Source organism: Berghia stephanieae, chromosome 2 (genome assembly GCF_034508935.2).
Source record: "Berghia stephanieae isolate SIO BIC M18660-M18661 chromosome 2, UCSD_Bste_1.3, whole genome shotgun sequence".
Taxonomy (NCBI): domain Eukaryota; kingdom Metazoa; phylum Mollusca; class Gastropoda; order Nudibranchia; family Aeolidiidae; genus Berghia; species Berghia stephanieae.
In genome coordinates this window covers 39,174,848-39,312,684 of record NC_088361.1, presented here as the reverse complement: position 1 = coordinate 39,312,684, position 137,837 = coordinate 39,174,848, and the positions used below count along the sequence as shown (strand labels likewise).

Below are 137,837 nucleotides of genomic sequence, written 5' to 3'. Positions count from 1 at the left end.
ACACAAACACACAAACATACACGCAATTAGAACAAACACTGATCAACGCTAAATCAACAACACAACGGAAGTAATACTTGATGTCATAAATAGATGACGCAAATTGACAACTTTTTACAGTGTCAAAATTAGTTGATTTTGGGAGTCAAGTGTCGTCGTTGGTACATATTTTATGATATCTGTTTGACTCAACGAACTTTCAAACTGACTTTAAATTATAAAAGGAAATCAAGTTATCTGTTTATCTATCTGTAAAAAATACATTTCTAATTTTCAAATCTTTCAGTAGAGTTGTGCGCCGTATCAATTTTTTTATTGACTCGAATAAGCACAATGTTCTCCACAATGCTATATTTTTTTAAGAAAGGATAGTCTAGGAAGATAATATTTTTGATTCTGTGCCTGCCAAAGTAGAGAGAAAATTACATGAAAGAAATCATTTCTCAAAAATAAAATAAGAATAGATAAAATACAATTATTATCTACACTCTTTGAGCAAAACTCCCTTCGCTGAATAGTTAGCGAATTATTCTGTTACAATTATTTGAAATCTACAGACGCCTAAAGGAGTCAATACCAAAATCTGGAGGTGCCTATATTATGAGTCAATATAATTATAATAATTTGCTTGCTATGTGCGGCTATGTGGTCTTGTGGTATGACACTCGCTTTCGGATCGGAAAGTCCTGGGTTCGAGCCTCGCTCGACGCATAGTCCTTGGGAAAGGCTCTTTACGCACATATTTTCTCACCGTACTCGGGTGTAAAATGACTCGAATCTAATATCAACCAACCAGTTCGAAGGCGAGTGTCATACCATTTATTTATCTTCTATAAAGAAGTTGGTACCACAAGACCATGAAGCTACACTAGGACTCTGTCTTGGCCATATAATGTAATATATCTCCCTTTGCTTTTAGAAGCATATATCCACGCTATATCGATGGGACTTGTACATCAAAACAGTATTTTCTGCGGATAGGATTATATCGCTCCTTTACCGTAAGACAACAAAAGTCTTTGTTGATAAAGATCTGAAAAAGAGTGTATGAAACAGTGCCCGACAAAGGGAGGCAGGATGATTTTTTGGGGATGTTTTTTTTTTTCACAATTTTCAGACCTTTATCTTACACAATTATCTGCTCCTTGATTGTGTCTCTTTGTTGAGCACTCATGGCCTCATTCCATGGAAATATGTATAGGTCATTATAACCGTGTGTAGTTTGAGCATTATTGTTTAATATATATATTTATATATATATATATATATATATATATATATATATATATATATATATATATATATATAGTTCTTTCTCCCCCTCTCCCCATCTGAACTATCCCTCCCAATGGAACAATTCCCTCCTCCCACTCATATATATATATATATATATATATATATATATATATATATATATATATATATATATATATATAGTATAAATAATAGATAACATGCATAATATACAAATTATATGTGTTTGTGTGTGCATGTGTGTGCCCGCGTGGGTGTGCGCGTCAGTGTGTGTGTGTGTGTGTGTGTGTGTGTGTGTGTGTGTGTGCGTGTTTTGTCTTTTTGTCTTTAAAGAAAAAGATCTGGATTGATAAAGGCTATTATCTGAAAGCCACAAATTAGATATGATGATGCCCTATCGATCGGAAAGTTTCTCAACAACTAGGCATCAACATATAAAAGTTCAGATTAATTTCGTTAATGGAATTATGAGATATATAAAAGGATATATTATATATGTGCGGCTATGTGGTCTAGTGGTATGACACTCGCTTTCGGATCGGAAGGTCCTGGGTTCGAGCCTCGCGCTCGGCGCATAGTTGAGTCCTTGGAAAAGACTCTTTACTCACATTCTTTCACCGTACTCAGGTGTAAAATTAGTACCTGGCCGTTAACACCGTTGTCTTTGTCCGAAAAATTGTAATATCGCCTAATAGGCGTTATGTCCCGTCCTACATGTTAAATGTTGCTGTAATGCGCTTTGAGCACATTTAGTATATATTGCACTATATAAAAGCTCAATTTAATTTAATTTAATATATAGAAAAATGATAATAACAACACGAAGAGGCCGGATAGACGTAAGAATAATAGAGAGACAGATGGATAGATAGATGGTAAGATTAATAGAGAGACAGATAGATAAGTAGTTAGATAGATAGAGGGATAGATATTATTTTAATATTTACCACAATGTTGGAGTCAGTCTACATCGATGTTTCAGGCCTTTTCAGCCATCGTCAGGACTGTGTGTTACATGAGTTTGGTTTGTTGACTTCAACAAACAACAACAGACAACAAACCAAACTCATGTAATACACAGTCCTGACGATGGCTGAAAAGGCCTGAAACATCGATGTAGACTGACACCAACATTTGTGGTAAATATTAAAATAATAATTCGCTCCATTGCTACATGTCGAGCACTATCCGTACCATATTTGTATCAAACACGATTCAATTGATAGATAGATAGATAGATAGATAGATAGATAGATAGATAGATAGATAGATAGATAGATAGATAGATAGATAGATAGATGGACGGATGGATGGATGGAATGATGGATAGGTAGATGGATAGATGGATAGATAAAATGGTCTTAGTGAAATTTTATTAGAAAGATAGAAAGACAGATAGAGATAGTAGATAACGCTCATGTGTGACAATTTGCTCAATCATTTTCTTCTTCTTCTTCTTCTTCTTCTTCTTCTTCTTCTTCTTCTTCTTCTTCTTCTTCTTCTTCTTCTTCTACTACTACTACTACTACGACGACGACGACGACGACGACGACGACGACGACGACGACTACTACTACTACTACTACTACTACTACTACTACTACTACGACGACGACGACGACGACGACGACTACTACTACTACTACTACTACTACTACTACTACTACTACTACTACTACTACTACTACTACTACTACTATTACTACTACTACTACGACGACGACGACTACTACTACTACTAATACTACTACTACTACTACTACTACTACTACTACTACTACTACTACTTCTACTACTACTACTACTACTACTACTACTACTACTACTACTACTACTACTACTACTACAAATAAACCGGTTGACTAACTGTCGATCCAGGGGAAGAAAAATTATTATAGGTACTTTCCTGATAATGGTCTGTTTTGAGGTCCCAGGTTTGAGAGTTGTGACAAGATTAGAGTCATTTAAATCGATCGATATTTAAACGACGAGTTTTCTGGCAATTATTTTGGGATACATGACTTTCCAGAGCACGACAGTTAACTAGTTAATACTGGCACCCAGTGGCGTGGGGCCATTGGATCGAATGGTGCCAGGCACCGTACCAATCTTTTAAAAATCATTAACAGCATAATTTAATTAAAAATAAAACTGAGAAATTTTAACTCCACTGTCTTTCGCCAACTCGCCAACAACATACTGCCTTTTTAGTCTCCACTCTATTCAAGATTCCGAATCACGCACTGCGCCGACTCGTGTGTTGGTGACATCACTGCGCGAAGTAGTGACTAAATCAAACACCGTGGTGCAAAGCAATCCAAGCTCCAGTTAATGCTCTATCCATTAGTATCGCTACAGCTGATTGAGCGAGAAACTGGGTCGAATTATACTATCTTCAAATAGCCGAAAACCCCTCGACTTGTGCCAGGATCTGAGAGCTCCACCGTTGGACGGGGGGATGCGCCAAATAAGGGTAACTTCGGCCATCCAAAATATTACATTAACTGTCAAAAACACTGATCATTGTCAAGTTTATTTGTAAGCAGCAAAGAAAGACAACATAAAACTTAAAAATATGACATATCAACCCCCCCCCCCCCCCAACTCTTTTTCACGATTATTGAATAAAGTAATTCTTTGCAACGAAGCATTGTGGACGAATTTACCAACATTTTTCTTGCTCGTAGTGCCGAGTTGATGGTTACGTGTGTATGAGTGTTTATTTGTGTGTGTGTGTGTGTGTGTTTGTTTGTGCGTGTGTATTTGCGTGAGTCAGAGAAAGAAAGCGAAGATTGTCAACAGTTATACTTTGGTGTGTTTTTAGATTTTTTAAGTACTTAAGTGGAGTGATTTTTTCTTTGTGATGCTTTAAGATCTGAATCTACCTTTTATTTGTGCAATCATTAATCGTAGTCCACTGATTTCCATTATTTGAGATATACTTTGAAGTTTTGTTTTGTTAAACAATGAATTGCAATGAATCAAGTTGACTCTTTACTTCACCGACCGTTTGGGAGATTGACACTAGATGACAAATTAGAAATAAAAAGACTAGTTCCTCACCAACCAACTGATTTTGAATTAACACAGGTGTGGAAATCTCGAAAACGCTCTTTTTCAGTGACATGGTATGACAGGCATGAATGGCTCACAGTTAGTTTAGAAAAAAAAACGTTTCTTTTGTTTTTATTGTCTACTTTTTACAGATACAAAAAACACTGACAAATCATGGACATCTATAGGCTATAGTGACCTTAACCACTTCCATCGTAATTCTTAACCTCCTGAACGTTGTTTTAGCACCCTTAAAAGAGTGAAAAATTTCTTGCGAAATTCAATGAAACACAGAGCGGTTAAATTCGTTAATGATTCTGTCAATTCACAAAGCTGAAATAGATGCCATTCCAAATTTCAATAAACACATTATAAAAAGATTTGCAGAGATGAAACATCGCCGTGCAGATTTTCTTTACAAGTACTAAAAGTAAGTAATTTCTGTCATAGGTTTTTTTTTCTCTTTTGATTTACATTTATCACATATTGATTGCATTATCGACCAAAACCAATCCTTTAAATGGTGGACAAAGAATAATTACAAAGACCTTTTCATACGCGACTTGTATCTCAGTGTTGTGGCTTGATGTTTTCATAAATTATTTGTTTTTGTGAGTTTTGTCCACTCGTAGAAACCAACGACCCCAACCCCCCCCCCCCCCCCCTCCCCCTTCCAAAAAAGAGAGTTTTTAACATGTGCTCTCTCCTCTTAACCGTGTTCACTGTTTTAGAATTGTTTTTCTTCTTCTAATGATGGCACCACCATACGCCGTCAATACGCCACGCCGCTGCTGGCACCCATTCATTGAACATGTAGATACCTATGGTCCGTTCCACAACCCGAGTGAACGCGTTGACGTGGATATCTTCACAACCGTCTGATGGGTTTTAATCATAATTGGCTCGAGCACTAGAATTGTTAGTGACATTGTTTGTTTTTGTTTTTGTTTTTAAGGGTTTTACGGCGCTTGCAACACATTTAGGTTATATCAGCGCCAGTAAAAAGGAAGAAAATGGGATAGGAAAAAGTTCTAGAATTACAATTAAGACACACAAGAAAAAGTAAGACAAAGGGGAACTGAGAACAAATAGGGATCAGATGTAGATTCCAAGAGCATACCACCTATGTACTTAGTTTGAAATCACCTACAAGTCCCATCCAGACACAAGCACAAAATCCAACAAAGAGGAACACACTCAAATGCTTACATTATACATTCAAAATAAAAATAATAATACATAACAGAGAGATGATTTACAAGGAAAAAAATATCATCTCCCAAAACAATAACTATGCATTTGACTGTTTCCCTCCCAGCCAGGACTCCGACCAGGGCCAGGAAAAAACCAAGTAATCTCATTCCAAGACAAAGGCAGAAAGCATGTTGGAAAACAGATATAAGGGTATAGAAGACACAGTATGTACCTCCCTGCCCGCTATGGGAGGTCAGGATCCCCACCCAGTTAGTGACATTAAACCGATTTTTTTTTCATTGGTTACAGTGCCATATTTTGGGTTTTTCTTTACGGTATATAAATAACGAAGGGTCTGGGATGCGTGAACGTTTGGATGGTTTACGTTAACAATATTATACACAGTGAATTCTATTGTGATTACGATCACTGAACTTCCCACAGGCTTGACTAGGGGTTTACTTTTCACGAGATTCATATGCACCACTCACTCACATTGTCGCCCTGAATTCAAAATAACACATCAAATGATACACTTTATACACAATTGATATAAACAATTGTTACATTTAAATAGTTGAACGCCAGAGTCTAGCTTCCTGTTGTGATTTCTACATCCATAAAAAGAAGAGACCATTAGCACAATCAAATCTGCATCCCGTGCTTTTTCTTCTTCCTTGTCTATTAGGTTATGATGCTACTATTCCCCATTTTCCATTAAAATTAAAATACATGATTGTATTTGGTTTAACCTTATGAATATTTTGTAGACGCTAGTCTTACTTTCCTAATCCTATTTTTTTTTAATTGTTTTGTTTGTTTTGCTGCTGTTGTTGTTGATATTGCTTTTTTTCTCTCTTTGGTTCGTTTAAATTTGTTTTACTATTTTCTGTTGGGTCGTGTCTTTTTTTTAAGGTTGTTTTTCTTTTTTTCTTTTTCTTTTCTTTTGTTTTTGTTCTTTATTTATTCTGGCTTTGTTTTGTTTTCTTGTTTCCTCTTTGTCGTTTTTGTTTGTTTTTATTCATACCAATTTGTTTTGTTTCTTTTTTTTATGAAATGTATTTGGAAAGCAGAAAACGGGTACCTATAACAACTTCTTGCCGTTCATAAAATACAATACATTCCTATGACATACCACCGTCCTTGAAAGCTTGCAGGTACAACAAGATTTGGATACGACATGATTTTATCCTTAAGTGGGAGAGTTGCTTGTGCATGGTCATAATAATTCATAATGTCAGAACGTCCTGTCGCCAGTGTATCGATTCATTGAAGGCCCAATGCATCATCACTGAACGTCTCGTGGTCGGTACAACTCTATGGGCTCTTTAATAACTTGGGGATATAATATACTTTTCCATTAAATGATTTTTTTAAAAGTACAAAACACTTCCGTCATTACAGCCACTCTCTCTCTCTCTCTCTCTCTCTCTCTCTCTCTCTCTCTCTCTCTCTCTCTCTCTCTCTCTCTCTCTCTTCTCTCTCTCTCTCTCTCTCTCTCTCTTTATCCATCTCTCTCTCTCTCTCTCTCTCTCTCTCTCTCTCTCTCTCTCTCTCTCTATATATATATATATATATATATATATATATATATATATATATATATATATATATATATATATATATATATATATATACACACACACACATATTTATATATATATATATATATATATATATATATATATATATATATATATATATATATATATATATATATATATGCAATTGTATATCACTTGATGAATGTAATTTGTGTGCGCACGCATTTTATGTGAGCTTGCGCGTTTAATCATATTTGGATCTTTTTCTTTTCCGGTAAGCTATCCAGAAAAAAAATTATAGAAAGTAGAGAGCTGGAGTGCGTCCTATCCAAAAGTTTGTTTTGGAAAAAGTCAAAGAAGTTACACCTAATTTTGTAGTCAATGATCAGAGATCGATGACCGGTGATCGGGATCAATGACGATCGATAACTCCAGTTGAAGTCAAGGCCGTTGTCATCGATATCAGCCTACGAGAAACATTACAACAAATGCCAATGTATTTTATGTGAAATATAAAACACGATCAATGTATGTCATTGATGGAAGGATGTGTTGTAGTCCTTCAGTCTTTCAGAGCCATTAGGCCCATAGAGCTGGAGTTTATCCCGATTTCTACGACGTGCACCGGACAGAAGCAACTGCTTACTACCCTTTGGAGAGGACGCTTGTCTATCACAAAGTACTTTCCGCCAAATCTAACAGACTCAGCTACCCATTCACTGCTGGGTGGACAGGATGGTCGGGAAAAATCTCGACTGCACCAGGGATCGATCCTGATCCCTTTGCGTGTGAAGCGAGTGCTCTACCAAATGAACAATCGGGACCCCAGGATATGTTGTAACTTTGAAATAAGTTGAGTTTGGCATTCGTTTGAGTTTTGTCCGGTCAAACCACAGTCAGCGTCGTCAGAAACAAACGAAATGGGCTACAATAATGGCAAAATTTGATCTCGGCTTTGTATGGTTAATTCACGACATACATGATCTCACTTACCTCAGGAATTAATGAGGATCTAGTTATTATAGGCAGTGATGGTTAATTATAAAAATTCTATTACCGAAAGGGCGACTGTTAAGCGACTTGCACCAAATGAAATTGAAATTTGGTTCCTAATTTCCTCCTCCAAAGGGTATGAATGGAGAATAAAGAAAGTGCGAAAAGAATAGACCATTAAGAAGTCCTTCAGATCCATGAAGCCCGGGATTTATCCCGGTTTCTGTCGGGTTAAACAGACCAGGAATTACCTGCTATCCTCTCTCAACATTGTATTTTTAGCCATTTCTAATACGCCCAACTACCCTATCACTGCAGGTTGAACTAAAAAGATGGGGTGGGGTGGGTGGGATAGACAAAAATCTCATCGCATTCCACTGGCCCCGCGGTTTTTTGCACAGCTTGCGGCCGCAAAATTAGGGAAACTTTTCTGATTTGCATTGCAACCGCAAAATCTGCTCGTTTTGCAAATCTTTGACAAATTCTTTGATTCTTTTTTGTTTTAATTCGGATATGACCTTTAATTTAAGTTAAATAAAAGGTCATATCCGAATTTTTTACTTCTTTATTATAGCAATTTCATTGACAGCAATTTTTTATTATAATTTTGTTTTCCAAACTTTGTGCCTATTTCCAAATCAGCATAATTTCTGGCAAAATTTGCCATTTTTTTGTCCCATAATTTTGCATAATTTTGAGTTTGAAATTGCGTAATTCCGCGGGGAGTTTATTGCTTGGGTTGCATGTAGTTAGTTGTTAGGTGTGATACAACATATTTAGAAACCTGCAAAATTTTTGCAAAATTAACTTATTTTATTCTGCAGAATTCATCATTTTCTTTGCAAAATTTTGAACTATTTTTTGCAAAAAACCGCGAGGTCAGATTCCAGATCGATTCCCATCCCATATCTTCTGATGCGAGTGCTCCACCATGTGGTGTAGTTGTAGTGGAGGTAGTACTGATGCTGTGGTGGTAATTGTAGTAGTTGTGGTGGTATGGGTGATGATGTGGTAGTGGTTGTAGTAACAGTGGTAGTAGGGACGATGCTGAGGTAGTGCTTGTAGTAATAGTAGTGGTAGAGATGAAGACGTGGTTGTGTTAGTCGTGGCGGTGATATGGATACCGATGTGGAGGTTTCTGTTGTGCTAGTGGTGGAAGGCTTGACTCGATGTTTTTGTTATTTTTAAGGGTTTTACTGCGCTTGCGACACATTTAGGTCATATCAGCGCCAGTAAAAAGGAAGAAAATGGGATAGAAAGTAAAAAGTTGTAGAATTACAATTGAAGTACCCAAGAAAAAGGAACACAAAGGGAAATTCGTTGTTTGTTTTGTTTGTTTTTAAGAGTTTTACGGCGCTTGCAACACATTAAGGTCATATCAGCGCCAGTAAAAAGGAAGAAAATGGGATAGCAAAAAGTTCTAGAATTACAATTAAAGCACAAAAGAAAAGGTAAGACAAAGGGGAATTGGTTCAAATAGGGAAAAGATGTAGATTCCAAGAGCACACCGTCAAAGTACTTAGTTTGAGATCACCTAAAAGTCTCATCCAGACACAAGCCCAGGTCCCAACTAAGAGGAATACACTCAAATGTTTACCAATCATATAATATAATATGTAAACTAAACATAATACAATGCATAACAGAGAGATGATTTACAAGGAAAAAAATATCATCTCCCAAAACTATATACATTTGACTGTTTCCCTCCCAGCCAAGGAACTCTGGCAAGGATCAGGACAAAACGAAGTAATCTCATTCCAAGACAATGACAGGAAACAACTAGAAAACGGGTATAGGGGGATAGAAGACACAGCATGGGAGGGAATTCGTTCAAATAAAGAATGAGTAGCCTGTTGCAAGACCAACAATGTTGTATGGATTAGAGACAGCAGCAACAGCAATGAAACAAAATAAAGAAGTTAAGTGGCAGAAATGAGGATGTTGAGATGATCACATGGCTGGACAAGAAAAGATAACGAATTCGAAGGTTGACTGAAGTGAAGAATGTATCAATAAAGATGAGAGAAGATAGATTGAAACAGTTCGGACATGTTAAGAGACGAGAGAGGGAGTACGTGGGAAGGAAAATATTGGATATACAATTAGCGGGAAAGAGAGAAATGGGACGCCCAAACACTGGCAGATGGTTGGATAGGGTAAAGGACGGTGTGAAAGAACTTGGCCTGGAGGAAGATGATTGCTATGAACAGAGATGCATGGAGATGTGGCTTCATTATGGCAACCCTGCAAAATACAGGATAAGCTGAAAGAAGAAGAAGAGAATGGGTAGCCTATAGATTCCAAGAGCACACTATCAGTATACTTAGTTTGAGTTTGAGATCACCTAAATGTCTCGTCTTGACAAAAGCACAGGTCCCTACTAAGAGGAACACACTCAATTTTTACAAATGATACATGTAAAACAAAAATAATAAAGTGCATAACAGAGAGATGATTTACAAGACAAAAAAATTATCATCTCCCAAAACTCTAACTATACATTGTTTGATGCTGTGGTGGTGGTTTTAGTACAAGCCAAAATTATAGCCGCTTTTTCTGTCAAGTATGTAGTCATATTCAAACCGAGCTCAACAAAACAGGAACAACAAAATTTAAATCATGAAAATCGAACAATAAATTAAAAAGTTATGAATTTTTAATTTATTAAAATCTAATGCGATTTCGTTACACTACGGTTGTTAAGGACCGAAAAAACAAAACAAAATGGCATTGGAACTCAACCAAATAAAATGTTTAAACATGAACATGCTATTCACACATTAGAATAAAACAGGTTATAGCTAAGAATTATTTGTATGAATAAAAATACAAGCGAGCGAAATCACACAAAAATTACATAAAACTTACAAAATATTCGACATAGATAAGATAAAGTGTACGAAAAGCCATTTTCGAGCGTTCATAAAAATGGCTTATGATACAATACATCTTCAAAACTCTGGAAACTTACTACAAACAATGAATGGATGATGCCTAACTTTTTTCAGGCATATCAAATTATACAGTGTATTATGTCATGTAAATAAAGTTAATAAATTAGCCAATTTTTAAAAATTGTCACATTTCGATAAAAAAAAATCAGTAAAACGGTGATAAAATATGAACCAATTGAGCTACAATGCTGAAACATATATCAAATTAAAGATAATTTAAAGACCAATGCAGCAAAATACATAAAAATTAAATATGCTCTACATGGATTAAACTACTTCAACTAGGAATTTATGTTCAAAATTATCAGAAATAATCTGAGATGAGACATATCTACTCTTATAAGGTCACTCAAAACATTAATGAAAACCCTATTATCAAATAACATGTTCTGAACTGCACGTGATTGACATTAGAAATATAATAAATTATAATAAGCTAATTTTACAAAGTACAGAATGAAAGATATATCTCTATACATTTTAAAAATTAAAAAATACTTGCAGTTTGACATTATCATGATCAAAGAATATTAAAAGCTTTAGAAGTCTTAGTTTACATTTATAATCTGTGTAACGTTGATTATATTCTTATACTACAGAGCTAGAACCTGCTCCGGTGAGGTGCTGAAGCAGACGGTCATACAGAATTTTCTTTGTACCTTTGTAATTTAATTTTGTCACCAGCAACGAGATTTCTGTATCGTATCTGTTCACGCAATCTCTGATGTGGTTGTGGACCAGAATAAATATCATCTAGATAATTCTTATTTTGTGGAAATAATTAGTGACTCATTAGTTATTATTGCATCAAGAGCTGCCTGTTTTCGTTTCAACGTATTTATTTAAAGTTCATTTTTTTCCTTGGCGCTGATTGTTTAGTAGTAGTGATAGTAGTGGAATGGATAAAGTTTTGGTGGTTGCCAAAACTTATTTTAACAATTAAATGTTAGTTCTTACCGTTAATTATTTGAAATATCTGGCAAATTGAAATCCAATTTGTCAGAAAATTATCTATTTTACAGGAAAGACGTAATTTTAAAATCTCATATTGCCGGGAACCCGGCATATGTCGGGGAACTTTTATGCATGAATTCAGGCATGAATATACACTCACAGATTGAAAATGTATGTGGGTAGATGATGAACTCAGAACAGGATTGCAATTATTAAAGATGGCTTAATGAATAGATACTATTAAGATGATGTGGAATAAATTATATGAAATTACATTATATTTTTCAACTGTGATATAACAGGTGTGCTGTAATGATAATACGGTTTACTATTTTTGGAAAAGTTCAGATGTAATGAGCGAACATTACCTACAGTGTTAATTATATAATGATTCTAATCTCCCATCTCTGAATTCTTAATTAGGTAATTGTAACGGTTTATCAAGTGCAATATAATATATATACGTGTGTGTGCGTGTGTGTGTGTGTGTGTGTGTGTGTGTGTGCGCGGGCGTGTTTATAAAATAGTCAAACATAAATGAAGAGTGCTCAACTTTAGAAACAAAAATTCAAAATTTAGAATTAAAGTTAAAAATAGTATCTATTTCAGATTTATTATGCATCTAAATCATATATATATATATATATATATATATATATATATATATATATATATATATATATATATATATATATATATATATATATATATTATATATATAGATATATATATATATATATATATATATATATATATAATTAATTAATATATGAAATAGATATGATCTCGGCGGAGTCTTATGTAATACTAATCTACCTCTATTTTTGTAACGAGTAATATAAACCGTAATCATCAGAATCACTGAAAGAGTTCGAAATAAATCAACCGATTGATTCTGCCAAACCCAAGGCTCAAGCATGACGCTTTATTAATTAATTTCTACAAATAGGTCAAACACTACCTAGTATAGAGTAAAAAAATGATCTGCGTTCTTTGAAATAAAAGCTACATTGCACAAATTGATCAATACTCTAAATTTGGGGTCATTGACATCACGTTCGAGGGAGGTTTTTAAAGCTACGAATAAAGACAGATGTTTTCTTTGTCGTTTCTTTTCTTTTAAGCCTTTTTCGGCGCTTGCGACACATTTGAATCACTCAGTAAAAAATAAAAAAAAGACAGAAAACAGAATAGTCAAAAGTCTAGATTTATTGAAAGCACACGGGAATAAGTAAGCCAAATGAGGAATGGCTAAAATATGGAACAGATGTAGATTCCAAGGGCACACTATCCATGTACTTAGATTGAGTTCACACTCGCACAGGATCTCATCAACAGGAATACACTCAAATTCAAATACTTGCAAAACATGAAATTATATATATATATATATATATATATATATATATATATATATATATATATATATAGAAGAGCCGCTAGACCTACCCATACCAAGCTCCCTACGTCCTCTGCTGTTTGGGTTTGTTTTGTTTTTTTTTTTTTTGTTTTTTTTTACGAGCTTGGTATGGGTAGGTCAAGCGGCTCTTCTCTTTATTCTTAGTATTTTGTCCGTGCCCAACGGCTTTATCCGGAAGACGGCAGAGGACGGCAGTGCCGGGTTGTCGGAGTCAGTCTCCGGTGTGGGTTAGCCCTTACTCCTGTTTTACCAATGTCAAGGCTAATTTTACTGTATGGATCAGAAACAGTGAGCACAAGCAACAGCATCACCAACAAATTACAGACCTGAACAAAAACAATGTCCAAGGAGATTTTGGTTATCAAGTGGACGGATAAAGTCAGGAATGAAGACGCTGCCAGTGCCAGACAATACCCTATAAATATACAAAATCATAAGAACAGACAAAATCGCCTGCAGCGTCACAAGACAGGCTTGTACATGGAATCTCCAGGAGGAAGAAGACCGATGATCCCCTACCCCCCCCCCCCCCCCCCCAAAAAAAAATGGTTGGCAACGGAACACACTTGAGGAAACAGGGGGAATGCAGATGGATGCAGGCGGAGAAGACAGTGCAGCGCCTCAAAGTAAGCAAGGCAAGGTGACCAGCTCAAGGCCACACAGCGCGGCAGGTTGTCGAACTCGGTAGGTACCTTTCCCGTACAAAGTAAAGACCATACCGTAGAGCCACGCTGCCACTGAGAAAAATCCATTTGGCCCAGAACGGCCAAAGTTTCCCACGCCCAAAGATAAATTCCATGCATCCTAAAAGGGAGGAGGAGGAGTAGGAGCATAAGGATATAGAGAAGCAGATAAAGAAGGAAGAGAATGATAACAAAGAAGAGGAGGAGGAGACGAAGAATGAAGAGGGGGAGGAGGAGGAGGAGGAAGAAGAAGAAGAAGAAGAAGAAGAAGAAGAAGAAGAAGAAGAAGAAGAAGAAGAAGAAGAAGAAGAAGAAGAAGAAGAAGAAGAAGAAGAAGAAGAAGAGGAGGAGGAGGAGGAGGAGGAGGATGAAGATGTACAGGTTTGAACTGATGTGAACATATTTTCAGGTCTGATAACCGGACCCAATTATGGGTTCATTTTAACATTATTTTGCGTTGGATTTGAGAGTATTTCCATGACAAGAATGAGGCCATAACAATTTCAATTATCAAAAACCTGCAAACAAGTACAGGTCGATTTAAACACATCAATAATCAAAAGGCGATACCAAGCCCAAAACGACATTGTTCCATTTAATAAGACCAAAACTGAATCTTGATCGTTGCATACCGAAGTGCACTTATTTTCAGGTCTGATAACCCAATTTGTTATGGGCTTATTATTGCTGTATTGGAAATCTCAAACCAAAAAAAAAAAATGAGGCAAAATATTGTCATTACAACGATGTTAAACTAGGCCCATAGTCACCCGTTATAAAATGTTAACGTCGTTTGAACCCGGTAACATTAGAGGAAGTTAAAAATATATTGTCAGATATGCCTACTAAATCATGCCCGCTAGAAAAAACACCAACTTGGTTCATAAAAGCATGTTACAAATTATCTTGCTCCAGCAATTGCATCTATCGCAAATGAAAGTCTAGCGTTGCCCGATTTTCCAAATATGCTGAAACATGCCTTGGTTAGACCCCTGAAGAAAAAAGCAAATCTTGACTGCAGTAAATAATTATATAGAGACGAATGCCCTCAATGTTAACTTTCAATCTGCCTACAAAACCTCACATAGCACGGAAACGGCATTATTTAAAGTCTATAATGATATTGTAAATGATATAGATAATAAAAGTGCTAAATTTTATGATGTACAAAATAAATTTGAATAAGAAAAATGTTAATTGTATCGTAACGAATGTGACGATTTTCCTATAGTTGGTAAGAAGAGGGTTAAAGGAATATTTGTTTGAAAGAACTCATTCAGTAATTATAGAAAACCATGTATCAACTCCATCCATATTAACGTGTGGAGTGCCTCAGGGATCTATTCTCGGCCCCCTCCTTTTTACAATGTATACTGCTCCCCTTTCACTTTCTGATATATTATCCGCCTTTCCCATTGATTTTCATTTTTATGCTGATGACACTCAGCTGTATACAAAATTCAATAATGATTCTGAGCTGTCATCAGTATCTGTTATGGAAAATTGTATTGCGAACATAAAAGATTGGATGAAACTAAACAAACTTAAATTTAATGATGACAAGACAGAAATGATAATTTTTGGAAATAGGTATCAACTCTCAAAAATATCTACAAATGAGATACTAGTGGGTGAAAATTCTATTAAACCTAGTTCTTGTGTGAGAAACCTTGGGGTGTATTTAGATCAAGGCTTATCCATGGAAGATCGTGTTAAAAAAATATGTCAATGTTGTAATATCACATTAGAAACATTGGAAGAATCAGACATTATATTGATGAGGATATTACAAAGATGCTTGTTAATTCTTTTATTACTAGCAGATTAGACTATTGTAATGCCCTTCTCATTGGCTGTCAAAGTAGATTAATTCATCAACTACAAAAAAAATCAAAATAAAACGGCTAGACTTATAAAATAAACGAAAAAAAAGAGAGACCATATAACACCAGTTCTCCAGGAATTGCGCTGGCTTCCTGTGAAGTTTAGGATAGAATTAAAGATATTGAGCTATGTTTTTAGATGTCTGGATGGATTGGCACCTGAATATTTGCAGGATTGATTAAAAAATATGAACCCACTCGAAATTTAACCCTCTCCTTACCACATTTGTTACGATGCAATTGTCACTTTTCTCATCCAGATTTCATTTCTTTTCGCTATAGCTATAAAAACTTGACATATGTAATAGAGTTCATTGTCGAACAATATAGAATGTGCTTGGTGCGTTTCTTTTTGAGAAAGAAATGTTTCTTTTTGTGTTGGGAGGTGTGAAGTTTTGGGGAAAATTTTGAAAATGGGTGGTAAGGAGAGGGTTAAGATCATCTCAGTCCCAACTTCTAAAGGTTACCACCTCAAAATCCACTTTCGGTAAAAAAAATAAATAAAAAAGAAGCCATTTCATCCATAGCTCCACGCCTATGGAACGCACTTAGTCCTCGGACAAAGTCCTGTGAAAATTTATCATCTTTCAGGAAATGTCTGAAGACTGAGTTGTTCCGTGAGGCTTATTTTTTATGAAATAGATGTTGATTAGTTTTTGTTTTTGTAATCATACTTATTATGTATTGTCGTGATCTTTTAATTTGTTGTTTTTAAACATTTTTTTTTATTATGTAAAGCGCCGCAGAGCACGATTAGGCGCTATATAAATTCATTATTTACATTCACATTTACATAATTGCTTTCGGATGTCAGACCTGCACATATGTATCTATGTACACACAGATACTTAATTTACATACTAATAATATAATTGAAATTAAACAACAAATAAATAAACAAAATATGCAAAATGATTTCATTTATTTCAAATAACAACTTACATTCATTTGCATACATTTGTACATATTATATTTGTGTATGAATTCGTTAAATACCGATCTAATAAGATATAATTTATGAAGTAAAAAGTAAAAAAATAAAATAAAATTTAAAAAGCCTTTTTTTTTCTTCTAATTCACAGATCCCACTCTATCTTTATCTTAATATTATTCCCCCCCCCCCCCCTATACATTATAACAATAACATATATTTATATATATATATATATATATATATATATATATATATATATATATATATATATATATATATATATATATATATTATATATATATATAATGATAATAATAATAATAATAATGCTATGTGATGTTCTTGTTGCCCTAATATATAAAATAACAGGGAATGGGGGTGGGGGGGGGGGGGGGGTTCTTATAGTCCTATACTTATTAGTTAATAATATATAATAAAACTACAATGTCTAATAATATAGTATATACCGCAGAATACAGAATGAGATCTGTGGATACCAAGGATCAAAATGGAAAAACCTCGGATGGAAAGATAACAAACAATTGACGTTTCGGCTGCAAACCCTTGTTCGTACCACCTTACATGCAATGGCTTTCTGTTCTTATATATTATTGTCCTACTAGTGTCCATTGGAGCATTCATTCAGCTCACATGTTTTGCATTGTCTATTTGGAGATTTTCGATGACACACATAAACTTAATTTTGGCTTCTGTTTTTTTTTTAGCCATTTCAGTAATTAAAATAAATTTTGCCTTTTGACAATTTTGTGAAGGTCCCACATTGACAATACAGAAGGTTTGATATGCTCCTTTGCCTTAAGACAACTTAAAAAGTCTTTGTTGAGCACTCTACAGAGAATATATGTGGCCTTATTCCTTGTGAATATGCAAAATTCACTACATTCGTAGTTTGAGCACTCTTGACTCTTGGTCATAAATAATCTCCCTTTAGAAGTACAACCGTATCTCTCTAATCCAGAACTTCACAATCCGGATGTCTCAATTATCCAGACAGATTGCTATGGGGACAGATTTTTTTCTACTTTATTTGTACAATTTCTGGACTGATTCCAAGATCCTGATGTCTCTGTAATCCAGACAAAATGCTGGGAACGGAGGTGATAGGATTGGAGAGACGTGACTGTATATATATGCCAAGCTGCATTGATGAGACTAGTTCGTAAAAACTAAACTGTCTGCAGATTGAATGTCATGTAAAAATGCTTTTGACATTAACGTATAAAGTTTCCTCTTTGTTATTGTTATCAAACTCAAACTCTCAATAATAAAAAAAAAAAAGCTAAAACCGATACTTTCATTTTTATTTTTATTTTTTAATACATCTAATTCTTTTTTTTTTTTTTTTACATTTGTGGTCAAAAATTTAAAATAAAACAGTGATTTACATGCCATTGACATCACTGGACAAATCTTCGTACTGCTTGAAGAAGATCAACAAAAGAAACATGACATAAGGCCAATAATCTTTTCACTTTATGGTATCTGAGAGGCAACTCAGAAAAAACAGAAAACAATAGTACTTGTGGGGATGAGAAATATCTCTGCTTTACTTTTCACTTTTAAATTACGATTAATCCAAAAATGCCTAAATCTTAATAGTAATAGATAATTTGGTGCCTTACATTTTGGTTTAACCTATATCCCATTTAAAAAGAAAAGTACCCAAAGGACAGATGATGAAAATGTTGAAGGAAATTTCGCTTCAGTGAATCCCTACATAACGGATGTGTGTGTGCAAGCATTTAAGGTATAAATTCACATATGTTCCCCAAAAAAAAGTCTATAACAGATTTAAAATAACAAAACAAAATTAACACGAAATGTTTTGAGCTCAAAATCGTTCTTCAGCCAACAACAACAAAAATTAAAATGGTAAATATTTACGAAGAAAGCTGTTATATGCTTTTCTTTTTTTTTTAAATATTTTGTACAGTCTACAAATTCCAATAACTTAGTAAAAAAATTTTATCCACAAATCTGATAAATCATCAAACAACTAAAAATATTTTTCAGCACACATTGAATTCTTTTTCATGTTTAAAAAATGTAAGAAATACCAAACAATCGCCTAACTTTTGCAGAGTGTCAGTTATTAGCCTCTTTCTGACCACAAAGGAACTATTAGTGAGGATGAGCTAAGGTAGACATAACGTGTGAAACCACTTTTTGTTTTGGAGAGGCGGATGATGCTGATCGCAGAGCATCCTACCAGCAGCACGGCAAAGGTGTTGTATCAGTTTGGTACTGACATTGATTTCCATTCAGTTTTTATAGTCTTCTCGCACCTCCATAATCACTTCATTTCATGTACTTGATGTACCTAAGGAATGGCCTATTACAGTACAAATGGAGAGAACTGTTGGATGGGTCTCATGGGATCAGCAAAAAATTGCGCACGTTGAGGAATGAAAACTGCAAATGGAGGCCTTATGAGTCACCTAGCACAAAATCAGTGGATAAGCAGTAAACATTACATAAACCATGTAATTGCCCTACATAAAAGTCTTATGTTTTTAACACTATTCTATCTCTATGTCACTCGATCAAAAAGATGATAACAAAGATGACTTTTGAACATTTCTGATCAAAGTCGATTTTCAATTGAGTAGAGCATAGAGACAATAAGCGGACAAAAAAAAAAACGAGGGAAAGGGGTGACATAACACAAAGGCGATCTAGACACTCCAAAAAAGGATGGAAAGATGGCACATTTGAGACTTTCTACAATGACTGAACTGATATTATTTAGTAGCCAACCCAGAAAATTGGCAGAAAATGATTGATAGCTTTATCTAGCGGAGGATCAACATAATATGATAAAGATTTTCAAGTCATAGTCCAGTCTTTTCAACTGATAAAAATATTTGGCTTTGGTACATAAAGTGGCTCCCTTTGAAAGTTACAATCATGTATAAATATTCTCTTTTCATCTAATGCTTCAGGTTCATTTTTATAGGAAGGACTTCCGTAGTTTCACAGCACACATAAAGAGGGGATTTGTTGTTTTTTAAAATTATTATCGGGAGGGAGGTGACCCCCTTAACCTCCTTTTTTATGGTGGGAACCCCCTGAACACCCCCCACCCCCCTCCCAAACCCTAACTAAAGATTCTACTATAATCTGATGAAACATAATGTTTGTCATTACTTGCAAATCGAAACTGATGGGAAACACAGTAAGTAATATTGATAATGGCATTGGCTGGAGTCCTAAATGACAACCAACTCAGCAAATTATTTTAATGAACTTTATCTTAAATAATCTAGTGGCAATTTGGACTTGAGTCTGAATAGTCTCCCATGGCTATTCGGACTCAAATTCCAGTATGAGAGCACAGTGAAACATATTGCGGCAGTGAGCAGAGGACGGAACTGATAACGAAGCAGAAAAAGAGTTCAGAAGAGCTTCTGTTTTGCTCATATCAGACTGACTAAACTCTTAACCCCTGCTTCAGACTATTGAAGGATTGTTGCTTGGCTAACGCTATCAGAATATGTTAATTAAAAAAGCAAAAACAATTGTCCTGCTTTTGTTTGGACATCACGTTGTGTTGTTAACAAAGCTTTTCCTTTAGACCACAGTTACTTCAACTGATTTTTGTTATTTTTAAACAGTTTTAACTTTTTCTTTTTAATTTCTAACTGGACTTCCAATTGATCAATGATTTTGCCTTTCTCATAAAAAAAAGCGGGTTTAGACCTACCTGTTGATAGTTACTATAATTGTTATTTTGATTTGCATCAATTCTATGTAATCATCAATATTTAAATATACAGTATTTAAAAAACAAACTATAATGATTGTCAGACTATTCAGACTGAGTCCATATAACCTGTTGATTGCACATGCCAATGGAATTTGAGTCCAAATAGCCACGGAATAATATTCAGACTAAAGTCCTTAAATAATAATATTTATTGGACATTGAAACTAATTGAAAGTCCATAATGGCTAAAAGATTAAGTATTATAATAAAAGTGCTGTGAAACTACTTAAACCCTCCCTTTTATACAACATATAAGTTATGCAACATATTCCATAACCTTTTAAACGATGGTTTTTATATCAACTTTGGACCCCTGTAAGGAAGAGAATCACACCAATATGTTGAAGGTTCTGGTATTTCTGCAAGCCATTTGGTCTTCGAGTTTGAATTTACAGTTGTTTCTACCTCTTGATAGTAATGACAAGAGTTATTTCGGTAAGAAGGAACCAATATATCAAGGAATGCAGAAAATTCAGTAAGTGGCTGAATTCCATGGATGTTACCATCAGTAGGTGTCAATACACAACAGTCATCACTGGATGAAACAATTTTGTCAGAGTTTTTAATGACAGGTTTTAAATTCTTTCTTTGTGATTCTGATAGTGCAGGAGAAAAGGAATCAGTAGCATCATTATATGACACGAGTCTTATTGATCCATGAATTAACTTTAATAGTCCGAACATATCAGGATGATCATGTAGAGGTAATGATGAACCTGCTCTCACCACGAAAACAGCCATTGTAAATTTGTGGTCACGATATAATTCCATGTACGAAACAGGGGCTGGGTTTATTTTCTTTGAAACCTGATCTTTAAACTCTTCAGGATCAAACCTCAGGTCGTGATGGGTAATTTTGTTGAGGGATGAAATGATGGGCGAAAGTATCTCTTTATTCAGCTTGTCTGCTGAAGAATGTTTCGCGAATGTTTGTCTACAAAGAGTAAACACCTGTTGAATTGCAGTTGCCATTTTTACCTTTTTTATAGCCTATCAGGGAGGCAGAGGATATTGACACACTCTTGCAAGCTTTTGAACTTATAATTTTAATCGTCCCAAGAAAATGATTTCCTACTGTTCCGAAGGAGACACTTTTGACTCCAAAAACTTGTAAACAAAATTTGGTTCTTATTTTTTACATTACCATGTCAACTTCCGGTATCCTGTGTTACCTAGTGCTGGGTCGAGTTTGAAACGATCAAATCGAGCGGGTTTTCGATCGAGTCCTCTAAAATCGAGTCGGTTTCGGGCGGGTTTCGAGTCAGTGACGTCATCGAGCAGTGATTCGTTTGAAAAAAAAAACACGAGCAACTCGTTTGCCACAGGAAACTTCACATACCCCTCCCTCTCTTATGTCTGTGGCTGGCTTGACTGCAGCTGGTTATGATGGGGGCTGCCAGATGGCCAAGTTCAAAATTGGTTACTAAGAAACGCTTTTCTATTATTATTCATTTTAAAAAAAAATATTTTATTTTTAAAAAATGAAAAGATAAGTTTATCCAACTGTAGTCGATTGTTTTGTTAATCAAACAAATGAGTTTTTTCAAGGGAGTCAGAATGCTTGTGGTGTTTGGCTATTTGGGGTCTATTTGACTACTTGGGCAAGAAGAAATCTGGCTGTCTGGCAGCCTTGATTATGATCGTTCGTCGCACACACACACACAACACACACCACACACACACACACACACACACCGCCACAACAGTTGTTGATGGTGAAGGGTTGAGACCCCCCCCCCCCCCCTCCCACCACCATCATCCCGCTGTCACCTTAACATTTCATATTTATGTCGCGCCAAAAGTTGTCGCCGCCCCCACCTCCATAATTGTCACTGGTCGTCATCGCCTCTTGTGTGTGCGGGAAAGGTCGTGCCTTTCATTTCATTATTTGAAAAATAAATGAACAAGAATGGTGTGTTTTTATTAGGTAGGTAGATAATAATAATATTTAGCAGGTTCCACACCCAGACACACACGGATTGCCCGGACACGATGATAACGATGCCGACGACAATGGATGACGATGATGATGATGATGATGATTATCGTGTTTCTGTTTAAAAAATGAAATACTTTAGCAGGTTCCACCCCCACCCCCCACACGGATAGACCGGACCCGAAGATGATGATTGTGGTTTTGCTGGCTGTTACGGCTGTGATGAGGATGATGATAATGATGATGATGATGATGATGATGATGATGATGATGATGATGATGACGATGGCGCAGATGGTGATTATTTGTTCGGTCGCTCAGTGGTATGGTGTCTCTTGTCACAAAATCAAGCCTTGTCAATGGCCGGATGAGTGACAGTGATTGTTGAAAATTGTGATCCAGACGTTAAGTCCGTGTGTCAGGCACTTGACTCAGGTGAGCAATGACGGGTATTGTAAAGAGCTTTAATACAAAAAGACTCCAAACAGCGATCGGTACCTACTGTACGAAATGGATGTATGGTCGATATGGCGTGCCGGAGGAATACATTAAATTAAATATTGTGAAGTTCATTGAGCATGGTAAATCCTTGGAAATGCGCTTTGAACTAATACACCTGCTAGACAACTCCGATTCCAATATAAACGACTGATTAATATTCCCATATATAAACTATAGTTAGCTGAAAATCTTTCTTTGTCGGGACTCCAAAAGTATGGAACGAATTAGACAAAGAAATCAAAGGGTCTTTTAGGAGCACTGATTGATTTTAGATTGATTATTACATTGAAATGTGTTGATATTTATTTTATCCATTATTATTAGGGTGGTGGTGGTGGTGGTGGTGGTGGTGGTGATGATGATGATCCCGCTGATATGATGGTGATGATAAATAAATTAAACATAATTCCCTTTATTCATCCCATAGGGGAGATTCGTCTTTCGGGTCTATTCTAAGGGAAGACTGGAATAACCCAAGCGATAGCCGCAGTGCAGCGCCGCAAATTTAGTTAGGGCAAGGTAACTTGCTCAAGACCACTCAGCGGCGGATGATCGAACTCTGTACCTTTCGGGGGCCAACCAAAGACCGTACCGCTGCCCCTGATGATGATGATGATGATGATGATGATGATGATGATGATGATGATGATGATGATGATGGGAACTAACAAAGAATACACAGGCATCTAAAATTGAAACATTCCATATTCAAAGCTAATGTTTTACTTTAAAAAATTGAGCTTTACAATATCCACTAAATGTGATCAAAGCGCTTTGTAAAGGGGTCCCCGGTCAACAGCAACATTTAATATGTAGGACGGGACATGCCGCCTGTTAGGCGATATTACAATTTTTCAGACAAAGACAACGCTGTTAACGGCCAGGTACTCATTTTACACCTGAGTACGGTGAGAGAATGTGAGTAAAGAGCCTTGTCCAAAGACTCAACTTTGCACCGAGCGCGAGGCTCGAACCCAGGACTTTCCGATCCCAAAGCGGGTGTCATACCACTAGACCATTATAATGCACGAGACCCATGGTCGACTAGAGTACTACCTATAGTTACGTCATGACTAGACCACATAGCCGCACTACTGTAGGAGTGTTCATTGATAGAGGGATGCGTGTGTGTCATAGAAATAGCCTTAGTGTGTGTGTGTGTGTGTGTGTGTGTGTGTATGTGTGTGTGTGTGATAGTCAAACTTTAGTAGGTTTAATGAAGTCTTGTCACACACGCGTGATACACCTATACGAATTTCCCTGCCACTGCCACCCAGACACACTAACATCTGACAAGGAGTGAGGGCTGTGGAAGAACCACAGACTACCGTGTGCAAACATTGGCAATTGGTATCGGATGGCAAACTGTGATCGTTTGAATTTGAAATGATTCGAAACACTCGTTACCCCTCCGCTCGCTCGAATCCTGATCGTCTCAAGCTCGTCTCACGTGTCAAGATCGTCTCAAGCTCACAACCCGCCTGATCGTTTTACGATCGAGTGATCGTTTTACTAACTCGCTCTTCCGGCATTGAGATCGAGCACTGACTCGTGGCTTGGCGCTCGATCGTCGATCGAGTAAAAGCGATCAAATAACCCAACACTAGGTGTTACCCACTGACTGCTGTTTTCCTCTTTTATTACGACAGACAATCAACAAGTCTACAAAAATCTTATTCCTTCAAGCGTTACGACGTCAAAAAAATAATATAATCTCTCTAATTTTATAATATTTATGTATGTAAGTGTCTATGAGATGCTGACAAAATCAAAATAATGAGTTGGTGAGTAATGTACCATTATGATTTGAGACGTCTACTCTACTACTAGATAGTCCTACTAGACTAGGGCTAGAGGCTAGACTTAGACGTCTTCCTTATTATTATTATTTTATTATTATTATTATTATTATTATTATTATTATTATTATTATTATTATTATTATTATTATTATTATTATTATTATTATTATTGTTGTTGTTGTGCAGGTCTTAGGGATGTGGGATTTTTTTTTCGGTGTACTTTCTTCTTCTTCTTCTTCTTCTTCTTCTTCTTCATCATCAACTCTATGGTATGACACACTGTACACGTCTTTGCACTAGAAGGTCCGTTTCGAGGGGAGGCCTTCCGAAAGCTCCTACATCCCCGGTATTCTTTGTTTTTTATTATGTTCTAGTAGGGGGTTTGGGAGGGGGGGAACATTTTTTAAAAAGTCTTCCCCCCTCCCAAACCCACCACTAGAACATTATAAAAAAACAAAGAATACTGGGGATGTAGGAGTTTTCGGAAGGCCTCCCATAATAATAATAAGGCCTATATCTCGGAACGCTCAGGAAAATAAGCTTGAACTTGAACTCTATTTCTCGGAATGGTTGGCTAGCCTCCAGTAGCTGATGGGTTACGGACGCGAGGTCGATGCAAAAGTAAATGCTCATACAGACAGCGTTTTTTTTTAAAATGCATATTGTTGACAAAGACAGATTTTATCAAAAAGTTGTGCTATCGCGAATACTCCATGGCACGTTCACTTTTTCACTTCGCGCTGCACTATCAAGGAGAGAACAGAAGTAAACCTAAATAACAAAGTCAAAGTCTCAAGACGGGAACAGAGGTTTAAAGACAGGATAGGACAAACTCCAGATAGAAGTCTAACAGAAAGTTGGGAATAAAAGACGCCCAAGCACTGGCAAAAGAAAAAAAACAAAAATGCATATACATTCACCATTCACACAGACATTCTCGCAAAAAAAATAATTTTAATCTTGAGAATGGAAACCGTTCAGAGAAATAGAGATCAAGTTTATTTTCCAGAGCATTCAGAGAAATAGTCACTTCATAATAATGATAATGATATAGCACTTTGTATATCGCACAACTATGACTCGGTCATGCTCAAAGCGCTTCACTGACAGTGACAAGAGCGGTGTATAGCTGAGTCTTGAATTGGAAAATGCTCTTTAATAATGATAATATGAAGTGGCTATTCAGACTCAAATCTGAATAGTCTCCCGTGGCTTTTCGGACTCAAACTCTAATGGACGTGCCATAAGTAGCCTATCTTGAATTTTGTCTTTCTCGTCAAATAAAGCAGGTTTAGACTGTTTGCTGATAGTTATTGATTTGCATCAATTGTAATTATCAATAACTAAAATAAATTAGAAATGTACTGCGAGGAGTGGCAATTCAGATTCCAGTCCAAAGACCTTATTGATTGAACATGCGCATTGGAGCTTGAGTCCGAATAGCCATGGAAGATTATTCAGACTCGATTCCGAATAGCCACAGTCATCATCATCATAATAATAATAATAATGATAATAATAATAATAATAATAATATAGTACTTGTATAGCACAAAACCATGACTAGGTCATGCGCAATGCACTTCAATGACAGTTACAAGAATGACAATCTAAAAATCACACAGTCAGCAGTACACACAGTCAGCAGTGGTAGTAGTAGTGCCGTCCTAACCAGCAATAAGACTTTTTGGGGGGCGGACACCCAGCCAGATTTGCTGCAATTGTTGCATTTAGTTGGTTTTTTTTCTTAATATTTCTTTGATGTTTTTACACAGAGATAATCTTTTAACATTTGATAATGACTATATTACATCCCTTTGGTTATGGGAAAACCAGATTTTACTATACCATAATAGCAAAAAATTATAAGGCATCTCTATTATCCTTTGTAAAAAAAGGCATAGCAGTTCAAGAAATTATTTTCTGTGGCATGCATCTGGTTAGTACATGAGTTAAATTATGAACTTATTGATCACAATGATAATTCTTAACAGAGATAAGTTAAAAACGTAATGTTTTTTCACTGGAGTTCAGTTTTTAGTTAGGAGTCAATCAATGTGTTGGCGTAAAAGTTCAGTAAATTTTTTGCTCTTGAATCTGTAACACTTTAATTTGAGAATTATACTTTTTTTTCTTCCACAGGAATCCATTTAGTCGTTTATCCTCATCCACATCGAAGAAAACTGTTGTCCCAAAAGCTGTAAGTTTATTCTTCTTAAAACCATTATACAAATGTAATTTGATATATTATTGTTTCTTTATCCTTTAAAATAGAATTTTTGTTTTTTTTTTCACATTGTGTCATGCGATTGGTAGCAGCAGAGTCTGAGTGCAACCCCTTCAACTTGTCATGTTTTAAACCAGCCAAGGCAATTGATCTTGGAACTGTGATGCTTTCAAAAACCTCCCAGTTTTGTGATGTGGCACGGAATTACAAGGCCCACTACATTTTGAATTTGAAAGCTTACACAATAGTCAAGACATTTCGTCATTACAAATTAACTTATGCATATTAGCTGTAGCCCTCATGTCTCCTCTTGCGAGACTCAAATCTCAAGATCTTGTCATTGAGACTGGAGATCAGCTCTAAGGCAGGAGACATGTTTACAGTCTCTCTTCCAGGCTCTAGAGCTATGGAGGCTATGAAATTTCAACCTTCATATTTTGAATACTGCCATACCTATTCAACAGAGAGTGGTCTTGTCATTTCTTCTTCACTCTTATCAGCTTATTTCTGTTCTTAACTGAATTTTAGAGGATTTTTTTTTTCACTGAAGGATAAATCTATAGCTCAGTTTCATTATGGATTTTTTTTATCTCACTCTGGAATCTCTTTAAAAATGAGCTAATGGTTTATGTTTCAGAAATGTAAATGGAGTAAGCATTTCTGTTGATAGTATTAATAAATGCAGGAAGTAGAGACATTTCAGTAAAAAAAAGAAAAAAAAAAGAAAATTGCAGTAAATGGGAGTTGAAGCCAGGAACCATCTGGAACAACATGGAGCCTTAGCCTGAATGACCGAAAAGAGAGAGAAATGAAGAGAGTCAGAGAGAGAAGTAGGGGAATTGGTTTACATTTTAGCAAATGCACTCTGAACAGAACTATCCAACCCCCCTCTCTTAAAAAAAATAAAAGATAGATGTTTCAAAATCAGTGACTTTCATCGATATCAACTCCCTCAGTAAATTTGGGAGGTCAGATCAAGTCTAACAACCAAAAGTCAAATTTGATTGTTTGAGCCATAAGGCCCATGGAACCAGTCTTTATGCTGGTTTCTGTAGCATTCGATAGACAGCAATAATTGCATGCTACTTTTTGGATAAGATACTAGTCAATTGCAAAGTACTTCCAATCAGACCTAATAGATCCAGCAACCCAATGATTATTGGATGGTCGGAGACTGTGCAAAATGCCTCTCTAACAACCAAATCCTGCAAAAATTCAACAAATGCAATAAAGCTTTAATGTTCTTCTCTGTATGAAATAAAACACAAATTAATTTCATGTTTGCATCTTGCATTGAATTTGTTAAGAATTGATTTCAACATATTTATCAACTTTCCCCTGTTCATTTACATCTTTTATCTTATATCTTCCTCCAGGAAGAAAAGGAGTTTGAACGTGATGTAAAAAGACTGGATGAGTAAGTTTCACATTTATAATCTATATTCTAAGCTATTTGCAGTGTGAACATCCCAATTAGATAGATTTTAAAACTAAAAATGAAATGGTAGGTAAATAACTTAAATGAACCTCTGTGTCACTATCCTTGAAAGTACTTAAAAAGACATATTTGCGATATGTATCTTTTCAGTCCTAACAAATATGTTGAGAGAGATTAGTTAAAAACACTGCTTGTAATTACTTTTATAGAACAGCTCAGTTCGGATTAAATACAGTAGAATTACTTTAAACTGAAATTTTGGGGACCTTCTAAACCATTTCGGTTTAAAGACATTTTGATTTAAAGCAATTTCCCGTTTTGCGATGCTTTTCAAGGGTGGTACTATTTAATTACTCATTTAATCGTATCACGGGTTGATTCCCCATAAGTAAAGTTGTTGAATAAATGCCGTTTATGTAACCATTTATTTATTTATTTGTTGTTGTTTTTTTGGGGTTTTTTTTTTTTTTTTTGGGGGGGGGGGGGGGTTCTTTAATTTTATTTTTTTGGTATGTTTTAAAAATAATTTTGGGGGTTACGTTTTTTCAATCAAAATTCTTGAAAGAGTTGAGTTCGGAATGCCGTGTTTTTAACATATCACCGTCTTGCTCAACTATTTTTCATCGAATTCATATAGTAATTTGATTTTAAACTCCGGCGTGTAAGCACAGTGCTTTCTTTTAAACATCTTTTAGTAAAATGTAAAGTTAAAATAAGATTGAAAGGTCTTGTGTGATAATTGATAATGAATGATGCGCAGCGACTCAGAGGTGCAGTGAAATGGTAATGAAAAGGCGTGTCAATGCTAAGCTGTCTACTTCACATCCCTCTTTTGTTGAAATGCCATTAGGTTCAAAGGCCTAATTACATAACCCCTCCTTCCACCCCCTCACACACATACACATTTAAACAAAGTGGAAATGAAATGGCATGTCAATGGTAAATTGTCTGCACACCCCCCCCCCCCCCCCCCCCTTATTGTCGTGTTGAAAATCCAATCAGTTCCAAAGAATCAACACACGAGCGAGAACATGTCGCCTACGTGATTCTACACCCCCACCTCCCCGTCTTTCCTCCCTTTTCACCTGCCAGTCACCCGTTGTCTTCCTTTTCCAGTCTGTGCGATTGTGGTGTTGGCCAAGCCCAAGTGCAGTGATTGAAGTGTTTGCCTACCCCTCACCCTCACCCTCATCTTATACTTAGGCTCTTTGTTTAATATCGCCTGGCATTATAACTTGTGGCCACCTTCCCGAATTTTTAAAGTAAAATAGAGATAGAAAAAGGGAAGGTGCTCTCAAGTTGTTTCGGTTTAAAGAAAATCCTGCTTAGAAGTATTTCGGTTCATCGTAAGAATTAGTACAAAGATAATGAAGAAACTAGTGCAATTTCTTAAATTCTTTGCGGTTTAAGGTATTTTTCGGTTTAGCTTCTTTAGGTTTAAAGTAATTTTACTGTATTACAAAAAATGTTTGTTAGTTTTTTTACTTGTGAAGTCATTCATTAGAGGACATGTTCGAATTTTGTGCAGTCAATTTTCCTAATGCTGAGAAGTGCTCTCCAGACCTTATTTCATGACAGAACTACAACATTTATTTTAACCATGAACCTATTACAACTTTTATGAAAGATTAGAGAAGGGAAAATTTGATAAAGAAAACTTTACATAACATCGCCATCTTATGGCAAGAAACAGAACAGTTTCACCAAATATTTTCTCTATTTTTAAAAAAAAATTTTCATTTCTAGAGTTGAGGAGTTAACCAGACGTTTGTACAAAGATGGAAAAAGACTTGCTGAATCAAATAATGGTAAGGATTGAGATAGAAGGAGGTCTAATTTTAGATTTCACTGATTGAGATTATGATTTATCTGATCAAGTGTGTAAATATTTCTGACTTGAACCTACTCCAAAATTTTAAACCCAAATTTGATATATTTTTCAAATAAAAGTAATTTTTAATTAATTATATTTATATTCTCCGTTTTTATGAGTTTGTGGCCTCACAATTTAATAAAAACCAACACTGAAGTTTGTAATGGAGAGAAAACCAAAAACAATAACTTGTCTTTTATTCACGAAAAAATGAAGTGAAAATCAGTTTCATTGTTTATGTGAAATTTTTAATAAAGCTGAGGTTAGAAAATAGGAATGGCTTCCAATTACAAATCGACAATGTTTGTTGGGGGAAAAAAAAAAGAAATGAAGAGAATTTTTAAGACTATGCTATGCGGGTAAAGGAAGCCCTGTGTGACTAGAATATTCACTTTAAGTACATAAATAGAATAGTAAAATGATGATTATTAACTCCTCCTGCTTGATGTTGCATATTTTACCCTTTATACAGAATCATTCTCTCCTGAAACGCACAATTAAAAATCAGCATATTTTAATGAGCCACGATGTCACACCTTTAATTCGAAGTCCACCTACTAATGCAAAGCATAGCATTTCTATCCAAGCGATTGGAGAGTGCATCTGTTTATATCTTATATTTGAGACTGAAAATCAGATCTTTGGCAAGAAGCACAATTCCTTTTTCCGACAAAAATAAAGATATGTTAGTTATTCTATAGACTAGTTTTGTCTTGTGAGTAGATCATGTGAAAATCAGCAACTTCCATTTGTTTACATGACAGACACGAGTATATAATGGTAGCCACATTTTTGTTTTTCCTATCACCAAAGCTGTCACTATAAAGATCATTGACCTCTCCAATATCTCTTGTGAAAAGCCAGAATTAGTAAGTCTATAACTGGATTATATCTTCCCGTAGACCACAATTTATTTCCTGTTAGATAACGCTAATCTATGTTAATCTGTTTTTGTTTGTGTCATCGGTCTGTTTGTCATCAGTTATTGGCATTGTTAGTCTTTTCAACAAGGTTATAATGCACATACAGAATTTACGTCTTTTGGGGATTTCCTGTTTTCACAATGTGTAGTATTGTTCTGAATTGATTCAAAGTGTGGGAGCTTATTTTACAAAACAGGAAATGTGGCAATGGAAACAGGTTACTTCCTTGCGCTGATTATACTTATAATGTTACATCATGTTGATGGTAGAAAACCAAGAAAATGATCTTTCTCTCTCTCTCTCTCTCTCTCTCTCTCTCTCTCTCTCTCTCTCTCTCTCTCTCTCTCTCTCTCTCTCTCTCTCTCTCTCTCTCTCTTCTCTCTCTCTCTCTCTCCTCTCTCTTTCTCTCTCTCTCTCTCTCTCTATTCTCTCTCTCTCTCTCTCTCTCTCTCTCTCTCTCTCTATTTCTCTCTCTTTCTTTCTCTCTCTCTCTCTCTCTCTCTCTCTCTCTCTCTCTCTCTCTCCCCTCTCTCTCTCTCCCTCCTCCCTCCCTCTCTCCTCTCTCTCCTCTCTCTCTCTCTCTCTCTCTCTCTCTCTCTCTCTCTCTCTCTCTCTCTCTCTCTTTTGAGAGAGAGGATGGGGAGGAGGACTTTGGTTGACAAAAAATTTTTTTTAATAAAAAGATTAAGAAATGTATCTATATTTATTATACAATGTAAGAGAAGTCAGCCCTGGCCTACCAGACTTTAGTACAACAACAATAATAATAATAGTAATAATAATAATAATAGTAATAATAATAATAATGTATAGCGCACAACCATGGCTAGGTCATGCTCTATGCGCTTCACAGTTTCAAGAATGACAATCTAAAATATCACTAACACCCACGCAGACACACACACACTCACTCACAAACAGACACACTTTCAGTCATTTAAAAAAAAAAAATTTTTAATGAAAGCATCTAAAATAAATGTAAAGCATTGACAGAGACTTTAAAACATGTTTTTGTAAGCTCATCTCTTTTGTTTTTTAATCAATTTTGCAGCACTATTCTGAATTGTTTGAAGTATGAAAATTTTATCTTTAGTTATCCCAGCCAAAAGAGAATTACAATAATCTAATCATGATAACATAAATGTTGTGAATAACTATTTCGTTACATCTTTAGTCAAGTAGGTTCGTACATGAGCAGTTTTCTTGAGATGTGAATTTCAACTTTTGCATAGATTATCAAAATGTGAATTCATGCCCAAGTCGCTATCTAAAAATACTCCTAAATTTCTAATTGTTTTACTTGATTTTATAGAATTGCCATTGATATCTTAGCTCATCACCTGGAATGAACCATTTTTCTTTCCCCACATAACATTACTTCTGTTTTTCATTATTAATTTTAAGTTTATTTACATCCATCCTGCTTTTTACATCAACAACACAATTTTCAACTGATTTCCTCTGACATACCGTCGTATCACTACGTGAAGAAACTCTCTAATGGTTCCAGGAAAACAAGCTTTGGACTCCGGACTTATTATTCCTTTTATTGCTACAAAAATCATGATTAACTCTGGCTCAATTAAACCCAGTAGTTAGTAGCTCTAAAGAATAAGTTCTGTTTTCTCAAGATTGGTCATCAAGTTTTAACATTTTGATCGTTCATCATTAATATTTTCACAGCCTTAGCCAAAACAGAGCATAAACTGACCCAGGAGCTACTGACATTGGCGTTGTGCCAGTCTGAGGAATCTTTTAAATGGCGGATCCAAGAATGGGACGCTGCCTTGATCAGGATGGAGAATCACATGACTGATTTGGTGAGTCATTCATTAACTCTCTCCTTACCAGCCATTTTCAGGATTTTTCCCAAAAACTTCACACCCAATCAATAACAAAAAATAGATTTTTCCTCATTCAAACACAAGTTCTAAAATGCATAATTTTCTTAGCAAAACAAGCTGTACAAAGACACTGTTCATTTTCTTCAAAAGTTTGTGATGTACAAAAGAAGTCTTAATGAGAAATATGTCGTCTGTATCGTAACAAACGTGACGATTTTTCCATAGTTCGTAAGGAGAGGGTTAAGTATATTATAAAGAGTGAATGTTTGGTCATATTGATTATTAGAATGCACTTAAAGAATACCTTTAAGCTTTTGGGGGTTTTTTTTGTAGTTCTACACCCCAGGTATTCTAAAATTATATTTTTTAGCATTAGGTATATACAAGGTAAAAATAAATCATTATACACTTATATGGAGTATTTTCATCATCTCACTTTGCTCGATTCACTTCACCATTGTTTCATTTATTCTCCCAGGTGGGCAAAGGAAAAAAATATTCTATTTCATACTGTACAGATCACCTATTATGTGTAAAAAAAATTTTTCTAGCGCCTTTATAAAATACATCTCTTCCTATAGCTTGTTGCTCATTCATTCATACCTAAATTTATTGTGGGGTAATACTCACAAAGTGTCTTACCTAAAGACTTAAAGCTGGGACCAAATTTATACAATTGTTATCCATCGGGTTCATACTTTTTCCTCTCAGTAAATTGAACAAAATTTCAGCAAGCAAAACTGATGGAATGTTTCAGGATACAAATACATAGTTTGAGTATGACAAATTGCTATTTTGCTCATTAACTAAACAATGATCATGTTTTATTTTTTTATAATATACCATAGTAGGTCATTTATTTATATTGTGTGTGTGTGTGTGTGTGTGTGTGTGTGTGTGTGTGTGTATTGCTCTGTTTATTATTTTTCGTTTTGTTTATTGTGCAGTTTTGGAAAATTTTAATTGGATTACGATTGAGGGTTCAAGACAGCAATTACACTCTTAAAAGTACACATATTTTCATATTTTCTATAGCAGTGATCTATGGGTGGATTGAATCAACTGAAAAGTAGTTTGTGATAGACCAATATCTTGTTCAAAGGATAGCAAGCAATTGTTGCTGTCAACTAAATGCTGTAAAAATTTGTAAAATTCCGAGTCCATCTTACTAAGTCTTTTGATTTGTGTGTTAATATTGAAAATTAGATTAATACATAAGTCAAAAGGAAATGTTATTGTTTTAGAGCTATCTTTTCAAATTGTACACTATTTCTTACCCCTTTTGTCAGACAATCTTACACTTTTTATAATTCTTATTGGTTTGTTTTCCCGCAAGTAGATGTTGTTATTGTCTCCTCGTGTGGCAGTTTTGTTTTGAAGGATTATTTGCAAAGATAAATTGTTAGTCAGAAAAATGTTGTCCACCTTGCATTTATTCTAGTTTGTTTTTTTTTAATTGATTATAACATTTACTTTCTGTCCTTAAACAGAGCCCAAGTTTATTCCAATGTATCTTCACCCATATCTAATACAGCCGGCTAACAGTCACTGCTGAAAATGTGTTCCCTTATATCCTCAGGGATATGTGCTCTGAGATATAATTTTTTTTCCTTACCATTTCTTTTCAGAATGTTAACATTCACAGAACAGTCTTAGAACCTTTGAAAAAGTGAGTTTACGTTGTTAAAATAACCTAATATGCTAATTCAAGAGCTGCAATTGATGAATTTGAGAAAATGTTCTAACCACTTGTTCTAAACCTTGGGAAAACAACCAAAAAAACGGAGTTGACGTCTGGATTATATGGTCATATTGTACAGCTATCATAATTTCAATTTAAGATGAAATTTTATACTTTATTCTAGAAGATAAGACTTACCCTCAAAATCTTCATCTTAACTGAGAATCAGTTTGATTATTATGTTTCTATTTTATTTATCCTTTTTATACAAAGAAACAAAGATAGATTATTTCCTCGTATTTTTTAACAATGAGTTTAGTCCTCGCCAGATAGATAAACCGTTTTCATTCATTACATTCATAAATTAATTTGCTTTGACTTTCAAAATTCCTAGGTTTGTCAGTATATTCCCCTATGCACAAGTGGCTGTTAGGAAGAGAGAACAAAGTCTTCAGGTTAGTGAACGCAATATGTTTTGGGTTTTTTTTCAAAATAATTTAGACATGCTGCCAGAGGCTCTAAGTCCAAAGGAAAACGAATATGGGGACATTTGAAGCTTCAATAATTAACATATGACAAATGATAGTTGAAATGTCGGATTTCCGCTTAACTCACTCAACCCTAACACCGACTATATCCGTAGTTGACCCGGGTTACTTTTACCTCATGCCTATTTATTACATTTTTCTGAGACAAATTATAGGCGTAGTATCAAAGCTAATGTTTTTTTTTTACTTTTTACATGTTAATGATAGTATAATGAAACTATCTATGCATATGCTGATTTTTAATAAATTTTTTCAAATTTTGAAAAGTAGCAAAAATCTCTAAGATTAAGTGAGCTAAGCAAAATAAATGCATGTATGAAAAACTAAAAGAAATGGATTATATATCTTTACATCATCTATATAAAGGTACCTAGTGATAAGGGCTTGTCAGTGAGTTGGTCCTGACACTGCTATAAGCTGAAAAAATGAATGGAATATTGAGTAAATCGATGCACAAGACTCAACAAATAACAAACAAGTGCTCCGCACCCAACTTTTTTCAGCAACAACAAATAAAACATAATATAAGATAAGAAATAGAGAAATGTAGTTGCCTAGTTCTGGCTTGAGAAAATAATTATTGTAACTCAATATGATAATTATTTGTTACATATTTTTCGTATCCAGACTTTGGAAAATCTCCCTTAGCAATGCAATGTTGTTGTGATATTAATGCAGTTTTTATTATGATGGTAATATTATGACATTTGTATTTCAGGAGTATGAGAAATGTAAGAGTAAAGTCACCAAGTACCAGGAACGTGACAGGACAGGCCCCAATGTTGTCAAGTTGGAAATGGTTTGTTTCAGTGATTACAATATTTTAAGTCACTGTTTTATGTTAGAATTAGAAGTTATGTATGAAATTTTATAAAAAGTCTGGCTTCGATCTTAAAATTGTATTTTACGTCACATTCTCTAAAATTGATTTGGTAAATATCCTTATGATTTCACTGCACATCAGTCTAATCGAAAACTTTTAAAGGAGAGAGTTGCAGTTAATAGAACAACCTTCATTGGTTTTGGATTAGAGATTTTACTATTTGATATTTCCTTAAATTAATTTATACCGTACCTGTTCCTCAATTATTCACAGCGTATTGAATACCTAAAAGGCAGTTGCAATAAATTAAGAAGAAGAGAATTTTTAGCGATTGTTCAGGATATCTAATCATTTATATGAAAATAAAAAGGATTGAAAAGAAGAAAAGTCTATGCTATTTAATGAAAACAATACAAAATAACGATTTAACCGGAAATCACTGATCATCATTTCATAACATTCTGACAGAGCAAGAAAACCCTGAATACAGCCCAGGCAGACTTTGGCAGTATAAACGAGACGGTATCCAAAGATCTTCCCCAGATGGTGGAAGGCAGGACCAGTTACTTCCAGCCTTCTTTAGAAGCTCTCATCAAATCCCAGGTCAGTTGTTAGGAACCAGTTCTTTGATCTTAAGGATGGTGATAATGGTTATCTGTAACTTTTATTGATGAAATCTGAATTTACTATTTATTTACTATTTATTTATTTATTTACTATTTATTTATTTATTTATTTTAGTCAAATTCGTACATTTGTAGTTTTAGCATTTCAATATCAGAAAAATGGTGGATAAAAGGTTTTCATTTTACTCATTAGTGGATGGGTCTCGGAAATGAACCATATCACATCCATCCTGAAGCATTTAAAAGTGATGATTTTTATTTAGTCCAAGTGTTGCTGCTTGAAGCTCAAAGAAAGAAATAACAATAGTCTAATGGAATGGAAACTTTAATTTAGTTAACAAAGACAGATAATGTGGACATTTCGGTTTTCCCCTTAGTCAGCAAAACATGATGCGTGAAACACAAGCGACGAATGAGGGATGAGAGAATGGCATTGTTTAGGCCGTAATCTTTGATTCGACTCAACAACGCCATCCTCTCTTATCTCTTTAGTCTTTAGTGTTTCATCCATTGTTTTTTGTGTGTGTTGACAAAGGGCAAACCCAAAATGTTCACATCATCTGTCTTTCCTAAATTAACTTGAAGCTTCCATTTCATTTGGCTGTTGTCATTTATTTCTAATTATAAAAAACAGAAAAGGAGATGGAAATCTTGAAGTTTGATCTGCAAACTTTAAATGGGTTTTGGAAAAAAGTTGACTTGTTTTTTTGGGGTTTTTAAAAAATTCATTTCGGTGATCTTACAAGCATCAAGTATGAAGTACTTGAGTTGGTCATTGTTGCATTACCATGACCGTGATGATCTACAGCATCAGCAGTATCTTTGTATCAGTGAACATTATTGAGATATTGTTAGTCTTCTTTTAAATATATATATATGTGTGTGTGTGTGTGTGTGTGTGTGTGTGTGTGTGTGTATGTATATATATTTTTTTAAAGAGTAGATCTTCAGTCATAAGACTCATTGAAGTAATAATATTGGTAGCCAGCCACAGCCATTAGGCCCATGGAGCCGAAGTTTATCCCAGATTCTACAGAGTGAAATGGAATATGTCAATTGCTTGTTGTTTACTACTGTCTGGATAGGATGCTAGACTATCACAAAGTAATTATTGCCAGATCTAGCAGATCCAGCTACCCAATTACTGCTGGGTGGACAGGAGGGGGGGGGGGTGTTGAAATACTCGACTTCAACCAAGATCATTCTCGGTCCCTATGCGTGTGAAGCGAGTGCTTTACCAATTGCGCTGTCGAAACTCCCAAGGGTCCATGGAACTGGAATTTATCCTGGTTTCTACCAGAACAGTAACAATTGTTCCAAATGTAACAGTCCTAGCTATCCAATCACAGTTGGGTAAAAGGGAGAGAAGTCAGGAAGATACCTATACACCTCAAACCAGATTTAAAACTGGTCTTTGTGAATGTAGTGTACTGCCCCAGTTGAGCTGTAGGGACTTCCTTCATTTAAATATGCTGTGTATAATTGTTGTTAATTCTCAATAACGTGAATTGTAATTGATGAAAGTGACCGCTGCCAATTATATTTGTTTTAATTTCCATACTTTAAGAAAACAAACAATTATTTGTCCTCTGATTGTATTGAAACCAGGTTCAGTACACCACAGAAGCTGTTAAAGTCTACGGAGAGTTGTCCAACACAATGAGTGGAAGCAACAAAGAAAAACAAAATCACGACTACGAGTCTCAAATCCAGCAATCCTTGAATGAGCTCAGAGCCCTTGCCATCACTACGGATTAGAGATCATGAATACATTACTTTTATGTATTTTATCTTTTAGAAGTATATTTCTATATCCTTCATTTTTTTAAATGTTAAAAAATAAAAGAGAGACTGAAAAGGAAGAAAAGCTGACATAAAGAAACTGAATTATTTGATAATTGAATTATGCTAATTTATCCCATAACTTATTTCATTATAATTGCACGTCTATAAGTTTGCACTGTGAGAACAATAATTGTGATGTGACTCCGCATTTCATTGAAGACTTGAGTTACGTCAGAGTTAGTTTCTCCTGGTGAAAATGGTAAAGTAATTGTGATGTGAGATATGGTAAGAAGAGCTGAAAATAGCTACATGAAGAGTTGCGATTAAAACTGGCTCATGAAATGACATCAAGACTTTGAAATGCAAGTTAGTTTGAATTTTAATGTTGAAAATTTGAAATAGATTGTTGTCTATCAGCTAGAAATTAATTAACTTCAATAAAGTTACCTATGAATAATTTTGACTCAAATGGGGCACAAGAATGTATTTCTCATACAAATGACTACAGAATAATTTGTTTAACAAAGATCACATCAACGAATGCCATATCCCTGTTAATAAATGCCTAGAGATTTTACAAATATCTTAAAATGTTTTAAAATCAAAATATCACATTCCCACATTTGCTATAAATATCCCTATCTACAGTAAGCGATTATTATTATTATTATTATTATTATTATTATTATTATTATTATTATTATTATTATTATTATTATTATTATTATTATTATTATTATTATTATTATTATTATTATTATTATATTATTATTATTATTATCATTATTATTATTATTATTTTCAAATCATTATCATCATCATTATTATTATTATTATTATTATTATTATTATTATTATTATTACTATTACTATTATTATTATTATTATTATTATTATTATTATTATTATTATTAAAATTATTATTATTATTCTTATTGTATTATTGTTGTTATTATCATCATCATCACCATTATTTTAATTATTACTGTGCTATTTTGTTTGTGTGGATTGGTTGAGACTGGGGAGAGGAATGGGACAGGGTTTATTTGTTGCTTTTTATGGAATTATTCCATATTTATCTTTTCTTTTTTTTTTTTTTTTTTTTGTTCATCTTTTAGTTTAATAAACATATTAGAAGAGAGGTCTATAGTTGATCAATTTACTCCTATGAATTACCCCTGTCAGAACCATACAATTTTAATTGGCTCAATTTTTTTCAAATGTTTACTGCGGTCATTTGTAGTTCTTGCTAAATGAAATAAGAATTATCAAAATACACCGAAATTGACAATGGTTAGTTAAGTATAATTTTCGAGATTATGGAGCAAAATTGTCAAAATCTGAAATGCAGGATATAAGACCGCTTGGGCCTTTTTATGCTGTTATTGTTATTGACTTTGTTCAGTGGTCGACTCGAGGTTTCGTTCAAATTTATGTTTTGGCATATTTTAACAATGTAATTGTTTATAAATTACTAAAGTTTTTCCTTTTTCATTAAAACATTTTATTATTATTATTTATTTAATCCTCCATTTTTATGAGTCTTGGCTTTATGATTTAATAAAAACACTGAGGTTTGTAATGAAATGAAGTTAGACCCAAGCACAATAACCCGTCCATCCTTATCATTAAAAGAGTGAAAATCAGTTTCAAGAAGCTACTAAATTCATGATATAATACTGCTCATGTGAAATCTTTTATAAAACTGGGGTTTTAAAAAATGGCATGGCTTCCATTATTATAAACAAAAATGAATATAACAGCTTCAACAAAGAACGAAATAGCAAAAACACAGAACATTAAAACACAAAAACATTACCAGATAGACGACAGGGAAAAAATAAGCAAGTCCTTACTGTTATAAGATCTGGGACTGGAAACAAAAGGATTGTTCACATGGTAACTAGGGACGTGCTTCTAGCAGTTTAGTATCACTGTAACAAATCTACAATGTTTTTTTTAATTTGTGTTATGTACCTGTGTTTATTTATTCATTTGGGGTCTTAGCGTCAACCACTGGGTGGGGATCCTGACCTCCCATAGTGGGCAGGGAGGTACATACTGTGTCTTCTATCCCCTTATATTTGTTTTCCAACATGCTTTCTGTCTTTGTCTCGGAATGAGATTACTTGGTTTTGTCCTGGCCCTGGCCGGAATCCTAGCTGGGAGGGAAACAGTCAAATGCATAGTTATTGTTTTGGGAGATGATATTTGTTTCCCTTGTAAATCATCTCTCTGTTATGTATTATTATTTTTATTTTGAATGTATAATGTAAGCATTTGAGTGTGTTCCTCTTTGTTGGATTTTGTGCTTGTGTCTGGATGAGACTTGTAGGTGATTTCAAACTAAGAACATTGGTGGTATGCTCTTGGAATCTACATCTGATCCCTATTTGTTCTCAGTTCCCCTTTGTCTTATTTTTTCTTTGGTGTTTTAATTGTAATTCTAGAACTTTTTACTATCCCATTTTCTTCCTTTTTACTGGCGCTGATGTGTTGCAAGCGCCGTAAAACCCTTAAAACCAAACAAAAACATTACCGTCAACCAACCCCCCCCCCCCCCCCCCCAAAAAAAAAAAGAAAAAACAAAAACAAAAAAACTTACGTCTTCCTTATTTTCATTTCAGCTAGTAAATATCAAATATATCAAGCCTTTTGTTGAAAATGATCATGTTATTGTTATAATCCATGTTGCTTTTAAAGTGTTTTATTCATGAACCTATTTATAAGATCCTTTTCGATGAATGAATTCCATGTACATCTCCAATAATATTTATATTGTTCATGTAAAGTTTATTTTTCAAATGTGATATATAATCCATATGATGACTGTCAAATGTAATTTTGTCTCACTGAGATTCTGCCAGTGTTAGAAAAGATAATCATGATAATGATCTAAACGACAAATGCAAATTTAGTGCAATACAGGATATAATTTAATAAATTACTAAGGTTGCCCAAATGTTACAGTGAATGACATAATCAGTCGGATGGTGAAAACGTTTTGAACTGAGAGATTTCCAAGTTTAGTTAGAAACTCAATTTTTATCAAAAATGACTTCTTGTCATAAATGATTAAATCAACCCGTTTTGTACATCTTCAGGAAATATCAAAGCTTAATTTCACTTCTAAATATTTTTTACAGCTATTCAAGTTGAAAAACTATGAAATGTGAGAAAAGTTGCTGGATACCTTTCTCATACATCTGACAAATCACGTGATTTACTTCAAATAAAGATTAAATGCTTTGGTGAACATATTCTTTCAGAAAATGAAAAAAAAAATGCAAATCCAAAATTTTCACCTTCCGACTGATTATGTCATGCACTGACATGTCAGTATTGAAAGTACATTCGTGTCTCTCTAATCTTGAACTCCACAATCCGGATGTCTGGGTGGGGTCTTTGACCTCCCATGGTGGGCAAGAGGTCACGCTGTATCTTTTATCCCCTGTATTTGTTTTACAAGTTGATTTCTGTCTTTGTCTTGGAATGGGATTACTTAGTTTTGTCCTAGCCCTGGCCGGAGTCCTTGACTGGGAGGGAAACAGTGAAATGTATACCATCAACTGGGGTAACTTTGCCTAAAGAGGAAACTTTGCCTTTTGAATTTTGGACCAATAAGAGATTGAGTTTTGTGGCAGTTATTTCCTAGATAACAATTCAAGTCTTTTAACGGGTACAATAACTAACAATGCTGAGATTATTCAAAATGATCCAAATTCATAGAGGCAAAGTTACCCCAATTGACAGTAGTTATAGTTTTGGGAGATGATATATTTTTCCGTGCAAATCATGTTATATACTGTTTCATTTTTTGTTTTTGTTTTAAATATATATTTTGTAAACATTTGAGTGTCTTCCTCTTAGTTGGGACCTGTGCTCGTGTCTGGATGAGACTTTTAGGTGATCTCAAACTAAAAACACTGATAGTGCGTTCTTTGAATCTACATCTGGTTCCTATTTGAACCCTTCCCCTTTGTCTTACTTTTTCTTGTGTGCTTTTAATTGTAAATCTAGAATTTTTTTCACTACCCCATTTTCTTCCTTTTTACTGGCAAAACAAACAAATCCGGATGTCACCGTTATCCAGACAGGTTGCCTGGAGACGGATTTTTTTCTTCTTTCCAGACACAATGTTGGGAACAGAGGTGTTGGGATTGGAGAGACATGTCTGTGCCATTGCATATTGAGTTTTATGTGCCTGTGATATTTGTATATCATGTGTTGTATTATACTGTAATGGTACCGATTGTGTGAATGTAAAGGAATGTCAAATTATTTTTTTTTGAGATTATTGAGTAAACAGAGGTCCCCATTTGATGGTTCCTTATTGGCCTGTTTTATTTATAGATGTATGTAGTCCCCTACCATGTAGCGCTCTGTCCTTGTCGTGAAATGAGGCACGAAGCTTAATGTATCAGATTTTCATTCTTTTAATCATCTGGCCAAAAGTGATTTAAAAAGCAACACAGATTTCATGCACACCGCAAAGGATCGTGATTCCTGGAGACAGCTGACCAGCAACATGCTCAAGAGTACAAGCCACGATTGATGATGATACATCGTTACTGTCAAAGCAAAATCACCTAAACAACTCCCCCCTTCCAATTAAACTGCTAACTTTATGATAAACCTCAGTGTAACACTGCATGTTTGCAGCAATCCTAAATGTATAACAAGGTTTTACTCTAGGAAGGGATACAAATTGGGGGCAGAACTTTGAAACACGTATTCTCAGATTTGACAAAAGTATAGAATACTCTTAAAACCTACTTGTGTTCCTGCATGAACCTTTGTCTTGGCCTCTTATACATACTTTTAGTGGCAAAAAGTAAAAGTAAATGTTTTAGGTCAATTATCCCAAAATGTTTCTTTTTCCTGGCTCTTGATTATAGGACCAACGCGACTTGAAGTCTCCACAAAAGACTGACATCCGGTGAAAACTAAATACAGTCTTATTCTACAGCAAGGTCACAAAGTCTCATGAAAGGGACAAAATGTGCCATGGGAATAGGAGAGACAGATAAGAGGGTTTGGAACGATTTTGATCACTTTCCCCCCTCCCACTGGCTCAAGAGGTAAACTTCATTTTCCTTCAGCGGATCTCCACTCACTGCATGAATTGTCAAATTTTTTAAACAATTCACAATCTGAGATTATGAAATTATGTCAATCTTTATTATTTTTAATTTTCCTCTTGTAATTAATTGGCATAGTTTTCCTTCTTTTGTCACTTGTACATACAGTATTTATACCTTTAAACAGAAATTTCAGGGAATATGATCGCCGTTATTTTATTTTCATTCTTAGCTGTACAGTGGGGCACCAATACAACAAACTTTTTAAGACAGAAAAAAGTTCATTATATCAGTTTGTCTTTATAACAGTCTACCTTTCTCACATACAATATTTTTCTGTCATTTCTTCCACCACCATCGCTTTGCTTTGCGCCCATTTTTCAAGCCTACTACCTTCTTCCCCTCACCCCATCCAAAGAAAAAAAAAACAAACCCCTAAACAATATAAACACACATGATACATGCACCTCCAACATCCTAACTTATAAGCAAGCAATGCAATGTCCACTAAATATACTCAAGCGCTTTACATGGCGTCTCAGGCCACTGAAGTTGTCGGTCATCACTTGTAAGATGCTATTACAATTTATTTTTTTTCTGTCAGAAACATAGGTTTTACCGACCAGGTACTCATTTTACACCTGTGTATGGCGAAGAATGTGAGTAAAGAATCAACCGTGTTCTGCCTATACCAAGACCAAAACACTGAAATCTTGATATCCCTAATTCAAAGAAGGTGATTTCCATGTCCTCAATAGTTATTCAGTTATATATTGGACATCTCACTATGCATTGTTTTCATTTTTATTTGTAATACTTCAATTTTCAATTGTAAGTTTATAATTTTATTTCTCTGGTAAAATGCAAATTCACTGATCTTTTCACATTCCAATCTTCTACTCTACTTGAATAAACATCATATAAAAGAATGACATCGTTGTTAATTATTTCACACTTCTAATTGTTTTTTGTGACGCTATATTGGCTTATGTTTGTTTGTTTTTAAGGCACTTGCGACACTTTTGAGTCATCTCAAGGCTGGTGAAAAGAAAGAAAATTGGATAATCAAATAAAATATAGATTTACCGTTAAAATCACACAAGAAAAAAGTAAGACTGGTTCAAATGGAAAAAGATGTAGATTCCAAGCACAAACTATGATGGATGTACTTAAGAATTTGAGATCATCTTTATGTCCCCTTAAAACACAAGCACAGGATCCCACTGAGGAATACACTCGAATTTGTATAGACAATATTGTATTCAAAACAAACTATAAAAGTGCATAACAGAGAGCTGATTTACAAGTTTAAAAAATATCTGTCAACTAAAACTATACATCTTTTTCCCTCCCAGCCAAGATCTTCTGATTTGGCCAGGATAAAACCCGTGCAATCCCATTCCATGACAAAGACAGAAAGTAACCCGGAAAAAGGAGATCAGATATAGAGAGATAGAAGACTCCACCCAAGCTTTGGCTTACACTTACACAATGAACTGAATGAATTCAACGAACGCGCTCAGACAAAAAGAGTTGGTGATTGGGAAAGGTTTTGTTTGTAATTGTTTTTAAGGGTATTATGGCGCTTGCAACACAAGTGTAGAAGGTTGATGGGGACTACAGGCAGGTCTCTTTTTCGCCTCTTGCATCTATCATCTCTCTGTAATAATTATTTATAGCACCAAAGGCTGGTATTGTTACAAAAGGAGAGCTTGATTCAAAGTTAAAATTCCTGAAACTATACATTCGACTGTTTCCCACCCAGCCAAGGAATCCGGCCAGGGTCAGGACAAAACTAAGTAATCTCATTCCAAGACAAAGATAGAGAACAATTGGAAAACAGATACAGGGGGATAGAAGACGCAGCAAGTACCTCCCTGCCCACTATGGGATGTCAGGAACCCCACCCTGAAGCCTGTCTCCAGTTTTAATTCCAAATGAATTAGAGTTCTCGTGCCCTTTATGTCTATTTAATCAAATAAGTTTTACCATCAAATAGGAGGCAACAATAATCCACAAATAATCTTGTAAAATTGTAACAAAATTTATTCATGATTTTCTCGGCAAAGGAAGTACATTCCACATAAACATTTAGTTTTTCCAACATTTTTTTTTTAATGATACATTTGAGAGTGTTACAAAAAGTTGCTTTTGTAATGTTTAACATAGACTATGATATTAAATCATTTGAATAATTATAGAATGATTTAATTTCCATTAGTATCTGAATACCATAGAATGGACATATGAATGGGAGATGTATGATACCGTCAACAGACGAGAGGAATGGGCAGACATTTGTCATCGCAGAGTGCAATGAGGACGCTGGATAGTAAGAATATAGGCATGATCCAAAAACAAGAGACAGGCACCAAAAGAATAGCTTCTCAAAGTGTCAAGAAGTGCGGGACAAAGATATATTGACACATTTTTTTGGATTGTTATTTGTTTTTTTCAGTATCCATCTTTAAGTCTTCAGATTATTTGTTATTATTCAACTAAAGTGAAATTATGAAAACTAGATCTTTAAAATAATATTGTTTTGTAGTTTTTTGGGGGAAGGGCTTATTTTTCAGGTTTTTTTCTTTGACAATGGAACTTGACAAAACAACCTTTTGTCACATTCTCATCTAAATAAACCCTCAGGGTCCTAAGCTCAACATTCACAAATCAACAGATCAGGAAATAAAAATCAATTTAACATGAAGATACTGAAGATACGACAATATTACTTACTTAGACGATACATTGTAAATGAATGCTTTTAGATTAGTGATGAATGAGTTATTATTAATGCAGATACATCATGATGATCAGGTCTTCAAGAGGAGAGAGTCAATCATGACTTGATTGAAAGTTCCTCTAATTCTTTTTTTTTTTTTAATGTTTGCTGCTTAAGGCTAAGAAATATAAAAGTAAAGACTTTAAAAAACAAAATTTATTATAAACATAACCTCCTGGGTTATAGAAATGGAACCAAAAAAAAAATGCTGATGAATTGCAGTTTTATTTAATTCCTGTGGTTCGTATGTCTTCAAACATAATGATTCCGATATTTAAAAAAAAAAACACATAACGTCATTGTTCTTAAAGACATCTTGTGTAATTTCCAAACACTGACCATGCAGGTATGGGTGACAGATTTAATTTTCTTTTAACTGCTATTTTAACCATCTTAAAAGTGCTTTGCAAGAAAATATACATTTTACAAGGTCAATCTTCAGCTAGGTAGATCGGTTAATACTGATTCTTTCACATTATAAAGAGTCAACATATTGTTATGGTTTAATAAGTCAGACAGAAGATACAATTGAGTATAAGTAAATAGAACAGTCTAAACCAATTAAAATTAAGTCAAAATATTAGGCTACCTATTTTCAAATAAAAACAACTAAAAATCAAAACATGCATGAAAGATGTATTCATCGAATAATAAAATACAGCTCTCTTACAGTTTTGCCCATTATGTGTTTTTTTGAGGTTTTTTTAGATTTTCAAATTGTGTTAAAATGAAAAAGAAAAATCAAAGTGAAGAATGCTTTATCTCTATCTATATTTTTAGCTTCTGTTTTAAATATGCAATAACAACATCTATACTGTCCCTCTACCCTACGTATCACAGATTTTAAAAAGTATTTTGAGACGGTAAATGATTCCTAAAAACAATATAATATTAGGTAATGTTTCATTTCAAGCACTCTGAGAGGAAAATTATTAATGCCATACAGCCATGCCAATGACATGAGCTTTGTGAAGTGAATTTTATCTCTTTTCTTTTCTTTTTTTAAAAATCTAATCCGACCGCAGTTTCAAACCAACTTGTGTTTGTTTGTTTGTCTTTAAGTTTAAGGGTTTTATGGTACTTGTAACACATTTAGCTTATATCAGCACCAGTAAATAGGAGGAAAATGAGATAGTTTGGTTCAAAAAGAGAATGTGTAGTTTCGAAGAGCACACCACCATCAGTGTACTTAGTTTTAGATCATCTTAATGTCTCATCCTGACACAAGCACAGGTCCCCACTAACAGGAACACACTCAAATGTTTACAAATCATAATATATATGTAAACATGAAAATAATACAGTGCATCACAGAGAGATGATTAACAAGACAAAAAATATTATCTCCTAAAACTATACATTTGACTGCTTCCCTCCCCGCCAGGTTATCCGGCCATGGCCAGGTCAAAATCTCATTCCAAGACAAAGACAGAATTATAGGGGGACAGAAGACAGCCAGTACCGCCCTGCCCACTATGGGAGAGTGAAGTTTATCTTTTGTATTATTTCAATGTATTACCAGGTAGGAAAAGTACTGATGAAGTACCGCTTAAAGAGTAGTTGTCCCAATTTTGAACTACTCTAGTGTTTGATTATATTTTATATACAAGTAACATTATGGTTTTCAATGTAAGACAAAAAATTGCCAAATACAGACTAGCTAATCAATTATAACTTTTAAACTACATCTTTTACATTCTTCCCCATTATAGAGTAATTAAGTTTCATATTTACAAGAGAAAATTTTCTTTTCCTTCACAAATAGTAATGGAACAGCCAATGTACCAATAAGTGTTATAACATAGGGAATATCAGTTATAGAGAGCAGGAATGTCTTTTCACAGCTCAAAATTTGTCTTGAATGTGTCACAATGCAAGAAAACCAAACAATCCTAATAGTTGATGCCATTTTTGCTAAGTGTCATTTTAAAATAATATTACTGTAAATTTTCTCATATTTGCGTATTTTGGACAAAATCTCATATTAGGATATGCAATTTCAGACTGTCTGTCATTTCTGCAAATATCTAAATGCTTGACATTTTTCAATGTTTTGCTAGCTTGATAACAGGTGTAATGAATCAATTCTGGACAAATTGAATTCATTTCTTTTTACTCTTCTTCAATTTCAGCTGTTCCATTTGCTTCTGTAGCTCTCGCATCTTTCTCTCTACTTCCTCCTCATCCTCTTCCTCTTCTTCATCTTCATCCTGTTCTTGAGGCTTGGCAATGCCTATTTTAATCAGATCCTCATTAATATTGACTTCTTGATCCTTCGAAACGACGGTAACAGACACTTGGTAGAAATCCCCATCTTCAGCAGTTATCTCAACCCACATACTGTTAGTTTCAACGAGAATCTTGTCACTCAACTCCTTGATGTACTGTTGTACAATATCTTGTGTTATTTCATTGCCATGGGCCATCTCCATCCCTGTGAAAAGATTATATAAAATATATAATACTTCAACAATTTTTTGTGAAAATTATAATTAAAAAGTATTACTGTATTTTATGATTTTTTAAAATTTGTTTATAGTAAATACATTAAAATGTAATGTTAAATAGGCTTTCTAATACAACATTTGTACAGACCTGTCATGGGCAGTTAACAGTAAATCTGTACGTTTTTGGGGGGGCAAGAATGATTTTAAATTTCTATGAAAATGGAAAAAAAAAAAAAACCATCAATAAAAACAAACTTGTAACTTGTAAGATTTTACGTGTATTAAGAAATAATTATCTAAAAATATAAAAAAATTAAATCATCAATTCTGGAATTAGAAACAAATTATTGGATGAGAAATCCCTTAAAACATTGAACATAATATGATACATGATTTTAATTCTGGTCATGGCAAATCGCTTAGCATTCTTGGTTTTTGAGGAGAGGATCATTTATTAATGTTGCCTATTTAAAATTTAATGTTAAAAGATTGGAAGAGTGAAGAAGAGGTATCAGCATGGTCATGGTGTTGGTTTTATGGATTGAAGGAAGAGATAATGAGATTCTCATATAGCCCAATTAATGTTTCATTATAACCATACATTTTTTAAAATACAGCGTTAGCAATACTTTAATGTCTTCTTAGAGCTAAAAAAAAAAGAGATGATGATGGAATTGTTAAAGAGAACATATCTTGAGTTTAATTTGTTTACAATAAATTGCCCAAGAAACATTAAGACAGGAAAGGACTAGATGCAAATCTAACAGCAATCTATCCACGTATCTAATGAGACTACCTAATACTTCTGCTGAGATACAGGCACACAATATTGACCAAACAAACTCAAAAGTAAATTAGTTTACACACCATGTAGACGACATTTCATGAGAGAGATGGGGAAGGCTAAGTGCTCAGGTTGTAAAGGTCTAAGGTCTGATACATCTCTGTCCTCCTTATTGCCCCAATCTATGTACTGAATCCTGACCTTGTCTCCTTTTACCTGCATGAAACAAATAGCTTATTATGAAAAAAAATAGAACGGCATGCACCACCATTGCCTTGGAAATAAAAGAACAAGAATAACAGCTGTCTAAAAATTTACATTTATTGAAGAAAATAAAAGCTAAACAAAGTACTGCAATTGATTATTCAGTCAAAGTAATTAAATCTGAAAAGCTAAAAAGGGATGGTGGTGGAGGCATATAGATTTAGTAGATTTGTTAATCTCAGTCAGTCAATGCCATCTTTCACTTTCATTAGTACTGTAACTTATTTTGCACACTGAGCTAAAGTATAATCAAAACTCTTTAAACATTTTGATAGTTTTTGTTCAAAGAATGTAGGTATGATACAGACTTGCCAACCAAGCTCCACCAATTGAAAAAAGTTATCATATTTAACATTCATTGAATGAGTTATCAAGCTAGTGCAGTGTAAGAATAACTTGAAATTGCTATATATGGCAATCATCTGTCTGTTCGTTTGTTTGTTTTTAAGGGTTTTACGGCGCTTGCAACACATTAAGGTCATATCAGCGCCAGTAAAAAGGAAGAAAATGGGATAGTAAAAAGTTCTAGAATTACAATTAAAGCACAAAAGAAAAGGTGAGACAAAGGGGAATTGGTTCAAATAGGAAACGGATGTAGATTCCAAGAGCACACCATCAAAGTACTTAGTTTGAGATCACCTAAAAGTCTCATCCAGACACAAGCACAGGTCCCAACCAAGAGGAATACACTCAAATGTTTACAAATCAAATAATTTAATATGTAAACTAAACATAATACAATGCATAATAGAGAGATGATTTACAAGGAAAAAAATATCATCTCCAAAACTCTAACTATACATTCGACTGTTTCCCTCCTAGCCAAGGAACTCCGGCCAGGGTCCGGACAAAACTAAGTGATCTCATTCCAAGACAATGACAGGAAACAATTGGAAAACGGGTAGAGGGGGATAGAAGACACAGCATGTACCTCCCCGCCCACTATGGGAGGTCAGGATCCCCACCCAGATCTGTCTGTTCAATTTCTAATTAAACAATGCAAGGTCTCAAAATCAAAAAGGGTAAGTGTAAGTGCAAGAACAGTAACTGTAACTTATGGTTCAATGGTTCAAGGGGAAACAATGAAAATCTTAAAACTTATAATTACATCAAGATGAACAGAATGCTAGAATAAATTGTACCATTGGCCTAAATCTCTAACTTCTATATAAGACGCTTTACTTCAGTCTGAGATGACAATTCCCATATCATTTTGATAAACGCAAAACAGTATCCTTAAATGTTGAAAAATAAACAATATCAGAAGTTAAACGTTAAAAAATAAACAATATCATAAGAGACAAGGATTTGAAAATGAGAAGGCAATGATTATTCCTCATACATATGAATTTTTTTTTGAGATATGAACACTTTTTAAAAATGTTTTACAATAAAGACACAATCTATTACTTAAAAATGCTAATTGATATAACATTCTCGGAAAGATAAATTAAATATACATATATCCGTTCCTGCCATTTTTCCCCTGCGTTCTTCATATATGATCCCCAGAGAATGTGGATGACTCAATGGACCAAATAAATGATAAAATGCATTCATCTCTCATACCTCAGATGCATACTTTCATTTTGATACATTATACTATGAGCTTACCTCTTCTACAGCACACCTGTACCACGTGCCTTCAAACAAACATCCATAAACATTTCCTTTTACTGGCTTGCACTTGACTGGACTAATGCTTGCAAGATCTCTCATAAGAATTTGGGAAACCTGAATCGCTTTATCTATGCCTGGTTGTTGATGTTGGTGGTGGTGGTGGTTTTGTTGTTGTTGTTGGTGGTGGTGTTGTTGTTGATGGTGGTGGTGATGGTGGTGTTGTTGATGGTGGTGGTGGTAGTAGTAGTGTTATTGTTTTTATTGTGTTTTGTTGATGGAAAAAAATAAAAAATAACATGTAATATGCAGAGAAGAAGAAAACTAGTCTTTCGAAAAATGACATCTTAGAACCTGACATTCATTTAAGATAAGAGTAGGGCTAAAAACCACGTGGATTTTCTGTTTTCAATCTCCAACTGTTTAATAAAGCTTTCTTCATCTTTCCTTATTTTAACCCCTAATAAAAACATGCAGCAACACTGGTTTAAAAATAACCGATAAAATGCATGCATCATTCATCATTAATTCAGTAATAAAAAAACACTCAAAAATCAGTAATGTGAAGAGGGGAGGAAATGGATAAAGCTAATGACATGTGTACTTTTCTTCTAAAATCAGAATCAGTTGATTCTTAATTTCATTTAAGAGGGATTGTTTGAGAGGGTTAATCACAGTAATTGCCGAAACTTAAAACTAAAAGACTCACATTTATCTTTTCGTTGGCAGAAAAACTCAGTCAGGCTCTCCATATTGGTACAAACCACTTCAAACTTGGAACCTTTCATTCTTTCCACTTTAATATCATCTAAGCTGGCAGCTGGTTGACTTGTAGTGGGAATGTCAGGTTGTTTACATGAGGGCTTCGCAAGGGCAGGACTAGTGGCATGCACCTAGAAAATTAAGGATTGTGAAATATTTAGTCTACATGCCACATTTACGGAAAGCCTTGAAATTCAGCATTTAATGATTTAATCATTTTTGCTCGTGTGATAAATTAAAACAAGTTCTCCAAAAATTCAGGAATTATTTAATTCAAAAAATATTCCAAATCGACAATTCCTTAACTTAGATCTGATAAAGGTGGCCTACTTTGGTTTTTCTCTTAATAGTGAATTCCAGTTCCATTTTCTTTTAACAACTGAAAGGTAGCCACAAAACACAATTAAATTGACTTTCCTGGAAGAAGTGAATGATACTCCTAAATTGATTCAAAAATTAAGTAAGTATTAGCAAATCATATGCTTGCCCTGAATCTGAGCTCAAAAATGTTTAATAAAAATAATATTTAAAAGACGAATGCCTAGGCGACTGTATCTCTAATCATGTCGTGGTGGAAGGGCGTAATTATTATAATAATTACCCCTTTCGTATCCGAGGTCGATTGCATCAATAATAGTCTGGTGTGTAATTCATCCTACCTTAAACCTATCAAGCACATTATTGCCATCTTCATCCATTAAAGTCACGATGTAGACACCTGATCTCAGACCATGGACAGTAACATGAACTGGGAAATTGGACACATCAGACTTCATCTTGCCAAATTCTTCATTTTCTTCAATCTGAATAAAAAGGGGGAAGGTGTGTAGAAATAAATTAAAGATGAAAGTGGTGGTGGTGGTGGTGATGATGATGATCATGATGATGATGATGATGATGATGATGATAATGTCGATGAAAACAAGAATGCTAGAAAAATCTGAATCCTGTAACAAGGATTATAAGAAATGTACCAGCAAATTAATTAACTTTTCATGATTTGATTTGCATTTCAGTTTTATGATTTATCTCTTTACTATTGCATAAGGCAATGATGATTTATGGTAGAACATGTTAGAACCGGTGCTCACAAAAATGCCAATAATTTATAAAAAGGGAAAATAAGAATGTAGTTAAAAGTATAAAAACTATGAAAGTCCATGGAAACGTTCAAAGTGAAATCTGCAAATTTATTCAAAATCTATTTCACAGACTTATCCTAACTTATAAAGAAATAGCAGCCAAATGCCAAAATATCTGGCCAAAACAGCCAGATAACAAAACAGCTGAATTTAATACATTAAATGAAGGCATATTTTGATGAAACGTTTGAGCTCAGGATACCTGCACAAACCAGATAACTAGTAGATTGACTCTTCAGTTGCCAGGCATTCTAGCACTGAAATAGATCCCAGTTGCCAAGCATTTTTGGTGAAATAAATTAAAATTCAATGCTCTCATGAAAAAAAATTACTAAAAATAAATGAATCATCACACCTTCCTAAAATTTTTATGGGTGTATATGGCTTGTGATGTAATCAAATAAGTAAAGAAGGTCACATATCTTTGGCAGTCATCTTGGAAACTAATTATTATTCAGTTGTGCACTTTTATATATTTTGACACTTATCTCCACCATAAACCCAAATAAATGGGATTTATTGTTGGATATTGTTGAATAGTGATTGAAAATAGAGTACAGAAAAAATCACTGTGACATCTTTTCATTTACTGTGAGTTTTTTTGGTACTTTTTTGTGTCGTTATGAAATATAGGAATTTTTTTCTGCCAAAGCATTGGGAAAGTAAAGTTGAAAATATTTTACAGGTATTGTTTTTTCCTCTTCACTGAATCCAATTTTCATTTCTCCTGAACTCTCACTAAAGTCAATAAGCCATTTAGCAGGATTATATATCTCCCCATGTTTAAAAATGTTCCAAATCCAATGATCGCTATCACCTGTTGCATTCATGCCACGCCCCCTTCTGTTTTGATCACCCAACTCTTCGCTTCGAGCCCCCTCACCATGACTGAAACCACTTTTGATTCAACATCTGCATTCATAGATCTCAATTCCCTCATTCAGTAAAAAAAAAATGATCCCCCCCCCCCCCCCCCCCCCCCCCCCCGAGTCAGAATCATGTCTATAAGCATTGTCATCACTGTCTGAATCCATTTAAAAATTGTTAACAAAGCATTTGCATCGAAAAAACTCAAAAATTCTTGTCAAAAATACACATACCTCACGCGATAAGGCTTCATCACTTGCTCATCATATAAATAATTTATCCACCTAACATCAGCGATCATTTACTTGTCGCCTTAATGGCGGCCATGTTTTATGGATGCCCTACAGCGAAGTGGCAACTAAAGAATTAAGAAGAGATGGAGCCTCTTACCCTTTTCAAATCTTGGCTTCGGCAGTCATCCAAATATTGCTCAAATTCCTTGAAACAGCATGGAATGGCCATAGTAGGAGGGGATTTGGCAAAACTTGGCAGTTCGCGCAGATCCTCTTTCAATGTTTCTTGGCTGTTGCCATAATCTATGAATTTCAATGTGCAGGTTGCACTGTCCTCTAAAGATGAAGTTACCTTTGCTCGGTACCATACACCATTATCGCTAAACTTTGCAATGCAATGGCTGCCTACATGAGCACTTTTCACTTGCTGTTGTTCACTGGCTACTATTTGAAGTTCGGCTTCTAAAGCTTCTGAAGGGTTTACAAAAAGGTAGAACTCGCATAAAGACTGCATGTGGCATACAATTGATGTGAATGGTTCATCAGATATGGGCACTGATGCTGGATTAATGACTGCCTCTGATTTTTGTGATGAGTCTGTTGATGCTGGGCTGTTTGGTGGCATTTCCTGTAGAGTTGAAGACTGTAAAGAAAATGAATTTAAATTACATAAAGAACAAATGTCATTTTCCAGCACAGAATATTATTTTGGCCACATGTAGACAAAAGGAACACAAAGAGGCTCTAGAAGCCCATTTTTTATTTTTAAATTAGAGACTTTAAAAATTAAGGTCAAAGTTATTACTCGATTATTCTATTGAAAGCAGTTACAGAATTGCAAATTACTCATAAATTTATTTTATTTTTTTTCAAAAATCTGGCTACTAGAGGGCCTGCGTAGTTGTATAATACTCATTTGTAGAAAGTTTGAAGAAGATTGCTTGAAAAGTGAGGGAGGATTTAGGTTTTTAGTGATGAAAATTGGAGTTTTGAGAAAAACGCATTTAAAAGTCAAAGTAAACTAGTTTAGGGAAAAACTCTCCTCATGCAGACTTCTCTCTGATTGGATTGTGACCAAATGACATAATTAAGAACAAAGTGATTGGTTGTTGAAGAGAGAGGAGAGTTTTTACTTTTCATTGATGTATTTTTGTCTTTATTTTCACGAAATTAGGTATTCCTTTCCACTGAAACTAAAAATGGGCATGGATTTAACCATACCATGGGTCACAAAATACGTTATTTTGAGTAGAAAAAAACTGAAGATGAAGTTCTCATGCTAATTTTTATGCAGACAAATGGTCACATGACAACATCCCACCAAAATCTAGTTTTAGCGAACTGGGCCAAATTTCATCATTTTTAATAATTGTCATTTTAAAATGCTTGAAACTAATGTAGTGTTGTCCAATTTGGTAACACTAGTAAAGAAGTCCATGTACAAAATATGACATATCGGAAGAGCAAAGGCATGACATTCATAGTGCTAAAAATTTGCTGGCAGTTATCTATTGGAGAATTAAACTCTCAAAGATTAAATAAATGATTGAATTTATAGTGAAAATGTCCATTTTTCTCAAATCAAATCCAAATGATAACCCCCCAGCATTCAGCAGTTTTAATTATTACCCTGGACAAAGGATCATGGATGAAAAAGCTTAGTTTTCATTTAAATACAGACATCCATTTCTAAGTTAAATAGCGATAATAAGATCACTCTTTCTCTAAATTTTTGTATAAAAAACTGAATGTAAAAAGAAAAATATCAAAATATAGCCAATTTCATTTATAATCGTGTAGCTCTTGAAAAGACTTACCTCAGTTTCTTCATCCAAAGCCATAACCTGAAGGAGATCCGAGCCATCATCTCCCATCATCTTGACAATATACTTATCACTGCCTTCCTCTTTTCTGAGTACAGAAATTGGCACAGATTTTCCCTCCACGCACTTGAAAGTGGTATCTGCTTCAGGTAGCAGTTTGACAGATTTGATGTCCAAGCCACAGTGGATGGCAAAAGCTGGTTGAGAGAATGCCTGCTTTGGTAACTGGCGCATACTTTCTGCTGACACCTCCCAACAATTTCCATAGTCCAGATAGAACACTTGAAATTTGTTTTTGTTTTTCATCACACTTTTGATTTGAGCTCGATACCAAATCTCGTCGTCGTCGAAAAGGGCCAGTACAAGATCTCCCACTGCTGGTCCATCACATTTTGATAAAGATTTCACATCATTGTTAATTTCAAGCATAAATGTACGCAACTTTTTAACATTCTTCGATAACGTGACATAAAATGATGAACAATCATCAATAGAAATGACAACAACTGGTGTTTCCACACCACTGGGTAAGGATTCGTGTGGCTTCAATGAAGTCCTCAAAACATTTTTTTTTGGACTTCCTTCCTTTGAAGCCGGAGAGGATGATTGGTTAAGCAATTTTTTCTTCAGGAGTTCAGATAATGTTTCCTCTTGGGCCCAGGAAACAAAATCCACAAATATTGAAGAGCTTGTCTTGTCTTTAATAACTACTGACCATTTTCCATCATCCGTCAAAAAGTCCTTCAACAGTTCTGCATAATGATCCATCTTGAAAATAAAAAATAATATTGTTATTGAGCCATAAAATGGGGGAAAAAATGAACAGGTGTCCAGCAGATTATCAGACTTATAAATCCTACCTCCCCCCAAAAAATCCTACCTAGCAATTTAAAAGCCAAAGCACGGCCCCTGCGTGTCTTTAACCCAATATATTTAGCAATTCTATTGACAATAAAAGAACCTTACCCAGGCCTAGAAGTGATTCAGGAAAATATTTTTCCCTGCTTTTTCCCGGTTTTTTTCCAGGCTCTAGGGAAAATTTTAAGGTAGTAATTTTCAAGCATATTCATCAATTCTAGACCAGTTACCACTACCTATATATATATATATATATATATATATATATATATATATATATAAGAGAGAGAGAGAGAGAGAGAGAGAGAGAGAGAGAGAGAGAGAGAGAGAGAGAGAGAGAGAGAGAGAGAGAGAATCAGAAAAGAGGGGGAAATTATTGACTAGTAGTACATATTACTATAACAAGCCATCCAGTATCTAAGCCTACACCATCCGTGCGGAAAAAAAAGGAAAAAAAAAAGAGAGAGAGAGAGAGAGAGAGAGAGAGAGAGAGAGAGAGAGAGAGAGAGAGAGAGAGAGGGGGGGGGAGAGAGAGATGTGAGTGAAAAAGAGAGTGGCTGAGACAGAGAAAGAAATATATTGACTCTGGCTATTAATACTTGGACGTATTCCTGTAAAGTCTAGGCCTCCTACAACATGCAAAAAAAATATTTAAACAAAGAGAGAGACAGATAGAGAGAGAGAGAGAGAGAGAGAGAGAGAGAGAGAGAGAGAGAGAGAGAGAGAGAGAGAGAGAGAGAGAGAAAAGAGAGAAAGAGAAGAGAAATCAATAGAGAGAAAAAGACATCTGAATATTACTATGAGAGAGAAAGTGGTAGCGTCCAAAGACTTGTGGCCTACTTATTGAATTGCACATGAATGAAATAAAGCTAGTTAATCTAGAGACAGACAAAACAAACTTAGTACAAATTACAATGAGTAAACGACCTTAATCTGCCATCTCCAAATAATTGAATAACAAGTCACGAAAATTAATTAAAGTAGCCCAAGGACGTCGACCGTCTTTCTTAGCTTAGCCAACAATCGCATTTTGACCAAGTCAAAAACACACACAGAAAAAAAAAACACACACACACTCACACACACACACTACTAAGATGAGGGGAGGGATGTGTGTTTCTAGCACTCTTGTCTTGTCGACAATGATGAGTCGACTGAGTGAATCAAGCGTCTTTGTTTGTTTGTTTTTAAGGGTTTTACGGCGCTTGCAACACATTTAAGTTATATCAGCGCCAGTAAAAAGGAAGAAATGGGATAGTAAAGAGTTCTAGAATTACAATTAAAGCACCCAAGAGAAAGTAAGACAAAGGGGAATTGGGAACAAATAGGGATCAGATGTAGATTCCAAGAGCATACCCTCAATGTACTTAGTTTGAAATCACCTACAAGTCTCATCCAGACACAAGCACAAAATCCAACAAAGAGGAACACACTCAAATGCTTACATTATACATTCAAAATAAAAATAATAATACATAACAGAGAGATGATTTACAAGGAAAAAAATATCATCTCCCAAAACAATAACTATGCATTTGACTGTTTTCCTCCCAGCTAGGATTCCGGCCAGTGCCAGGACAAAACCAAGTAATCTCATTCCGAGACAAAGACAGAAAGCATGTTGGATAACAGATATAAGGGGATAGAAGACACAGTATGTACCTCCCTGCCCGCTATGGGAGCAAGCGTCTTTAAGTCTTCGACCAATCACAGGCTATCTAACCGAACCGGCTGGTCGAAACAAAGACGTTTCTCGCCGTCGATGTATTACGCTATTGTTGTGCAAGTGGCAAGGAATATAACACCTTTTTGAGTAGGCCTAAAAGCTAAAATCTTAAAGTAAAAAATATAATTCTGAGGAATTTGAAAGTCACATTGATGAAATCGGCTTGAAAAAAGAAGAACATTGGTCCTTGTTTCAGAAAAATCGGCTGAAAACCAACTGTTTTACGAATAAATTCGATTTTAAAAATTGCTTTTGTTTATTTTCGATTTTTTTAGCAACTTTTTTATTTATCGGCCGATTTTCTTGATTTTTATATCATTCTTTATATCTCAATGAGACGAGATCAGTGATATACTTTGTTTCAAATGTAACTACAACATAATTTGGTTTTTTTACTTATCAACCGTGCCTGGATAATTTATTCAACAACTGACGCAACTATCCCATTGCCGTCTTCCAGTGTTTCAGCGATGACTCTAAACCACTATAATTACGTCATGCACAGGAAACATGATAATAGTCTGTGTACTCTACGAATGCGGACCGGACTTTGCTGATTGGGTCGATCGTCATAACATAGGGCCTAGTAGTGTGAGGAAACCATAAGAGGCTGCTGCCATGCTCTAAGCCGATCGTTCGCAGGTTGGGTAATGATTACGCGGAAGAATACATGTTGGTTGTTGTTCACCTAAATTTTTCTCACGGCTTTTTCCCGGCCCCAGACAATTTTCACCGATTTTCCCGGCTTTTCCCGGTCGGGAAATTTCAAAATAAAGTTCCCGGCTTTTCCCGGTTTTCCCGGCCCACTTCGAGGCCTGCTACCTATGTTTACTCCATCTTTGAATGCGTTGTGAATGACATGTAATCCAGAAGACGAGTTGGTGTGAATTTTGTTTGTCCAAGTCTGCAGTAAAGTCTTTAAACAATTTCCAATTCACATTGGGGCCGTCCATGGATATTTGTAACAATTTTTCATTGTTTAACATTGTCAGCACCTGTTTTAAATTTCTCTCAATGTCTCAATGACCCATAAAAAAATGATGTAAGATACATGGTGGTGCTTAGTCCATCTCTGAGAAAACGCACATGCACATCCATTTGTTTTGTTTGAAGTTCACTGTTGAAACTTTCATCAAAGAGCAAGACGAAGAAGTTAGCATCTTTCACAATTGACAACAAGTTTGTGAAGATGGCAGGGGCTAGTCCAAAAGTTGCTAAGTATCCGGCCTTTGTGCGGGCACACTGAAAACGTTTAGCAATACTTGAGTCTGGAAACATACTTCTAAACAACCCTGCAACATCATCGGAGCTTCTGGCACTGCTGTGTGAGTTGATAAAGTGTAGAACCCAACGAATTTCTGCCGCTAAAACATGATCATCGCTTATATGAGCATCAAGCGTCCTAGTGGTTGGTTGAGCCACAGAAGAGGCATTTGAACTTGAACTGTCAGTGTCTACAGCATTGGAGGTAGATTCACTATTGCTGCAATCACTAGCACTTGGCTTTGTCTTTAAAAAGTTTAAAATTCCCACACTTTGCTTTGATGCTTGAAAATGTTTCATGTGCTTTGCAGTCCCCATATGTGATGTCAAAGCTTTGATCCCCGCAAACCTATGGTATAATTTTGTCGACACACATGGCAAAAAAAACAACTTCAGCATTGTTTACATCACAACCAAGCCATTCTATAAAACGTTCATCCTTGAGCCAAATTTGATTAAAATAGCACTTTCCCATTGTGGGATAATGAGTAAAAGCAACAGCAATGAATTGAACAAAGAAAAAACACAGTCCGCAAAATTTAAAATAGGCCTAATCTAGATTTCTAGATCTAGCAACGAGCCACAGTTGACTATCTCGATTTATAGATCTTATCTACTAGATCTACAAGATCCTAATAGAGGAGGCACAAAGGCAGAAAATCCAGAGAAATGAAAATAATAGTCCTCAATTGAACAACACCAGTTAAATTTTCACAAAATGTATAATCCAAAAGGAAAAGAGGCACTTCGCGAGATGAAAATGAATGCAGATTAGACGAATGCCAAACCGAAACTAAATTTGAGGCTGAAAACGGCGGAAGAAAGTGAACCGTATGATAAAGTCAACCGTGTGGTCAATACTTATATTAAATTATCACCGACATTCAAGAGCTCTCAAGGTAGTTAACTCTCCTTTATTCAGATTCGGTATTTTCCAGTATTTTCATAGGTAGGAAGGCTTAGGTCGACTTGATTCTAGCAATCGGTGTATTCGTTGCAAACGCGCTTCGCATTTCCGCTCGGAATCGCACGATCACTTAAAAAATCCGACCTCTGGTGCAATTATCCAGCTTTATCCTACCAATCCGACCTTAAGGTAAAAAATCCGACTTAATCCGACCTCGCTGGACACCCTGATGAAATTTGTAAAAAGGAGGAGCAAACTCAGTAATAATACAGTAAATAAGGTTATATGGCATGGACAATCTTGGATCCATTAATTTTTAACAGGAAACCTTGTCATGGTGTCCTGATCACAGCGTACATAACGATAACAGTTTAGTTGAAACGATATCCAGTTCCTGACACCTGCTGACCCGGTCACAGTGAGAGGTCAATCACCGAGAGGAATTTACCTAACCGGGATTGCCGTTTCGCTCAATTTAACAATGTTTTGTTTTATTGTCTGTAAGACACACATATTGAATGAGTTGAAATATCACTACTTGGTATAAAAGTTTATATTTTCTACTTTTACTGTGTGTTTTTTATTTTTTCATAGTATTACTAGATTTCTCAATATAAGTTATCAATGAACGGTAACAAATTACACAAAAAATATAGTGCATGCTACATTTTAAAAAATTAGAGAGAAAAAAACGTTGCTATGGATTTGTCTGAATTTTATGTATTATAAAGACAAGATGTAAATACTTCTACTCACAAAAAAACGTATAAGTCTTCAGCAAAAATATATCCACTACGAGCATTCAAACTCGCCAGTGTAGTTTGGGGCTGGTCTTTAACTGTATTGTGTTGATGACAAATCGCATTTTATACATATCATTGATAATGCCGGATGCTCTTTTTTTCCAATTTTGCTGTTGTTTGGTGACCGCTCACTATGCCTTGTTCTCTAAGAAGTCCAAGTCCAAACTTATATTGAGTGATGTGTGGTATGCAGTGGTACTCAAGGAGGTGTTGTTTTGGGATTATTTTGTTTGGAAAATATTTTCTGTATTTAACTATGTAATATTTTATTGCATTTTGAATATATTGGATTGTGTCTGCTATGATCGATTTTGTGTGTAAAATAAAGTTGTGCACATGAGGCCTTGTTTATATTGTCGAAAATTAATCCAATACTGCAAGCGTTGTCAATGATGGGCGCAGTTCTTTGTTTGTTGGATAATTGTAAGTGTTAGTTGTGTGTAGACTTTTACTTGTAAATATTTGTGGCAGTGGTTGCCAATGAATGACCTGCTGTGTTAAGCCTGTGGTGTAATGTGGTGCTGGTTAAGTATTCTGTCCAATTCAGAGGCAATAGGACCATCCCTGAGGGTGAGTGGCTCATGCATGAGATTTGAAAGCCTCTCCTCTGCGTTTTGGAGTTTGTTATTATATTCTACTCTGTCGATATCAAACATGCAAGTGCAACCCGTTTCAAGGTTGATTTATTTATTATTAGCGTCTTGGCAATGAGCAAATACAAAGAAGCTAATGAGTCGTGTGTTCAATGTGCTTTATATTGTGTACTTTTTACACATAAATTCTGAGTGTGTTGCTTGCTTGTCCAATGCCGTGTCAGTCCCATAAACTAAAAGAATGTCATTAGAATAATTTGAACATTTAAATGGTTTCTTGCGGGCACATTTCTCTTTCTGTGTTAAACAAATCATACCACATGTCCTACATAATGAATTCACTGCTTGGTTATGACTTGCAGTTGTGTGGTCCATGCTGTAAGAGAAAATTCAAATTGATTGAGCGATGTAAGCAATGATATAGTGAATTAATGAATAAAATGAATTTTAAAACACTCTGTATTACTTCTCATATCCATGCATACATAACATCGTACATAAAATTTGGAACAAGAAAAACCACATACTTCACCCAATTTGGTTAAAGAAAGGGGGAGCAGAACATATTTTGAAATTGAACTTGGATCATTTAAACGTAAGTCTAATGCTCAAGCAGTTGAGCTAAGTTGAGGCCCAACACACAATGTCATTTAAAATTAAACATGAGCAAGATAATTCAAATTATGCAATTTAAAAATCAAATTAACTAATCATTGAAAAAATAGAAAAAAAAATATAATCAACAATAAAACTGCAGCGAAATATTACGTTTCAAGAACAAGGCTAAAGAAGTAACATCATTATTACCTGCGTTACAAAATAATGAAAACTGAAGATTAAATGAAACTTACCTATTTTGTAGTAAAACTTGTGCCTTGTGAATCACACCAAAAAAATTAGAAATTTATAGGAACGTTTTTTTATAATCCTGAGGTAATTACAAGTAATTTTATTTAAATGTTATAGAAAAATAGGTGAATTAGAATCACAGCTTGTGGAATAAGTACTGGAGGTATTGAAATAAAAGTTGGACCGATGGAAAGAGGAGGTCTGCGAAAATTCTTTGCATTTTGGGTGTAATTGCATCGTCACAGAGATCGTGAGGTTAAATGGTACAGAAATCATCCATTCATATCACCCAATGCACGTCAAATCTACGTTCTGGGAATTGATCGGCTGACCGCTGTTGACCCCGGTTACCTGTCGGGTGAGGTTACGTCGGTGCTCGGAACAGCGGGAAACTAAGCGGTCAGATTTATAGTGCAGTTTAGGCGCCGTGTGATATGAATCTTATTGAAGAATAAAGGCAATATCATTTTACGTACTTCACATGTGAAATAACATAAACAAGAGAAATATTCACACGCTGGCAGACAAAAAACAAGGATCCCAAAATTATATTTTTAGAAATTCTATTTTTTTTTTTTTTGGAAGAAAAACCGTTAATTGGACGGATGTGAACAGACGGACAATCAAATACCACATTGCATTCATTCTCTCTTTTTCTCCTCAATTTTTTAAATAAAACTGCATTCTTGAAGACAATTCTTTTTATGCCATATTCCTTAATAACAATATTAATGCCATATTCCTTAATAACAATATTAATAATAATAATAATAATAATAATAATAATAATAATAATAATAATAATAATAATAATAATAATAACAATAATAATAACAATAATAATAATAATAACAATAATAATAATAATAATAATAATAATAATAATAATAATAATAATAATGATAATAATAATAAAAATACTTTATTTCATCCTTTCTGAAATTTTTTGTGCAGGCATGTGGTACATAATAAAAATCCACTTAATATTTGCAAACAATATCACAAAGCATCAGCAATAAAATTAAGTATATGGTCTTTAGAATTAAAATAAATAAATAAATAAATAAATGAATAAATAAATAACATAAACAAAGCATGCAATTGGATAATAAGACAAATGCGAGGTTTCCAAAATTCAACTTTTAGCAGATAGTCCAAATGTTTTTTGCAAAGAAAAAGCCTCGGCCGATGTGCACGCGACTAGGGCAATTACACATTGTATTCTATCTTTCTTTTCTCAAATTTGTCAAATTATTATTATTATTATTATTATCATTATTATTATTGAAACTTTGAGATGACAAAGAATCGTAAAAAAAAAAAAAAAAAAATTTTAAACGTTAAAAGTTATGTTGCGATTGTGTGCCAGTGGGTTGAGATTCTCATTCTCCTGATTTGTCTATGGTGTCCATACTTTTATTTAAAATTGAGGGCAATGAAAGTTACCCTATTTCACTTCTTTAGAGAATTTCTGGTCTCAAAAATCCCAAAATTTAAATAAAAATAAAAGAAATATCAAATCTTGTCTTCCTTTCAGTAAAATACCCATGGTTTAATGAAGAGATTTTTACAAGGAAAAAGCATCTTCTCTCAAATAAAAGAAACATCAATCTCCCTCTCAGTGAAAGATCCCAGGCAGGGCCCAGGTGAAAGCAAAAATTTTCTCAATTTTATGGGTGCCAGAGGTTGAACTTCAAAAAACTTTCAACAGGGAGAATATTTTTAAAAGCCCGAGATTTCAGACTAAATCTAAGCTCTATGTTAAGCCAAAATTTTAAAAAAAAACCCAAAAAAACATGTTAAAATAAAATAGAAAAAAAGCAGACTTCCAATCTCTTATGAATTGAAAGTATTCAATAGCCCTAAAAAGTGAATTTCTTCGAGCATAAAAAAAATTGTATCTAATTATCTACCAATGGCAAAAAATTAAATACTATGCTAATGAATATTATAATACAAATATTACGCCCAATACACTTGATAAATGATGTAAAAGTCTGGTAAAACCAAAATATTCACCACCATCTTTACGTCTATTGTATTAGCCATGCAGCATTTGTTAATGATTGTTTCAATGTAAAAGAATCCATTGTTACAAGAAAACCATGATTTCCCAGTAATATTATACACATCAAAATAATTGTACACATGGGATTTAATAAAATGCAATTATTATTTCAAAATGTAGTTAAAATGAAGTGGGAAAAAAAAAAAAAATGATACATGATACATTTTTACACTTGTATAAGTTATAAATAATCAAATTTTATTAAATTCCATGGTTATAATTATTATTCTTACTGTGTATTCATTTTTTTTGGGACACCCTGTATATACCAGGTACTTAGGCTGATAGCTCTAAGGCAGAGACCACTGTATAAACAAAAATCTATGAGCGAGTTATATATATAAAAAATAATTTTTTAAAAAATTCTGTGGGGATTTGTTTTTTTAAAACCAGTGCAACGTACCGCTTTTTCTTCATCAACTTTATCAACATTCCAAAGTTGTAAACAAGCAGCCGTAGCGGGAAACTGAGTCAGTCTCTTGTCTGCTACCTTCCTTATGTCTTTTGCCTTAACCAGCTCTCGATTGCCATAGTCCAAAAACACCACATGCAGGTCCTCTCCTTTGATTCTGGATACTTCTGCTCTGTACCATTTGTTGTCAACTGAAAATTTGGCCAGAACTAGTTCTCCTTCAACAGGGCTGGTAGAAAAATAATAAAAATGTATAAATAAAAGTACAGTAAAGTAAGAAAAAGTAGCAAAAAGTAAAACTTCCAAACATCAGAATTGTTTGACTCAAATATACCATTAAATGCATCTCCCCTAATACACCCCAAGTCTCCTAGACCTCATTTGTGGTTTGTTTGTTTTTTTTTTGGGGGGGGGGGGGGGGTTACACAAATTATAAAAATAAAATAAGACCTTGACTAAATTGACAAGCTCCCTCTCTCTTAACTTAGACTTGCCTACTAACCTCAATCATTTGAAAAGATTTAATAAATTTTTCCAAATATTTATGATAATTTTCTAATATTCAGGAAAACCATTCCCACTGAATGATAGTACTATAACACCACACACAATACTTGGTGACAGAGCATTAGTGTTATGGTACCGTGAGATATGCGAGTAACCAGTAAATGAAATATGCCTACATAACCTGATGCCCTTGGTGTAGACCAGAGATACAAAGGATGACAGATAGACAGCATTCCCTTCCTTTTGTTTTTATCTTCCTTTCTCTATAACACATATATAGATATGCTCACTCTTTTCACTCAATTTTCTAAGCGCATGGTGGTACACTTAATGGATATAATACAATACTCACAATATCAAAAAATAATTGAGAAATGCTAGCTTCACTCATTTTTGGTAATATGACAAAATGCGGATACATAAAAGAAATTCATAGGAAGTTTCTCAATTTTTTGTAATGAACCAGCTCATTAAAAATAATGTCATCTCAACTACAAATGTTTTAGTATTTTCACATACAATCTGAAATAGACCTGAAAAATATATATATAAATTGAATCATTTAAAAACTAATTTTCATATGATTTATATGGAAATTATTAGACTGAGAAAAAAAAGAGAAAAAAAAAGAATCATAAAATGAGTCACCGGTAAACTGGTCCTTTGTTGGGGTCCATTTTGTTCACAATACTTTCAATTTGATGCAATGCTTCCAATGCACTAGGGTTTATAATACGTCCCATTAGATTCGTCAGAGATACAGCCTCTGTAATGTTGATAGGGACAACGTCAGTCACTTCCAAGCAATCCATTTGTCTAGTTATATCCTTGGCCATGAATCTGAGTATAAAGAATAGTAATGTCCAAACATTCCTGTAACAACTTTCTTTTAAAAATGCAATGAATATTATTTTTGCATATTAACATATTATATCACAGAGTAAATGTAACAAAACTTATATTTAAATAATCATCTTTTTTATGTCTGAAAAGATGCCTTTCAGAAAAATATTTTTTTAAGATTCATCATCTTAATTTGGATTAGGATTGTGCAAAGAATATCACAGTTTATAATGTAATCAATGAGAGGAGGAAAAGGCACCTTGTTCCCGATGATGACTCTGGTCCAGCTTCCTCACAAGTTTTGTTTGATAACCGAGGTAAATTTGCACAAGGACTAGATGTTTCTGCTAAGCCTTGAGAAATAAGAACACCTGCCAAATTCACTGAAAAGAAAAGAAAAAGTATCCTCCCAAATTACAGTTTGTCTATTCAATTTTAAAAGTTAAAGGTTCATTTTAAGACCTACAAAACAAAAATAGTATATATGATTTTTTTTTAATAATTGAGGAATGGATAATTCAGTGCCTGAAGCTCTAAGAAAAACTGTTGGGTCAAAAGCCTTTGAACTTTACTCGCAATAAATTTTCCATTGCAAAAGGATAAAGCGATGTTCATCCTCTAATCAACCACCTTTCACAATTTCTATATTTTGATCTTGACAGAGTGAAGAAAAAAATATTTACTTTGAAAATGAAGTGAGACTACTATTTAATTCTAACACAGTACAGACAATGGACGTTTCAGGTACAAACCCTTTGTCATTTGTTTATTGTACTGCTGGTAAAGGGTTTGTAACCACCAGATCATCAATTGTCTGTACTGTTCCCATCCAAAACCTTTCCATTTTTATCTTTTCATTAGTATTTTCACGATGCCAGGCTTCAGACAGCCCCCACTGGTTTCTACTATTTAATTGTGTTTTAGCTAGTATAAGCATGAAACGAATCCAATTTCTATCAAGTTGAGGGAAGCTCTAATAAGTAAAAGATAAGGAAGGGACAAAATTACAAAGATTTCATTGGGAAATACAGTATTAAATCATACTGAAGTAATTATTTGCTAAATCAATGTGAAATGCTTAACTTTGAGTAACTGTTGTTCGCATCTCAAATCTAAAATTAGTAATATGACAAATGTAACAAAAAATCAAATGACGCATACCTCCATCACCATTAATCATCTCCAAAGCATGTGTGTTGCCTCTTTTTTCTACCACTTTAAAAGACATTTCCTTGACATACGGTTCACCCAGCCATTTCTCAACAACACTTTTTGCTTTTTCATTCCACATTTTACCCTTGGGTTTGGCATTACCAATGCAGCAACACATAGCCTTCAAATGCAAAAGATAAAAAGAGATATATTTTATAATAGAAAGTTTTGTATCAAATCAAAGGTCAAGATATTGACTTACCCACCCATGCCATCTATTCCCCCCTCAACCCAAAACTTATGACATCATAAATGCAGGCGTGATCCATATAATGAATGGACATTGAGTTGAATTTTAGCAGCAGAATTTTTCTTTGAATGAAAGATGCAGGCCCAGGAAAGGACAAAGATTTCTTCTTCTTCTTTTTTTAAAAATTTAACGGCGAGACTGAATCTCTTTTAAATTAAAAAAGAAAATCTTCTTTATCATAACAAAGAGTTATAATCAAGACTGTGGCAGTCTTCGATGAAACCCAAAGCCTGAATTACAACTATGTTATTTCTCTCTTGATGAAAATGATGGGACAAATCCGACAACACCTTTAATGGGTTGGAATACCGAAATACTTCATTCTATTGTATTTATCTGGCATTTCTCTATGCCCTATATTTCTCAATATTATTGATAAGGTAAAATCTCCTAAATGGCTGAAGATCGAGTAGATATGGCAACCACTGCCATAAAAACAGGATTACACAGAAGGAAATTTTTACTTTAAACATTTTTTTCTTTTTTGCTTTTCCGAGGCTGAAACCACAAAAATCAAATACATTTTATAGCCTACACATTTCAGATAAAAGGGAGATTTGGTGACAATATGATTATAAATTCCTTAAAACTTCATTTAAAATTGGGTCAATTCCTATACATTAATGGTGTAAACATTGTTTAAAATAATACATTATAAGATTCAATCACAAGATGAGTCGTGATAGAGTTATTTTGCCGTTGAAAAGGTTAAATAAGAACAAAAGACAGTGGCATATAGAAACCAAAATATAACACTTTCAACCCTTATAATTTGAAATCGTTAAAAAAAAATATCAGCTCTCCTTGACTGGTGAGTAAAACTCAGACCTTCTGATTAATTGATGAATAATGATGTAATCAAAAGGTCAAGATTCCATTCAGAGTTTTGTATTATTTCTATGTCTGGCACTGTATTATGCACACTTCTCAGATTCTTGTATTACACCAATGCCTGCTCCAGAATTCAACTGAGAGAAGGGTTTGAATAAGTCATCAGCATCATCTTTCTGTGTTAATTTTCTGGTCTTGTCAAATATAATATGCTCTTCATTACTTTGAAAAATGGCAGAAAATTTTTTTTAGCTTTTTTATATAGCGCAATATCCACTAAAGGTGCTCAAAGCACTTTACAAAGGGTATATTAAGAATGTCCTCCACATTACAATTAATTATTGTAATGGACTGTGTAAATAGGGTGTTTTGACTTAATCATCCTCAGTGACCATTGACAAACCTGAGCATGGAGAAGTCTCATTGTATCATGTAAATGAAACAACTGAGAAACGGAAACAACTTCCTGTTTGCCGACATCAGGAAAGAAAACGGTCAAAGAGTCATCTTGGTTGACAGTCACAATCTTCACCCTTGCCCAAAAGCCCCCGTCTATCATACAATATAAGTCTCCTGCCTTCACTCTCTTCACCTCTCCCTTTGGAATTTCCAAAAGTATCTGTACAAATAAATAAAAACCAAAAAAATTTTCGTTAAAGATACACATATATAGCTATAAACTTAAAACTGCAAAGTCTCTGAAATCCCCTCGAGCATGGTAGATATAAATGTTTGAAATTTACTTATGTTATAACCATTACTGTCTGAAAAAAAAAAGATGTGCATTAAGAATGAGCGAAAATTAATGTTTTAAAAAGAAATATTTCATGATTAATTCAGTTGCCATCATTGCATTTGGTTCAGCTCTAAAAGCTATATTACCATGCAAATGATGTGATCACGGGAAACCATTGTCGTTGTCAATGAAAACTCAGAAAGGGCTTTTGGGTTTTTTTTCTTTTTTATTTGTTTTAATTTTTTTAAACCATTGCCATACCGGCAATTTTCAAGATTTTCTTAAAAACTTCAAACCCACGCCAATACGAAAATATATTTTTTCACTCAAATACGAACGCCTATAATACATTTTTTTCCCCCAGCAAAACAAGCTCTACCACACAGACTAGAACAAAAACTTTTCTGCATATTTTGTGAAGTACAAAAGAAATCTGAATGAGAAAAATGTTGGCTGTATTGTAACGAATGGGAAAATTGAATTTTTCAATGGTTTGCAAGGAGAAAGTTAACGTCAGTTACAAAACAAAATCTGATGGTGATTGAATTGAGCCAATTAAAAAAAGATAGTTAAAATAACATGACTTTTCACTACTGAACACCATCAGTTTCTAACAAAAGTTAAATCTTTTTCTTTTAAACAAAATAAATTTGAAGCCTGACAGGAGTAAGATCAAAGATATGAAAAAGAAAATTTCCAATTAAATCTAAATTCTGAAGCAAAGGCGTAATGGATTTTCATTTTAAACCCATAAATGTCTGAAAAAATATCTTGTTTTAAAACTTACTGATATGCTATTAATAAAAAAAAAATAATAATAATAATGGCAATGATGATATGCTGTGCCAATTTGAAAGAAAGAAAGAAAGAAAGAAAGAAAGAGAGAAAGAGAGAAAGAGAGAGAGAGAGAGAGAGAGAGAGAGAGAGAGAGAGAGAGAGAGAGAGAGAGAGAGAGAGAGAGAGAGAGAGAGAGAGAGAGAGAGAGAGAGAGAGAGAGAGAGAGAGAGAGAGAGAGAGAGAGAGAGAGAAACAAAGAAAAAAACAGAGCAGAGTGGAGAAGTTATTACGGTTTAAATAAAGCAAGATGAGAGTTGGATAGACAAAAGCTTACCCATATATGAAGACATGGCAAAGGAAAGAAAAGAAAAGAAAAAAAAAAAAAAAGGGGGGGGGGAGTATTTTTTTTAAAGTCGGGTTTTTCTTGCCACTTGAAATTGTTTTAAAATATCAACTAAGGATCATACCTGCTTAAACTTCTCAGAACAGTTGAAGAAATCGTTGACATCATCTTTCAGCATGATCCAAAATTTGGATGGACTTTCATAATGGGTAAGATAACACTGAAATTGAGCAGAAAATAAAGACAATTTGAAATATTTCCTGTAAAATCTTGTTGCGAGATCTTTTTGATTTATTAAAGCACATCATATGAAGAGCAGATTTTTATCATTTTGTTAAATTCAGGAGTCTCTTTGTGGAATAAAAATCAATGACCTCCTAGAACCATTAAATATGAAAGAATAACCACTGTTATTACTGACCATGTAAAATAAGTCAAATATTTGATCGATGCAATCAATATTATACAGTGAAATTTGCATGGTGATATAGATAATTAATCTGGATTTGCAACCCAGCTCTCCCGTCCAAATTATTATTTTTAAAATCTGTCTAGAAAGATTTTATGATGAACTTTAAGACCTCCACACTAAAGCTTATTGGTAAAATCTGATTAGATTTGGAAATAGTTTATGGCATTGTCTAGTAACTCGAACAATTTGCCTTAAGATAAGATCATAGGTATAACCTAGTATTTGAAAAAAAAAAAAAAAAAAAAAAAAAAAAGGGAGAGAGGAGAGAGGAGAGAGAGAGAGAGAGAGAGGAGAGGAGAGAGGAGAGAGAGAGAGAGAGAGAGAGAGAGAGAGAGAGAGAGAGAGGAGAGAGAGAGAGAGAGAGAGAGAGAGAGAGAGAGAGAGAGAGAGAGAGAGAGGAGAGAGAGAGAGTGAGAGAGAGAGAGAGGAGAGAGAGAGAGAGAGAAGGGAGAGAGAGAGAAAGAGAGAGAGAGAGAAAGAGAGAGAGAGAGAGAGATTTTTTTGTTTTTGTTTGTTTGTTGCTTTAGGTCTCTTCCAACACAATTGAGGTTATATGAGAGACCGCTGAAACAAAAAAACAAGCAATCTAACAAAAATAGTACAAATGTAAATCAAAATCATAACCTAAAGATATCATAAGCTAAATTATAAATAACCAAGAACAAACAGGCAGAAGATTTACAGGAAAAAAAATATCCCCTGTCAAAAATACAATCACAAACCAAAGAAGCAGGATAGGCTAGTAAAGAGAAGAAGAAACGACATCACTATCTGATCGTACACCCATGCGAACATCATAGGTATATGATTCAAGGGTGATGCTCCCATCCAACCACCCGCAGAGAGAGAGAGAGAGAGAGAGAGAGGAGGAAGAGGAGAGAGAGAGAGAGAGAGGAGAGAGAGAGAGAGAGAGAAGAGAGAGGAGAGAGAGAGAGAGAGAGAGAGAGAGAGAGAGAGAGAGGAGAAGAGAGAGAGAGAAGAGAGGAGAGAGAAGAGAGAGAGAGAGAGAGAGAGAGAGAGAGAGAGAGAGAGAGAGAGAGAGGGAGAGAGAGAGAAAGAGAGAGAGAAAGAGAGAGAGAGAGAGAGAGAGAATCATAGAAAGTAGAAGAACAGAGCGGGGGAATTATTAACGGACACATCTGCCTGTCAACTAACTCCTATTACTGTTGGAAGTGTGAGGTTTGTTGAAGGTGTGCAATGGGTGAAACCCAGCAAGTTAAATTTTTTGAGTTTTGTTGATGATCTCATAAGAACTTTTGGACCAGTTACTTGGTTATACTTTTGGATGTTGAGCTGCTGTCCGATTTATATATTATCTGAATCTTATCATATAATTCAAGTTTTATGGGTTGGGTTTTTGATTTTACAGTTGGTGACAAAAAAAGTTAAAGATAACAGTTCTGCACTTGCAAGCACCAAAGAGAAAGTAAGACAAAAAGACATGTTCAAAAAGAGTTGGTCTCTAGTTTGAGACCACATAAAACAAAAGGCAAGGTCTTCTCCAGAGACTAGCAAAAGACCAAAGTGAAGAATGATGCACTCAAATAGTTATATAAAAATATACATGTAACAAATAAATAAACATCACTGTTAAGAGATGATATGCATGGGGGGGGGGGGGGGGGGGGGGGGGGAATCCTCTACCAAAAAGATCCATCTGTCTTCATCTTGGTAAAAGACCCACAGCATGGCTATATAACTCAAAACAGTGGAGAGATGTGGAACCATTTGGCTGTTAGGCGTGCATTCCCTTGACATGCGTGAATCACCACCCAGGGCAAAACAAGCGATATCATAACATGAATAGAGAATACAATAAAAAATGGAATATTCCTCACCTTATTAGCTGCGCCAACTTCCATGGTCTGTCCAAGCAGATCACAAGCAGCATCACCTGATCCAGCATTATCAATTATATTGGTTTTTGCCTTGTTGCCTCTGCTTCCCTCTGATCTATTCTTGGCATGTTTTTCGTCTATCTGAGGTACATTCATTTTCTCCACTTTAGGACCAACATACCTTCCGGGAGCTGGTTTATTCTTGGACTCTTCTTTATACTGTCCTTGTTGATCGCTTTTGTTAAACTTCAATGGTGACCTTTTCTTGTCAATATCACGTTTGTCTGCTTGAGATTTCTGTGGTCTCAGATTTTTATCACTTTTTAATTCAGAATTCTGAAATACTTTACTTTCCTGTTTGGCTTTGTCATTTTCTCTATCTTTGCCTTTATATCCCCCTCCTTTATTAGCAGAAAAATTGTGAGACAGCCTGTCTTCCTTTCTTTCCCTATTACAAATATTATCTTCTGCTTTATTTCTAACTCCACCATTTTGCTCTTGATATCTTCCCTTACTTTCCATTTGATGATTATCACTTCTGTTTTTGGTTTCCTGTTTGTTAAAACCTTTAAATTTATTCTGATTTCTAAAACTGCTACCACCACCACTGCAAGCCTCACTTTCATAACCTCTATTGTTCTCTTTGACATTTCTATCATTCTTTGGAACTCGTCCTTCATTTTCACGATTGAAATTAAGATTGTTAGATTTTTTAAATTCTCTGTTGTCACTATGAGTTGAGCTGCGGTCGTCATGATGGTCATGGTGGTTCTGAGAAAGTTTGTTACCACCTGAGAGCATTGGGTTGTGAAAATCGATGTCATTATGAGGGTTGAATTTCATATTGAAGTTGTGTATGCTGAATTGAAAGTGTTATATGGGATGGGATAGAGAAATATTAAAGTTATTTGTGCAAAACATAGTTATTTGTTTAATAGAAATGCAAAGCAATATGAAAAATAAATAGTGATTATAATAGCAAAACCTCCCAATATAAATAAAACCTGCAATCTCATAACACTACTTTTAAGCCTATGTGGTAGAATTAAAAATAATATTATTTTTAAAAAGATTAAACTAGATTTCTTGAAAATGCTGCAGTGATATTAAATATTTAGACAGGGAGAGGGTTTGATATTTTTAAAGCACTGCCAATTTTGAACGAATTTATATTAAAAGTGAAACCATCCAAAATATCAGGGATCCCGATAGTTCAGTTGGTAGAGCAGTCGCTTCACACACAAAGGGACCGAGATTGATTCTGGATGAAGTCAAGATATGTTTTTCCTGATGCACTTCTCCACCCAGCAGTGATTGGGAAGCTGGGTCTGTTAGCATCTTATCCAAAGGGTAGCAGGTATTGCTATTGTCTGCTTCACACTATAGAAACCGGGATAGACTCCGGCTCCATGGGCCTAATGGCTTTGAAGGACTAACAATGGTATAGATAGAATGCGCTTGGCCAAGGAGTTCACAACATTGCCATCCGGAAGTATAACGGACCAACACACAAACTCTGTGTAACCATGAACTTTATAGTCTGGTTAATACAGTTTAGTGAGAACAACTCACAAACGCGGATGGCAAAAACAATAACAAAGGCCTGAGTGACGTCATCTGCATACTATCTATAAATTATCAAGAGGACAACTCACCTTATATCTAGGCATATTTCTTTATGTCTTGTCCAGTCTTTGCGCTGACACTCATGGGAACAATAATATGCTTTACATGCTTGACACCTGTAAGCTGAGTCTGTCATTGTCATGAAAAAAACTGTTTGGGTCAGGCTCAGCTTATGGATACATCACACAACATTGATACTTCTGCATTTTGTTCTTAATCATAATCATAACGCATTCATTCAATAGTGTGAGACAGCATTTTAAGTAAAAATGAGCACAAAATTATAAAAAGTTACACTGATTTTTTGGAGACCAAGATGAATTTTTTTTGTCAAAAAAAAAAGCAACATCACAGAGTAGGCCTACATTGCTAACATTTTAAATAGATTCAATAAAATACCTGGGACATTCCCGTTAACGTGAGACATAAATTTACATGCAAAAGTTTTTTTAATTACCAATATTTCTTTTATAAATTAGAGTAACTGATATCTAAAAAGCATGAACCAGCACGTTAGTGAACATGTCTTATCAGTACCCGAAATCCAACAATTGACGATTCATATTTCAGTTTATGAAAACAATATAGTTGTGTGTTTTTCTTTCGTGTTACAGTAATATATGTGTGTCACCGTTTTTTCACAAATTAAATATTGCTTTATCTTTTCCACTTCAGAAAATCTTCTTCATGTCGTTATCTCTCAGAGAAAAAAAAGACTTGTTTTGATTACATCCAGTTAATTTTTGTGAAGAGGTTGGTTTGTCACCTTTTTTTTGTACCAATAAGCCGGATCTGAACCATATAACAAATTCAATATATCTCATTCGCACTATACCAGATGACTAAAGGTAATTTACAAACACTTCTTTTTAAAAATAAATTCAAAACTTATGAGAAAGTAATTGATCATATTCAGCCAAACTATGTGTTTTACAGTTATATCTTGTTAACAATTTGGGATGAGCATAAATCATTTAATTAATCAGGATCTTGACATCAACTTAAAAAATTAAATCAAGTCTTACCTTCAGTCCCGCAGTTTACACAAATGTGAGGGTTTTCAAATTTTGGTCTTTGGGTGTTCAGTTGACCTGTGGAAAATATTCGAGTTTATAAAATATGCGGAGGCACTGGAAAATCAGGTCTAAGACAAAAGGTGTGAAAAGCAGGAAGAAAGGGGGGGGGGGGGGGGGGGGGGGGAGGTAAATCTGGGTCAAATTGCAAAATACATTAAGCTGGCAATTGTGACCATCAATTATAATTCTTTCAATCTGAGCTTTGCTTTAGTCTTGAAACGATTTATAAATGTCATTTTTAAATGTTTATATAAGGTGCAAGAAAAACAAGAAAAATTTACGACGCTATTTTTTTTTTTTTTTTGTTTGTTGCTTTAGGTCTCTTCCAACACAATTGAGGTTATATGAGAGACCGCTGAAACAAAAAAACAAGCAATCTAACAAAAATAGTACAAATGTAAATCAAAATCATAACCTAAAGATATCATAAGCTAAATTATAAATAACCAAGGACCAACAGGCAGAAGATTTACAGAAAAAAAAAATATCCCTGTCAAAAATACAATCACAAACCAAAGAAGCAGGATAGGCTAGTAAAGAGAAGAAGAAACGACATCACTATCAGATCGTACACCCATGCGAACATCATAGGTATATGATTCAAGGGTGATGCTCCCATCCAACCACCCGCTACGACGCTATTTCAGTAAAAGTAGAAACCAAAAAGCAGGAAAACCTTAGTAAATTCTTGCCAAGTTTAATTTTTAAAATGCTTTATTGGTTTAGAAAACATGCTGGTTAAACCAAATCAATTCATGGTTTATGAGGGTGATGCAATGTTTTACACACAGAGTTAAAAAAGTCAATTCACATTGCATGGGATCGACTCTCAATTCAAGACATGAGAAAATCAATTGGATCATGGGAAAAAATTGTACGGATCAGTCATAAAGTAAAATGAGGGATCGAAAGATCACATCAAAATTCGGGAATTACGTCCAAAATCTTTGATATGGCATTTTGGCGATGTGGTTATTAAAACAATGGCAGAATTAAAATTTTTCCATATTTTATTTTTTTAAATTGTATACACAAATTTAAATAATTGGCTTTGATTGTGGTAAAATTTCATACTTGTATCATTTATAGTCTGATTGCTGTAGGCTTCTAAACTTTTCCAGGGTTTTTTTCTCGCACCCGATATAAGCTTGCTACCCATCAATTTGATGAAATTTCCTATTTTAAAACTTGATTTTCTCATTTTTATAGACTGTCATAGTCATCCTCTTTAACATGGTCTAATTTTGTCACTAATTTAGTTGGAAACAATATTTTAATGAACATCGACCAACCATGACTGAGTTTATAAAATATTACAGACATAGACATGCTTATTATTATTATTAGACCCTATTTTCTTATGCCAACACAAAAACTAAAAATTTGAGTCCAAAAGTGAACAGTAAACAAATTGTTTTGTGTCCTTCGTGAGAAAAGAAATTAAGGTAGAAATATTCATAATCCAGTTTCACAAAGAGACCACAGTATAAAATGTGAAAGGATTTTCAACCAATGATTTTTTAAAAGCAAAAAAAAAAACAAACAAAAAAAACACCTCAAATACGGAAGAACGACAAATAAAACCCAACTAAAACAACAACAACAATCTGCAGAGTTAAAAAAATAATTCTTTCTAAGTTCATCATATATCATATCTTACTCTGTTGTGATGTGGATCCCCTGCCAAGGCCAAGACTGGCATTCATTTTCCGACCAAGTGGGGGCCCTGGTCGAGGTCTCTCATCCAGGGTTTCTGATCCTTTGCTTCTGCCTCTGCCAATACCATTTAATAGGGCACCTTCATAGCCATGGCTCAGCCCACGGAGATATGAAGAATCTAAAAATACACATTCAATTCAATAATTCACTTCTTCAAATGATAACGTTCATTAAATGCATACGTTTACCACTTACTCTTGTAAACAATATTTTCATCTTATCAACAAACAATCTGGGATCAGGTTTTACATCCACCACAAAGACCTGTGTAAGTCACTGTGGTGTAGCGGTACAGTCTTGGAGTCATAATATGACTAAAATTAAGTTTGACGGTACTAGCTAGCCATTGGGACCTCGTCAATATTTCCTCAAGGGAAGGCATTTTGCTATCTAGCAGTGATTTGGTAGCTTGGTCTGTTAGATCTGACAGAAGGTACTTGGGAATAGACTAACATTCTATCTTAAGGGTAGCAACCAATGTTTACACTGCAGAAAATGGGATAAACCCCAGATTCCAACAGCCCTAAAGAATTTGTTAATAAATACAGTAGACCTGTGATTCAATAAGACTCGCGTTTAACAAAAGAAATAAAAAGTACTTTGTGATGACAATCATCTTATCCAAAGGGTAGCAGGTATCTATCAATGTCAGATGCTATGAAACTTGGATAAACTGCAGTCCATGGGCTTTGTCGCTTGGGACTGCTTTATTACAAGGACAAGTTCATTACTAATTCAGATTTGAAAACCTTTGGATAAGATGATTGTCATCACAAAGTACTTTCCACCAAATCTCACAAATCCTGGCATCACCCAAGCAGTCAAGGGTGAAAAGCCAGGTTAGAAAAGCAGTGGGGGTAAAAAAAAACTTTTTAATCTATATATGTAAGGAAAAAAGATCCTCAATCCAATCAACTTAATATGACAGGTATCATATTGTAAAAAAATATATACCCTCTTACATCATCAACTCTTTTCACCATCTGCATCATCATCATCATCTTTTTTAATTTTTGCCTTAGCAGTCACAATTCCGCTCCAATGTTAAAATTCAATTAACAAAAAAAAAAAAGGTTTATGAAGCAGTTAAATTAATATAATTTAAAAATTAGCAAATTGAATGAAAAAAAAAGAGAAGAAAGTAATTAATGAACTTAAAAAGACAAAAACCACGGGTGTATCTTTACAAACCTAAGTAAATAGTAAAATAATCTATCTCACAAGAAAGACTTGCATAACATTTAACTGCATTCAAACAAGCAGGCACACTATTAATGGAACTGTACTGAAAAATATCAAGAAAATACCTTTAGAAGACAGCCCTTTTCCCCTTCCAAAGCTGTAAGGCATATCTGTGTCCCTATAGCCATAATTATCCCTCTCTGAAGTGTACCCTCGTCCTCTGGACAAGTAGAAGTCCAAATCATGAGAGTGACCCGTTCTTTCCAGCAATTCTATGAATAAAAGGATATTTTTACTGGCTAATATCGGAATGTCTTAAATTTTTACGACTTTATAAAAAGTTTTAAACATTTAAAATGAAAAGCTATATATATAATTTATTGGTAACTTTATGTTTTTTAATTTTTGCCAACATCATAGTTATGCCCACCAGAGCACAGAATTAATGATAACAACACTGACGTGTCTTCTTCTTCTTCTTCTTCGTCTTGTGGAAACCTCCAATATTGTCGAGGATCACTCCACAGTTTGTAGGGTTTTACATTTTAAACTTGCTAAAACTCTGCACATAATACTAATTTAAAATAAAAAAATTTAAAAAAATAAAAAAACACATAGATTAAAAAGTCACGTTGTGAACTCTAGCAATCGCATGAAGGCATGTTGGCAACCGTTTTCAGCCGTTTTTCACTGGGTTGTGTACAATAAAATATCACGCAATGAGTTGCGCAAAATTGTGTCATTGAAAAAGGCTCTTTACTCAAATTTTCTCACCATACTTGTATGTAAAATGAGTACCTGGCCATAAACAGCATTGTCTCTGTCAAAAAAAATTGTAATGTCGCCTTACAGGCATCATGTCTTATCCCAGTGTTGCTGTTGGCTCGGGGACCCCTTGTAAAGCACTTTGAGCATATTTGGTGGATAATGTGCTATGTGAATGCTCAATATTGTTTTTTGTTTTTTTTTTTAACTAACCAAAAATTGAAACAGGCTGAAGATTAAAACTTCTTTTCTTTCGACAGAAAAAAAACAAATATAATGAAAAACAAATTACAGTATTATAGCAAAACAACATGATCATCAATTTGACTTAATCTGAAAAAAGGGAGATTGAAAAGGAAACTATTGGGTATTAATTTTATTTTTAAACTCAGACAATCAATTTAGCATATTCAGTGTTGAATGAATGGCAATTAAAACTTTTATATACACAAGCTTAAGATTTGATACTGACGAGTAAAAGAGCCTTTTTTTAGAACAAATTGTAAGATGGTATGATTTGATATTTCAATAAAGTTACTTTTTGATCTTTAAAAGAGTTTTTTTTTTTTTGTAAATACAGAACGGATTGTTAAAATGACATGATTTGATGTTTCAATAAAGTTACCTTTTGCTCTTGCTGCCAAAACTCTGTTATCATACAGATAGCTGCAGAAAGAGAGAGAAATTTGAATCCAATTGAAATTATATCAATCAATACAGGGAGATGACCAGGCGTGATGCTCGGATCAAGTGTACCAATTAAAGACATATCACAACTTTACTACATTTCTAAGAAATATAAAAAATATCTCCTTTCAATAATACTACAGTGAAAAATAAACGAAAGCACATGTGAGCTGAGATATTGGTTGGCCTGATTCGAGCACAAGTCCTGGATTTCACAGGGTTATCTCTTTTATGTGCTTCAACAGAAATAAATAATTTCCAAGTCCTACAAAAATGTTTCAAAATGACAAGTTATACATAATGGTGAAAAAGAACTAAACTGAAATTAAAACAAATTTGGTCAAAAAAATAACTAAAGATAAGGTACTAAGTTGAGACTTGCTAACCAGCAATCATCAAATGACTTATTTGGCCCAAAATCGTTATTTCATTTTCTTCATAAAAAAAAAAAAATATATATAATGTCATATCTTCACTTAAAAAGCAATGATCAGGGTAGCCAGTTCAGAAAAAAATGTTGACTTAACTATTGCCAAGGTGCAGTGATAGCAACCAAATGCCCATATCTGATATACTCACACACTTATGGACAAGGATATTATTTGACACAAGAGGTGCCTTTAAATTTAAGACCTTATTCAAAAGATGATTAAAGCATCTGATTAAAGCAAATATATCTGTTTTGTTATATCAAGAAATTTTTTTTTAGCATACTGTATCTTAAAACAGACTTCATTAATATATCACAACTTACTCTGACTGCCTTGCATAAGGCGGCACCTGCAATAAGAAGGAAAAAAAAATAATGGTGAATTCTGATATCGTTTGTTTTATTTAACTAAACAAAGCATAAATTTTTGTTTTTGTTTTTAAGGCACTTGCAAAACATTAAAGTCATATCAGCGCCAGTAAAAAGGAAGAAAATGGGATAGTAAAAAGTTCTTCCAGAATTACAATTAAAGCACCCCCCAAAAAAGGTGAAACAAAGGAGAATTGGTTCAAATAGGAAACAGATGTAGATTCCAAGAGCACACTATCAAAGTACTTAATTTCTTGGGTATCTGGCCAGGGCCAGGACAAAACCAAGTAATCTCAAGAGACAGAAAGCATGTTGGCAAACAGATATATGGGGGGATAGAAGACACAGTAAGTGCCTCCCTGCCTACTATGGGAGGTCAGGAACCCCACCCAGAAATGAAACATAAATATGTCTAGTGTGTAAATAATTAAAATTGACAAGTGGAAAGGAGCAAAATGAGATGAAAGTGAAAGATACATCTATTCAGAAGCTTCTATATTGATAGCTCAACATTTTTAAAAAACCAGAACTAACAATTATTCTTACTGATACTGTACCCTTCTCCACACAACTTGAAGACACAAAAACCCCAAATACAATGTACTAAAAATACCCTGTAAAAAAGAGTAATCAGTTGGCTTACCAATGGCATGGCATCGCTGTTAAAATTTGATCTTCCTAAACTTGCCATGAATTGAGCATCCATCTAAAGAGAAACAAAATATTGATTGGAATTACGACTCTATGCCTCTGTAATTTTTTTATCTTTATATTTTTGTTATGTCTGACTAATTAAAAATATTTGAATTCTTACAAAGTAATGTAATTTATACCGCACCGTGTATATGCCAATTCCTCCTTTGTAATTTTTTTTTAAATTTTAATTTTAAAAACAACTCCCACCAAAAATAGAAAAATGCTTATAAATATTGGCATCAATAAGACCCCGTCTACATATCTCCTCCTTGAATCCTAGAGCCTTTCATTCCTCTCTCACTGATTACCTGCAAATTCAAAGTTACTGCCATCCTAATGGCATTGTAATATATTTCGTGGGCTGAAGATTACCAGGTTCTATCTCCATACTTCTTCAATTTGAGAAAATTTTATTTTTTTGTCAATAAATGTATACAAACTTCAGCCACTCTTATGTACATAACTTTCGAGTTAATAAACCAATGTTAAAACAAAATCTGAATTACATGCATGCAAAATCTCAAAATCTTCCAAAAGTGAAGATAGACCCACGATTTGTGTAAGCTATGTCCTAATCATCCCTATCAACTACTTTAACACTACCAACCTTCCACAGGACTTTATTTCTCACTTCATCAAACCATTCAATATTCCTTATTTGCCTTAAACATGATTTAACAAAAGTATACTGACTTGAGCAATTCAGAATTTTGCTTATCAACTGTCTTTTCCGATTTTCAAGAACTACTTTAATAGTTTCATTAACAATTTCTATAAAATAAGATCCCTCGATATCAATATATCTCAGTTGATCTATGCCCAGATTTGTGAGATTGAGAGCAATCCAATAGTTTGTTTCCTCATCCCATAATTCTTTCGGTGGCTCGACTTTTAGCTAGGCTATATCCTTATATAGTAATCCGAAGCTGCCTTTGCTGACTGGTAAGCATTGACATCTAGTAAAGAACTTCTAAACCTTTTTTACTGGCAGAAAAACAATCTGCTTGATGTAAGTTTTCTTTTTGGTCGTGAAGCATAAACGAATCCCTCCCCCACCCCCCCCTCTCTCTCTATGAAATAATTTTTTTCTCATCACCTTGAAAAAAGAAAACAGACTAAGAACAAACAAAAAAAGGAGTAATGATTGGAAAGGAGTATATATTTATCAAATGACCCCCAGAAAAAGCTTTTCTTTCATAATATAAAACATGAATGTTCACTACTTGCAAAACTCAAATGATCACACTCTCCAATATAAAGCTTCATATTAGTAAAATACTTCATATTCGACCCAATTCATAATCTTCATGTTATATTGATGAATCTTAACTGGGAAACGTAACACAGAAAAGAAATGATTAAAAACATGAAATTACTTGTTTTCTCTCCTCCTTTTTCCTTTTCTGATCATCTGACATTGCTGGTTTAACAATCAGTTGGGCTCCTGATTTCATTTTTTTTCGGTTCCAATGACTGATGGCATGTTCAGCAGCCACAGCTGAGTCCATTGTAATAAACCTATAAAAAATAGTAAATAAATTCAATAAGAAACTGTAGTCTAAGATTATTTTAACAACAATTTCAGCCTCCCTACCCCCAGCTCTCGGATCCTTTTATTATGAAATTAATAAAATCCATCTCACTTAACCTACCTGTAAACAAAAAAAGAGCTTGTGCAGAAAATATGACAAACTTTATAATGAACAATGGCAACTGATATAAGAAAAACAATCACTGGATTTCAAAAGCACAGTTGTGTTTACCTATCATCAAAGTAATCATTCAGAGCCATTGGGTCCATGAAGCCAGATTTTATCACAGACAATAGCAATTGCTTGCTACCCTTTTGGTAGGACGCTAGTCTGTCGCAAAGTCTTTCCAACATATCCAACAGACCTAACTACCCAAACACTGCTGAGTGGACAGGGTGGGGGCCGAAATTTTTTTTTTTTAATTCAGTTTTTAACTGGGATCGATCTCGGTCTTTAAATGTGAAGAGAGTTCTCTACAAAGCTATCTTGATCCCTGTTTATCTATCAAAATTAAACTTTAACACTCCCATTTAATAATGGTACAAAGAATTAGTCTGATTTGGAAAGGAACTATACCCATAAGTCAGTTGTCCATTCTCTCTATTGGATGGTTTAAGTTTTGCATCAAGTACATGACCAAACTCTGAAAAAAGGTTGTAAAATCCATCCTGTGGAATAGAAAAAAAAAAAAAAGTGAGCCAAACTTTTTGTAACATGAACACCTTCCACATCAACAAAAATAAAATACGGAATGCCCATTTGGCCAGGGATGAGGGGAGCCCCCCTCCCCCTCCGCAGAGTCCAGGGACAGAGCTCAGGTAACAATATGATGATGATGATAATAATAATAATAATAATAATAATAATAATAATAATAATAATATTCCAGCAAAATATAGGACTGAAAAATCCTACCTAGCAATTTAAGAACCAAACGTGGCTTTATTTTAGCCCAATACTGTTAATTTAAATCATAAACAGGTCAAAAGTAGAGAGAAAAAAAATTCCACCACACCCAACAACTGTTCGTCTGCTAGATCAAATTATACAACATCTAGTCTATTCAAATAAAAGACATTGACTAACAAAACAAAAAAGATCTAAAAAAATATCTTATTAATACACTTAATGGTGAAAACTTGTGTAGCTTAAAAAAGAAATTAAATTAAAAGATCTAAAAAAATGAAAGCTTAATAGAATATAGCTCAATAGCATGGAAACACATTCATTTTGAGCATGAAAAGGGGTTCAAATAAAACTGTGAAATAGAATTTCAAAACAAGCTCTTGTTAGGTCATAAGAATTAGTGTTCAAAAAGGTTACCTGGCCAAGTTCCACAGGGAAGTTATCTACATACAATTTGGTGTTTCTGCTATTCCTATATTGACAGGAGAAAAAAAGTAAAATGCATTGTATCAAGTTCAAGTACTGTACAAAAACATGCTATCATCTTCATGATTATCACTGTGGTCATCGTCATTATTATTATTATTATTATTATTATTATTATTATTATTATGAACAAAACTGTATCAAATTGTAAATTTAGACCTGTAAATGAACTCTATAAAAATTGACTGAAACTGAAACTCTTCTTCGTAATTCGTCATAGCGGTAAAATCCAAAGAATCATTTAAAGGTAAACAGCAAGCTCACTTGAGCAAAGCAATGGCAGAAAACTAATTTGCGCGGGAATTAATTAGGCTAATTACCATTGTTCCTTATAATTAGGTATCCAATCAGTAAAGAAACTTAGAAACGGTCAACCAGTTTGTTTACAACATGAGGCAATCGAGATGTGCTTGTAGCAATCATTTAACTTTCGATGTTCGAATTTTTCTTTTTCATACTTTTCCTGTCCTTCAAGTAAATGTGGTCAATTTTGGCTTAGAAGAAACAGTGAAATTTATCGCTCGGCGGCTCATTAAAAATTGGCTATGACAGGTTTGGAAAGTGAAAAAATAATTTCACGAAGGCTGTGTGAAAATACACTAGGGTGTGTTCAGACACGGCAATTCTAAAAAGCGTTGCTTAGCCTTAGCAATATATATCCATCATTAATATAAACGGCCCATGAGCTATGCATAGCGCTGTGGAACATTCCTAATTAACTTTACAGTCATTCGACTACGATTCATGAATTCTTTCTTTATTCAATTCTTTCTTCCCTTTTTTATAATATTTGAATTTGACGACTTGACTGATATCAGTTAATTGACTGAGAATTTATAGGTCTATAAATTCTTGGTTGTAGACTTGTGAAATCAGTTTGTAAGAAATGAAGACAAATGAAATTTGAGATGAAGCAACATATTTTACCCATGTGTCAAGTCTCTACCAACACCTTGAATGTACGAATTGAACTCTGGGTCTTGGTAGTCTGAAAGCATTGGATCCCAACCAGCTGCCATGTTTCTATCCTAAAATAACGGAGAAAATAAGAACATAATTTTACACTAAGGTGGTGACAACTGTGTTATTGTCATTATCACTCACTCATCATTTTGATTACCAAGCTATTTAGGAGTTGAAAAAAAAATCCATTGAGTAAAAACAAAAAGCAAAGTCAGAGAATCAAACTCTCAAAGGTTGTCCCTCACAAATGTCACACCTTACTAATACTCGGAAGAATTTCAAAGCGTAACTGGGATTTCCGTGTGCAATATCAAACTAAATTCCAATCTATTTGGGGGACAGTTCAGTATCATATCTATACAGAAATCCAGCAATCACTCCATTTCCCCTTTTCAAATTAAGTAAACCTCCAATACCGAATACTTTTTATATATAAATATTTAAAATGCCAAAATTGTAGGAATATTTGTTGGTGGTAGTGATGATGATGATAATGATGAAGATTCGGAAGTGGCTGAAGTGGTTGTGTAAGTAGTTATGATATGGCAAGGATTGTAGTAATGATGTTGTAGTTGTATCAGTCAGGGTGTCAAGCAAAATCTCGGGCCGAAAAATCCTATCTTTTATCTAGCAATTTTTGTCCCAAATGCGACATGAAGCCTGTCGAATAAATAATATCACCTAACAGGCATCATATTATGATTTATATGTTATGTGTTACTGTTGGTCAGGGACCCTTTGTAAAGCCCTTTGAGCATGCATAGTGGATTTGCGCTTATATAAAAGCTCATTTTAACTTTCTTCAAATGATTCGTTCGTTGTTAATCGTTGTGGAAAGATTTGAGTCTACACTCACCGGAAATTGTTTTTAATCTTTATAAGTCTTCACGAATTCCAAGACAAGTTAAAATCATATCAAAACAAAAATTACTGTTGTCAGATCCAAACTTCAGATTCAGCAGGGGGAAAACAAACAGAAGGAAGTAGCAAATCCCTGCCAAGTATAAGTAATGCCTGGTAGATTTATATAATTCTTAAAAATAATTTGGATTTCCTTTGTTTTAAAGGAAGATATATTGCACACCATCATAATTTGGCAACAATTCAGGTCAAAGATTTGTGCAACAACATCAGTCCGAGGCTGTTAAATCTGTCATCTGCATTTTTTGCCAAATTGGGACCTAAAATTTGCCAAAAGAAAACCCAAAATTTGCCAAGGAGAACTAAGCGTTTCAGTAAAAATTAACATGCGATACAGAAAAATATATATATAAAAGACAATTTATTACATTTAATGAGGCTACATTTATTAATTTAATGAAATGACTGTGAATAGCTTTGTTACAAAGATTTTAAAGGATCATTATCCATAGAGAGTAGCTTCCCTTGGTTTGGGCCCAGGCAAAGCTGCAACATTTCTCAAGTTTCGCACTTTTTTTTCGCAATTTTGTTTTCGCTTCTTTTTTTCCCCAAAATTTGCCATGCGATTTGCCAATTTTCCCAAAATTTACCACGATTTGCCAATTTTGGGAAATTTGCCAAAATTTGCGGATCGCCCTGATATTTGCGGCCGCAAAAAATGCAGATGACAGGAGATATGCATTGTGTCGGTAGCAAAATAGAGAGAAACCTTCCGGTCCGGTTCGACACACTTCTATGCGGGCGTTATTTACTGACTAGGTGTGTGTGTGAAGACGACCCTCGGGCAAACTTCGCGACCCACTCTCGTTGGCTGTGGCACAGTAGCCAGGCAGTGAATACATCCACGTCTAGCGGAGAGTGTAGGTGGCATGATAATATTATAGCTGACTGATAAACGGCAAGTTTTGTTTGATCTTTGATGCTACAAATGAAAAGTTTGTTTGTTTTGTTTTTTTTTAAGTTGGCATTTGAAACGGAATAAAATCTAATTTTTTCGAGAACGAAATAAAACTCTTTTATTTTCTTTTTTATTGGTACTGTTCTTTGACGTTATGAATTTAATTTTTCCTTTTTTTTTTTTTTTAAATATATTACCACTTAAGAGAAAAATCGTACTGTCGGAAATCCGACAATAGACGGAAGATTTACAGGCCTGTAATATAAAGGCTATTCGGATTGGAATCTGTATACCATAACATTAATTTACCGAGAATTCAGGAAAATAGAGTTCAGCATTAGGTTCGTCGAGCATTTGAGAATTAGAGATCAAGTTTATTTCCCCTCGACTATTTGGAGAAATAGAGATCGTTTTTAGTCAGCCCTGTAAATGGTTGGCGAAAAAATTGTCAGAACTTTTTGAACATGCGAAAATAGACAACAGGACAAAAATATGGACACAACACAGATATGACACGTCAATTTAGTCATATCATGTCACTTTCCCCTACTTATTTATAACGAGGTCCTTATTTTATGGTACCAAAAAGAAAATCCCAATTATTTGAGGGCCCAGGTCTGAGTCAGTTGTAAAATGAAAGGAAGAGAACAATTCCTACCCTTTTGAAGGATGTGTATCTCTTGCTTGACACGGAAAGCTGCGCTGATTCTTTCGTTTATATGGATTAATTCTTATAGAAGAAGAAGAAGAAGAAGAAGAAGAAGAAGAAGAAGAAGAAGAAGAAGAAGAAGAAGAAGAAGAAGAAGAAGAAGAAGAAGAAGAAGAAGAAGACGACGACGAAGAAGAGGAGTTGGTGTGAGAGCTTTCGAAGAAGAATATATATTTCGAAGAAAAATAATTATTTCACATTATTTTTTTCCATCTCACATCAGGACGGAACCAATAAAATATAGAGAAAACGATATGAGAACCGGAGATATGCATGTGTGTCGGTAGCAAAATAGAGAGAAACCTTCCGGTCCGGTTCGACACACTTCTGTGTGTGCGTTATTTACTGACTAGGTGTGTGTGTGTGTGTGAAGCCGACACGCGCGAACTTCACAACCTCACTCTCGCTGGCTGTTGCACAGTAGCCAGGCAGTGAATACATCCAAGGCTAGCGGAGCGTGTAGGTGGCATGAATATAGCTGATAGACGGCACGTTTTGTCTTTGATGACACAAATAAAAAGTTTTTAGTTTTGCTTTTTTAAGTCGGCATTTGAAACGGAATAAAATCTAATTTTTTCGAGGAACGAAATAAGTCTTTTATTTTATTTTTTATTGGTTCTGTTCTTTGGCGTTAAGAATTTTATTTTTACTATTATCTTTTTTTTTAAGCACTTATAGAGCAAAATCGTACTGTCGGAAATCCGACAATAGACGGAAGATTTACAGGCCTGTTTAGTTTAGCAAACCATTTTTAGTAGTTTCCTACCGGTCCCAAAAAAAGGTAATCGAATTTTTGAAACTAAGATAAAATTGATGAACGAAAAAAAGAAAAGAAAAAGAAAATTAAAATAACTTTTGTGTTGGACAGCTGACAACTTGCAATCTCTTTTCTTAACAAAAAAATAAACATAAAAAAATAAAGAAGAAGAAAAAAACTTGCCTCCTCAACTAAAGGCTATTCGGACTGGAGTCTGCATAAGCATAACCTTATTTTACCGAGTATTCAGCATTATTTTGCTGAACACTTGATAATTTGAATTAGATTCTAAGTTTATTTTCCCAAGCGTTCGTAGCACAGTGTTTGAAGAAATAGTTTATTTACCGGGCATACTGAGAAATACTTCAAGTTTATTTTCCCGAACGCTCGGAAAAAATAGAGCCACCCAAAAAAAAAAAATACAAAAAAGAACCCCTCCTCCCGAACCCCCATCCTTTATATTGATAAAAATAATTTTTGTTTTAATAATAGATAAAATCAAATAATAAAGTGTAGCCAGTGCTATGAACTTGGGGATAAACAGCCAGGATTAATATTAATCATTTGATGAATAACAACATCAATGAGCGAGAGAGAGTGAGTGAGAGAGTGTGAGTGTGAGTGTGAGAGAGAGAGGGGGGGGGGAGGAGGGGAGGATGCAGAGAAACAGAGAGAAAAAGAAGAAAATAACAGAGACAGAAGAGAAAGTGGGAGTATTAATATAAATATCAATAACATCACTTCGTGACACCGGACACAACATGTGAATGTGAACTTTCTGTGATTGTATCATATTATATTATTATTATTCATATTGAATTGTGTGCGAGTGTGAGTGTGATTGATGAATCAAGTTGATAGTGTGTGGAGTGGAGTGTCATATTATAGTTATAGTGTTTTTAAGTTTTAGTGCATTACATAGTCAATAGTGAAATAGTTCTGTATGGAAGTGAAATTCTAATTCTACCTGGAAAAGAAAATTACAAGTAGGTTGAGATTCCGTTCACTCATACAAACGACAAACGTGAGATACCAACTTGACGAGATGCTCAAATGAAGGAAGGAAAGTAGGTATCGTAAACTGCTACGATCGCACGGAGCACAGGGAAACTTTTCGATTCTTCTTTTTTCCTTCTTCTTCTTTCTTCAGTAATCAGTATCGCACTTTATTTTATCAGAGATTAAATCCCCGGGAATTTTTATGTCATCGTCAAAATAGAGTTTCGAAGTCACAGTTCCCAATTGGACCGTTATCGAGGCGTGCCGACGTGCACTTATTTGCATAAGATCTCCGAAAGATCTCATTGCCTTCTTCTGCTGAATGAATGCATCTAACAGTTATAGTTCTTTTCCTATGCAATTGAACTTACTTACTAATGCTGTCCAGGTTCAAGTGTTCTGCACACACAGGCGCGCACAACCACTCACCCACTCCCTTTATTCATTCCCTGTAGAATTTTCTCGTGAAAAAAAAATCCAAACGAGAAACCCATGCGTCGGCCGCATCTCAGCGCCGCAAAGTGAGCAAAATGGTCTAACGTTATTGCTGAAGGGTGAACGAGATGCTGACAGTAATAGGGGGCTCTTTGTTTAATGTCTATAATAGCGACAGGTCAAATCCACTTCTTCGTTGAGGCTGAGATATAATGTTGGTTCTCGCTCATCAGAGTTAGGAATGGACACTTCTAGAGAGCGTACACAGTGCGAATGTGACCAAACTTATTTTTTACTTTAATTTGAAGAAGAACGTTTCTAATACTTTCCACCTAAGCGACCTCGCGCATATTAACTCGAGCATTGATATAGAGCTTACTTACTTATGCCTGTCACTCCTAGTGGAGCATAGGCCGTCGACAACAGTCCTCCATCTTCCTCTGTCCTGGGCCATCTTCTCCAACTCTCCCCAGGTGTGTCCCATCCTCTTCATGTCCGCCTCCAGGTCTCGCCGCCACGTGTTTCTAGGCCGCCCTCTCTTCCGTTTTCCCTGGGGGTTCCATCTCAGCGCCTGCCTAGCGGTGTTATTGGTTGGCTTCCTCAGGGTGTGCCCAATCCATCTCCATCGGCGGCGTCTGATCTCGTCTTCTGCTGGCATTTGAGATGTTCTCTGCCACAGGTCTGCGTTGTTGATCCTGTCTGGCCAGTGTATCTTGAGGATCCTTCTGAGGCAGCTATTGATAAAGGTCTGTACTTTTCCGGTGGTGGTCTTCGTGGTCCTCCAGGTCTCCGCTCCATACAAAAGGACTGACTTGACATTTGAATTGAAGAGTCTTATTTTGGTTCGGGTTGACACCACCTTGGAGCTCCAGATGTTTTTAAGCTGCAAGTATGCTACCCTCGCCTTGCCAATTCTTGCCTTTACGTCTGCATCTGTGCCACCCTGTTTATCTAATATGCTGCCTAAATACGTGAAGTGGTCAACCTCATCCAGTTCGCTCTTGTGCAGTTTGATTGGTTCTTTACTATTTGTGTTTATTTTGAGGACCTTTGTTTTACCCTCATGGGCCCTGAGTCCGATTTGTGATGACTTTGCTGTTATCTCTGTTGTCTTGTCCTGCATTTGTTGGTGATTGTGGGACAGCAAGGCCAAGTCATCTGCAAAGTCCAAATCGTCGAGCTGGTCGAACAATGTCCACTGAATCCCATTTCTCCTACCTGCCACTGCTGACCTCAGTGTCCAGTCAATCGCCAAAAGGAAGAGAAAGGGTGACAGAGGACATCCCTGTCTGACTCCAGTGTTCACATTGAAGCTATCTGTCAGTTGTCCCCATGGATTACTCGACAGGTCACTCCCTCGTAGGAACTTTGGATCAGGCTGACTATTTTTGTTGGAACCCCATAGTGGCGGTGTATTTTCCATAAGGTTTCCCGGTCCACGCTGTCAAACGCTTTTTCATAATCAACGAAGTTGATGTACAACGGGGAATTCCACTCCAAGGATTGCTCAATTATGATGCGTAGGGTTGCAATTTGGTCGACACATGATCTATTCCTGCGGAAGCCAGCCTGTTGGTCGCGAAGGAAGGGGTCAACAGCACTTTTAATTCTCTCCAAGATTATTCTATTAAAGACTTTTCCTGGCACTGACAGAAGCGTTATTCCTCGGTAGTTGTTGCAATTGCTGAGGTCGCCTTTCTTAGGCAGTTTGACGAGGTACCCTTCCTTCCACTCTGTTGGTACTTCTTCCTCCTCCCAGATCTTCTTGAAGAGAGGATAAAGCATTTCTGTGGTCGTTTTTAAGTCCGTCTTTAAAGCTTCTGCGGGAATGTTGTCTGGCCCAGCTGCCTTGCCATTTTTCAATAGTTTGATAGCGTTCCTGAACTCCTCTTTAGTCGGGTGTCTACAGTTGATGTCAAGGTCTGTATCAGCTGGGTTGATGTTTGGGGCGTTCGACGGAGCTGGTCTGTTCAGAAGCTCTTCAAAGTGAAGAGCCCATCTATTTAGTTGCTGTTCCTTTCCCAGGATGGTGTTTCCTTCTTTGTCTTTGACTGGTCGCTCGGGCCTGTTGCTTTTCCCCGACAGTTTCTTTGATATGTCATACAGCTGTTTCATGTTGTTGCTGACTGCTGCTTTCTCTGCTTCTTCCGCCAAGCTGTCAATGTATTTGCGCTTATCTGTTCTTGCACTCCTCTTAACTTCTCTGTTGGCTTCTGTGAAGTCTTTCTGTGCCTTTGCCTTTGTGGCTCTTGTCCGGCAATTGTTTATGACTGCCTTCTTTTGCTTCCTTGTCTGGATCTTTTGCAGTGTTTTGTCTGAAATCCATTCCTTATGGTGGTGTCTCATCGGCCCAAGCACTTCCTGACAGGTTGTCTTGTGTCCTTCTTTCACTTTCTGCCAATCATCTTCCACATGCTCTCTTCCAAAAACTGATCTTTTAATACTTTATACATATTGGTGAGAGTCAGGCTGAATTTTCCTCGGGTATCTGGATCTTTCAACAAATTGACATTGTACTCTCTCTTTTCGTTGCCTCCATCCAATTTCTCTTCAGTTTTAATTTCAGCCTTGCTACAACCAGGTGGTGGTCCGATGCAACGTCTGCTCCTCTTTTCACCCGTACATCCATCAGGGACCTTCTGAATTTCTTAGCTATGCAGATGTGGTCAATCTGGTTTTCGGTAACAAGGTCGGGTGATACTCATGTAGCCTTATGTATTCTTCTGTGGGGGAAAGTGCTACCTCCAATGATCAGGTTATTCATAGCACAGAAGTCTGCAAATTTCTCCCCATTCTCGTTCATTACTCCCAGTCCATGTTTTCCCATCACTTCCTCGAACCCTGTATTATCTGTTCCTATCTTTGCGTTTATGTCACCCATGAGAGAAAAAAATTGATATAGAGCAGTATCCACTAAACGTGCGCAAGGCGCTTTACAAGGGACCCTACCATGACGTAACTATTGGCCATGGACCCTACCCAACAGCTAGGACAAGACAAGACGCCTGTTAGGCGATATTACAATTTTTTCTGACAGAGACAACCACCAAGTACTCATTTTACACCTTAGTACAGTGAGAGAATGAGAGTAAAGAGCCTTTTCCAATGACTCAACTAAGCGTCAATCAAATCGGGGCTCGAACCCAGGACGATCCGATCTGAAGGCGAATGACATACGACACGGGCATATTATTTGAACCACGAAAGTCTAGGTGGAGAAACATTTACTTTCATAATGATAATAATAATAATAATAATAATAATAATAATAATAATAATAATAATAATAATAATAATAATAATAATAATAATAATAATAATAATAATAATAATGATGGTGATGATAATAATAATATAATATACTTATATGGCGCCCATTAATCCACTGACAAATGCTATATGGCGATTAACAAACACTCAGACTATACAAACTATTATACACACCAACACGCGTACACACATACACCCGTTCACTCAAATCCACAAACGGAAACGTCTCTGCGTACACATACGCTAATTAAAACATATAAAGCACATTAGCTGTCAAAATAAGCTCTTCTAAATAATTCAGTTATTAATTTCTTTTTGAATGTATCTAAATTTTCACTGTTTTTAGTACCTATTGTATGAAAGGAAATTTCACAACCTAGATGCTGTTACCCTGAAGGATTTGTTTTGACTCTGTCTTTAGATGCATATTAATTTGATCTTAGTGATCTACCAGATCTATAATGAGCCACAAGATCATTTAAATAGGATGGTGTCAGGCCATTAAAAGAGCTATAACAATAACATAAAATCTTAAACTCAATGCGCGGCTCCACCGGCAGCAATGAAAATTTCCAGAAAAAAAAAAAAAAAGGGGGGGGGGGGGGGGGGGGGAAGGATAGGATCGTCACGTGTTGATAACGTCACCAATCTAACCCACCTGTTCTGAACTTTCTGCACTCTTTTGAGATTGTAATTTGGACAACCGATGACCAACGCATTGCAATAGTCAATTTTACTAATTATGAAAGAAGTGACAAGCGTTTTAGCGATTTCAGTGTCAATCAAAGACCTAATACGACCAATGTTTTTCAGATGGTAGTGACAACTCTGTGTGTCATCGGCATACATGGAAGTCAACTGAAAACGAATGAATAATTTTCCAGAGAGGCTGTGTATAAAGAGTAAAAAGTAGAGGTCCAAGAACTGATCCATGTGGAACTCCACATTTTAATTCATTTACACCAGACTGAGTATGATAGAGCATTACTGTTTGACCCAGGTCATACGGATAGGTCCGGAACCAAAGATGTATGTGTCTTGACAAGAATAAATTCAGTACATGCCCATTGAATCTAAAAACATGATTCAGTCAATGCAATAGAATGTCATGATCGATCGTATCAAGGGCAGCGCTCAAGTCAAGCAGAATTAGCAATACCGATTTTTAAAAAAATGTTGGGCATAGTTAACAATAGAGCAGTAAAGTTAGGTGCCCCAAACGTAAACAATAACAAGTTGCTAGTGATTTCCGTTAGGGACCGGAATAATTTACGCACAATATAGGTCTCTCAATTTTGTAGTTTGAGTTGTAGGCAATACACTTTCAGTATTGAAAATATGTTTACATAAAATCTAACAGTTGCAGAAATAATAATATAAGGCTAAATTATTATGAAAATCAGGCTCCGAATAATTCTCGTTTTGTTCACACCAGCGCAATAATTTGCTCTAATCTAAAAATAGATAGACTGTAACTTTTGATAAATTTTAGAAAATTTTACCTTTTGTTCCATAAAATATCCATATCTAGACATTATTTGATGCATGATCGAGTATTTATGAATATGTGTTTCTGTTGCCACCTAACAGCCAAATTTTAAAGGTTATTTTTTTCTATTATTTACATTGGAACGTGAACTGTCAAGACAGGAACATGTGGTTTGCCACGTGCTTCTCGACCTTTGTTTACGTTTGGGGCACCTAACTTTACTGCTCTATATCATTTTTAACCCTAATAAGAGCATTTTGTGTGCTGTGGCTCAGTCTGTGTGCGGATTGGAATTTACAGTAAAGCTCGTTTTGTTTAAACATGTTTGTACTCTTTTGGATACAATTTTTATATGATTTTAGAGAGAAAGCATTAATTCGAAACTGGTCTATAATTGTTTAATTGTTCTTTATCTAATTTGGATTTCTTTAAAAGTGGAGTCACCACTGCTTGCTTCAGACTTTCTAGTATAACCAATGACGACAGACTATTGTTTACAATAAAAGTTATGAGTGTAACCAGATCTTGGCACACCCTTTAACAATCCATGTAGGGACATGGTCTAAATAACATGTTTTGGTTGGTGAAGCTTTTATGATTAACAAAACTTCCTCATCAGATGCGGGTTTAAAGAAATCAAAAGTTTCCATTTTTGTATCATAATTTTCACAATCTAGAGGATAGTCAATGTCCTGTCGGAATGACTGTCCAAGAGTGTCAAGTTGTTCTCATATGATTTTTATTTTTTCTTGAAAATAATCTGAAATCTGAAAAACGACTTGGAGATCAGTTGGGGAGTTGGTTGGAAATTCTAGTTTACAGAGGTTGTTTGTAATATGTTTTATGATTTTAAACAATTTCTCGGGCAGTCTTTTATTTGATATTATTGTTATGGTTGATTTAAAACAATTTTATTTTGTTCCGACTATTAGATTGGGTTTCTTTTATTTTTTCACGAAATATGTAACAGACGCCGTATTTCTAGTCCAGTTTTTCTCCACTGTTTTTCTTTTGATCTTGTGCACTTTTTGAGTTCACTGATATCATCCGTCTACCACTGCCACTGCTTACTAGGTCTTAAAATAATAGTTTTAGTGGTAAGGGGACAGTGGTTAAATTTCGGATAAAGTCTTGTTATAATGATCCACCATGTCGGACACAAAATTGGAAGATGATATTTTTTCATTAAAGTTTGAAATTTGGATATTATTTGAAAATGTATAAAGATCAATTCATGGCCAAAACCCTAAGAAACTGGCAGCTACACTCGATGGCAGCTTTACCTATCGGGTCCATCTCGTCTGTGTTGCCGAGGGGGAGGTGGGGGTGGGGGGGGGTGGGGGGGGGGTGGGGGGGGCGTGGCACACCGTTATGGTCTTTGGCCAGGTACCCAGTTCGATTCCTCGCCGCACTATTGTGGCCTTGAGCAAGTTACCTAGTCTTAACTCACTTTGGGTCTCTATATCGCGGCTGACGTCAAGTTATTCCAGTCTTCCATTGACATAGACCCTAAAGAACTTGTTTGTTTATAACCTTTATTTAAAATAGAGAAACGCAACAGTCTTCCGAAGAAGCACCCGGGATTTGTTTTGGGCACCGACGAGACGCTCCCGCCCTGGCACTGTGTGTGTGTGTGTGTGTGTGTGTGTGTTTGTGTGTGTATATGTGTGTGTTTGTGTGTTTCCGTAGTCGAGTGATTGTATGTAGAAAGTAAATAGAAGGAACGAAGATGACGTCACTCAGCTCTTTATCTGTTAGTGAATAGTTGTCACTAAGATTGTATCGATCAGACTGTGAACGTTAAAGTTACACACAGTCTTATGTGTTGGTATGTTTGATTTGACTGGCGGATGCTGTTAGTATTTTACCTAAATGTATAGAATCAATAAGATTGACATCAAACTCCATAATGCCAACGGTGTCGGTAGGGTCAGATGCAGTGACTTCTTATATAGTAGACAATGGTCAGATGGGACTAGACCGTAATATCCTATCGTAAGAGTAGAAAACAATGTTGTCGCGATAACCACGGGCCCTATTTGAATAACAACTTTCCTATGTTCATATACCTACATATATGCACAAACTTTATATTTCTTCTCCCCTCTATCACATTGCAACCCCCGGCCCAGGCTCTTATTCTTCCCTTTATGCTCTCCCTATGTCTCATTCCGTATGTACTTCTCAATTCGCACCTACGTTTCCCATGCATTCATTTTCTTTATTTCTTGTTAACATCCTTCCTATCCATTTTCTCGTCCTGTCTAGATTTCTATATTCCCCATATTTAAATTTGTCATCTCTCTCATTTCGGACAAAAATGTTTCAGCCTTATCTCTTCCTGATGCCCCCTCCCCCCCCCCCTCTCTCTCTCTCTCTCTCTCTCTCTCTCTCTCTCTCTCTCTCTCTCTCTCTCTCTCTCTCTCCTCTTTTATTTTCATCATTCTACATTCTTGAATACTTGGGTCTCGATGTTTTGATCCTTGTTACAATAAAAAAAAATATTCTGAAGCTGCTTTTTCATAAAATATCATTCTACCCTTTCTCGATTTCTCATCCCCTGTCCCCTCGACCCTGAATCACATTGTATCGAGTCGCAAAAGTTACCTAAATAAATGGTTTTTTAATTCAGAAAAGTGAGTGGAGCAGGCACTTATGTTGGTAACAACAAGATATGAAGTGAGTAGAAAAGTGCCAGAAGACAATAGAGAATAAAAATTTTCGCGGCGGTGGTGGGGTTTGAACCTGCGACCTTATTGGTACGACAACTCCGCCTGGCAGGTGAGAGCGTGGCTCTACCGTGTGAGCTATCCACGAACACAAAAATATTCGTTTCAAACCCAAAGTCATTTCTAGATCCCTCTCTCACCCACTTCTTGAGACCGCCGATTCGTTCACCACCATCGCGAAGTAATTTTGACCAGCAGTTAAGCTTAATAGCCAATATTCTCATCACAAACATATAACATAGAAACGATTGAGACATTGAGTATGCTCCGGTGTATGGGGTGAATTTTTTAATTCAGAAAAGTGAGTGGAGCAGGCACTTATGTTGGTAACAACAAGATATGAAGTGAGTAGAAAAGTGCCAGAAGACAATAGAGAATAAAAATTTTCGCGGCGGTGGTGGGGTTTGAACCTGCGACCTTATTGGTACGACAACTCCGCCTGGCAGGTGAGAGCGTGGCTCTACCGTGTGAGCTATCCACGAACACAAAAATATTCGTTTCAAACCCAAAGTCATTTCTAGATCCCTCTCTCACCCACTTCTTGAGACCGCCGATTCGTTCACCACCATCGCGAAGTAATTTTGACCAGCAGTTAAGCTTAATAGCCAATATTCTCATCACAAACATATAACATAGAAACGATTGAGACATTGAGTATGCTCCGGTGTATGGGGTGAATTTTTTAATTCAGAAAAGTGAGTGGAGCAGGCACTTATGTTGGTAACAACAAGATATGAAGTGAGTAGAAAAGTGCCAGAAGACAATAGAGAATAAAAATTTTCGCGGCGGTGGTGGGGTTTGAACCTGCGACCTTATTGGTACGACAACTCCGCCTGGCAGGTGAGAGCGTGGCTCTACCGTGTGAGCTATCCACGAACACAAAAATATTCGTTTCAAACCCAAAGTCATTTCTAGATCCCTCTCTCACCCACTTCTTGAGACCGCCGATTCGTTCACCACCATCGCGAAGTAATTTTGACCAGCAGTTAAGCTTAATAGCCAATATTCTCTTCACAAACATATAACATAGAAACGATTGAGACATTGAGTATGCTCCGGGCCAGGCGGAGTTGTCGTACCAATAAGGTCGCAGGTTCAAACCCCACCACCGCCGCGAAAATTTTTATTCTCTATTGTCTTCTGGCACTTTTCTACTCACTTCATATCTTGTTGTTACCAACATAAGTGCCTGCTCCACTCACTTTTCTGAATTAAAAAATTCACCCCATACACCGGAGCATACTCAATGTCTCAATCGTTTCTATGTTATATGTTTGTGATGAGAATATTGGCTATTAAGCTTAACTGCTGGTCAAAATTACTTCGCGATGGTGGTGAACGAATCGGCGGTCTCAAGAAGTGGGTGAGAGAGGGATCTAGAAATGACTTTGGGTTTGAAACGAATATTTTTGTGTTCGTGGATAGCTCACACGGTAGAGCCACGCTCTCACCTGCCAGGCGGAGTTGTCGTACCAATAAGGTCGCAGGTTCAAACCCCACCACCGCCGCGAAAATTTTTATTCTCTATTGTCTTCTGGCACTTTTCTACTCACTTCATATCTTGTTGTTACCAACATAAGTGCCTGCTCCACTCACTTTTCTGAATTAAAAAATTCACCCCATACACCGGAGCATACTCAATGTCTCAATCGTTTCTATGTTATATGTTTGTGATGAGAATATTGGCTATTAAGCTTAACTGCTGGTCAAAATTACTTCGCGATGGTGGTGAACGAATCGGCGGTCTCAAGAAGTGGGTGAGAGAGGGATCTAGAAATGACTTTGGGTTTGAAACGAATATTTTTGTGTTCGTGGATAGCTCACACGGTAGAGCCACGCTCTCACCTGCCAGGCGGAGTTGTCGTACCAATAAGGTCGCAGGTTCAAACCCCACCACCGCCGCGAAAATTTTTATTCTCTATTGTCTTCTGGCACTTTTCTACTCACTTCATATCTTGTTGTTACCAACATAAGTGCCTGCTCCACTCACTTTTCTGAATTAAAAAATTCACCCCATACACCGGAGCATACTCAATGTCTCAATCGTTTCTATGTTATATGTTTGTGATGAGAATATTGGCTATTAAGCTTAACTGCTGGTCAAAATTACTTCGCGATGGTGGTGAACGAATCGGCGGTCTCAAGAAGTGGGTGAGAGAGGGATCTAGAAATGACTTTGGGTTTGAAACGAATATTTTTGTGTTCGTGGATAGCTCACACGGTAGAGCCACGCTCTCACCTGCCAGGCGGAGTTGTCGTACCAATAAGGTCGCAGGTTCAAACCCCACCACCGCCGCGAAAATTTTTATTCTCTATTGTCTTCTGGCACTTTTCTACTCACTTCATATCTTGTTGCTAAATAAATGGTCTGATCTTGCGCTTCTCGACGGATCAATGAACAAGGAAGTTCATATGAAAGATGACTGACACGATAGGCCTGTGTCCGGATCACTAGACTTTATTATGTGAAAGGTCCGTATGTGGGTGTCCGGTGTCCGGTTTTATCCATTTTCTGTCTGCTGTTGCTTTCTCAAAGAGGAAAAAAGATAATCATGGCCTCTGAACTAACGGATGAAGAGAAAAAAGTAAGGTTCTTTTTATGTATTACAATAGAAAATGTGTAGGTATCATAAATACTTAAGACATTTGGAATGATCAGCTTTTTCCATTCGTAGAAAAAAATGGACGCTTTTTACACCCTTTTCCCACTTCTTATCAATTCCAAGAAGAGACCTTCCTTCTCTTCTCTGTTTTTACACACTTATAGATAGACGTCTACTTATCATTATCTTTACACACATCCCCAGTATTTGCTTGCACCTCTATCACCACTTGCTGTGGTGATTTCCGCGACCGAGTACTTTAGAGGATTAGGGCATATATCTTTTAACATGAAGTAAGTTTAATTTATACGTTATTTACCCATGCATTCATTTCATTAATCATCACAACTTCCAACGAATTTACAATTTAAAGTTAATTTTACTTCCTTCAAACGTCCACTTCTTATAATCAAAGTCATAAAAATCTAAATTTTACTGAAACTGTAGTGGTGAAAGCAGAATAAGTTGGGAGCAATTTGGTAGAAAGTAGAGTTAATTAATCGATAAACGTAGTAGAGAGAATTGTTGACGCTCAGTTAAAAAAAAAAAGGGGTTTAAAGTAAAGTAAGGGATACAGACATTTTTTTTTCACAAACACAGTGTCACAGTTTCTTTGGCGCAAGGGAATGCCAAAAGATTAAAATCATGTTCAGACAAGTGATGAATATTAAAACCCTTTAAGTTGTAATTTTACGTCTTAAGTAACAGTAGTGTGTTAGAAGGTGAATCAGGAAACTAGAATTGTCTGACATATGAGACCAACATTTTGAAAAAAACAAACAAAGCAATTATCCCAAAAAGACTTTCAGTAATTTTGGATTTTTATCTTTACTTCTAATAGTCATTTGTTTGCAATGAACAGGCCTCTGTACCTTTGGTTATCATTTTTCACATACCCGAAAACAGTGAATAACCACAGGCTGTTATCCATAGTCTTAGACACCCTGTCTGATAAAATTTTACACAAAATGCTAAAAAAGTAATGGATAAAAGCTAAATGATCTAGAAATATGTCAGGGGTAATTCATGTACAAAACATTTTCATGATATTTTAATTATTGACAATTACATAAAATTGATGCTAATGAAAATAACAATAATGTTATACAGTGACTGTCAACAGGTAGTCTAAACCCGCTTTATTTTACTAGTTGATCAGTTGGAAGTCTACCACATGACATAATATATATCACAGACCCAACATCATTTCAACGCTTTTTACACGATTACAAAGGGAGGATTGAATGACTTGAGTGACAGGATTAGTGTGATGTGATAGGGAACATTTATGGTATGATTTGTGATGATGGGCACAGTGTGCCTTTTGCATCTTATGTACTTGAAATGAACTTGAAGTCCAATTAGAAATTAAAAAGAAAAGCATTAAAATCCTCCAAAAGGAACATATAAGTCAGTCAAACTAACTGTGGTCTAAAGGAAAATCTTTTCTAGCAATTTTGCACGGCCCAAATAAAATCAGGACAAAATATACATATCGTGATAGTGTTAGACAGGCAATAACCCTTCTTAAGCATGAAGAAAGGATATCAGCTGAGTCAGTTTGATATTGGAAAAACAGAATTTCTTCTGAAGTCTTCTGCTTCTATCAATTCCACCTTTGCCCGCACTGGGTCCCCCTGTGTTTGCACACGCACATTGTAGTTTGTAGGAGACTATTCTGACTCTATTCCGAATTCCCACTTTGTAGATAAAAATACAAAACTTTCATTCATTAGAAATAAGTTTGATATATGTTTTGACAAGCTCACAATGTTGAATACAAGTCCCAAACCCAGCATTCCTAGAAATCTTTAAGGTCATTTTGATGTCAATAACCTTTTTCAGAAATTTTTGATCTGCTAGGAAGATTTTGATAATTGCTTACTTTCAACCATCTTTTTTTTTGGGAAGAAGGAAGTATGTATGATGTCTTGTATGTAAAAGTTCCACTCCAGAGGACATGAATGGTATTAGATATTATGTCAAATATATTTTTCTTTTGTTTTGGTAGATGAAATTTGGTTTTCGTTAATTTTTTTGTTTTGTTTTTTGTTTTGTTAAAACCAATGGACTTTGCCTTGGGACTGATTATCAATAAACAATTTCATTTATGATTGTTGATAATGATAATACTAATGACTAGTGGTTATATAAATAAATATATGTCAATATAAATATAATTCACAGGCTATAGAGGACTTCATTGAAGAAATTAAAAAATCATACAAAGGAAGTTCTGAGCTGTCAGTAACATGGAACACAGGATGCAAGTTTTTGATGGCCAGAAAATTTGATTTAAAACGTGCCTTGGAACTGTACATGTCCCATCAGGCAACCAGGGAACGAGAAGACCTACTGTGTATTCAAGCTAATGATCCTTTCCTCCAAAAAGAATTATTGACAGAAAAATTCACCATACTTGTAAGTTCCCATTATGCTATGATGAACTCGTTTAATGGTAATTCGCAGGTCAGAAATATTGATGCCCAGAGTAACTATTTCAATATAGATATGGGGCTTTTTTTCTGCTTGATATTATCAATTTAAATCATGCCAAATTATGTGTGAGGAGGGTAAGTTAGGCATCCATAAAGATGAGCATGTTGAAAACTCTGATACCGTGTCAAGATCAACTAGTATAAGTTATTAATGTTATTGCTTCATAAGATCTTATCAACTGCACACGAAAGATACATAGACACTTTACTGGGCATAGAATTTAAAAAAAAATAATGATGACTCATCTTATTTGAATATATTACAAACATTTCTAACCATATTGAAATAGTTTTCGTTAAAATTGTATTTACAAAAACAAATAGGCTTATCAAAATGTGAGGGCAATTCAAAAATAAGAAAGTTAACAAACAAATGGAAAGTAGGAATTAATGGGCTAATTGCATTTTGAAGCCTGCAACAAATAACGTGTGATCAAAAGTTTTGATCACTTTCAAGCATAGTATAATGATCAACTTATGTCAGGGTGATGTCAAGTTCAAGTTACAAGTTTAACTGTAATTCTTATTCTATGAATGAACATTGTCTCTCTCCTGAAATTTTCTGTGCGTTGCTTAATCCTTGGGTATTTCATTCTACTTTCAGTGAGAGTTGCAAGGATTGCTAATTATTTAAGTTGGGTTAGAGAAATAAGAAATAACAATAGCATACAGTGAGTTGAACAGTGTTAGGAAATATGATGGTCAAAGAGGAGTGACTCAGATTCCATTCTGTTCACTTTGATATTGAATGTCATTAAACAAGCCAAATAATTGAAACTCAGACTAATGATACAAAATTCAGAATACATATCTGCCCAACCATTCAAAGTAATAGAGGAAGAACAATTATGTCACACCGCTGTTTTGGACATTTCACTAGTTGCTTGTTGGGCAGAGAGTCATACATAAGATTTCAATGTTGTATTTTAAAAATTTTAACAAAACAAACCCTCCTATATATCACATCTTTTATGTAGTTATGATCCTTCTCAATCCCTAAGATACAGTAATTATTTCCTTCTTCTTGGACCTATAAAGGCTAAAAAATATATGCTGATAAGGCATTTTCTTATGCTGTCCCAAATGTCTGGAATTCACTTCCATTCGATATCAGAAGGTAGGTATTTTTGTCTGAGATGACATTCAAAAAGTACTTAAAACACATCTCATCAATTCTTCTTTAGCCAAATAATTTTATGAAAAGTTCTGTTAATGACATATTGAAAAAGCATATTTCTGATTTTTATAATTGTTTTGTGTATGTGTATGATTTTGTTCTTGCCGATGTGCCCTTGAGCTGAGACAATACAGGAATGGCACTATACAAGTATATTCTCTTATTGTTATATATTGATTACCACCGAAATTCGGTTTTAGGTATAATTTTTTAAAATAAGCATTTTTTCCCATGCTTGTTCTCAGTGGAGCATTGGCCTCATTAGCTTGCACTATTTTTGGCTTGCTTTTAGATAGAGAAAAATCCAATTCATTTAGTTATAGGCATACACAAATTAATATTGATTTGTTTCACACTCATCAGCCGGGCAAAGACAATTCAGGTGCTGCTGTAGCTTTGTTCTCTGCTCGTCTCCACCAACCACCCCAATCAACACATCAGGTAGTTCTGAAGGCACTTATTTATCAGCTTGATACAGCCTTAGAAAGGTAATTGGACAAGTACTTTTATTGTCTTTAACCATTAAAGAATGAAATCAATTTTTTTATTAATACTTTTAGATTGGCACAGGAATCTATAGAGATTTGACAAGTGTTTTAAACATAGATTAATAAGTGTATCAATAAATTAAGTGTTGCTTTTAATTAAATGTTTTTTCTTCTTTTTTAAATAAAGAATTTAATGTGATATATAGTGATTTCCAAATTTAGCCTCTTGCTTTAATTAATTATCATCTTTCCTTATATTTTCTTTTCCAGCATTGAAATCCAGCGAAATGGTCTTGTGTTTATCTATGACATGACAGGGTCCAAGTATGCAAATTTTGATTATGAATTGAGCATAAAGATTTTAAATTTACTCAAGGTAAGGACATGTGTTTTGTAAAGTTGTAGGAGCTCTTACCTTTTGGTTTTGTGTCATGATGTAAAAGTTGAATGTCTTTTCTAGTTATTCCAGATGACTCAACTATCTGTTATAGTCTGAGTTGATGGGAGGGTAGTGCATCTGAAGTCTTCAAGAGGTTGACACTGAAGCGAGTGAGGTGATGACATAAGGGACAGGAAGGGATTGTGTCTGTTGTGTTTATACATAGATGGCTGTTGATTGGCTTGTGTTGTGCTCTTAGTTGGTGTCTTCTGAGGTTATTTATTTGGGCTATAGGTCTTTACAGAAGTGGTCATGTGGGTAAAGTATTTTACCCACCTGTTGTGCTTATTGACTTATTGCCCAAACTGTTAAGCCATTCATCTCTTTTATTTACCATGTTGATATACTTAGCTGTATCTAAGGTACAGGAATTGTTGGTTATAAAAAGATTGATCCGAGTTTGGCTAGTCTGTTTGTATTTTCATTTCCTGGTATATTTGAATGTCCCGCTGTCCATTGGAGAAATAATTCAACTCTGTGTATTGTAAGGAATTCGCCTAGTTGTGATGTTAAGCTGTTTTAGAGAGTTTATTTGAACCTGAGCTTGGAGAACTGATTTTGGAGACGACAGTATGGGATAATTTTGGAGGGTTTAGGTGGGAAACAGAGGAGAGGTGTCACAACGAGGCCTCTTAGTTTGAATCAGGACGTTCGCAAGAATTGTTGATTTTATCAAAGGTATTATTGGTAATCCATTATAAACCCATAACCGTCATTTTTAGATTTTATTTTGGGCAGATCCATCTGTGTAAACATGTATCCAGTTGTCTGGGTATTCGTGTATTGTCTTTTTCTGGGAGTCTATGTCTTTCATTTAAGGTGTTGGCAATATGTAGTAGGTAACATCTGAATTAAAACAAGACCTTTTACTAGGAACTGTAAAACAATTGAATTGAAGGATAAATGAAAATATAAAAAAAAAGGTAATGTGAACGAAGCATTGTCAATGTCAAGTATTTATAGTAGGAAACTTTTTGAGCCCAATTTCAGAGTAAAGTTCATAGTCACAAGGGGTGTTAATAATTAAACAAAATAGAATGTGCTCGATTCATTTTTATGTTAACCTCCCCCCTCCAAACCCAACTCTTTTCTCCATTATTCTTTTTTCTTTTTTTTTTCTTTTCATTTTTTTTGTCCACTTTCTATTTAATACCATCTATTTGAATTTGATTGTCAATATTATTTGATTATAATGCATTCATTAAGGGAATAAATGTTTACAAAGATCAGTTAAATATAAGTTAATTGTGCAATTTATTTTGCCTTTCCTGTAGGAGCTATCTTTTTTTTTACTCTATACTCTGGATGTTAATCTTTTTACTGCTCTTTATTTCTTTACAGGGCGCCTACCCAGCTAAGTTGAAACGTGTATTAATAGTCACAGCACCTCTGTGGTTCAAAGCTCCATTCAAAATACTTCGCCTTTTTGTTAAGGAAAAACTGCGAGACAGAGTAAGTCTGATATTTTTTCTTCTTTTTCTTTCTCTTTTGGTCTGATTTAAGTGGTATAACCTATTTCTAATTTCTGTTAAAGAGCGTATTCTTTAATGGTCAATTAAAATGTATCATCCGTAGTTTGAGTCCAGATGTAGATAGTGCAAGGTTGAGTCCTTGGAAAAGGCACTCAAATTCTGTCACCATGTTCATATGTAAAATTAAGACCTGAACAATAACAGAGTTGTCTCTGTCAAGAAAAAAAAAAAAAGATTGAAAGCGCCTTTCAGTACAGGTGTCATGTCTTTCATGCAAAGTGTTGCTGTTGACTTGGGACCCCTCAAATATATTTTGTGAATATTGGGTTCGATAAAGCTCAATAAATTTTTAAAAAATATTAATTCTTTTGGTGTCCCTATTAACGCCCCTTTTCATGAAGTTTTCAATGGGAAAGGGGAAACTAAAAAGAATAAAGAAAAATAATGTCAATTGATTATCTTGAATATGTTTTATCCTTCATCTCGCTAGGTGTCAACAGTCAGTATACCTGAATTGAAAAGTTATTTCCCAGACAGTACCTTACCTCAATATTTAGGCGGCTCTCAAGCCTCCTGCCATTCAATGTGGGTTGAAACCTGTTACCAAATGGCGACTAACCAGGCCCCAGATCTAACTTTGTACTTTCTGCCAGCTTGTGTACGTAGCAGGTCATACCGGAGTCCCTCCAGCAGTTTTGAATCAGAGAGCTCTAAAGACACAATCAATGAAAAACATACAACAGAGGATAGAGAGAAGGAGAAAGAAGATGATGAAGAGGATGACTTTGAAGAACACACAGAATCTCAGATATCAAAAGATAATGATGTTGATGGTGTAAGGACTAGAAAAAGAAAGACTTCAAATGTTAAAAGTGATACTGATGGGAGTTTTGTAGGGGAAGATGATGCACAGGACATTGGCACAGAAAACACACCTAGAAAGAAGCGACCACCATCGTCGGGTTCAAATATATTGGATGATTCCCTGCACATGCCAGATTCTAGCCCTGGAGTGGATGTCACAACATTGTTAACAGAGGTTAATAGTTTGAAACGCAGGGGACTGTTTCAGCAATATGGTTCAATCAAAATGGAAGCTCCTACTGGAACGTTCCAGAATGCAAGGTAAGTTTCTTACTTATTTCAGTGTGGTTGCAGTCACGATATTCATGTCTGAAATTAAGTCCTTATACCATTAGTGAAGAGGTTAAATTATTTATTTTTCACACTTGATTATACTTATAAAGCACAGACTATGCAACAATCTAAATCTCATTTTCCATTTGTTTTGAAACATTTTTTTTCGTGAATATTTAATGAAATAATGGTAGTCGGATACCTTAATTGACTTTAGCATATCCCAGTAAATAAATTTAAAGTTACCCTCCCCTTATCACCTGTGACAACTTAGGGAGCAGGCACTGGTGTAAGATAAAATCTCTAGATATGACATTAACATCAGAAAGGAATGAGAAGTACCATGTTGTTGTAATTTCTAGACCTCCTCCATCTACAAGGAATTAACTCACACATAACCAATTCTATGATGAAATCGATACGCTCGCGTTAGAAACTAGCACAACCAGAGGTGAAATTCTTATACTGGGCGATTTCAATGTTCACATGGACGATCTAACGGATACAAAATGTTTGAAGTTAAAGGACATTTTAGATAGTCACAATTTAAGACAATATGTAAAGGACGGAACTCACAAGGCGGGGCACATCTTAGACTTAATAATTTCCAGGAAAGATAACAAAATAATTGATAACGTTGACGTTTTGGATCGCACAATTTCAGATCATAACCTGATTGCTTTAAATCTAAAAATCGAATGCAAAACAACCGTCAAGAAAACGATCACATACCGGAAAACAAAATCACTAAATAAAGAAACATTTCAAGAATCCATCAGGTCTTTGGATTTACTCGCCTCTGTTAAGAGTTGTGATAATGTTCACGATATGGTAAACACATATAATAATTCACTGAAAACTGTGTTCGATGAGCTGTGCCCATTGGTCACGAAAGAAATTATTCTTCGACCAAACACCGAGTGGTATTGCAACAAGTTACAAACACTAAAACATCAACTCAGATCTGCCGAACGGATTTGGCGTCGATCCAAATTAGAAATTCATAATCAAATTTATTTAAGACTAAAACACCAACGGAACAAATTAATTCTATCATGTAAAAAAAACATACATTCAAAATAAAATAACAAGTGCCAAACGAAACTCACGTGAACTGTTCGCCACCCTGAACAAACGGATGAATGATCACCCTTCAAATAATTTCGAGGACCCTATTGCTACCGCAAATAGTTTCTCTCTACACTTTAGAGATAAAATATCAGGTATTCGGAATAGGTTGGACAAAGAAGAGACAATGAAAGCACAAATATCTGAAACTAATGCACTTCCACCCGGAGCAGCATTCGACGAATTTGAACCCGCCACTGAAACAGAAGTACTGTCTGCGCTGAGACAATGCTCCAAAACAACCAGCCCAATAGATCCCATTCCTTCATGGCTTGTTCTTTCTAGTGCTAATATTTTGGTTCCCGTTCTTACTCATATTGTAAATGCTAGTTTGTTTATTGGTGAGGTATCTAATAATCTTAAACATGCTATTGTCACTCCCATATTAAAGAAATCTAGCCTTGACAAAGAAGATCCAAATAATTATCGACCAGTCTCGAATCTCACCCTCGTGTCTAAACTAATTGAGAAAATTGTTGCTTTCAGGCTTAACACGTTTTTGAATGAACACAATTTGTTCTCTAAATTTCAGTCTGCTTATCGCCCCTTTCACAGTACTGAAACTGCTCTTATTAAAATCCACAATGATATCGTAAATCATTTATGTCGGAAAAATGATGATGTTATTATCATACTACTCAACCTTAGTGCTGCTTTTGATACAATAGACCATACTCTTTTAATTGACAAACTTAAGACACTATATTGATTTGGGGGTACTGTTCTTGACTGGTTTTCTTCTTACCTCTCTGACAGAATTCAATCAGTGTCTGTAAATCGACATGACTTCTCTTCTCCTTGTCCCCTATCTTTTGGTGTACCACAGGGTTCAGTTCTGGGACCCTCTTTATTCACCCTCTATATCAGACCATTAGGTGACATCATCTCAAAATATTTTATTAAGTACCATTTTTACGCAGACGACACCCAATTACTGTTTCCTATTAATATCGACAATCATCTCAATGTTATAACGGATATAGAAAATTGTATCTCTGAGATTAGTGACTGGATGTGTTGCAATAAACTCAGGTTAAATGAAAACAAAACAGAGAGGTGTTGCAAATTACAAGACGGGGCCTCGTGGACCTTTCCACGCTTAACCTGAATCTATTTGATTGTTTAATTCCCATCACTAAAGAACCTGTGAGAAACTTAGGAGTTTTATTCGATACCAAATTAAACATGTCTGCCCATGTCACTAATGTAACTAGATCCTGCAATCTTTATCTTAGATCTATTGGTGCTATTAGAAGGCTTCTTGATATTGATACTACTAAACTTCTTGTGGTCTCTTTGATTCTTACCCGCCTTGATTATTGCAATAGCTTGCTCTATGGTTGTGATAATAATGTCATTAATCGACTCCAAAAGATACAGAACAAAGCAGCTCGATTGGTAACGTTATCAAAAAAGCGCGAGCATATAACCCCGATTTTGGAGGACCTACACTGGCTACCTGTAAAGTTTAGAATTGAATTTAAAATACTCACCCATGTTTTCAATTGCTTAAACAATTCTGCTCCTGTTTACCTTCAGGAACTTATTCACCTTTATGAACCCAGTCGAAATTTAAGATCTGCTAATTTAAATATCCTAAGGGAACCCCCAAAATCGTTAGTTTTTCATGAGAAATCCTTTGACCACCATGCCCCCCGACTGTGGAACTCCATCAATATTGAAACTAAAAATGGTGAAAATCCACTTATCTTTAGAAAACGGTTAAAAACTGAGCTTTTCTGTAGGGCATATAATTTCGACTCTTAGTATGTATTGTATTATAATATATTATGTTGTCATCGAATTTGTGTGGTTTTTAACATGCCAGTTCTATATTTTTATATCATACATGATATGTTGATGTCAAGCGCCAGTGAGCAATTCTAACTTGGAACTAGGCGCTATATAAGTTCATTATATTATTATATTATATTATTATTATAAAGACCTGCAAAGCATGTCTGACCAGTAATCAGGAGGTCTGAAGTTCTATCCCCAGGCAAGGAAGACTGATTTTTTGGGATTGTTTCTTTCTTGTATTTTTCTTTCTCGCTTTGTCTGGTACTGTGTCATACACACTTTTTCAGACCCCTATCACCTGCACTTTCACACTGAGAATAATGAAATATCTTTGCGATCAGTTCTGGTTTGACAGTCAAATTGAGTGGAGCAGGCATTTATGTCAATGATAACAAGAAATGGAAAGAGTAGAGAAACTTACTCAATGCCTCAGTCGTCTCTGTGTTACATGTTTGAGTTGAGAATAGATCTCATAGCTTATGAGAAGTGGATGGTGTCAATTGCAGAGCATGCCTCTCACAGCCAGGCGAAGGGTGCATCAGACGGATCTCGGGCTCACCTCCCATCTCTGCAGAGTTTTTACTCTCTTTTGTCTTCTGGCTCTTCTCTTCTCTTTCCATTTTTCTTGTTTTTATCTCAGGTCACCATCTTAGCTTTTTTCCAAAACACTTGAGTAGTTATCAGCACTTAAACAGATGTGTGTTGTCAGGTGAATTGAAAAGCATTCTCTTTGAGGTTGAGCTTAGCAACAGCTGACAATTTTGGCTGCAGACTTCATTTGAGATTCTATGTCCCTTAATTTGACTTTAAAATTTATCAAAGTCATATATCATATTTGAAATAATATTTTCTTTCCCAGAAACAAAATCAATGTACCAAAGAATCGTTACACAGATGTTTTGTGCTACGACCATTCCCGTGTAGTCTTACCATCTCTGGAGAATGAAGAGGGTTCAGACTACATCAATGCAAACTTTGTTGATGGATACATGCAGAAGAATGCTTTCATCTCAACTCAAGGTATAATTTTTAAATTATTTTCTAAAAAACAAAAAAAAAATATTGAAAACAGCGACTATTTTCGTAGAAAATGGAAGTGAGCATGAATAGAAATATGAAAAGATATTTGTTTATAATACGCTTTTTTAATTACTTATCCTCCTTACTTCAATTTTGTGAAATGTATGTTAAATAAAGCTAAGACTGCGAGTGATCCAAATATAGAAGTTATTGTTTAAAATTTAGAAGCAGTCATTGACGATGATCTGAAAAGTAGTGCATTATTTGTTGTCAACAGAGAAGAAAAGTCATGATACCAAACCCTCTACTCTTTTGGTTCCTAAATCCTTGGTAGTGTGTATGTAACCAGTCCTTCTGAGTTCTAATGATGAATAGGTTACATATTGAATCATAAGATGGCATAACTATTTTAGTAGCAGGATATACAGGCAGATTCTTAGGATTGTGGGATGTAAAAGAGCGAGGATGAATGATCTTTATTGACAACCAGCATATATTTAGACTAGATACCATCACTCTGAAACCAGAAGGTGAATTACACAAGGTATGTACTCAGTTATCCGGAAGAGTGGTTTTACACTTCCACTGAAACAGGAACCAGTTTCTTGACATCACACTTTTCTTCCCTATAGTGGTCCCGTCGAAAAATGGCACGAGGGTTAATCTATCCGTCCATAGCAGGCTAGTGTAAATAATTTTTCTGAATTTTTTCTTTTTTCGTTCTTTGGTCAAACTAATCTGGTGCTGTGTGTTATGAGCTTTACAACTCTCATCTGATCATCATATCCCTGTTTACACACACACTAGGTCCGAATCTTATTTTAGACATCATCAAGTATGACAGCAATTTTTTTTTACCAGTAACTATTTTGACACTATAATCAGATAGTAGATATATAATTATTTTTGTTTAGAAAAGTCATCCCCCCCCCCCCCCCCCCCCCGGCCGATTGGATTACCGAAAAAAAACGTCGCCGGCTTTTTGCGATTTGGATTTGATTGATTTTTTAAAAAACTTATGCAACTTGTGACAAGAAACTTAACAAATTACTGCATTACAACCTTTGGATTAAACATACAACAATTGTGGACTACTATTATGAAGACTAGCATCCTAGACTAGGGGGATGAGAATAGTCACTCCCTTCCCACATAGTAATGTGATCTTGTTCAATTACAGTTTGCATTGTGCCAATAAGTTCAAATATATAGCAAGTTCACATGGGAACAGCAACAGCAATAGCAACAAGAGAAGTGAAATTTAAAAAAAAAACAAAAAACACACACACACACAACCCCCCCCCCCCCCCCCCTTCAAAAAAAAACAACAAAAAAACCAAAGACCACTCAGATTTACACAAACATTTTTTCAACATGCACATATTTTCAGCTTTCCATGAAAAGTAGGTGATCAATGATTGATGAAGATCTACGAGTGAGTAATAAACATATTTATTGCTGTATACTTTATGGGAAAGCAGTATGGTGTAATTTTGATATCTCTTTGTGTATTTGGCTTTGATCTAGGTCCCTTGCCAAAAACATTTGTTGATTTCTGGCGTATGGTGTGGAATTACCAAGTGTGTGTTATCGTCATGACAACCAGGTTTGTTAGAGAAAATCATTATCTCTTTTATTTTATTTCTTTTTTAGATTTTAAGGAAATTAAATGTATGTATTCCAAATGTATGGGTGGGGTTACTGACCTCCCGTGGTGGGCAGGGAGGCACTTACTTAAAAACAAAAACATATTTGCAATTTCATCAGGAAAAATATTTTACGTACTTAGATTTTCTAAGCTTTCTTCAGGTTACAAAGAAACAATAATCTGTACACATTGTAAACAATTCCTTTTCAAATCTTAAGCAATATATATGAAAATTAAAATTCAATTCCTTAATTTTGACGTTTGCATTCAATGAAATACTAATATTAAGTTACAAATGACAATAAGTCACTTTTTAGCAATGACAAAAATACATGTCCAAGTATTGTTAGGTTTAAAGGATGCACCCCAGGACATCTGAAATTGTGAAGGTCTCATGTAAGATCGATTTTATACATATACCACTATTCTTGTAAAATACTAAGTAGTAGATTTTAATTTTTTACCCACATGTTTAAAAATTCTCAAATTTTCTGCTTTTTGTCAGAAATAGGATGCTGATTTTGATGAATATTACTAAACTTACTATTCCGTCTCCTATTGTTTTTTTTTAACATTACAGCATGTAAATTTGAATTATTTCAGGGTAGTGGAGAGGTCTCGCATGAAGTGTGGCCAGTATTGGCCCTTAGAGGAAGAGACGGATGAAGAATCGGATCATTTTATCATTTATAATGATGGGGTGATGCAGTACAGGGATTACAGACAAACTAGATTATTGTTACACAACACACAGGTAAGATTTTGATATATCTACATTCACATTTATATTGGGTTCATGACATTTAACCACTTGTGCCCATACAATAATTTCTCATTATTTCTGTTGTTAGTCTAATAATAATAATAATAATAATAATAATAATAATAATAATAATAATAATAATAATAATAATAATAATAATAATAATAATAATAATAATAATATTTATAATAATAATAATAATTGATGATGATGATGATATGATGATGCTGCTGCTGCTGCTGCTGCTGCTGATGATGATGATGATGATGATAATAATAATGATAATGATGGTGATGGTGATGATGATGATGGTGGTGGTGGTGATGATGGTGATGATGATGATGATGATGATGATGATGATGATGATGATGATGATGATGATGATGATGATGATGATGATGATGATGATAATGATGGTGGTGGTGGTGATGATGGTGATGATGATGATGATGATGCCAGTCTATTCTTTAAAAAAAAAATAGGGTTGGGGATCAACATTGTTCCCTACAACCAAGGTTAATTTTTTATCATTGAGCACAATTACTGGCAAATCTAAAAATTATAAAACTATTTTTCACAGATTGATATAAGGATAACTTGCAAACCTTTCTTACATTTATTGATTTAATTAACTATTGCCCGTTGATTCCAATGGTTATTTAGAATATCTGCAAGGGCGTAATTATGAGAATTGATCTTGGCCTTTGGATTTGTCATCATTTCGTGCCCTTTTGCTGGACAGATCAAATCTGATTGCTCAAAAGATTCATCTCAATCGACTTGAAAATATATGCAAATCATTGCACATCAGTCTTGATCTATGTAAATTTCTTCAACATAGTAGTACGATAATTAAAATAGATGAATGTATGTTCGTAATAGCCTTTATTTCTCTGAAAATACTGCAATTTCTCCCATTTATTTAACTACCTCAGTCGCCAAAGTCACTAAAGTATAAAAAGTAAAATGAGTACCTGGTCATTAACAGAGTTTTCTGAGTCCAAAAAATTGTATTATCTCCTAACAGGCATTGTGTCTCGTCCTTCATATTTGTAACAGTAGTGTAAATAATACGTCCATACCAACCCTTTTGATAAGAACCATTTCGCATAATAATAAGAACTTTTTATCTCCCTTGTTTTTTTTCCGTTTATTATTTTTCGTTTTGTAACCAGCTAGCTTGAAAATAAAGAGCTGCATTAAATCCAACTATCCTGTATTGTATACTCATTTTATAACTATATTACAATAAGTGTTACTGTTGGCTCAGGACCTTTTGTAAAGTCTTTTGAGCATGTTTAGTGGATATTGCACTATTTAAAAGCTCAAGGTTTACCCTTGTTTTTTTTTTTACAGACCGGGGAATCAAGGGAAGTGACCCATCTTCAGTTCACCAGCTGGCCTGACTATGGTGTGCCACCAGCCACTGCCTTCCTTGACTTCCTCTTTCATGTCAGGGAGGTCCAGGCATCTGCAGTCTCCAAATTGGATAAGGCCTGGTCAGGCCATCCATTGGGTCCCCCTGTTCTTGTGCATTGTAGTGCAGGTATTGGCAGAACAGGTATGGTGCCAGTCAAATTCATTTTTTAAACATTAATATGTTTGATGAAGGCAAATAATAAAACTCAGACAAAATGTAATATTGGAAAAGTGATGAAATAAAATATAAATTTGTTTTTAGGGTCTATTCAAAGGGAAGACTGGAACAATCCAGGCATCAGGTGATATGGCCTAAATGCGTTGAAAGCCCTGTAAAACCCTTAAAAACATTAAAAACAAAAACCTATTCTAAATTTCATCAGAAAAAATATTTTACGTACTTAGATTTTCTAAGCTTTTTTTCAGGTTACAAAGAAACAATAATCTGTACAAATTATAAACAATTCCTTTTCAAATCTTAAGTGCAACGCTGGAAACTCAGTTAGGGCAAGGTTACTTGCTCGAGGCCAGACAGTGCAGCAGGTATTAGAACTGGATACAAAGCAAAGACTGTACTCCTGAGCTACTCTGCCCCCCCCCCCCCCCCCATGTGGCTTAATATTGTAAAATAGATGCGTCAAATGGTTTTAATGATGTATTCATATCATGAGAGTGTTGGGAATGAAACCAATATCAATAGAACATTCAATGATTGGGATTTTAAAATGAATGATTCCATCATGTCATTTGCGTTTTTCCACTAAGAACCCTCTATTCAATCTCCTCTATTTGAATTTCACCTTACTTATATCTTATTAATGTATTTTGTCTATATTTTAACCCAGGTACATTTATAACTGTGGACATCTGTCTGCGTAGATTAGAACATTGTGGGACCGTTGACATTCGAGAGACTGTGCTACGGGTACGCTCTCAGAGGGCCTTCTCCATACAGATGCCTGATCAGTATGTGTTCTGTCATCAGGCAGTTCTCGAACATGCAGAGAGGATGGGGCTGCTGAATGGGCTGGATAGTCTCACCCTGGAGGACGATGACAGTGATAGTGATTTATAAGTGATTTTTGTACTTCTTGTTGTTCACAATGATAATAGTAATAATAATGATGATGATGATGATGATGATGATGATGATGATGATGATGATGATGATGATAATAATAATATAGATGATCATGATGATGGTGATGGATCATAATCATCATCATCATCATCATCATCATCATCATCATCATCATCATCAGTTTTATTATTATTATTATTATTATTATTATTATTATTATTATTATTATTATTATTATTATTATTATTATTATTATTATTATTATTATTATTATTATTATTGTTGTTGTTATTGTTTTTATTATTATTATTATTATTATTATTATTATTATTATTATTATTATTATTATTATTATTATTATTATTATTATTATTATTACTATCATATTTTGTTGTTAGTGTGGTTACTGTTGTTATTTTCATCATCTGTATTGTGATTACTATTCCTTATTGTATTTTGTTATTTGAATAGTTGGTGGTTGAAGGGCTTAATACTACAAGGGGACTTATAAAAATGCCTGTCTTAGTCAGATCTTGGTTCCGAATAGTGTTTTATCTTTTTGTTTTGTGACTTAAGTATGCTCTTGTTAATGAATGTTAAAAGTATGGTAGACAATACAATTTTGATGCATTTTAATGTACTTATTATGGGATTTCATTAATTACATAACAGCAATGAATTACATAGGTAAATGATTGATAAGTATATGAAGCACATATTGAGTTTCATCTTCATCTTTATCAGTGTTTTTCACAGGTTCTTTGACCAATGTAGTTGTGAAGAGCAAAAAAAAAAAAAAAAAAAGATATTGGTGGACTTGTTACATATTTACATATTTATAGATTGAAGACTTGACCAGTCTTTCTCAATTTATATTTGTTGATTATGAACAACGTTCAAGGCTTAAAATATAGCATGACTCCTCTCAAAGCCCTATAAGGGAGCTTGTTTACAACAATCTCCAACTGGGTGAGGTTCCCGACCTCCCATAGTGGGCAGGGAGGTACTTGCTGTGACTTCTATCCCCCTATACCTGTTTTCCAATTGCTTTCTGTCTTTGTCTTGGAATGAGATTACTTAGTTTTGTCCTGATCCTGGCCGCAATCCTTGGCTGGGAGGGAAACAGCCGAATGGATAGTTATTGTTTTGGGAGATGAAATTTTTTTCATTGTAAATCATCTCTCTGTTATGTAATGTTATTTTTTAATTTTTAACATTTGATTTGTAAATATATGAGTATATTCCTCGTAGTGGAATCTTGTGCTGGTGTCTGGGTGAGACTTTCAGGTGATATCAAACTAAGTACACTGATAGTGTGCTCTTGGAATCTAGTACCCTATTTGAATCATTCCCCTTTGTCTACTTTTTCCTCAAGTCCTTTTAATTGTACCCTTAGGATGTTTTCACTGTACAATTTTCTTCCTTTTTACTTGCGCTGATATGACCTAGATGTGTTGCAAGCGCCGTAAAACCTACGTAAAGAATCTTAAAGTTGAATCATCTGGTAAAGATGGGGTGCCGTGCCAACATAGTGTCATCAATCACAAGCTTATTGGGAAAGCTAAAGAGTTTAGTTTGAATCCCAGGCAACTGGTTTTTAATCTTTTAATTTGGTGCTGATGCTTTACCAGGGGGTCCCAGTAGCTCAATTGGTAGAGCACTAGCTTCATACGCAAAGGGACCAAGATTGATCCCAGGTGCAGTAGAGGTTTTTTTTCTTCTGATTCCCCCCCCCCCCCCCCCTCCTGTCCACACCCAGCTGTGAATGTCTGTTAGATTTGGTGAAAAGTACTTTGCGATAGACTAGTGTCCTATCCAAAGGATAGCAAGCAATTGCTATTGTCCGTTTCATGCTATAGAGACTGAGTGAGATAAACTGTGGCTCCATGGGCCCAATGGCTCGGGAGGATGATATACCAATTTTTCATATACTTCAAAACGTTGTGACTAATAGGAAGAATCCGTTGCCACCTGTTATATTGTGTTTCACTTGAGAATCGTGTCTTTGAAAATCATGTCTGATGATGGCTACATGACTGAAATCAAACGGACATTTATTGTATTCTTTTTAATGATTCAAAATTTAATGTGTTCACAATCATTTTATTTGCCTCTTTATGAGTTGCATGTCACTTGCAAGGTCTTAGCTTGTAAGCGTTAAGCAATTTTGTGTAATTTTGAATTACAACACCACAAGTGGTATTCTCTGGGTTTGCAATTATTCTTAGTTATTGTTATTCTTTTATCGTGTTAATATGATAAGACATGAGATACACATGTACAATATGATTTATAATATTTTTTAGGCAATATTATATTTCTTTAGATAATCTTCTCACACTACAATACCAAATTTTGATGAACTTTTTCTTTTCGTAATGTAACAATTTTTTTTCACTTCACTGATAGTTATGTTTACTATTTTTTCTCCCCAAATACATTATGATTATTGAATGAACTACTTACTGGTATCAAAATATTGAGCAATATTAAGACCTTTAAAAGTCATGATTGACTTCAATGATGAGTACAGTATCTTAAGTTTTTAAAAATAATTTTCATTTATTTATTTATTTATTTTTTTATTCGCATCAACAATAAAGTTCTTTTTAACTTAGTATTATATCATAATAGAAGAAAATAAGAAAAAAACAAAAGTAATTTTTCCCATTACAAAAGGACACCACATTTGTGGAGGAAATAAAAATACCCTTTTTAGGTCTGAAATATTGACTGGCTAGTTTGTTGGTGTTTGTCCACAAGTGGTGCATTTTTTTTTGTTTGTTTTGTTTTTGTTTAGGATACAATTTAATAAATATGGCTTAATCAGGCGATATCAGATTTGCAATAAGTCGATATTAATGATATAAGTTGTAATAGCTATGAGGTCCTAACGTTCCCAATTAAATGTAAGCATATCTTACCCTCTCCGTTTTCTGTTGTTCAGTCAGTGGATTTGGTATTTATCGAGCTGTCAGTTCATTATTATTAGTCGAATTTTACCTACATTGTATAAGCTTTATGATGTAAAGTGATTTGAAGCCTTGGTGTAAAGTGCTGTAGAAATGTTCTTATTATTTGATCAGGATCCTTGAGGTTTATTTAGAATAAATATATTTATATCAATATTTAGATATATTTTGAATAACATTTTCGTACTCCCTCTCATGTTTACATTCATTTAGTTTTGAAAAATAATCATAAAGATAAAATTAAAACATTGTTTGTGTAACTATGGCAACGGTCACTCTGGTGTTTAAACGATTCAATTACTGTTGAGATGTGAGAGTTTATGCTTTAGAAGGGCATGGATGTAAAATAAATTTTTCAAAGTATAAATGAAAGTAAAATTATACCACTTTCATCATGGTTTCTTTAGGTCAAAACAACTGCTGATATATCTCTTATTCAATTTTGATACCTGAATGTTTTTGTTGTTGTTTTAAAAAAAATAAATTTTATGACACAAATACATAACCTTAAATTACTACCATTATCACTAAGTTATAATTTTGAAGTTATTACCTTTTAATATATATTTTACTGTTTTACATAAAGCATGTAATATTATTTTGTCTTAAATACTTGCAATTATTTAAAATAAGGATTTTAATTGGTTTCTACACTTTATATTATGTTATTAATGATATTTTTGTTGAGATGTTTTATTTATTGAGAAAACTATGTTGAGACATTCACTTTAGTGTGATTTTGTAATTTAAGGGCATAACTAATCAAAGCCACCACAAAATTTCTTTGTAATTATTATTATTATTATTATTATTATTATTATTATTATTATTATTATTAATATTATTATTATTATTATTATTATTATTATTATTATTATTATATTATTATTATTATTATTATTATTATTAGTATTATTATTATTAGTATTAGTATTATTATTAATATTATTATTATTATTATTATTATTATTATTTTTTTTTTAAATTATTATTTTTATTATTATTATTATTATTATTATTATTATTATTATTATTATTATTATTATTATTATTATTATTATTATTATTATAGTTTTTTGTTATTCGATCTGATTCAGGGTAGCACATATCAAGTCTCCAAAAAAATAAATGATATTATAGAAAGGGATGGGTGTTTAACATTTTATTATTAGCTTTTTTTTATCATATTGCCATCACTTGTATCAAATCTTAACCTGTTCATTGTTTTAGTTTTGTTGTGTAAATAGTATATAATACACCAAATCATATTTCATTTTATTTAACAGTTAATTTGTGTGTCTTTGGAAATGTTGGTATCTTATATTGTAATCGTGAAGGCTATTGAAGTTTGAAATGAGATAATTTTTTATTAAAAATTGTTTGACACCACACTGCTATGTGGTTGATGAAATAATTTCCCCAAAGACTCCATTATTGTTGTAAAAGGTGGGCAATATGTTTTGAAGTTTGTGGTAAGGAATGTGAAATCAGCTTTCAAGGGTCCTCCTTTACTGTCTGTCCGTGAACATTTCTTTGTTGGTCACCTCTGGGGCAGTAGATTTTTCCTTAGTCCACAGTCCTGTTGTCTTTACTATCTCCCTTTACTGGGTGGAGTCTATTGATCTCCCTTGGTGGGCAGGAGGTCACTTGCTGTCTTCTTTCCTCTATATATGTTGTCTGAGTTGCTTTTTGTCTTTGATTTGGAATGAGATCTCTTAGTTTTGTCCTTGCCGGAATCCTTGGCTGAGAGGGAAACAGTCAAATGTGTAGTATTGGTTTTGGGAGATGATAATTTAAAAAAATAAATATATAATGGTTTGTTAACATTTGAGTGTATTCCTCTTAGTGGGATCTGGATGAGACTTTTAGGTGATCTCAAACTAAGTACACTGATAGTATGCTCTTGCTATTGTTTCATTTTTCACAATAGACATGCATGTGGTCTTGATCGATTGTACTGATTATGAAAGCACTCATGGAATTGGGTAAGTGGAACACCGCTTAATTGGAACTATTCCCTCGTTACGGTGGTGTTCCAATTAACCGGCCTGCACTCTATTGCTTTTTTTCTACTTCTGATATCTCGTGCCCTTTGTCTTAGTATTTTCTTTATTTAAATATTTTGAATTTTTTCCTTGATACATCATCAGATTATTGTCAGACTAACCAATTAAATAAATGAGAGACTTTTCTTCAATTTTAAAAGGTTGTTATTTTTGTGAAGAGAAAAAAATGCCATCTTTCAAAATATCACAATGAAAATAATCTAAGGCAGACGAGAGCTGACGTGCATCTGGCATAGTATGAAAGTGAAAATTCTAAATTTGATACCATGAGCTCAGTTTGATTCATCCACTTTAAAATTTGGCACCATTCCCAGCACAAATCAAGCATTCAAGTGTAGTAGGGTGATACGGAAAGTGTAGATTTTTTAAAGTTCTTGATCACACAGCTTTTATGTTTACAATAGACCTCCCTAAACATGGCACTCCACCTTTTAATTGTTCTGTCTGAAAGTAGAAGTGGACTGTTGTAAGATTGAAGCCTTAACCTCATGTGAAATTCAGCTCCATAACTATTTAACAATGTTATCATATTTTTCTCAGGGTTTTTTGAAAATGTTTACTTTTTTTTTTTATCGTAATACATGCTATGATTTATATTTTTTGACATTTAAGCACAATGTAAATGCAATTTGTAGTTTATTGATTCATGCCATTCCAATGAAAGTCAAAATTGTTGCACTTTTTGGTTGCATCAAAGCAGCTTAATTTTATGATCTTGATCAGCTTATAAATTATAAACATAATATCCTATATCGGTTTGTAGAAAATCTCTGAAAGGTGAAGTTAATTTTGAAGTAAAAATTCATCATGGTTGCATGCATCAAACAGCTATAATTATAATTTTATTTTCGATTCTTAAAAATACTTAACTGACTTCATTTCTGTTCTCTGTCGGAACTAGTGTCTCTATTATTTTGGGGGCCACTTGTTAACGCACATAAAGATCAAACCTAAAATCATTTAAGAATGCATAGTCTTCCTTTTCTTTTGGTGCTGATATGATTTTAAGAAATGTCACACTTTCCTGACCTCCCATAGTGGGCAGGGGGGTACATACTGTATCTTCTATCCCCTTATATCTGTTTTCCAACATGCTTTCGTCTTTGTCTTGGAATGAGATTATTTGGTTTTGTCCTTGCCCTGGCCGGAGTCCTAGCTGGGAGGGAAACAGTCAAATGCATAGTTATTGTTTTGGGAGATGATATTTTTTTCCTTGTAAATCATCTCTCTGTTATGTATTATTATATTTGTTATTTTGAATTTATAATGTAAGCATTTGAGTGTATTCCTCTTTGTTGGATTTTGTACTTGTGTCCAGATGAGACTTATAGGTGGTCTCAAACTAAGTACTTTGATAGTGTGCTCTTGGAATCTACATCTGTTCCCCTATGTCTTACTTTTTCTTGGGTGCTTTATTTGTAATTCTAGAACTTTTTACTATCCCATTTTCTTCCTTTTTACTGGCGCTGATATAACCTAAACGTGTTGCAAGCGCCGTAAAACCCTTAAAAACAAACCAACAAACAACCCTCAAAAACAAAAACAAACAAAACAGAAATGTCACAAGCATTGTAAAATGTGGCATTTATCTGTATGAAATTTCACTTCTTTTGCCATTGTCGTATAATATCAAGATCTTTCTCCACAATTTTTCCCCTCTGTGTCTTATTTGTCTTTACTGTCATCTGCACTGATACAAGTATAACCTAAAACTATGACTAATAAAACAAAAGAGGGAGCAGGAGAGATCACTTGTTGTATTTTCATGTAATTGGTGCCCTTTCATTTATTTAGCTTTGTGTCCTTTTCTGGAATTTGGCCATTTGATTTTGATTTGGTCCAGCTTTGAATTAAATGATATTTTGTTTATAGTTGATAATCTGGGTAAAAAAAGAAGCAAAACTAACTTGCATAGACTGTCTTAAAAAGACAAAAACTGTGACAAAATTAACATTAAGTAGAACAACCATTAACTTGAGGAGAAACTTGTGAAATAATTGTTATCAATGCTTTTTAGAATCTATAATTATATATATATTAACTATGCTGTACTTTTTTAAAAAACCCAAAAAACAAACATTAAAAGATTTAGCCAGAAAACTCATCTTTCAAATATCGATTGATTAAAATGATACTCATCTTGCCAAAAATTTCCAAGTTTATGAGTTTTTGGCAAGATGAGAGTTATTTTAATCGATCCATATATATTTGAAGGACGAGTTTTCTGGCCAAATTTTCAAATAGTTGTTTTTTACTTCTTTGGAGTACAACAGAATTGTCAACCATTAAGTAAGATAAGATGCATTGCTTAGGTATGAATTTGCTCTCTGAACAGTTTGCTGCTTAGTAATCATTAATGAGATGGAGGATGTCTAATGTATCCATTCTCTATTAGTTTGATTTATTTATTTACTAACTTACTGGTTGTATACATTTTATGCCTGGGAATTTTGTCAGGGAAAATTGTAATAAGACACTCCACTATAGTTAAAGTGATACACACAATACAAATGTATTCTTCTGTAATTAACTATGTTCCTACTGGGTGGGGTTCCATAGTGGCCGGGGAGGTACTTGCTGTGTCTTCTATCCCCTGTTATCTGTTTTCCAATAGCCTTCTGTCTTTGTCTTGGAGTGAGATTGCTTGGTTTTGTCCTGACCTTGGTCGGAGTCCTTGGCTGAGAGGGAAACAGTCGAATGTATAGTTATTGCCTTGGGAGATGATATTTTTTTCCTTGTAAATCATCTCTCTGTTATGTACTGTATTATGTTTTATTTACAGGTTATATTTGATTTGTACACATTTGAGTGTATTCCTCTTAGTGGGGACCTGTGCTTGTGTCTGGATGAGACTTTTAGGTGATCTCAAACTAAGTACTTTGATGGTGTGCTCTTGGAATCTACATCTGTTTCCTATTTGAACAAATTCCCCTTTGTCTTACCTTTTCTTGGGTGCTTTAATTGAATTCTATAACTTTTTACTATCCCATTTCTTCCTTTTTACTGGCGCTGATATGACCTTAATGTGTTGCAAGCGCCGTAAAACCCTCAAAAACTAACAAAACAGATTACTTAGTTTTGTCCCGATTCTGGCCGCAGTCCTTGGCTGGGAGGGAAACAGTCGAATGTATAGATATAGTTTTGGGAGATGATATTTTTTTCCTTTTAAATCATCTATATGTTATCAACTGTTATTTATTTATTTTTATAAAATATATGATTTGTAAACAATTGAGTGTATTCCTCTTTGTGGGATCTTGTGCTTGTGTCTGTGTGAGACTTATAGGTCTGGGTGGGGATCCTGACCTCCCATAGCGGGCAGGGAGGTACATACTGTGTCTTCTATCCCCTTATATCTGTTTTCCAACATGCTTTCTGTCTTTGTCTTGGAATGAGATTACTTGGTTTTTTCCTGGCCCTGGTCGGAGTCCTGGCTGGGAGGGAAACAGTCAAATGCATAGTTATTGTTTTGGGAGATTATATTTTTTTCCTTGTAAATCATCTCTCTGTTATGCATTATTATATTTGTTATTTTTAATGAATAATGTAAGCATTTGAGTGTATTCCTCTTTGTTGGATTTTTGCATGTGTCAGGATGAGACTTATAGGTGATCTCAAACTAAGTACATTCGTGGTATGCTCTTGGATTCTACATCTGATCCCTATTTGTTCCCAGTTCCCCTTTGTCTTACTTTCTCTTGGCTGCTTTAATTGGAATTCTAGAACTTTTTACTATCCCATTTTCTTCCTTTTTACTGGCGCTGATATGACCTTAATGTGTTGCAAGCGCCGTAAAATCCTTAAAAAAACAAAAAAAACAAAGACTTATAGGTGTTCTCAAACTGAGTACTCTGATAGTGTGCTCTTGGAATCTACATCTGTCCCCTATTTGAACCATTTCCCCTGGGTCTTCTTTTTCCTCAATTTCTTTTAATTGTAAATCTAGGATGTTTTTACTTTCCAATTTTCTTCCTTTTGACTGGAGCTGATATGACCTAAATAAAAATAATCTACTTGGTCATTTAAAGCAGTCCCAAAGGCTAACCATTTTTCTTTTCACATCAGTTAATATTCATCACACATTACCATTCATGGAAATGAAGGAGGTGGGGGTATAAAGGTTCCACTTGCTGGCTCTTCTTTCCCCTTTATCATTTCTCCCTTCCAAGGTTTTGTCTCCTGGGTCCAGAATTAGACCATAATAGAGTTTAAGTTGGGCCCCTATTTCTCTACACAGTAAGATGAATTTTTTTTTCTTTGTATCACATGTGTATATTATTCTTATTCCTGGGTGGGGTACCTGACCTCCCATAGCGGGCAGGGAGGTCCATACTGTGTCTTCTATCCCCTTATATCTGTTTTCCAACATGCTTTCTGTCTTTGTCTTGGAATGAGGTTACTTGCTTTTGTCCTGGCCCTGGTTGGAGTCTTGGCTGGGAGGGAAACAGTCAAATGCATAGTTATCGTTTTGGGAGATGATATTTTTTTCCTTGTAAATCATCTCTCTCTTATGTATTATTATATTTGTTATTTTTAGTATATAATGTAAGCATTTGAGTGTATCCCTCTCTGTTGGATTTTGTTCTTGTGTCCGGATGAGACTTATAGGTGATCTCAAACTAAGTACATTGGTGGTATGCTCTTGGAATCTACATCTGATCCCTATTTGTTCCCAGTTCCCCTATGTCTTACCTTTTCTTGGGTGCTTTAATTGTAATTCTATAACTTTTTCCAATCCCATTTTCTTCCTTTTTACTGGCGCTGATATAACCTAAATGTGTTGCAAGCGCCGTAAAACCCTTAAAAACAAACAAAACAAAAACATAGTGGACAGGGAGGCACTTACTGTGTCTTCTATCTTCCGATATCTGTTTTCCAACACACTTTCTGTCTTTGTCTTGGAATGAGATTACTTGGTTTTGTCCTAGCCGTGACCGGATACCCTTGCTGGTATGGAACCATTCAAATGTATAGCGAGAGTTTTGGGAGATTATATTTTTTTCCCTTGTAAATCATCTCTCTGTTATGCACTCTATTATGTTTTGTTTACGTATTATATATGATTGTAAACATTTGAGTGTATTCCTCTTAGTGGGGAACTCTGGGTGGGGATCCTGACCTCCCATAGCGGGCAGGGAGGTACATACTATGTCTTCTATCCCCCATGTCTGTTTTCCAACATGCTTTCTGTCTTTGTCTTGGAGTGAGATTACCTTGGCTGGGAGGGAAACAGTCAAATGTATAGTTAGTTTTGGGAGATGATATTTTTTTCCTTGTAAATCATCTCTATGTTATGCACTCTATTATGTTTTATTAATGTATTATATATGATTTGTAAACATTTGAGTGTGCTCCTCTTAGTGGGGACCTGTGCTTGTGTCTGGATGAGACTTTTAGGTGATCTCAATTTAAGTACACTGATAGTGTGCACTTGGAATCTACATCTGTTCCCTTTTGAACCAATTCCCCTTTGTTTGCTTATTATTGGATGCTTTAATTGTAATTCTAGAACTTTTTACTATCCCATTTTTCCCTTTCTACTGGCGCTGATATGACCTTAATGTGTTGCAAGCGCCGTAAAACCCTCAAAAACAAAAAACAACATTAGTGGGGAACTGTGCTGGTGTCTAGGTGAGAATTTTAGGTGATCTCAAACTAAGTACTTTGACAGTGTGCTGTTGGAATCTACATATGTTTCCTATTTGAACCAATTCCCCATTGTCTTCCCTTTTCTTGGGTGCTTTAATTGTAATTCTAGAACTTTTTACTATCCCATTTTCTTTCTTTTCACTGGCACTGATATGACCTAAATGTGCTGCAAGCGCCATATAACCCTTAAAAACAAAGCAAACATCTTTTGAACCATCTTCCTTTTAATTGGTGCTGAAATGGCTTGAAAGTGTCACAAATGTAGAATTTTTTGACTATCCCATTATCTTTCTTTTTACTGGTGACCTAAATCTATCGCAAGCCATGTAGAACCCTTAAAACCAAAAACAAAACGAAGTGTCACAAATGCTGATAACTCAGTTATAAAAAAAGTAAAACAAAACAAAAAAATATATTATGATGAAACTTTCACATAATTGTGTGAAATCTGCAAATAAGTGAGTCTTTTTGAAAGTTCAACCCAAATATACTGTTGTAAAGTATTGTGGAGCTATAAGGTGATCTATGTTTCTGTTGTTAATAAATCTTTATTATAAACTGTGCCTCACAGTAAAACCCTATTTTATATTTCGTTAACCCTGCTAAAATTTTCAAATCAGAGATGATTTTTTCTTTCTTTTTCATACCACTGGTTTGCTAGTCATTGAATCTATTTCTGTTTGTTTCTTGTTATTCCTTTACTCTTAAATCATCTTTTTGGTCTTGTTAATATGATTGATGTACAGAATTTGATGTAAACAATGATCTTGGTGTTAATTCTATGAATTTCTATAAGCCTTATTTTTAAAAGTCAACAATACTTCCTAACTTCCTTTCGACCTCCCATGGTGGGCAGAAGGTCCTTGTTGTGTCTTCTACCTCCCTTTATCTGTTTTCTGAGCTGCTTTCTGTCTTTGTTTTGGAATGGGATCCCTTAGTTTTGTCCTGATCCTTGCCGGAGTCCTTGGTTGAGAGGGAAACGGTTAAATGTGTAGTAATTTTTTGGGAGATGATATATTTTCTCCTTGTTAATCAGTCCTCCTGGGTGGGATTTTTGACCTCCCATTGTGAGCAGGGAGTTACTTACTGTGTCTTCTATCCCCCTATATCTGTTTTCCAACATGGTTTCTGTCTTTGTCCTGGAATGAGATTACTTGGTTTTGACCTGGCCATGGCCGGATACCCTGGCTGAGAGGGAAGTCAAATGTATGGTTAAGATTTTTAGGTGATCTCAAACTAAGTACACTGATAGTGAGCTCTTGGAATCTACGTCTGTTCCCTATTTGAACCAATTCCCCTTTGTCTGCCTTATTCTTGGATGCTTTAATTGTAATTCTAGAACTTTTTACTATCCCATTTTCTTCCTATTTACTGGCGCTGATATGACCTTAATGTGTTGCAAGTACCGTAAAACCCTTAAAAATAAAGACTTCTAGGTGATCTCAAACTAAGTACTTTAATAGTGTGCTCTTGGAATCTACACCTGTTTCCTATTTGAACTAATTCCCCTTTGTCTTCCCTTTTCTTGGGTGCTTTAATTGTGATTCTAGAACTTTTTACTATCCCATTTTCTTCCTGTTTACTGGCGCTGATATGACCTATTGTGTCGCAATCGCGCTGTAAAACCCTTAAAAACAAACAATCAGCTCTCACTTATGAATTGTTATGTTTATTGTTTTGAATATATTAATGGTTTGTAAACATTTGAGTGTATTCCTCTCTTCTTTGTGGGATCCTGTGGTTATGTTTTCATGAGACTTTTAGGTGATCTCAAACTTAGTGCACTGATAGTATGCAATTGGAATATAGATATATTCCCTATTTGAACAACTCCCCTTTGTCTTATTTTTACCTGTGTGTTTTTAATTGTAAATCTAAAATTTTTGAGTTTCCCATTTTCTTCCTTTTTTCTGGTGCTAAAATTATCTATATGTCGCTAGCACCATAAAACTATTAAAAACAAAACAAAGTACCTACTTCCTAAAAGATTGCGTCATATTGTACAAGTCCACTAAAAGTGTTACAGGTGGGGATGTCTTTGGAAAGAAAAAAAGTTCCAAAACAATGCCTCCACTTCCCTTCCCCTACCCCCCTCCCTTTCCACTGAAATATTGTAAAAAGTCTTTTAAAAATCTTCCCAAAAAATTCTGGTGTTTTGATACAAAAACCTACTTCTATCAAAGAAAAAAAAATTCATAAGGTTCAGTTATTAAAAATAGAAGACAATCCACTAGCCAGCCAGTACTTCGATAATATTAACAATATGAATTATATCACTGAAAATGAATATTGTATTTTAATATCGCTGGAAAATGTATTCATTGCTTTACAAATTAAATATGTATCATATAATGGACAACCTGTTTCCTCTCTATTGTGTGCTTTATGTAATGTGTGTGCTTACTGTTGTATTGTTGGTTATTTGTTTTAAATCAACATGCATTTTTACACAGATGTTGAAGTATTGTAACTGTCAGTTAATGCATCAGACTGACTTCACATAATTGGCAGGAAGGCACTTACTGTGTCTTCTATCCCCCTATAATCTCTGTTTTTCAATACGCTTTCTGTCTTTGTCTTGGAATGAGATTACTTGGTTTTGTCGTGGCCCTGGCTGGATAACCCTGGCTAGGAGGGAAACAGTCAAGTTAAGAGTTTTGGGATGGGAGATAATATTTTTTGTCTTGTAAATCATCTCTGTTGTGCACTGTATTATTTTTGTTTTACGTAACCATTTGAATTTGTTCCCCTTAGTGAGGACATGTGCTTGTGTCAGAATGAGAAATTTTGGTGATCTCAAACTAAGTACACTGATAGAGTGCTCTTGGAATCTACACCTGTTCCCTATTTGAACTAATTCCCCTTTGTCTCCTTTTTTCTTGTGTGCTTTAAATGTAGTTCTAGAACTTTTTACTTTCCCATTTCCTTCCTTTTTACTGGCGCTGATTTGACCTTAATGTGTTGCAAGCACCGTAAAACCCTAAAAAACAAACAAGAACAAACAACGCATCAGAAACTGGGATATCCACCGGTGATGTGGGCCTTATGACTTTGAAGGACTTAATATCTACTTTTACTAAGGTATTTTATTTGTTTATCCACAAAAGGAAATATATCCAGTTGATCCCCCTTTTCATTCAACGATGAGCATAAATATAAACAATACCGCAAAACTATTTTGTATACTTATTTATTTTTATGTTTATTGTGCGGCTGAAGAATTGAATGATTTGGGAACATTCCTTTTTTGTGCTTTTAAAAAAAAGTGAAGTTTAAATAATCGCTTTTGATTTAATTCTGTTGAACCACCTTTCAAAAGATAAGACCAAAACTCTCTTTTTGCTATGGACCACTTGAAAAAGAAGCACGCCGTAAATAAATGAAGTGTTCCACCTCGTTTATTATCCAATGCAAATATTACTATTTTTTTCTTTCTTTCCTATTTTTTTGTTTTAATTATTTATTTATATATTTATTTTTTCCTTGATCCATTTACTTATGTGTCAGTTTAACCATGAAATTTATTGTCAGCAGGAGGGGGAGGCTTTATGGTCGCTTGAGGTTTCACCTTGTTCACTGTTTTTTAAATCATGAACAATAAATTGAAAATGGCAATTTCACGATAATAAATGTCATGTTATTGTTATTGTGTTTCCAGTTCTGATTGTTATTTCTATTATTATTATTATTATTATTATTATTATTATTATTATTATTATTATTATTATTTATTGCATTTCTGTAATAATCAAACATTACACCATGTGTTTATTAATGTTGTCACATTTTTTATCCAATTTGTAATGAATAAAACTCTAAAACAAACTCAAAACAAAAATGCCTAAATATTTTATTTTGTTTATTTAAAATAATAATTGTCATAAGCCTTAGTAGGGACCACCCAAATTTTCTCTATGTCTGTTGACCCCTACAATCTGGGTGGGGTTCCTGACCTCCCACAGATGGCAGGGAGGTACATACTGTGTCTTCTATCCCCTTATATCTGTTTTCCAACATGCTTTCTGTCTTTGTCTTGGAATAAGATTATTTGGTTTTGTCCTGGCCCTGGCTGGGAGGGAAACAGTCAAATGCATAGTTATTGTTTTGGGAGATGATATTTTTTCCTTGTAAATCATCTCTCTGTTATGTATTATTATATTTGTTATCTTCAATGTATAATGTAAGCATTTGAGTGTATTCCTCTTTGTTGGATTTTGTGTTTGTGTCCGGATGAGACTTATAGGTGATCCCAAACTAAGTACATTGGTGGTATGCTCTTGGAATCTACATCTGATCCCTATTTGTTCCCAGTTCCCCTTTGTCTTACTTTCTCTAGGGTGCTTTAATTGTAATTCTAGAACTTTTTACTATCCCATTTTCTTCCTTTTTACTGGCGCTGATATAACCTAAATGTGTTGCAAGCACCGTAAAACCCTTAAAAACAAAAAACAAAAACAGACCCCTACATTATGACTTTCCGGGTTGGGTCTTCTGACCTCCAATGGTGGGCAGGAGGTCACTTGCTGTGTCTTCTATCCACAATATCTGTTTTCCCTTTCCAGGGTCTGGGCGGGGTCTTTGACCTCCCACGGTGGGCAGGAGGTCACGCTGTATCTTTCTCCCAAAGTAGGCAGGGAGATACTTACTGTCTTCTATCCCCCTATATCTGTTTTCCAACTAGCTTTCTGTCTTTGTCTTGGAATGAGATTACTTGGTTTTGTCCTGGCCCTGACCGGATACCCTTGGTGAGAGGGAAACATTCAAATGTATAGTTCGTTTTGGGAGATGATATTTTTTTCCTTGTAAATCATCTCTCTGTTATGTAATGTATTGTTTTGTTTACATATTATATATGATTTGTAAACATTTGAGTGTATTCCTCTTAGTGGGGACCTGTGCTTGTGACTGGATAAGACTTTTAGGTGATATCAGACCTAAGTACTTCGATAGTGTGCTCTTGGAATCTACATCTGTTCCCTATTTGATCCAATTCTCCTTTGTCTTACTTTTTCTTGGTCCTGTTTGCTTTTAAAGGTTTTACGATCATTTCAGCATAAGTAACATGAAAGAAAATGGGGTAGTTAAAAAACTCTATAGATTTACAATTAAAAGCAAACAAGAATAGTAAGTCAAAGGGAAATGGTTAAAAACAAAGGAACAGATATAGATTCGAAAAACATACTATCGGTGTACTCAGTTTGAGATCACCCAAAAGTCTCACCCAGGCATAATCCCAGGATCGTACTCTCTAATCTCCCAAAACTATAACTACACATTTGACTATTTCCCTCTCAGCCAAGGACTCCGGCCAGGGCCAGGACTAAACTAAGTTAAACCCATGTCCAAGACAAAAAACAGAAAGCAAGTTGGAAAATAGATAATATAGCAAGTGACCTTCCTGCCCACTATGGGCGGTAAAAAAAAAGCCAATACACAATTGCTAACAATTCAGCATAGATGATTTATAAGCAAAAAAGTAAAATAAATAATCATAAATAGGACCCAAACAAAATTGCCACCAACATAAACCCGCCTGACTGCCTCGCTTTCATTAAAAGACCTTTTGTAGGCCCCGTAAAAATCAAAGGGTTTCATTGCAGAGCAAGACATGAACACAAAGCCATAAAGACACGACAAATGATAAAGTAGGGGAATGACATGGAATAGTTATAAGTTTTGTTATATTTCGTTCATGAAAGATAATAATAATAATAATAATAATAATAATAATAATAATAATAATAATAATAATAAAATGTTTATACTGCTTTCAATCTAATGAATAAAACAACTGTTAGTGTACATAAGTCACTAAGACAGCAAAGATGGATTACCCTCCACCTATTTGTCAGCCTAGAGGACATGTTCCCCCTTAACCCTCTCCCTACCATCCATTTTCAGAATTTTCCCCAAAACTTCAACCCACCCAACACAAAAACAGACATTTCTTACTCAAACAGAGAAGCAACAAGCACATTCTATACATAACACTGTTCGACAATATGAACCCTGCCTGTTACAGAATGTCAAGTTTTTATAGCTATAGCAAAAAGACATGAAATCTGGATGAGAAAAGTGATGGTTACATCGTAACAATGTGACGATTTCCAATAGGTGGTAAGGAGAGGGTTAATGCAATCATTAGTTTCATCTGTCAAAAGAAACTTGAGCTTTTTGTATACAGCTTATACTTATATATTATATGTTACCTATATATTAACCGAAACACTAACACATTCATGAAAACAAATTTTTGGTATTCTTTCTTCTCACATTATCATATCCGATTACTCTTATCATAAAAAAGTAGTCTTTCAGAGCCATTAGGAGCCTGCAAGAGTTTATCTCCGTACCCACAACGTGCAATGGGCATTAGCAATTGCTTGATACCCTTTTGATGGGACCACAAAGTACTTTCTACCTATTCTAATATATAGACCCAGCTACCCTATCACTTCTGGGTGGTCAGGGAGAGAGAGAAGGGGGGGGGGGGGGGGGGGGGGTTAGAAAAAATATGGATTTCACTCGGGATAGGCTCAGTCTCTTTGCATGTAAAGTGAGTGTTCTACCAACAGAGCTATCGAAATCCCCCACTCTTATCATCCTACTCCGATTTTATTATTGACTGATAGCAGGCCTGCAATGGAAGCTACATACATATTCTGTCAAGAGAGCTCCCAACATTTTTAATTTCCTTTTTTGCATCTATAAAGTTTGTTGATTTTATTATGAAGGACCACAAACCTGAGCAAAATTATTTCTATGGACGATCTAGGTAGATTTTACACTTAATAAATCTCACTTCGTTGGTAAAACCCCCGGAATGTTCCCAGTTTAAAATCTGTATTATACAGGTATGCGTGGCATAAAACATTACGCCATTTGATCCTAATTTCATATTTCAAAAATAGAACTGAAATCTTTATCATATTAATATACATTGTACAATACGCAAACATCATAATACACAAACACACACACACACACACACACACACACATATATATATATATATATATATAATAAAAATAATAATAATGCTGAAAACTTATATAGCGCTATAACTCCGAGACACCAGACTCTAAGCGCTTAAATTACAAATTACTTTGGCTGAAACATACTCATTCACACACACAAGCACACACACACACACACACATACACACACACAACACAACACACAACACAAACCAAACCTATCTTGCTTCTCATACCATCTACTAAAATCGAAACAAATATGTTTTAAGCGAACGTTTAAAAATAGACAAAGATTCTTTTTCACGAATGCTCTGCGGTAAGGCGTTCCAGATAGAGGGTCCGAAATGAGAAAAGGATCTCATTCCAGCATTTTTCCGAATTCGAGGGACAACTAGTTTTGTGGAATCACTGGCCGAACGTAAGGGCGGGGTTTTGAATATCTTTCAATTAGTTCTGAAAGGTAGGAAGGGGCAGTACCTTCAAGACAACGATACACTAAAACACAAGCTTTGAATTTAATTCTTTTCTCAACAGGCAGCCAATGCAGGTCATGAAGTAGAGGTCCGGCAGAGTCGCACCTACGCTTCATAAATACTAGTCTGGCAGCGCTGTTTTGGACAATCTGAAGACGTTTCAGATTGTATTGCGAAACGCCAAACAACAGAGCATTACAATAATCCAATTTCGATAGTACGAGGGACACAACCAGGTGCTTGGTCACATCCTCAGATATGAACCGTCTAATGGAAGCAATCTTTTTTAGTTGGAAAAAGAGAGATCTAACCAAATTATTAACCTGATGCTCCATCGACAGTCCAGAGTCTAAGAATGTGCCAAGGTTTTTCACTTTGTCAACAATTTGAATAGAGGCATCCCCCAACTTCAAATCTGTTTCACTTTTCCACTTCCTGTTCCCCACATACAGCACCTCCGTCTTATCATCATTCAGTTTCAGTCTGTTCTCATTCATCCATTTCTTAACACTTTGGATACAATTTTTACTATTGGCTGATACTTCTTGTAAATTTCTCATATTGGAAACGCAGTACAATTGCGTATCATCAGCGTATTGATGGTAAGACAGACCAAAACTTCTGATGATTTTAGACAGAGGGCCAACGTACAAAACAAAAAGAACGGGTCCAAGTACTGAACCCTGGGGAACCCCACAATCAAGAAAGATTTCCTCCGATCTATATTCATCCACCGTAATAATCTGTTTACGATTAAACAAATATGACCTAAACCAATCAAGCGCTGCACCAGACACGCCATGAGTAATTTCAAGACGTTTGAGAAGAAGATTGTGATCAATAGTATCAAAAGCAGACGATAGGTCAAGCAAATTCAGCAAAGAAAATGAACCATTGTCTATAACAGAGAGGAGATCATTAACAACCCTAACAAGTGCGGTTTCCGTCGAATGATGTTGCCTATAAGCAGACTGAAATTTTTCTTCAAGACAATTATTTTTAAGATGAGACAGTAATTGTTTCAAAACAAGCTTTTCTAAGATCTTAGAGAGAAAAGGAAGATTAGAGACAGGGCGATAGTTTTTTAAGTTCTCTTTATCGAGATCAGGTTTTTTCAAAAGGGGTTTGACATGAGCAACTTTGTAAATGTCTGGTACAGCACCTGACTGCAACGAATTATTAACAATACATGTAAATGGTGTTAAAATTACATCAATGCATTTTTTTAAAATGGCAGTATTTAAGGGGTCTAAATCACAACTTTTAGTTGGAGACGACATAATGCAATCACGTAAGTCAGCTTCAGTAATCTTTGAAAAATGTGTTAACGAATCACCATGAAACTTGTCAAATGTTGTAGGGGTCGATTCAGACGAGAGTTCCTTCCTGATGGTATCCGTTTTTTCTTTAAAATATTGACCAAAGCGAGTTGGTAGATCTGCACGATCGATTAAAGATGGGAGAGCTGGTTGCGTCTGTTGTCCCAGCAGTTCCTTGGTCAAGGCAAAGAATTGTCTCGAACGTCCCACGTTTTTGAGGCTTTCTTCATAGAATTTCTTTTTGGCCCTGAAATTGACGGCTTTTGCATCATTTCTAGCCGCGATGTATCGCTTCTTATCGACAGCATCTCTGGACTTGAGCCATTTTCTTTCTGCCCGCCTCCTGGCTAATCCATTCAATTTTATTTCGGTATTATACCAGGGTGCTTGACGTCTCACTTTTACTGCTCTAGTTGTTAAGGGAGCATGCTTGTCCACCGTACCAACAATTGACTCGTGGAGACCATTCGCATCATGTTTATTTTTAACGTTATGGTCAAGGTCTTGTTTAAAAATGTTCATGTTTATATTCTTCAAATTACGAGATGTTATCATCTTTTTTACTTCGTGCTTCATTGGAAATAAAACGCAAAACACAATTAAATGATGGTCAGAGATTAATTTATCAATATTTGAGACAGATGAAGAGAGAGAATGTTCAATGTCTGTAATGACATGATCTATTGTGTGGCCATGGTTGTTTGTAGGACCGCTTACAAGTTGAATATTGTTGTTTGTGTCAATAATCTCCCGAAATACTTTCGATTCATTTTTGTTTCCGAAATAATCAATGTTAAAATCACCCATAAAAATATTATGCTTTTTGTTAATGGATTGCATTGACATAAATTCTCCGAACTCAGATAAAAAATCAATTGTTGATATTTTGTTTTGTTGGCTTGGTGGTGGGCGGTAGACACAGTGAAACGACTTTTTAAAATTATTTTCATGAATGGCAAATCCAGCGTATTCAAAACTTCTAAAATTATCATGGTGAAATGATATCTTGTCAAAGAGTGACAAGTTGTAAATAATTGCAATACCACCTCCTTTCCTCCCAATGCGTGGAAATGATTTAATACAAAAGCCTTCGGGTGTAATTGCTTTCATAATTGGATCATCATATGAATGATTAAGCCATGTTTCCAAGATGACAAAAATATTAATTTTATGATCTTCAATAATGTCGATTATGTCTTGAGTTTTATTACGACACGATCTAACATTTAGTAATCCAATTTTTAAACTGGTATGATCACTACGTGCAGCTTGTTGTTGTTGTTGTTGTTGTTGTTGTTGTTGTTGCTCAA

The 137,837-nt window shown here is 34.9% G+C and overlaps 4 protein-coding genes across 5 annotated transcripts; 2 read left to right on the top strand and 2 right to left on the bottom strand.

Moving 5' to 3' along the window:
* Positions 1–20,512: 20,512 nt before the first annotated feature.
* On the bottom strand, positions 20,513–21,968 carry LOC144964846 (2-aminoethanethiol dioxygenase-like). The gene has a single exon (XM_078899557.1). The coding sequence runs from the start codon at positions 21,627–21,629 to the stop codon at positions 20,952–20,954; it is 678 nt and encodes a 225-aa protein (XP_078755683.1). The 5' UTR covers positions 21,630–21,968; the 3' UTR covers positions 20,513–20,951.
* A 2,772-nt stretch (positions 21,969–24,740) lies between these two features.
* Positions 24,741–39,284, top strand: LOC144964845 (bridging integrator 3-like). Its single transcript, XM_078899556.1, has 10 exons — positions 24,741–24,878; positions 27,039–27,096; positions 28,500–28,540; positions 30,308–30,369; positions 33,041–33,177; positions 34,830–34,870; positions 35,277–35,337; positions 36,149–36,229; positions 36,722–36,856; positions 38,488–39,284. Exons 1-10 carry the CDS (start codon positions 24,871–24,873, stop codon positions 38,635–38,637), a joined length of 774 nt encoding a protein of 257 aa, XP_078755682.1. The 5' UTR covers positions 24,741–24,870; the 3' UTR covers positions 38,638–39,284.
* A 6,489-nt stretch (positions 39,285–45,773) lies between these two features.
* On the bottom strand, positions 45,774–90,617 carry LOC144964844 (tudor domain-containing 6-like). The gene is made up of 26 exons (XM_078899555.1): positions 90,444–90,617; positions 86,156–86,256; positions 85,160–85,214; positions 84,413–84,504; positions 83,681–83,822; positions 82,252–82,314; positions 81,564–81,589; positions 80,748–80,788; positions 79,483–79,629; positions 78,117–78,293; positions 76,406–76,471; positions 75,410–75,509; positions 73,755–74,613; positions 71,569–71,664; positions 69,992–70,207; positions 68,457–68,628; positions 67,555–67,678; positions 67,101–67,292; positions 65,937–66,174; positions 56,461–57,234; positions 54,801–55,286; positions 53,061–53,204; positions 52,349–52,532; positions 51,637–51,776; positions 49,842–49,974; positions 45,774–48,961 (listed from the first exon to the last, which is right to left on the bottom strand). Exons 2-26 carry the CDS (start codon positions 86,245–86,247, stop codon positions 48,630–48,632), a joined length of 5,091 nt encoding a protein of 1,696 aa, XP_078755681.1. The 5' UTR covers positions 86,248–86,256; positions 90,444–90,617; the 3' UTR covers positions 45,774–48,629.
* Positions 90,618–100,897: 10,280 nt separating this feature from the next.
* On the top strand, positions 100,898–117,206 carry LOC144964843 (tyrosine-protein phosphatase non-receptor type 9-like). 2 transcript variants are annotated; one of them, XM_078899553.1, is made up of 11 exons: positions 100,898–100,983; positions 103,189–103,422; positions 105,040–105,164; positions 105,435–105,540; positions 106,945–107,055; positions 107,566–108,200; positions 112,000–112,160; positions 113,688–113,766; positions 114,412–114,562; positions 115,928–116,132; positions 116,836–117,206. In XM_078899553.1, the coding sequence occupies exons 1-11, from the start codon at positions 100,951–100,953 to the stop codon at positions 117,063–117,065; spliced, it is 2,070 nt and encodes a 689-aa protein (XP_078755679.1). In that variant the 5' UTR covers positions 100,898–100,950; the 3' UTR covers positions 117,066–117,206. The 2 variants fall into 2 exon arrangements, with proteins under 2 accessions (XP_078755679.1, XP_078755680.1); XM_078899554.1 differs by lacking the exon at positions 100,898–100,983 and adding an exon at positions 101,220–101,294.
* The last annotated feature ends 20,631 nt before the right edge of the window (positions 117,207–137,837 follow it).

Excerpts from the sequence above, each read along its gene's own strand:
- LOC144964846 (XM_078899557.1), bottom strand. The coding sequence starts at position 21,629 with ATGGCAACTGCAATTCAACAGGTGTTTACTCTTTGTAGACAAACATTC.
- LOC144964845 (XM_078899556.1), top strand. Across the intron at positions 28,541-30,307 it reads GATGTAAAAAGACTGGATGA|AGTTGAGGAGTTAACCAGAC; the intron begins GTAAGTTTCACA and ends TTTCATTTCTAG. Across the intron at positions 36,230-36,721 it reads ATGTTGTCAAGTTGGAAATG|AGCAAGAAAACCCTGAATAC; the intron begins GTTTGTTTCAGT and ends ACATTCTGACAG.
- LOC144964844 (XM_078899555.1), bottom strand. The coding sequence starts at position 86,247 with ATGGCAGCTGGTTGGGATCCAATGCTTTCAGACTACCAAGACCCAGAG. Across the intron at positions 83,823-84,412 it reads AATGGACAACTGACTTATGG|GTTTATTACAATGGACTCAG; the intron begins GTATAGTTCCTT and ends TATTTTTTATAG. Across the intron at positions 57,235-65,936 it reads AAGTTGATGAAGAAAAAGCG|ATGGATCATTATGCAGAACT; the intron begins GTACGTTGCACT and ends TTTATTTTCAAG.
- LOC144964843 (XM_078899553.1), top strand. The coding sequence starts at position 100,951 with ATGGCCTCTGAACTAACGGATGAAGAGAAAAAA. Across the intron at positions 113,767-114,411 it reads GTTATCGTCATGACAACCAG|GGTAGTGGAGAGGTCTCGCA; the intron begins GTTTGTTAGAGA and ends GAATTATTTCAG. Across the intron at positions 114,563-115,927 it reads TATTGTTACACAACACACAG|ACCGGGGAATCAAGGGAAGT; the intron begins GTAAGATTTTGA and ends TTTTTTTTACAG.